A 144179-nucleotide genomic window follows, 5' to 3' on the forward strand; every position below is an offset into this window, starting at 1 on the left:
AACTTTACATTATCTCACTATGCAATGGCCAGCGCCAAAATTTGGGCGTGGGAAATTAGAAAAGGTAAGATGTCCACAGAGTCAATATTTTGATTAATCAGTAACTTTGTGCAAAAGATTTGATAAAAATGTGGTTCACAATATTAGCTAAAACCCAGTGTTGGAGAGCTGAGCAGTTCCTTACTAGCCTGAGTTACATAGGGTTGTTAAGGTTGGTTTATTTTTGAACAAGTTGCCTCCATCTGTTCCTGAGCACATGCGACTGTGTGCCTGTGTCCTGTCCTTGTGTGTGTCCTCCTGTACGTGCGAGAGTATGTGGGTGTAAGGGTAAGAGATGTGCGGCGACTCAAGGACGAAGAGGAAGCCCACAGACCATGACTCGTTTTGAATTTCACAGGGTAGAAATAGTGATTTCAACTAAAAAGGAACATTGGTGGAGCTCCTATTATGGGCCAGTCCAAACTCCGGGTTCTGGGTCCTGTGTTATGAAGATGAATAAACATAAAATCAGCATTCATGGGGTTTATAATGTAGTGGTAAAAACAGACATGCAAATACATGTACTTATAGTTCAATCTGCCATTCTACCTATATTAAGGGAAAAAAATGGACACACTTTTTTTTGTGGCAGCATGTACTGAGGCAATGTTGGAATCTTTGTATATTTAAGGGACGTTTGCCTAATAAATTAACAATTCCGTTCTAATTAAATTCACTTAGGAAGAGGAGTAATTTATTTTCCAATTGTTAACAGAGCAGAAGAAAGGGACACAGAAAGGATCAGGAAATGTATCTTCCAGAGCATTGGAAGTAGGGTACCAAATGTGTGCGCATGCGCACACACTCACGGACCCTGAGACAGCGGGGCACAGAGGAGAGGGAGCGGAGAGAGGGGGAACAATCTTGAAGGGCCTCCCAGAGGAACCTGTAGTTGACTCGACTTATAAAAGTTAAATAAGGAAGGGGTAAAGAAGGCAAAGGGTATCCCGGACTGAGGGACAAGCGACAGGCGACAGTGAGGAAAGTGTACAGTATCTTCAGGGAACACAGAGAGAACTGCGGCGCTGGAAACAAGGTGCATCCGGGAAGGCAGGAGGAGAAGGCTGATGGCAGTGCGGTTGGTTGCTTCACAGAATCCTGGGTCAGGTTGAGACTGAATCCTGAAATCAATGGGAGATTTAGGGGAATGACCGGATCAGATCAGATTGTATTTCCATACCACAGGGACAGCCGTGCAGAGAAGGAGGGGCCAGAGCAGGGGCTACGGAAAGGGAAATGGAGTAGGAAACTGTTTGGAGCCTGAAGTGGGTTGGTAACCGGGGGATTAGAGAAGAGAGAGGGATCCGAGAACTTTTTATGTCAACGTTGACAGCAATTGGAGACCTGTCAGATGCGGGCGTGTGAAAAACCCCTGAGATGGGGACGGGGCCAAGATGGTGCAGAGGCGTCTGGCTCAGATGGAAGCTGCTGTCCAGATGGGGAGCTTGAGGAGCAGGTGTATGGGGAGAAGACTGAATTTAGTTTGATAATCAAGTGGTTTATACGCAACAGTATCCGTGAGGTGAAGAGAGACATGTAAGTACAATACTCACTGTATAAGAGGACGGCCACTAGCACGTTGAGTATTGAAATATGGTCTTCTGTACTGAGACGTGTGTAAATGTAAAATGCACAGCAGATTTCAAGACTTGATACTGAACAAAAGAATGTAAAATACTTTGTTAACAATTTTTATGGTGATCACATGGTGAAATGATAATATTTTGGAAGTAATGAGCTAAATAAAATATTTTACTAAAATTCACTTGTTTCTTTTTTCTTTTTTAATGTGCCTACTATAAACAATTAAATTTACATATGTGTCTCATATTATATTTCTCTTGGGCAATGCTGACATAAGGAATTTTCTTCAATAATATATTGAGTTAAAAAAAATTCTCCTCCAAAAATATAATTCCTATTACTGAATTGTGATAAATCTATGAGATTGACTGATTATTTCCTTCTGTCCTGTCTTTGTATTTAACCTTGTACCTCATATATGTGTCAGATGACAACATGTTTATCTTACTGTGTGGAACGACCCTGATTACTGAAATGAATCATAAGAACAAAATGCCTAAGAGTTTCAGAGAAAGATGAAAATAAAACAGGACAGAGACATCTGGGAAGCAGGTGCGATGGGAAGCACAGTGGATTTAAAGGCAGGCTCTGGGGTTCTACTGCCTGCTTTCTGTGGAGCCCCGATGATCTTGGTGAACAAGGACCGCTCTGGTCTCATTGTCCTCAACTGCAAAATAGGAACTAGAGAAGCTCCATCCAATTTCTGTGACTTGGTGATGCTATAATTGCATAAAACAGGAAGGACTTCATCAGGTTTATAAGCATTAACAGCATTTGGCGAGAAGACAGGGATAGAATTCCATAAGGAGGGGGGTGAGTGAGTATTTACAAAAGCACGAACTCCGAAAGAAGAAAAACTTTTAGGGGGAATAATAAGTAGACCAGGCATCTTAAGGCAGATTTATGGAAGGAAAGTTTGAAAAAGTTTGCAGATAAATCATAGAGGATTTCTAATGCCAGACTAAGGAAATAGACCTTACTCTCTAAGTCACTGATTCTCAACACTCATCCTCACTCCCTAAAAGCGTCTGGCAATCTCTGGAGACATTTTTTATTGTCACAACTAGGGGAGGGGAGTTGTTACTGGCAGTTATGGAGTCGAGGCCAAGGATGCTGCTAAACATCCCATAGTGCACAGCCCTCCCAAGCACAGAATTATCTGGTCTCAAGTGTCCAGAATGCCACAGTTGAGAAACCCTACTCTAGGTAATAGGGAGTGATTCCAGGTTGATGACTCAGTCAGTGGATTGCCTCTCTTTCTGTTCTTAGCTATGTGTAATATCTATGCACTTTAATCTAAAGAGCTGAACAATTTATACTCTGTCCCCTGATCTTGCATAGCCCATGGTTACAAATATGCCTATTTTAAATGAAAATAATCATTACATGCCAGGGAATTTGCATGACTGATATTCTTCAAGTTGATGCTTTACGGAATTGTATTCAGCCTTGGAAAGAGAACAGCAATTAGTGGGATGGACCAACCTGTTCTGATTAAATAGAATGTTAATTTGGAAGTGACCTGAAAGTGAACTCTTTAGAAAGTCAAGAATGGCTTTGCAGGAATTTGGAATTTTATTTTCAATTTCTCTCTGATACAAAAGATGTTGAAACAGTAAGAGCCAGAAACTGTCTTCATTGAATATCCATCTGGAAGAATAAAATGATAGAAATTTTGGAGTAACGCCAGCCCAATTTTGCAAATTCAAGAGCTGGGCTGTGGAATGGACTATTGTTTGTAAAACCTCTAGAACCCAATAGGTTTTAACTAAATGTAACTTCTCCTGTTCTCTTGTTTACCTATTCTGAGAAAAAGTGCACCTGGGACAAATTATCCTACTCTCTTGAAGCAGACACACATCTTGCAGAATTTTTACTTTTCAAAACTAAACCCAATGTATCAGTTTTCAATTCCAAAATTCTCCTTCAATTTAAAAGAAGGCTCAGGACAATGCCTTGTTTAGCTATTAAGAAATATGCAAGGATCCTACAATGTACCACAATGTAAAAAAATGTACAGAGGTCATCTGGGCACTAACGGACGAAATGAAATGGAGCAATAAAGCTGAGGGAGTGGTACTTTGGTGATATTTTTCTGCCTCATGCCATTAAACCTCAGCTATACATCAACAACCATGAGATTTTTAACCCCAGCCGAGACCTCTCTTCCGGCTCATACCGTCACCTGCATTGTTAACATGTCTGCTTCAACAGCTCCACGATAGCTCAAAGTTACTCAGTATAAGCCAAAATCCTCGTTCTCAACTCCAAAACTGCTCCTCTGGTGGCCTCTCTGTATTTGACTGACTCATTGAAAAGGAATGAATTCCAAAGGATGCAATTCCATCCTTCTATTTGTTCAGGCCAAAATCCTTCACTGTGTTGCCTTAAAAATATGTCCAGAAACGAGTTTGGTTCTTCTCCCCTCCCATTTATTCTTCCACTCTAGAGTGATCTCTCCTCTTCTGGAGTCTCTAACTGGTCTCCATGCTCCACTCTTGTCCCGAGAGTCAATTCTCACCAGAGTCACCAGGACAATCTTTTTAAAACATAAACCAGATCATGTTACTCCATAAACCCTCCACTGACATCCCATTTCACTCAGGGTCAAAGTCAAAGTCCTTAAAACGCTACAGTGGCCTACATCCGGAGCTTGGAACTTTTTCTGTACAAGGCCAGAGAGTAAATATTTTACACTTTGTGGGCCAAATGGTCTCCATCCCAACTACTTAACTCGAAGCAGCAGTAGATAAATGTAAATGCACGGTCATGGTTGTGTTCCAACAAAACTTTATTTACAACCAGGAAGTGGGCAAGATTTGGTTAGTTGGCCATGGTTTGCCAACTCTTCTTTAAAATTACCCATTCCTGCTTTATTTTTCTCCATTGCACTTAACACCGTCTGACATACTATATATTTACTTGTTTATTTTGTTCTCTAATTAGATTATAAGCTACATGAGAGCAGGCACATGGCCTCTTTTCTTTATGTAGTCTCTCCAGGAGCTAGAACAATTTCTAGTGTACAGTAGAGGTTCAGTAAATATTTGCTGAATGAATAAGAGAAGATGAAGATGCAGCCATGGAGGAGATCATTGGGCAGCTGGCTGAGATGCCACTGTACATGCACAAAGAGAACTAAAACATAGAGTCCACTGCACATACTATGATGCCCCACCTCGTTACACTGGGTAAATCTTTCCAAATACCACCAACCACATTTCTTGATCATGAGGGTAACTATGATTAGGGTAACAGAAGAATTTCTTATATTTCTGTAACACTATATTTTTCAAAACCACTCTCAATATATATCAGTTCATTTTGTCTTGACAGCAGACCTACAAGGAGTCAGATAGATATTTTATTATCCACATTTACTAATTAAAAAGACAAGAAAAAGAGGTTAAAAGACTTTCCAAGGGCCAGAGAATTAGTGAGCCCTTCACAGAGCCAAGCTAGAACTGAGATGTGAGGTTGGCCCCACTGAGCAATCACTTTGCCATTAGCATTTTTCTCTCCTTGTACCTCTGATTCTCAATAGGTGAGGTTTTACATTTCACAATAAAAGGGGAATATATTTATGGGGAAAAAATGAGAAGAATGTTGTCCCCTGAAAGCCTTTGCAAAGTTGTGGGAGAGAGCAAAGCAGTTAAATTCACCCATCCCTGAAAGTAATAACTCTCCAGGCTTTCATAAGAGAATTATTGGGTGCTAAATGACAAATTTGCTAGTAAGCATGAAGAATTAAGGCAATATGTACTGGGAAGGTAGTAAAAATTTTTAGAAATAATCAAACTTTTACACTCCTATGACCTCTCTTTCTCCAGCGACTCTTCCACTGGGTTTTGGCAAGGGCGCTCAGTCCTGAAAAGCTCTTCTCCATGTTCTTCCAGCTTCTTTCTTAATCAGGGGTTTGGGGAACCAGTGTCTGTTTTCATAGTGGCAAAGAGACAGGCAGGGAGATTTCTGAATTCCTCTTCTGAGGTCAATCATATCCTAAGGGAGAAATGGAAATGTGAAACAATGCTTTTTCAGCATGAAATTCTGATTGGTGACATTTAGTGTGTTATGGCTTTGTTTCTTTTGGAGATAGCATCAATGGAAATTCAATACAAACACGCATATCTTCCAAACAACAGCTAAAACATGTAGCCTCTAAACACTTGAAAAGCAATTTGCATATAAGAGAAAATTTCCACAGCTTCTGGTTTCCATCTTTGGGATCCTCCCTTCCAGTCATTCTCTATAACAATATCATCAGAAAAATCTTTATAATCACAATCCACCAGTTCAAAACTTTTAGTGATATCCTAAAGAATAAACTCACAATTGGAAATGGCTCACTGAGCACTAGATTGAGAAAGAATCTGGAGCTGCTCTGAGCTCCGCAGGAATAAGATAGGCCGCCTGGTTGTGAAGTGGGTGAGTAGAGGCACATGCCACAGATTTGTCATTCCAGAGGTGCTGTCCTATATTTTCAACCTTCTCTCTCATCACTCCCTGACAGCTCAGGCTCCCTCCTGCTGCCAAAAACATTCTGTGGTCATGCTTCCCTTGCCTAGAAGGTTGCTCATTCTGCTGTTTTCCTAAAATACAGTCCCTCTAGTGCTCCAGGGTTCTTTGGGAGTTCTATCTTCTTCTTAATTGCTCCAGCCTCTCCTGCCAGCAAACCCCAATGCACATTTTGGTCTTAACCTTTCAATTGAGCGCTTCTTGTTACTTCCTAAAACTTAAATATTCCACATATAACAGTCTCCCCTCTTTTAACTCCACAGTGAAGCTAAGGATTTGAGTTTGTTTAAATCCTCCCATACTGCATTCCACCTAGTGAAGGATTAAATATACTTGGTGCATAAAACTAATGATTAACCATTTCTTTAAAGTCTTCATACTTTTTGAGTTCTTTGAGTTTGTAGTTGCCCATAAAACAAAACCTAAACTTTTTAGCATGATCCCCAAAGTCCTTTCTGGTCTGGAGAACATAGCTCTCCTCTCCCCTCATTTTGTGCTCTTCTCGATGTTCCTCCCCATCTATGCAGATTAATGTCCTACAAACACACATCCATTCCTCAGAACAGTGCTGACCTCCTTGACATTCCTCAAATTTGCCTTGTTTTCTTTCTTATATTGTTGACATTTCGTAATTTTTTCCTCTGTCTACACTGCCCTCTCCTCCCTGATCTATGTGGACTGTCCCTCTTTTCATTCTTGAAAATTCAGCTCAATGACAACTGCTCTGTGAAGTTTATTCCACCCCTACGCCCACCCCTATTCGACACGGGGGTGCCACCACCACATCTTATACATTCTTCTGTAGCCATATGTATCACACTCTAGTAATAAAAGTTACTTATCTATGTGTCTTTCTCTCCTACTAGATAATGAGATTCTTGAGGTCCACGTGTTTTCATTATTGTCGGTCAGAAGCATTTAGTAAACATGGAGCATTGTATGAAGTCCTGAAGGCAATTTAAAAAATTAAAAATGCAGAAGCAAGAGTATTTAAAAATTATTTAGGTGGGTTAGGTATGCATACATTAAGAATACTTATAAACAACTTTATATCAGTCAGGGTTCTATCAGGAAACAGAAACCATATCAGTATTTTGAGTAGGAAAAAGTAATATAAAGAATTATTAAATGGTAAAAGGAGAATAGTTACTAATAGAGAACTCCAAGCAGTCCAGAATTGGCAGGTGCAAAAAAGCAGCTACTACCTCTCAGATGAGGGAAAGTGTGTAATAAAGGGGCTCAAGACTTAGGAGAGAGCATCCCCAAGATGGAGACTAGATGTCTTCAAAGAGGTGTGGTCTCAGGGCTCAACCAAAGCTCGCACAGATGTGGCCCACAAGAGGTGCTCAGAAGCAGCCCCTGGTTAAGGAAAGCAAGGCCTGAGACTGTGGCTGGAATTGCTGGGCTCCCACACTCAATTAGCAAATGGAGGACTGGAACCAGAATGAAAACATCTGCCTGCCACTATCGCGTTGCAGTGTCCCTCTAGTACCCTCTATTGGCAAAGCCTAGCATCATGACATACCAGCCATGGTGGTCTGGTAGTTAAGATCTGGTGTTCTCACTGCCGCAGCCCAGGTTCATTTCCCGGTCAGAGAACCACATCACCAGCCTGTTGGTTGTCATCCTGCGGCAGCTGTGTGTTGCTGTGATGATGAAAGCTATGCCGCCAGGATTTCAAATACCAGCAGCATCACCCATGGCGGACAGGTTTCAGTGGAGCTTCCAGACTAAGACAGACCAGGGAGAAGGACCTGGACACCCACTTGCAAAAAATTGCGCACAAAAACCCTATGAATAGCAGCGGAACATTGGCTGATATAGTGCCAGAAGGTGAGAGGGCAGCCCAAAAAGACCAGGCAGGGTTCCGCTCTGCTGTGCACAGGGACACTAGGAGTCAGAATTGACTGGATGGCACTAACACCAAAGCATCATGACAGCTGGCAAAGGAAAATGTTTACAAGGTCCAGTTCTATTTTCACAAAGCAGGACAGGAAGGGTGGATTTGGAACTAAAGACAATAAATTGATAACTGACAAGTTTCAAAGCAAAATCAAATGAGGGAAATTAATACATAATATAAAATTAAAATAATACAGAAGTCCTATGGGCAGTTAATCCATCGTACTTCATTCCTAAAAGAAAATTGTAAAAGCTTTAGAGTAAGTAGTAAGAGGAGATAGAAGGATGAAAAGCAATGATGGGAAATAGAAACATATCAATCCGTTTAACTTTTGGCAGCTCAGCAGTGATAATTTCATTTAGTAGAATAAAGGAATAAAATAAATTTATATCACAAAGAGAGACAAATCAAACTTACCTCTTCGACCCTGGGTACAGGAAGGAGAATATTAGAGGACTGTAGAGGCACAACCTGGGCTGGTTCCCCTGAAACCTTGGTACTATAAACTCTGTCTGTCCAATGGCTATGGTGCTTTGCCTAAGTTGTTCCATTACCAACGTGGATTCAGATATTGTGAGTGAAGTTCTGCATATTGTGTGTTTCATTTTCAGGATGTGTGATCTAGAAACATGAAATCAATTATGAAGACAACCAGTGCATTCTAGAGTTTGGAAGATGGGAGGAATGCTGAGAAATCTGTTGAACGGAAAAAATGAGAAAGGTTTCTTAATGCAACTCCTATTGAGTACCAAAGTTTCCTAAATGTAAATGTAAAAATATTGTTAGATATTTGTTTCCAATTGACACGATGATAGTATTTGAGACCTGACAGGCAATGAGGCCGTGGATATTAAAGCATTGGCATAATGGACATCAACTCTTGGTTGTGTTTTTCCATACAGACTTCTGCAGCAAGGCCATAACAATCTCTGACATGCGTTAGCCTGGTTAGGTTTCTCTTCAGTTTAAAATCAACACCACACATCCTTAGTGCGTTCTTTCTTCCTTATCTCCTCAACATCTGAAGATTCTTTCTTTGATTTGCCTTGGATGACCTCCAGACACAGACCACTGGTTTTTACTGAGGAATCAGGCAGAACCCATTAGAAATGCTTATTTTTTCTGTCAGAACAGCACCCATGATGCATTGCTTCCTCTTACAGAGCTAAGTAATCACAGTGCTTATGCCACAGGACTCATCTTGAAAGAACAGGTCACTGAAAGAAAGTTGTTCTTTCCCTTTGGGGAGCATCTGGGAGTAATATTCCCACATGTCAAATCTGTTAGCTCCTGTCTCACCCACACCAAGACACCTGGCCGCCAGATTCACACACCATCTTGTCAAATCCTGTCAGTTCATCAACAGCACAGAGGGTCTTTGGATTGGGGTGGCCCAAGGATGGAATGCTTACCAGAGAAAGTATCACATTTTATTCTTTTTCACTGAATGATGATTATCAGAGAACGTTGATCAGCCAACGCTTGTTATTCTCCTTAGTGTCTGGTAAACACTCGTCTGATCCCAAACCACTTTGCTGAGCATTTATTGCAGAAGTGAACTGAGATTATATTTCTTAAGTATTCATCAGACGTTCATGGGCACCCACACATATTTTTCTCAAGATAAATACAGGCAGCCCTTACTCATCCCTGAGCATGAAATTCCTGCTGTTTTTGGTAAGATTCATTACATGCCCTAGGAAAGATGGTTTATATGCTTAGATAATGTGCTGGGGATTTTTTAACGAGGCTCAGGTACTTCAGCTGTTTCCCAAGAATGTCTTGTGGTTTAAATTCAAACCAGGCTGCACTCATCAACACATGTTGCTTTGATGAATTATTATTTATGTGAATTGACAAAGCAGCGTGATTCTTCCATCAGTCATCAAGTCTGCCCTTTCACAGTTGGCAATAAATGTTTATTCTCTTCAGTCAGAATGATCTAAATATACTTGAAACCTGCTGTTTGCTATGATTTTTTGGTGATAATGGTAACTTCTTTTTTAAAAATCTGATTCAAACATTATACCCCTCTTCACTGGGTTCAATACCAGGAAAGCTATCTTTCTGCAATTTTAGTACTATAATAAATAGCCACCAAGTACCTAATGATGTTGGATTGCTTTATCTCAACAGCTACTCAAGGCTCAAACACACCAAAGGAAATTAAAGAAGATAAGAAAAGAGAATATCCTGGTCAATGATGGAAACAAGATGTAACAGATCACCTTTCAATGAACATGACTTTCCGGGACACCTGTGGAATAACCAGGCAGAAATGTCTAAAAAGGGTCCTTAGAGGGGCAATAATGAAGAAAAGGTTGAGAAATACTGCCATACACTGCCCGCCCAACTTATAACTACTACAACAACGCTGGTTGTTATCCCATCTTCCCGAGTTCCAAACTCTCAATGTTCCCCTATTAAAGATGATTCTCTATTAAATTAAAAAACAAATTCGTTGGCCTAACATCCAAGGTTCCCTATCCTCTTGAAACAATCTACCTTTTTGGCTTTCTCTTTCAGTCTCATCTTATAACCCTCCTGTTCAAGAAAACTAACCTTGTCATTTCTTAACCATGCCCCAGATTTCCTTGCCCCATGCCTTTGTTGACACTGTTCCATCTAAGAATCTGCCAATTTTTATTCCCTTTTCCACTCCTCTCTCCAAATTTTATCATCTTTTAAGTCCTGGTTCAAATGCTACTTACTCTTTCAAGGTTCCCCCTGTTTGCAAGAGAAATCTAAGAGTTCATCCTCCCCTTTGAACTTCTAACTAATCACTAATGCTTACCCTCACTGTACCTGGAACTCAAGTTATTTGGGTTCTCTCATTTCCATCATTAAGTATAAGTTCCTTGAGGAAAAGGATTGAGTTTTACACAACTCCATACCACCTTGATGGTCTAACACAGTACTTTGAACATATTAAATGCTCGATTTTATCAACTAAAAGAAAAAAATTATCCTTTAACTCTTTTTTTAGAAGAAAATGTGCTTTTCGGCACAGTTCAATCCCTGGGTCAACATGGGGTTAGTTTGAGTCTTTCGTGAACTCTTGCTTCTTCATAAGTGCTGATGACCGCAACGATCAGCTTGGGGAGACTTCACAGATCTCTTTTCAGGCATTGCTCCAGGAAGATTCCTCTTACCCTTTGAATCAATGTCAATTATTAGCTATGTCATTATGCGTGTGTAAAGTAATACACAAGTGGCTCTGTCTCAGGGAGTTAGGAAGGACTGTGTATAACCGTACTTGTCTCTCCCTCTCAGTTATCCAGGTGTTTTCTATTTTTTCCAGTGCCAGCATGGCTTGTGTTAAATCTGGGAAGACAGATGCCTTAACAAATGCTAATAGGCTCCCAAATGCATAGATGATGGCAGTATGGTGATGATTTCTTGAGTTCCTTTGATTAGTGGTATTTTCCTGAATCATTTCAGAAAAGTAGCTAGAATACCAGGGAAGCTTTTCTGCAGCAGCTAAGTAAACATCGAGCATATCTTGCATTCTGACTCAGCCTAGGCTAGTTGGTCAATGACTCAGGAGAAAGAAGTAGTTCTTCTTTCTGCTGTTTAAAAAGTCTAAAGCTTAGTCGGGTAAAAATATCATTAAAAAAGTCTTGCCAAAATCACACAGCTTGTAAATGGCAGAGCTGGAATATGAACCTATGTCTATCTGATTTTAGAGATGGACAACTTTGGCCATGCTGTCCACACATGACCCTCTCCATGAAGCCTTCTCCATTCTGTCACTCTTCGACTCCAGAAGGCTCCCTTTGTTGGTCAAATATAAAGTATATACTTTTCTGATGGGGAAAGCACAAAGGTTATGAATGGATCACAAATTTCTAAGAACAGTCGTCAGCCCTGATAATCCTCTAAATGGCTATAATCACTAGTCCTAGCTATAATAAAAGAAATAAATATAATTTTCTTCATTGATGTCATTGTTCCATTAACCCAAGTTGTCAAATTATGGAATGAATTTTTCAGGAAAGTGGATTGAGCATCATCTCTGGACGCTGGACTAGTGTCCATTGGTCCTCAGTAGTCTGAATGGCTTTTGAACATAGCATCAAAATGAGACCATTTGCCATCATGTTTTGACATTCATCTTTAATTGGATTCATTCCTTTTTCAAGTAGCTGGTCATAACTATATTTATTTTCAAAGTTCTTTGCATCCTTGGTACAATTATTTCAGTTGTAATTTATTTATTGCATACATAAAACTATTTCCAAAATTAAACTGTAATCAAATATATAATTAATGATACAGACTTGCTAATCCACTCCACCTATTTTGCATTTTTGTGTCTTGATTACAGTCTTCCAGAAAAAAAAAAAATTGTGGGGGGAGATATATGTAAATCCTCCAAAAACTACTTTTCTTCTTCACTGTTTGGACAAGATTCCCTTCCCAGTTTCCTATGATATGGGAAAAGATGAAATCAAATGTGTGGTATTGTTTTCGTTAACAGTATTAGGACATTAGCCCTTTCCCTGTTTTGCAGATTCATACTTGGGAAAAGGATGTGATGAATTATATATATATTACATATATATATAATATATATATATTCAGTAACAAGAGATAAAAGGAGTTGCATAATATTTTTGGTAGTAAGTAAGAAAATATTGATATGCACTTCCCAAGGTCCCAATTTTGAAAGAACTTTGCTCTCTGAGTGTTAAGTTAGTAAAATCCATAACAATCGGTGTTATCTGTCAGCTGTTGGAGATGTAGTAAAATATGTATATATAATATACACATATATTTACATATATATATACTTATATATGTGTTTAAAGTGTGTGTGAAGGGTATTTGTGTGTGTACGTATGGGGTTTTTTATACACACACACAAGCCTGGAATTTGCAAAACTCCAACTAAGGTGAACTGAAATTTAACATAATAAGGCAAATCTATAATGTTATTGTGTACATTATGAGGAATCCTAAAAAATTGTATTGTATTCACCCTGGAGAACTGCATGACTAGAAAGGAGATGTTCCGCCCACATCAAGTTAAGAAAAAGCTAAAGCCACAGGAGCTGGCACAGTTTTATCTAGAACAATTTTATCTATCTTTATCTTGGAAAAAAAAGAGAAAAATTTGACCTTGAATTAAATAGATGAGTGGTTTTGACTAGGGTAATGCACCAGGTCCTAAGCCCTGAAAGAAATTTTTCTTAATTGTCCATCTCTTTTGGCTCTGCTTCTTATGTTTCCTAAGCAAACGTACAGATGGCACAAAAAGCAGACCTCAGATGGAGAACACTGGTGTTCCAGATTAGGAATCAGACTCTTAGAAGTTTGATCAGAGTGAGTTGGCCTCACCGAGTCTGATGAACTCTTGGACATTGACAACTCAGTGAGAATTTTAGTAGAAACCCATCTTGCCTTCTCCTGGAGGCACTCAACCTCATCTTCACCCTTCACAAATATTCTAATCATTAGAGACAAGAAACAAATCACTTCACCCAAGAAAAAAAAAAATTTCTAGTGCTAATTCTGAAAAATTTCTCAGGTAAGATTTTGCAGCATGTACTCTGGCCTAAGTAGTGGATAACATTCAGAAACAGTCAGATGGCAGATAGTTTCATACAACCCTTTGATAAAAACTGAGGACATGCCATTAAAATTTGGGGAAAAGTAATTCTGAGTGGCATCAAGATAATGTGGTCCGAGCAGTACCACTTTTCAGTGATCCAGCCTGATGCATGGGTGGAACTTTGAGTGCCCAGGGAATTATCTTCCAAGAACCCTCCAAATAGTTACTTCCTCAGCAGAACATTGAGGATACGGGTTGGAGGCAATCAAAGCTTGCATTCTCTATGGAGAGTGTGGAATCTGGAGGGAGAATTCAGAGTCTAGAGGGACAGTCTAAAGACCGTATCCTGAGTTGGTTGGTTGAGGGAACATCTTACGCTTTAGGATTTGGGACAAGGGGCAATTATTCAGTTTCAGATCCTTCGTGGAAATAAAGAAACCTAACCAAGACCTCTGCCTCGAAGGAGAATGGTTCAGCTTCTACACAGTGTGACCAAAAAGATAACTGATGGAAAAATAAGTGTTTTTCTCAAGCAACTGTCTTTAGTCTGTTCTATCAAGTAAGCAAATTGCTGACTAAAGCCCCAAGATCTCCACTATGATGAGTTTTACGAGAAAATTTCCAAAGGAGAAGTTCCCATGTAAATGGCCCTGGGTCTCCCTTTCATTGTGCCTATGGAGACACAGCCAGGAAACATGGTGAAAAGGTGTCAATGTATATGTTAGAGGAATATAAGGTATTGAGTTGAACAAATATTATGACCTTACATTACAATTCCTCTTTTGTTAGGATTGTATTTTATTTGCTGATTTCATCAAGCATGTCCCTAGATACTATGAACAAGCCACATTTCACTATGACTGTGGCCAATATAACTGAATATCAAATTCCTTCAAGTTTCTGTTCACAGCCTTTATTTGATGCACTTTGTTCTGTCAAAATGTGGTTGTTTGTGAGGGATTTAACAATCTGGTCTTTGATTTCTTAGAAACGGGAAAATAATTTTAAATTCTTCTTCTTCTCATTGTATAATTAAGGCATATTTTTTATAAATTATAAATATAAATCAGCCATAATCACAACACCCAGAAATAACATTTTGGTGTGTAACTTTGTCCTCCAGATTATAAAAAGTACATTTATAAGACGTATCAAGAAAGAGAAGAGAACGCGTTGGTTTAGAACAGTGATTAAGAGCAGCTGCCAAGGCTGACTATCGACAGTTACTAGCTGAGTGGCCCTGCACGTCTTGCTTAGCCTCTCTGTGCCCTCATTTCTCATCTCTAAAACAAGTATATATTAGCTGTATCAACAGCACCCTCACATACCATTCCACAAGGCCAAGTCTTAAGCAACTGATAAAAGGTATGAAGTGCTCTCTTTGTCTCGATTTTTTTCTTATTTATCCTACTTTTATTATTTCTTACTGTCCCTCACTCCTCCTTCTCTCTTGATTTTTAAAGTTTAAGTTACTTAACTAAACCTACTTTCTTGACAATAATCACTCAAAAATTTTTTGTTGCCCAAACCCTTTGAGCATATAATGTAAGTTTTAGACTTTCTTTTCAGAAAAAAAACAGTACTTGTACATGGGATCCTAGGGCAAGATATTTACATAACATTTCAGGCCATTCACAGCTCTTCGCCAGTTCCCTGAAGAATCTAGAACTCCTATTCTAGCTTTCCTTTCTTCCTCTTCTCTCTCTAATTTGATTTTCTTGTCTGACAATACTCCCAATAACACTTTGGAAGCTTTCCTACAGCCGCTGGCAGGACGGACTTTTCCATTCGCTTCTACGGCTCACAGCAGCTGTGGGACTGGGGGCTGGGAGGGGGGCGGGGGAGAAGTGTGTGTCAGTGGAAATAAAGAGGATTCGCTTCAGCAGCAGCTTCCTCTGACCTGCTGGACCCACAGATAATCAGTTTCGTCACCTATGCACAGCCAGTTTTGCATGTGACAAAAATATTTGTGAATCCCAGACGTGGGAAGAGAAACAGAAGGAATAGTATAAAACAATGAGAGAACAGCTTCAAAACGAGCAGAAGATTCTGCATAATATGGCAAAGTCTTTGTGGGGTTCTGGCTGCCAGATGCTCGCTGTTCAAAGATCTAGTTACTGTGCAATTCACAGAAGACTGAAATACCGGGAAATATACTAATAACATTTGCAGCCGGTCCCAAACCAGGAAGCTTGCAAGAGAGCTCCTGGCCGGGCAGTGTGAACTCAGCCTTCTGCTTTGTTCATGAGGCAACCTGATCACTTGCTTAAGGGGAGAAATAGACTGTTTTTCAACCTTGCTTTGAAATCGTGAAAATTCCTGTCATAAAAATAAGAAATCGTATATGTAGCCTTAGGGTCGGATCACCCACTGCTTTCAGGAGTCCTCAATAGAGTTATTATGCTTTGGAGCAAGAAGGTGAGGGGAGATTATGGTTTCATACCAGTATTTGAATTTCCTGCTATTTGTTTGCTTGAGAAAGACTCTTATCATCATGAAAACGTTTAAAGAATCGAAAAGCTCATTTTTTTGCAAATCCAATTTTTGAAATAGAACACTCCGGGATGGAATGGAACAGCCACAGAATTTAAAAGTGTGTTTTATATGTTATTTTTTATCTCATAAAACATACCAATCTAAGGGTTCAATTTGTATCGTTCTTCTTTTCATATTCCAGTAACATACTTAAATACTAGAAAATACTCTGTCAGGGGCAAAAAAAAGATAAAAGATCCTCTACCATGTGATATCCCATGATATTTTCCTCAGTTGTTCATCACATTGTATTTTTGGCTGTGCCCCAGAAACCACAACCCTCAATTACAGTTGCTTTCAGACATGTGGAAGAAACACATGCTAAAACAATTAACAAAACTATGACATTTACATTTTTCCCCAGGATGTCAGTCCCTGCGATGCTTCAGCATATGATTCCATGTGAATCAAAACAATTGTCATAAATCAAGCCGACCGCATTTATGCTTACCTAGCGCTTTGAAAATATCAAAAAGTAAAGTAGGAGAAAACAGTGTTTTCTTAGACTAAGCAGACTCCACTCCCCGTTGGCAGCCGGAGCCACACGTGACAATGGCAGGAAGGCAGAGTTTCCAAGCCTTTCATCCTAAGACCATGCTCAACTGCCATTTGATTACTAGGAGCTCTGAGCTGTCTCATTTACCCTACATTTGCTGCTCTTTCTGTGTTGACAGATTTTAGTGCTTATTGAATGGAATGTGTAGGATAATCTGAAATTGATGACCTTTAAGTAGAAGATGAAAGTGGAACATCAAATTGTCATAGTGTAAGACTGGAGGTAGCAATGGTAAGTGAATCTTCTAACTTCATCAGCCCATATGTAATAGAACATCTCAGAGAACAATGAGAATACCGTGCTTTTGTTTATGCCCCATCATCAAATTGATTCATAGGTCTTTGATAATAGTTTACCATTGACTCTCTATATTTGTAATTCCACAAGCATTTGTCAGTCAGCTACTATGGGCCAAGCACATAGGCATTGTAGGTATAAAGATGAATAAGACAAGGCCCTTGTTCTCAGGAAGCTCAAAAGAGCGGAAAAGACAGACAGACACATTAATGATTGTGCTCAGTGGGAAGCGAGTTATAACCAAGCTAACCAACACATTCTATGAAGCACAGACAAGGAAGAAACACTTCATCTGCAAATCACAACCAAGCCTATGACTCTGACCACAGCCAACAAATGTCTTCGGGAACTGTGCTGCATATCTCTTGCTTGTCCCTCTAGGTCTGCTCTCTACCTTTCTCCACTTTGTTCTTGCCCCAGGAGGCTGACCTCTGAGGACTGGACCAATAGGCTCTTTTGCCCTCTTGGCTGAAGGTAAGAGGATAGGAAGAGAATGAGGTCAAGCTATTTATCCCCATTACCTCCATGCTCAGTTTCCAGGATTGGTTGCATCTTTCTACCAAAAGCCACAGTTCTTGTCTGGTGTCCCTCTCCACATACCTCCCCATTCCCGGTTCCCAGCCCTACTCTCCCCTTGGCCCTTCTGGCCTAGGAGAGGTGCTGCACTATGCCTGATTGGATTCCCTAAAGAAGAAACCCCTTCATAAACTCTCTCCAATTACCTGGTTTGAGAACATTGCTTCCTGTCAGATCTCTCGCTACTGCAGCAACCCTCTTAGAATTTAAGGGATTAAGTCCAGTGTCACTCTTAGAGAAATCAGCTCTAACCAGTAAACCAGAAGCCTAGAACTGGGTTTTATTAGTCAGTGAATACCCTCAGTTAGATACTCCTCCAAATAATTCCAGTTCTTACTCAGGAGAACCATATGACATTTGAACAGGCCCCATCCCTTCAGTTCTGACATAGGCAAGCCATACTAACACCCACCCTTCTGCAGGGGAGCTTCAAAAGCAGAGCATGTTCTCCAGCTGTTAGAGGCAGAGGAAGTCAGAGATACGTGCTCCTGCTGTCCTGGCAAAAAGTCATGCTGTGAACCGCCTGTGGAGGCCACCTGGCAAGGCATTGGGGTGGCTTCTAGGAGTTGGACAGGGCTCCTGGCCACCAACGAGCAGAAAAACCAGGACCTCAGTCCTACAACCACAAGGAAACAGCTTCTGCCAACAACTAGGGAGGACCCCCAGCCCCAGATGAGAACCACAGCCTGAGGTGACACCCTGATTTCAGCTGATGAGACTGAGCAGAGAATCCAGTCACACTGTACCAAACCTCTGGCCTACAGAAACTGTGAGATAATAAACATATGTTTTGATAAGTCACCAAGCTTATGGCAATTTGTAATGTAGCAATAAAGAGCTAAAACAGGCCACAGTGTACCTTCGCTTTGTCTTGGAGAAATGAGCTAACTCATGCCAATGTTTTGCTCAGATAAAATGTATTCCTTTAAGTGCAAACACTTGATGGATATATATTATCCATTTATCTGCCTTATTAAATGGTACTTAGTACCCTGCCTAATATTTAAAGAATCTAATAAATATCTGTTGAATGAAGTATATATGGAAACATTTAACTTTTTTCTGCCTTACTCGGACTACTTAACTTTGTGAACACCAGTTATTTGCTGCACTCTGCGATAGATTATATTCCTCGTCACCATGCCTGCTTTCCCTCACTGGGAGAGAGTTATGCTTCTCTGCTCCTTAGAAATGTGGTTTGGCGTGTGACTTACAATGGCTAACAGGGAGCAGAAACGACATGGTTAGCTGCATGCAGAAGCTTTAAGAGTCATTTTATGCTTTACTACCCCTTTCTTCTCTCTGCTGTGGTCACTAGTACGTCTCCAGGTAGGGGCTGCACTGCCTGAAAGGAGGATTATAATGCCACATAGCAAAGCCCCAGCCAGTCCACAATTGGCATGTAATATGACCAAGCAGTAAACATGTGCTGTTCCAAGGCACTGCGAGACTAGGAGATTTTGGTACTGTGGCATAAGCTGGCCCACGTTAACTGATACAGACTCCAATAAGACTGATGCCCTCAAGGGTTGTGAAGAAGTAGCCAGCCATTTTCCATTAGTACGAACTACCTCTTGGACAGATACATTTCCTGGATTCCTTCCAGTGCTGTCAGTTCTAAATGTATCCTTTTAAAGTATATGCTTCTTTTAACTGCTGCCTTCTTTCATACACAGTGCCAGGCTTAGGACCCTCTGTCCAGAACAAAACCATACATTGGTTTTGCAAGAATTTTTTTCCACTTCCAGATTCTTCTCATTTTCTTTCAGAACCATGGTCATATTTCAGGGTTTAAATGGAAAGATGCCTTCCATATGGGTGAAACATTCATTCTTACACACAAACTGGTAAAAAAAAAAAAAAGAAAAGAAAAGAAAAATCTAGGTGTGAAATATTAAACAAAACTTTGGTTCTAAAAGTGTTTAATCCCAGGAAGTCATCACAAAGTAGCCGTCCCTTCTCACGAAGCTCTGAAGGTGCGTGGGTACCACAATCAGACTGATTTTAGGCGCTCGCATTCTCACCTTCACACCTTGCCTTAACTGATACCTCACTGAACCGCTGGGGCTGGCTAGTTATTGGGCATCCGCAATGCTTTCCCTGCTCTGCTGACGGGGAAATCATCTCTTACTCTGTTCAAACTCTTCTGATTCTCGATACTGTGGGGATTCACCGAGTATATAATCTTTGCCCTCTATAAACTTGTAAAGTTTTGTAAGCTTACATTTTGCAGCTTGAATTTTAAAAATTCTCTTCTAAAATAAACAAATTAAAATGTTTAGCGTCTGAGGAAAGGCAGAAGAAACATTGCTTAATGAGATAAACAGCCATTGAAAATTCATTTTTCACCATGCTCTCTGCTCCAGTGCCTACTGTCTAAACTAGTTCACAGGGTTGAGGGAGAGCGAATAGGCAGCTCTCCATGAATAGTTTTGAAACACTGTCTTCCTTATCCTCCTTAAGTACCTATTTCCCATAAGTTCTACCTTTCCTTTCTTCTTCCTAGACGATAAGGCTTCTATACTTAGGAGAAAATATTTCCTACATCGTTTTACTTGATTACCTTCATCGAATTTAACTTTACCATATTCTTTCCTTCTCAGAACCCCCTAGGGCCTTCCAGTTTCCTCTCAAATCAGATAAAAACTGGCCCGCAGCTGGTACAAGGTTCTTTGTCAAATGACCACAGCGCCCTCCTATCCAAGCAGAAGACAACGTTCCTCATCCAGGTCATGATCCTAGAAGGACCACTAGGCAACAATAGTAGGGTCCTTGCCTATAACACCAGGTCAGGGTGCTTCACTTCTTTTATGAAACATGGGTTGGTTGACATCTCCCCAGCCTGACATTAAAGACCCTATAATGCTGCCTTTCTAATTCAGTCTTCACTAACACTTTTCAATCTGGACAGCCTGGTCTCTTTGCTTTCTCAAAATTCCCACCTGAGTTCACTTAGTTTTTTTTTCTCCCATCTGGAATACCTTTCTTCTCTCTCCTTTACTTTTTCAAGTCCTTCACTTCTTTCCCCTCCTTCAAATCCCATACTCCCCATAAAGCTTCCAGGCCTGTATTGCAACCGCAGTGACTTCCCCTGCTCTGAATGCTCTATGGTTCCATTGACAACTGCAGTCATCATGAAGATCTCCAACGGGCCAGGTACTGTGCTGGGTGCTGGGGATTTAAAGAGCTGCAAGACAGTCCTCACAAAGCTTTCCTTGCTATTGGGGAGATAAAGAGGATAAATATCACTAAATTCCACTAGTACATGCCACCTTGTCTCTGATCCACAAAAAATTACGTGATATGGTAGAGTGATCTGTGTCACTCATTTAACAGTATTTGCAAAAATACACACATGATGGCTTCTGATAAACCCTGAGTTGTTAGTTGAGACATGACACTATCAAGGAGCCGCTCTTCAGTAATCTAAAAGCTTTGTGAGACTAGAAGCCCTGGGACACTGATCTGTGGCTCTACAATTTCCAAGATCAATACAGCACACGTGGCATAGCATCATAGCAAAAAGTACAGACTTTGGAGGCAGAAGATCTCAGCCTGAATCACAGCTGAGCCACTTCCTAGCTGTGGGTTCTTGAGTAGATTTCTCTGTGCTCGAGTTTGCTCATCTGTGAAATGGACACAATAAATGTACATACCTTACAGAGGTTTTGAGAAAATTAAATGAGATACCGCAAGTGAAGCACTTTGCGCAGCACCTGGCACACAGTAAAAAGTCAATAAATGTTAGATATTTGTATGTAGTCTTAATACATCCATAATGCAGGTGCCTGGCTGTCCAGTGATACGGTTCCACTGCCCCTAAGGAATTAGGGACACAACTGTGAAGACACTTTCTGCATGACTGGTCCTCTTGGGGTTAAAAAAAAAAAAAACTTTTACATTTAAAACCTAGTCTTGAAGAGAATCTTTTTAAAACTCTGTTTCTTACTGCCTGAGGGACTAGGGCAGGATTCTGGTGAAAGCCATCTCATGCTGAGCTGTGGACAGGGGTCAGGGAACTCCACTCCACTCTTGGCTCTGCTGGTGTGAGCAAGGGAGAGTCAGAGACAGGCTGACTACAGACCTGCTGGTTTGCCCAAGACCTTACTGGCTACCCTTGTTGTCCCAGCGTTTTTATTAATAGCAACTTCTGGGTTGATAATAAATTGCTCATCTGCTCTAGCTGTAGAGCCTTCTTTCAGTTTCCCCCGAAAGAGTAGAGTGAAGGGGGAAAGCAGGCCTGGGTTTAAACCTGGCTTTGCCCCTCATTAGCCACGTGTCCTTGGCAGTCAGCAAACTTGGCTGATTGGTGAGCTTTGCTCACTGGTAACATAGTATTGCTACTACCCATCTACCTCGTGGGGCTGTGGTGATGGTTACATGAATGCATAGGACCTGAAACACAGAAGCTGTCCAAAGGTGTAAATTCTCTTTCTCTACTTTTCTACCCTACCTGTGAGAACAGAAAAGAAGCCCAGCAGTGCCCTTTTTTGAGGTGACACTGCATCTGCCGGGCACCGGCCCCTGCTTTGTGCATAGGTTTCACCTGCCCAACAGTGCAGAGGGAAAAGGCCCTTCTGGGGTGTGTCCCAGAGCTTCCGGAGAAGGAGGGAGAGACCCTACGTCTCCTGGTTACAGTCCGTAGCTGTAATCATTCAATTACACCCTTTTATGTTCTATTTTACTGCACCTGAAAGGGCCAGGGATATCTGGATATCTAATAGCTGCGTTTACCGGAAGGGAGCTGCTAAACAGAGTCCCACAGGCTGTGGGCGGGTTTCCAGGAAATGCTTGACTTGTTCGAGCAGAGCTGTGGAGCGTGTTCATCAGGCCTTCATGGGAATCACTTGCTGTGCTGCTTTCAGAAGCTTGAGGGCTGAGGTCTTGGTTTTATCAAGTGCAGCAGAATCTTAAAGGAATATAATTATAAAGGGAGTTGAAGATTAATAGTGAAATGTTTGTGGGGATTCTACAGGAATGGCTTTAAGCCAGTTGTAAATACCACGTCACTACCACCAGCAGCACCACCACCCCCAACCATGACTTCTATTTTATTTCCTTCTGAATGAGGTTGTCTCTAGAATTTCAAGCCCTTGGTGATGATGTGTGTTTTCATCTGTTGATCCTCTCATACCTCAAGTTGAAGAGGTAGAGGATGCCAATCTTTTTCTACAAAATAGAAAGCAAATACAGTGAAAAAACTTTTTTTTTTAAAAGATTTTATTTTTCCTTTTTCTCCCCAAAGCCCCCCAGTACATAGTTGTATATTCTTCGTTGTGGGTCCTTCTAGTTGTGGCATGTGGGACGCTGCCTCAGCGTGGTTTGACGAGCAGTGCCATGTCCGCGCCCAGGATTCGAACCAACGAAACACTGGGCCGCCTGCAGTGGAGCACGCGAACTTAACCACTCGGCCACGGGGCCAGCCCCCAGTGAAAAAACTTTTAACTTCACAGATGGGCACTACTCGCTATATTTCAGATTATTTAACATAGATGTCCCAGTTGATTTGAATTCTTACAAAGGGCAGAGACAAAGGCTGATTAAGATGAATTTTCATTGTCAGAATTTTGGAGTCTGGCATTTTCCTTGAGTTTAAATGCTATATTAATAAATGTTGAATACCATTTAATGCCACTACTTTTTCTTCTTTGAATTGAAGTCAGTTATTAAAAGGTCAAACATTACGAATGATTCTTAGGAAAGAACACTATGGAAATAAAATACAATGCACATATAGCAAGCACTTTTTGAAAAATGTTAGTACTCTAGTTAGTATGAAAGAATAAATGATCAAAATCTAAAGTTGAATTATTAATTTCTTTTGAATTTTAATAAACGAAAACACAACACTACCTGAAATTAAAATAGAGTATAATTATTCATCAGCTAGAAATAAAAAATTAAGAGGTTTTTAAAATTTTTAACTACTTGAACTCTTCATTTAGAATGCACGAAGGACGTTTTGTAAAGAATTTTTCCTACTGCATTTTTGACCAAAAGAACGGTGAATTTAATTAAGGGGATACTTATGGAAGAACTAACAAATGTTTTGTCATAAGGAAATAAACACCTTTGCATGCAGTAGACGGCACTATTTTGAAGTGGGAATTGATTCCATCTTATACTTTGGTTTTGTTTCAAATTGTTTATTTCTGTAAAAGGGAGGAGGAGGTATTCTTAACAAAAATCTTTCAATCAGCTATTAATGAATCACTTGTGGTCAGGTTCACAGACAAAAGCCTTTTTATCGACTGAGTCAGGTCAGGTTTCCAGACTTTTCATGCTCTTTCTCATCCCATGAGAACAAGACAAGGCAGAGGAGACATGTTTGGGGCCATACATTATTGCCAGTTTTTGAAGTAGGGGCAGTAATCAAGAAATTTGCTTCAAAGATGGGATCCAGTTCCAGGTTTAGCATGAACAGTATGATATTCCTATTCAGTCTGTGTATATTTAAGGCCCAGCATTCTCTTTCTGACAGACATGTCATGTTTGGGGGGCATAGCCGTAAGGAATCAGTGCTGGGGCCCAGGACTGTTCTGGTCCTTGTTCAACCCTAAGGAGCCACGTGACCTTAGTCACATCCTCCAAACTTCTCAACCTTCATTCCTGTCAAATGATGGGTGGTCAGGCCTCTTCGGAGGTCCCTCCCTACTAATTCCATCCATATTTCTTTCATTTCCTGCCATCTTTTTGTTTTAATTCAGGTCAGATAGTTATTTATCTATTAGTAAAAATTGAGAACTATATTATTTGTGATAATGAAGTTTCAAAATTCAAAAAGAACTTGGTTCGTTCTTGGTCTTGTGACAGTTTAAGAAGTCACCCTTTTTTGAGGCTCCAATCTTAATTTCAATCACAAAGGAAGTGGTGATTTGCAAGGCTAAACAGCAGAAAATAATATAAATGGTAGAAGGAAAAAGGAAAAAGAGGAGTGGGGAAGGCACCCAGGATCAAGAAAGTGGGCAATTTCTTTTCTTAAGCAATACCCTGATGGTTAGTAAATTAAGAAGCGGTTGACACACCCACTGTGTGTGTAGAAGAGGAGGTGATGTGTTACTGAAGGAGAGTCCAAGAGCTGATTAAAGGTCAGGTGTCAACCATTTGGCTGTGGTTTTTATGTGCCTTCTACATTCACTGCTCTGCCATAAAACTAAAATGTGACTAGTTAAATGAGTGTTGCTAACACAGGATATTGAGGTTGTAATAATAGGATAGCACTGTGAAGAACTTTTGAGAAATTTAGAACCTATTTCACAGTCTTTCTTAAATAAGATTGAGATATTTGTTTTAGCTTTTTAAGAAAGAATTCACTTAGAAATGATTATAACATTTTTTATTTAGGGAGCTAGATATATAGAGAGATATGACTAAGCTAAGTTTGCATGAAATTGCTAACAAATATATATGTTTGAAATAGACAATTGTCTGCAAATCCTTTTGTTATGCAAAAGCCTTGCATTGGAATGGAACTATGTAGCTGAGCATGCTGTGATTTTAATTTTATATTTTAAGTTATTGTAATAAAATTCTAGATACTGATACCCACACGTTTAAAAAACCAACCTAAGATGTTTGCTCCCGTCTGTAATAACTCTTCTGCTGGGGCAAGGCAATGTGGCAGGGCAGCACTTTCAGAGCCCAGAGAACTGGCTTCTTGTGTGTTGCTGCAAGCGTCACTCCTTCTCAGTATCCCTGCTTTCTAATTACTAAGTCTATAAAATAGGGATAAACAACTGTGACTTTACTAAAAACAGAAGACCTGATCATAGGTTACCGGATCTTACTTCTAGCCCTCAGATGCAGTGAGTGTGTCAACTCATGGCTAAAAAGTACTGAAACTTTAATTTCTAAGGTACTGAGAGGCAAAAACAAAACAAAACAAACTAGCGAAAAATAGCCCACAAAGATGAGCAGCTCATGGCACTCTCAGAATGACTTATTACCGATTCTTCTCTCTCTCACTTCCAACCACACTCTGATCTCTGCTTCTCTCCCATTCTTTCACTACCACTACCAAGCTCGCGGGTCCAGAGGCTTGTCAGCTATAACTGGTAGACTAGTAGCTGTACTCCTTGCTTCCACGCCTTCCCTTCCTCTCCCACAGAGCACTCACTCTTCCTAGGAACAACCGATGTCATCATATCCCTGAGCTCTCAAATCTTACATTAGAAAGTTCACATTTGGTCTAGCATTCAAGACCCTCCATGATCCAGCCTTGTTTTTCCTTTTTAGCTCTGTGGCTCTCCATTCTTTGACCTATAGAAATTCTGGCTCCAAACAAACTATATTACTCATTAGCCCCTGAATTGCAGTGATAATGTCCTGTTGCTGCAATCTTTTTCATACCATCTTCACTCTCCCTCATGTGCTGTACGTTGGAGAGATCCTCTTCAAATATTACAATCTTACCCATTCTTTAATGTCAGATTCAAGTCCAACCACTGCTGTGAAGTCCTCTTTCTCCTCTGAACTCCATTAACAAATCATTTATTTATTATTCATCTTGCCTTTTACATTTACTCTTTTTGTTAAAAGTTTTACTTTCCATGAACTTCTGTTTCTTCTTCCATCTGAGCCATAAGGTCCTTGAAGAATGGACCTTAAATTTTGCTTTTCTCTGTCCCCTGTGCACTTACCCAAAGCTTCATTCAGCACTTCTTGAGTGATATAAAAACAATTATAAAATGTGTCCATGCACCTTGATGTTATGCCTATATTTAAAATCAAATTGTCCGTCAATTCAAGTATTCCTTAATCCTTGACCAGCGCTGTCATCACGTGAAATATACTCAATTGGTAATGTGTGAAGTGTATAGAAATTCAAACATACTTGCATTATTTATTCTCAGATGTCAACAGCTTTTCAAGCTTACATTTAGAAAAATCAATGAAAAATGATAACCAAAAGTGTTAGTGTTCTCTTAATTTCTATTACACATATTAAACAGAATTCTAATCTTTCACCATAATATTTATCACAATTGTTTCAGTACAAAAACCTTGAACATCTTTCCCTTTCCCTCTTCTCCTTTGAGCCAGTGTTCAAGTAAACCAAGTAATAATTCAATCATGGCCAAAATATTCTTCCTTGTGATTCAAAATTAAAATTCCATGTGACCTGTAATTTTTTATAGCACTAACTTCTGGAAAAACACAAGACAACGCCTAAGCAGTTTTAAGAATGACACTATTCAGATATGAGTGTTGGAAATGGTCACGATTTTAATTAATTGTGAACAGCCTGTAAAGCCCAGTTTTTATTTGACTTTAGTTTTTTATGTAGTAAAGTGAGAGACCTATTTCTAGGAAGTCTAAAGGTCTTAAATTGTAGGAATTAGTTATATACCTAGATGATGCTTTGCTACAATCCATCTTGTTTTTACATTATATTTTATGACCTGGGAAGGGAAAAAGTAGAAAACTATAATGAGAAATCAGAGAGGTTGAAGATGGAGGCGATTTTCCTGGCTTTCCCTGCGGTGAATTTCTGGTGGGGTACACAGGGCCTTTAAAGCCGGTGGGTGACCTTGTCTTTCTCTGCCCCTTCCTGCTGAAGGGCCCACAGTGATGGCTCCATAGCTTCCATCCGTGCTCCTAGCTTGGATTGTCACACTTTCTCCAAACTGGCCAGTGTTCGTGCGTCTCAAAGACCCATCCTCAGAGATGCAGGAAGAAGACGCCTGTGGTATTCTCGCTCCTGTATCATTTTAAAGAGCACATTTGCCTGATTTTCTGAATATTTCTTGATTATCATGCTTTTGAGTTAGAATTTTTTCTTTTTTTAATTTTTTATTATTTTTTTAATTGCAGTAACATTGGATTATAACAATATATAGCTTTCAGATGTACATTGTAATATATTTCAAATTCTGTGTAGATTACATCATGTTCACCACCCAACAACTAATTATACTCCATCCCTTCACATGTGAGCCTAATCATCCCTTTCGCCCTCCCCGGCCCCCTTCCCCTATGGTAACCACCGATCCAATCTCCATTGCTATGTGTTTGTTTGTCACTGTTTTCATCTTCCACTTATGAGTGAGATCATATGGTATTTGACTTTCTCCCTCTGACTTATTTCACTCAGCGTAATACCCTCAAGGATCATCCATGTTGTCACAAATGGCTGGATTTCATCATTTCATAAATAATGGATTTTTCAAACGAATTTCCACTTCAGCTGCCTTTCAACACCATCAAGTTCTGTTCCTTTGGTCCGTTGGGCTATGTCTGCAAATTCTCCAGCAGGTGAGTCTTGAGCCCAGCCTGGCATACAGCACCTGTGGGAAAGCCAGTCTAGTCAAGCATCAAGAGGAACTTGGAAATTCCACATCTTAGCCCAGAGGAACATGCACCAGGATGGAGATCTGAAAATTTTAGGAGCTTTCACACAGAGGAACTGACTCCTTTGTAGAGAGAGAGTTCCTAAAACATGTCACTTAACATCAGTGCTAATTCCGATCTCTCTTCTGCTATCACTGTCTGGAAATATCCTCTTTGTTCCCTAAACCTCCTAAGAAGACAGTAAGTTCTTCAGGCCAACAGTTTAAGTTTTAATTTCAAAGCTTGCTTTTCTAGGGAGCTGTTATGAACATAAAACCAGTATCTCAAATTTAAAAGGCATTTGTTCCAGATAACTTTTTGGAAACTATTTAATTTAGATGTAAATTACTTCTGGACTCAGCCATGAAGAATCCCGTCACTGTTTAATTTGCCAACAATTTCAGTGGGAAGACGGAGTTCATCTGTGAGTTGTCTGGATCCCGAAATCTGCCTGGATGAGTCATACCTAGTAAGTGCTTCTCCAGCGAGCGAACCCACATCTCTCAAAATGGTTTCACTGCCACTAAAAATGACCTTGCAGAAAAAGGAGAGTGTGTGTGAGCTATCTATCCCGCCAGGGGAGACACAGAAACTCTTAGCTTATTAAAGTCTTGAGAAGTCCAGCAGCGGAGAAATGTGATTTGCCTTGTGTCACAGTACTTCCCAAACTTATTTGGCCATGAAACTCTGAAAAATTGGTTTCTACTTAGCATCTGGAGAATTGATATTTCGCAGAATATACTCTGGGAAATGGGTTAATTATCTTGCCTTACAAAAAAGAGAGACAATTTTTTTTGATATAAAGTATAACTGAAATAAACAGCCATTTCATTTTTATCCTACAATCATTTGCCGTTGTCTCACCATGGGTTTCTCACCCATATTTCTAAAGGCCTGGTTTCAGGTAGTCTAAGAATACATCATTCCTTTTAGTCGGGTTTGGAGGAATGTGTGTTAAAAATGTGACTGGGGATTGCACGCAGTGTCTGGAACTGAGAAGAGAGACACACAGCTTGGGTTTCCACCCACACATATATCAGTGTGATCCTAACGTTTTCTCTTCCTCTTTATTTTAGGTTTTCTGTTGAGTCTATAATTATACTAGATCCCTAGTGGAGTTAGTAGATGTACTGATGGGGGTTCAGCAGGACATCAGCTGGATAAACTTCTCAAAAACTCAACAGAATTCCTAATGAGATGATTGAAGCTATGCTCTATTAAATATTTAAGGTCCAAACTAGACCAATAGAAAATAACTTCTACACAGAAACTGCATGGGAGGAATTTTAAGCTAAGGAGGCACACACATACACAAAGCAATCAAAAGCAAGAACTGCAGACTTACAGGTACGTTCTTCATTAACGTATTCTGACACAGTAATAACTTCTGGTTACATAAGGCACACGACAGAGAGCAGACAAGACTATTGGTCTAAGTGTCTTAAAAATATTCCCTAAGAAGTGGGAACTCTGTCTCCTCTGAAGGGAGTGTGGAAGATGGTGGGAAGCAGGAACTGAGTCATTATTTGAGGGCAAAGTACCAGAAGTCCCGTGACCTGTGATTTCGCTCTATCACCAGTGTCAACCTACGGCCAGAAAATGGGGGTCCTTCGCAACATAGAGACCCATAATCCTCTGATTAATAAGCTTCCCAATTCTCCAGCCAGTAACTTTTGTTACACTGAAGTTTTCCTTTGAGAGGGTTGACAGTCTCCATAAGTTAGGACCCGAATGTCCCCTTGGCTCACCATATCATAGATGCAGAAGTGGTCAGGGAAAGAGTTAAAATACTCCAAATCTGACCTCCTCCTTCCCACACACACCCCCATAAAGTCCCTACACCAATAAAGTCTGCCCTGGATATCTCTGGGAGTCTGAGAAGCGGTCTTAGGCGTGCCTCTCTAATGGTTTGTGGGTCCTGGGGCATTCCTTCTTCAGGCTCTCACATTCCTCACCAGCATGCCAGCCCACCACCATTGCTGATAGTGCCTTCCGTGCTCTTTAAAACAGGCCCTGGTGCACCCAACGCTGCCAGTCACAGGTACCAGAGCATGCTGAGCTCCCCACAGAGATGGTGAGATCACCTCGCCCCCATACCACATCACAGTCTCTACAAATCCCTTATTCCCTTCTCTCACAATCTCACAGAGAACTTCCAGCTTCCTCAGGTTGACCCCAAACCCTCGGTCCACGCACCCTGGACAACAGGGAGGCTAGGGGAAATTTCTACCACCAAAAGACTCTAGTGTTAATACCTCCACCTTCTCCTTAAGCCAAATAAGCCCACACGCAAATCACCTTGAGCCCTCCAACTCCCCAACCTCATCAGACAAATCCAGATGAGTCTTAATTTCCTTTTGGGGCTGCCTGGACCCCCGTGGCTCCATATACAGTTACAAAGGCAATGACAAAAGGAAAAATGCTCACACCCCTCGGGCCACAGATGGCCACTTGGGGCATCTATGGCCTTGCTGCTCCACTTTAAGCTTGACCTTGATATTCATCTTAACCACATTTCAGTAAAATGTTTGGAGAATTGTGTTAGATGATGTTCTCTACCTCAAGTAGGAACTTCCTCCAGAGATGGACCTGCCCTTTATTATGCTGTAAACAGATCTGGCCCCGACTCTCAACCAGGACTTAGAAAATTTGGAGCGCATTCAGAGAGATGTCAAAGGATGATTAAATATTTAAAGCACTGAGAAATAATGGAAGAAAGCAAAAGGCTCTGGGGTCACTGGCAGCATCCCACAAGAGAAACAACATGGGTTTCATAACAGAGAGACCTACATTTAAATCCCATCTCTGTCTTAATAACCGTGACCATGAGCATTTGCTTAACTTCCCTGAGTCCCAGTTTTCTCACCTCTGAAATAGAAATTATATGTGCTTTACAGATTGTCTATATTGTCTGTTATCTAATAAAAGATATTAGAAACATAACGGAATTTTTTAAATGTGTAAAATGTAAGCTCCATTTCTTCTCAGTCACAATTAAAAGATTGGAAAATTTGGGAACTAAAACTCTTGCATTACAGAAATAACAGAAACAATGCCACCACATACCCCCCACCCAAACATAAGCCTGCTGCTGTGTAAGAACAGTTGAATCAAAAGGTCTCTTATGATTTTGAAATACAGAAATATTAAGACTGGTCCCATCAGCTGTCCTATATTAGTGCCTTCCCTGCACCTTCCAGTTGATTCATGAAGTAAATACATGTTTTCCGGGAATTGGGGATATATAACGATTTTGCCTTTAATGCTAATTTAAGACTAGCAAGCAAATTCAACTTAAGATTAGCAAGTGAAGTTATAAATAACAAGCATTTCTTTCTATATTCTGAGTTGCCATCTATGTTATTTTCACCGCTATAGGACAGATGAAGAAAGGAAAAAAAGACATAGATATATCTCAGTAGTAACATTAAAATAGTCATATTAGAAGTATCAGTAACCATACTAAAATAGGAAGAAAATCTCATTGTAGCTAATTGGTATTTTTCTTGAGCTTCTGTATAAAGTAAATGGCTTTTTTGTACCAGGAGTACTTTTGATTTGTAAGGTACACTTTGTATATGAAGGACAACACAAAGGAAAAGAAACTCTCATAAAGATGAAATGGTATTCTTGTTATAGGAATAAAGTTTTTACCTGAAATCTCTCCAGAAAATAGTAATAAATAGGAATATCATATATTATGCATAAATAAGTAAAATTAATTATATGGAACAAATAATATTAGAAAGTAGCAAATTGTCCTGAGCTGTGACAAAAGTTAATAGGATGCTTCTTCGTGGTTGCCTTAAGAGACTGCCTAGTGTCAAAATAGATCAGTCATACACATAGCAGGAGCCTCCGGTATTTGTCTCCCCTTACCCTGGGAGAAAGAGTTGAAGCAACATGCCAAGAGAAGCATAAATATCGGATACACTCCTGGCACTCTCTGTACGCTTACCACTTACAAATTGGGAATCATAAAAAAGATGTCTAAGCCAGGATGTATATGCCAGGTATACATAAATATGATTTAAGAAATAAGTGGTCTTGATTCAACTCTAAGCCTTAGATTTTATAAAATTTCTTCCCTTACATAAAGGGGAGTTTCACGAGGGTAATCAGTTTCAGACACAAGTTTTAAGGAAGAAATGAGGTTTTTTCTTTAAAAGGTCTTCAAAACTTTACAGTTGTGATATAAATTTTAAATTTGAAAATTGAAAGAGCTCACAATCCATGAAATGCTCATGGCATTTCCAGAAACACTTTTTAAATTGCTACAGTATCCGTTGAATATGTATTTATGCATTTCTCAATGGATTATTCTCCCTTGTTAACTAGACTGAGAAAAGGCAATAAAATATTCAGCTGCCTCATGCAGTCTTTCTGATAAAGAATTCAGCTACAACAGCTACTCAACCAGCCAATGTCTTATTCAGGGATGACCTGAAAACTCTCATCCCACTAACCTTTGATAAAAAAGTTTCCCTACTGAAGAACAGCAAATAAATGAAAATTGAAACTATCACATTTGTCTAAATCAAAGAGCAGGTGTTCATTGTCTTTTTCAGAGGAGAGCTTATATGAAGTCACTTTGTTCTGCGTTTACTTTGCATTTTCTCAAGTCACAAGGATTTCCCTTTTGGAAATTCTGTTCGTTTAGAACAGTAGAACGCTGAAGAGTGTTGTGTGAAGGCGCTACACAAATCTAGCAGGATTCTGTAATGATTTGAAAGAGCCCCTGCAGCTTTGAAAGGGAGCTCTTAGAAGAGGGCCAGCCATCTTACAGAAGAGCTGTGGAAAGCAGCCCATAGCACATTCCACAAACTTGCCCGATAGACCGGGCAAGTCAGGACCTCATTCACATTCACAGTCACACACAATTATGCATTCGTAATTGTGTGCATTTATGCACATGATGATCTTGGGTGATACCAGGAGCATAGACAATGAAAATCACCAGATAACCCCACCATCTCGTTTAAACAATTAGTTTCAAATTTATGTCTTTCCGAGATTTTCATTAGAACTGCTAAACCTAAAATAAAAGAAAATAAATGTGACTAGATTGAGCTTCTCTTTCTTTCTGTGTTGCTAAAAGGAGAAAGAGGGGCAACATATGTGAAAAGGGAAATAAGGGAACTGTATAATCTGTGTCTAGAAAACAGGCTCTGAACAATAAAGATATCGATATAAATCTGCAAATAGAGAAATAGGACTGGGAGTCATTTTTTCCTTATAAGAATCTTAATATTTAAGAACATAAGAACAATTCACCCTTTAGTCCATTATTTAAAAATTTAAATGATATGTTGGTTATATTAATTGTTGCTAATTGAATGTGATTCAACCTCGGATCTCACAGCACTTTGCAAAAAAAGTTTGATGAATATTTAATTCCAATTTATTGAGATAACTATTTTCTTCCAGTCTGACTGCATCCCCTATGGTTTCACACAGCTTGGTAAAATGTGGCTGAAGACCTGGCTACTCACTTTTACTCAGTCATCTCTCTTTGCTTCTAAAGTCATCACAAAGACTTTTGCGTCTAAAGTCTTTACCCCTTACGTGTCACTTTTGCATACATTGCTGCTTTGTAACATTTCTTAACTCTTTTCCTTAAATAATTATCTCACTTCCCTTGTGTGTATTTTGTGCCTTCCCAAATGTATTTCAACCTTTTTAATATCAGAGATAGAATCTTGGTTATGTCCCAAAGCACATAGGTCTCAAAGACCTCTGAAAGCCAAGGCTCTGTGTGTGTGTGTGTGTGTGTGTGTGTAGAGATCAGAGAAACTCATCTGAATGTACCAGGGCCATTTCTCATTACCCAGAACCCGTGAACATGGTCAGCCTACAAAGACACTCTCAGTTTTGTCTAGACCAAAAGGAACGGTGAGCCCAGTAGAATAACTCCTGACTGGCCTTGGACATAGACCTTAAACTTGCAGTTTATTTTCTGCTTCTAACTTCACTTCTAATATCATTCATCAGACCATGGCACCGAGGAAAGGGGAATGAGGAAGAGGTGATCAGACCTCCCAGCATCGTCGTATGGGCTCTGGTGTCTGGTGGTGGGTGGGTGAGACATGTAAAGGGACTGAGGCCATGTTTTACGCCTTTCTTATCTTCCCTCACCACCCTTATCAATTTCCATACCAACTGGGTCAGTGTGTGCTTCTCACTAAGGGCAGAGTTCAGGAATGGCACTGGAAATGGGGAAGGGGATTCATTTATTCAGTCATTGATAATTCCTAGAGTCCTACCGACCCTGTCCTAGGCACTGTCTTAGGACTAAGACTGCAATGAAGAAGAAAATGGGCAAAGTTCCTCCTCACATGGACCTTCTGTTCTAGCAAGCAATGGGTAACATGGCAGAAAGCAAACAACAAAAGAGCACATAAAAAATAAACAAGCAATAATATTTACTAGTGAAAAATGCTCCAAACAAGATAAAACAGAATGGTATAATAGAGATACGGGTGTTAGGATGGGTGGCCATTTAGGCGGGTGGTCAGATAAGACCTGGCTGAGAAATAGACTTTTAGGCTGACACCAGACTGAGGTGAAGGAGCCAGCCCCTGAGCTTCATGGAGCAGAGGTTCTCTGCTAAAGAAACAGCAAGTACCTGACTGAGTTTTGTGTTCAAAAACAGAGAGAAGTCCTGTGAGGCTGGAGCATGGTGAGCGATGGGCAGAGTGGTACAAGAAGAGATCAAAGAAGTAAGACAAGCCAGGGCCTGCAGGCCTTTGTAACCTCAGGAATAATTCGGAATTTTCTTCTAAGTGCAATAGAAATCCAGTAGAGGGTATGGCACAGATGTGATGTACTCAGACCCAACTTTCCAAGATTGCTCTGGTTGCTACGTGGAGAATGGTGGGGCTGGAGCAGAGATAGGTGTGGAAGCTGGGCCATGCTATCACAGTAGTCAAACTGGCTTGAAGTGAAGCAACCAGTGGAGATGCAGAGGAGGGGTGGTTTCAGGGTAAGATATACAGGTGATGCTGAAGAACTGGAGCACAAGGAGTAAACAGCAAAAAGAGTCGAGGATAGCTTTTGGGGTTTGGACTGAGAAACTGGGTGGAGAGTTATTACAGTTACTGAAATTGGGAAGCAACAGGCTTGGAAGAGGCAGAGGGGGAAAGTAAGAGTTCTGTTTTGCGGCTGGTGGGAATGCACACTGGTGCAGCCACTATGGAAAACAGTATGGAGAATCCTCAAAAAACTAAAAATAGAAATACCATGTGACCCAGCTATCCCACTACTGGGTACCTACCCAAACAACTTGAAATCAACAATCCAAAGTAACATATGTACCCCCATGTTCATTGCAGCACTATTCGCAATAGCCAAGACATGGAAACAATCCAAGTGCCCATCAACTGATGAGTGGATAAAGAAGAGGTGGTATGGGGCCGGCCTGGTGGCGCAGTGGTTAAGTGCTCACATTCCGCTTCAGCGGTCTGGGATTTGCCGGTTTGGATCCCGGGTTCAGACATGGCACCGCTTGGCAATCCATGCTGTGGTAGGCGTCCCACATATAAAGTAGAGGAAGATGGGCATGGATGTTAGCCATGTGTTCCTCAGCCAGTCTTCCTCAGCAAAAAGAGGAGGATTGGCGGCAGATGTTAGCTCAGGGCTAATCTTCCTCAAAAAAAAAATTTAAAAAAATAAAAAAAAGAAGATGTGGTATATATATACAATGGAGTACTACTAAAGCAGAAAAAAAGACAAAATCGTCCCTTTTGCAACAACATGGATGGACCTGGAGGGAATTATGCTAAGTGAAATAAGCCAGACTGAGAAAGACAAACTCTGTATGATTTCACTCATATGTGGAAGATAAAGAAACACATGGACAAAGAAAACAGTTCAGTGGTTACCAAGGGAAGGGAGTTGGGGGTGGGCACAGGGGGTGAAGGGGAGGACTTATGTGGTGACACACACGAAATAACGAACAACTGAAATTTCACAAGGATGTAAGCTATTATGAACTCAATAAAAAAAGTCACTGGAAAAGAAAAGAGTTCTGTTTTGCTGTGTCACGTTTGAGATGATGATTATACTTCTGAGTGAAAATTTTAGTCAGTCAAAGTAGTTCAGAGACTAAAAGGCACGAATGGGTTCAATGATCAGCATTTTAATCTGTGGAACGTAGCTATGGAGGGGACAGAAATAAATGACAGTCTTCCCTTCCTTCAGGAGCAAACAGAGCCCTGGAGAGACAGCCATGTCCACAGCTGGGTGTATGATAGGTAAGATCTTTGGCAATTGCTGGAACAGGCCCCTAAAGAGCATTTTAGGAACATTAACAGAGAGGGAGTGATTCTGACTCGTGTCCCCTTTGATCCCACTGCTGTCATTCTCCTTTTCTGCAAGACTTTGCTACCTTCCCACTTCAGTTCCTTTGGGTCAGACTCTATAACTCTTCCAGGCCCATCAATTTTTAAAGCTATTAGGGGAAATTGTGATTATTTTTCCATGACTAATTCCAAAATGTTATCAACACTTTACGGAGTTAAAGATTGTTTGTGACGATGTTGCTAGCTTGGGCTTCTTCTGTGGACTTCGGATTTCATATTTTAGGGGCTTTTAAATGCTTTTGCAGGTCAAATACTAGAGCACAGCCTTAAATCAATTTTAGCACTTTTTAGCACAACACTTACACTATTTTGTTGGAACTAAGTGTCAAGGACCATATGATCTTTGGTGCCCAAATTCTCAGAGAACTTGCAGTTTCTGATGTAACATTTTTATAGATAATTTCTTTATTAAATAGATGGTTTATAAGTATTCAGAAAAGTGAGCAATTGGTGAAACCAATTACAAAAAGAACATTATTTTGGTGCAAAACAATTTTTAATTCCTTGTGCTTTTCTTAGTGTAAGGTTTTAATGTGACTTAAATATGTATTTAACTGTGGCCATTACAGCCTATAAAGGCAAGAATCTGTGAACTAACTAGTGAAAATTTACATCATGAGTGGGGTAGGCTTTGGAAGACCCACAACAAAATAATGACCAAAAACACACAATACCCCTCCCCAAACTGCGGATGGTATTTCTTTGTAAATAATATGTCCAAAGCAATATGTCTCATCAATAAATCAGTATAGATTCTGATCAAAAATATCTTTTTAGGAAAATGTGGTCTTTAGCAAGAGAAAACCACTTATTTTAAACACCCTGCTCCACTGCAAAGCTCCCTGCCCGCCCTGATGTCCTGCCCTCTGCCACCGCATGAATCACTTCCCCATCAGAGCATCACAGGATGTTGGGTCCAGAGAGAACCTTAGAGAGCATCCAAGTTGGCCACCCTGTCCACTCGTGTGAGCACACTCACTTTATACACACGAAAAATCTGAGCCCCAAGAAGCTTGGTGATGTGTACATGGTAACATCACCGGGACAAGAATTCTTCAAGTTTCCAGCCATAAGCCATGGAAATAAATCCTCAATCCTTCCATCAATTAATATTTTACTTTCCTTTGTAGAGTTGATCTACAGGTAGAGAAAATAATTTTATTAAAGGAATCTACTCTGAGATACGAATCCCCTTCCTCCATCCTCACCAGAATTATTTACTGAATTATTATTAAATTAATTATTATTAAAGAATTATTTGCTATTGCAAACACATCTCTAAGTGGTGATATTTCAGCAATGGGGCAGTTTTAGGGGCAGGGGATCTTTGCCAGAGCCATTCAAACCACACACTTACCTTCACCGCTTATGTTCTCTGAGGACACTGATGTGTCCTGTGAAAACCACCAATTCTCTAACATCAAGATATGAGGCTCCAGGCAGCGGACACGATCAAGAACCCCTGCCCCAACCAGAGGAAATGAAGCCTCTGGCTGTAGGGAGGGCTTGCTGTAGTTCTCAATACCCAAGTTCCTGGAGTCCCCACGCCCTGACTTTCAGACCACAGCAGTTGAAAGGATAGCAAGGAGACTTCCTCAGCTCCCTTCACTCTTGCCTACAGAAGGAGGGACTGGGCAAAGGTGTGTCTGTGATCCTCATATCCCTCCCCCACTATTTGTAGTTGGTTGCTTGGGCCCTGGTGTCCTAGTCCAGTTCTTGCCCTCAGTGATGGTGACAACCACTACCTTAGGGGTGGAGGGGTGTGCTTCCCAGCGGCTGGTCCTGTATGCCATCCCTAACTGACCCATCCCACAAAAATAACAAGGATGCAGAGAATCCCTGCTGCCGGTGCCCTGGGACTCACACCCAGGCAATCCCAGGAGGTCACCAGGACAGTTTACTGCTTCAGTCAGTTTAACTCTCCCCCTTTCTCTAGCTCCCCTCTCTCTTTAGGAAAAAGAAAATGACAATAACAATTTTGAGAACCCTGTACTTCCCTACTAAAGGTGCCCCCCGACCCTCTTTCTTCTCTCAGGGAGAGTGTTGCTGGGCTCATAAGGTGAGTTTGGCCCCAAGCTGTGCTTCTTCAGGGGACTCCTCCAAGTGAGTCCAAGGGAAACTCAATCCAAGGGAAGTCGCCCTCCACCCCAGCCTCATCCTGTGGAGGAACATGAGCTCTGCCTCTGGGGAGCTCAGGGATAAGACGTAGTTCTGAAGGGCAAATATGGCAGACTGCTTTCTTAGCCTGCTCCAAAACAGTCCTCCACTCTTCAGTGATTTCTCAGAGTCTGGTAGCCAGCTCATAGAACAGAGGCATCTGCTCCCATTTAAAAGAAGTTAGAGCATATTAGATTCAGCTTTGAAGAAAAACAACTTTAAATTTGGAGAAAGGCCTTTGTTTAATCACATCAAGTCTGTGTCACAAGCTGAAAAATGCCAGGAAATTCCAAGCTAAAGGGATGTACTTCATCTATAACTCATACCATGGGGCTTATTTTTATTCTTTCATATGCCTGCAAACAGAGAATGAAGCAACAGAAAAACTCTGAGTTGCGTGCGTTTTGTTTTTTCTCTTTTTCTTTTTGGGTCTTGTCAGTTTGTGTTATAACCTTGGCATTACTCTGCCTTTTTTTTCATTTAATAAGACTATGAGATTAGACTGGTCCTGTTCTCCTATTTCTTGTTAGTGCTGAACAAGCACTTTTGGCACTCACAGCTCAAATTTCTGCCATGTTGCTCTGTGCCTTTGTATGTTTGGCTATGAACTCAAGTGTCTTGACCTACCATCTATCTTTAAGGCCTGAGAAAGAAATTATTTTAGCATTCCTGCTCTTAGCTCATATATATAAATCTTGGATCTATGACATGTCTGCAGCTCTGAAGTTAGCACAGCCATGAAGAACAAAAGGAGGGGAGGGAATGGGGTGGGGGTGGCGGGCAGGAAGGAAAAACCACAAAGACTCACAAGCAGAATAGTATTAAATCTCCTGCCTTGTGCCCAGGCATGGGTTCTGGATCTTATAAATGGGATGAAGAATGTATGTAACTCCAAAAATATGTAATTCTTTCTCTTTTAAATGTGGAAAGTGTTCTTTATTTTTTTTTAGAAGATTAGCCCTGAGCTAACATCTGTTGCTAATCTTCCTCTTTTTGCTGAGGAAGATTCACCCTGAGCTAATGACTGTGCCAATATTCCTCTATTTTGTATGTGGGACACCTCCATAGCATGGCCTGGTGTGTGGTGCGTAGGTCCACACTCGAGATCTGAACATGCGAACCCTGGGCCGCCAAAGCGGAGTGGGTGAACTTAACCACTATGCCACTGGGCCAGCACCCAAAAGTGTCCATTTTTCAGTCTGAGTGCCCTGAATTTCTGTATTGATTTTAGAGTTGTGTGGTATATAATAAAAATATGGAGCTTGCCACAGACAGCACAGCTTACCTTTTCAAGGATCTGAAAGCTGATCACTCCAACTGTGTGAGAATAAAGGAGAAATAATTAAATATTAACACCGAGTGTAGCCTGGTGACATAATCATGATTATGATTGTCAGTCATTAGAACAGAACAAAGGATGCTAAGGAACAGTGATAGGAATATGGCTTTAGTGAAACAGAGAGTGCTCTGTAATAGATAAAACTTTAGGATTAGTTCCCGATCAATTAATAAGTATTTATTGAGGACCAATCAACTATACGCTTCACTTACTGTAAATGTAACCTATGGAACCTGCCCTCAATGAGCTTCCAATCTACTTTCAATATGACAGTATAGGATATAGGATACATGATAGTGCATATGTAGACACCAGGACTTAAAAGTTCATGTGCAAGGACTGCTCATGGGAACCTGCAACCACTCCTCCAATGGGTAAATCCGTGACTCTAGAGTCATACAGACTTGGGTTGGAATCTCACCTTAAGTCATTTTTTCAACAGTATTTACTGAGTGCCCACTCTGCATCGGTGTCTGCAATGGACACTGGTGGTGAAGCAGTGAGAGTAAAAGAGAAACAATCCTTCCCCTCTTAGAGGGACACATACATTAGTAATCACACAAATGTAAAGTCCCAAATTTTATAAACACTAAGGGAAAAGTTTGGGGGAAGAAAACAGTGAAAGGAGGTTCCAGTTTAGACTGGAGTCAGGCGAGGCATCTGTAAGGCAGAAGCCAGAGTGAATATCGTCAGGCCTGCCAGATGATCACGGAGCAAAGGAGAGATCAGAGTCAAAGAACAGGGCTTACAGCAACCCCACTCCCCCCCAACCCCACCCCTGGGAAAAATAGTGTATCACTAGGGATCGAAATGATCTTGTCCATGAATCAAGCCACCTGAAGCTCAATCTTCTCATTAGTAGAGTTGAATATGTAAATACCAACCCCAGATTTACATTAGAAAGTAACTAACTAACATCTTTACAGAAACAGCAGGATATCTTAGGAAAACTTACTGAGACCATACTAAAGGTCCGTTAAATGCCTACTGAGGAGCACCACAGACATAATGGAGAAAAAAATAGGTAAAATATTTACAGTACCATAAAGAGGAAACAAATCCTAAAGCGTAAAGGGAACCATGATGTCTGCAGTGGGAGATAATCGTGGGGCCCTTAAGAGTCAACACTTTTTTTTTTTTTAGTTCAGTAAACTGTTAGATTTATGAGGCAATACGTTCATGAGTTCATATAACTAAATATACAAACGGGCCTATTTGTTTTGGATCATTCAGTATCTGAGAGTGAATTATTCATTCAAGTATTAATAAATTAGAATTTTTTTATTTGGCAGTTGACAAAATTTACTTAAGGAAATAAAAGAAATATCCACCAAGTTTGGACTGGCTTATGCATTTTTTAAGCTGGCTCAAATCTCCAAGTGTAGAAGAAAGTTCAAGTTATTTATTAATGTGTGTCTTTTATTCTGCTGATTTATAGTACATGTAAAAACAAATCCTGAGATTGTTTGGAGCTCCAGTATGAAAACAGCAAGAATTTACCTGGCTATTATTTAACCCAATGATAATACTGACTTTGGTACCAAAGAGAAATATGCTATAAGAAACAAAGCCGATGGAATTTTCCTCTATTATGAATCAACATTTAACGACACTCCATTCCCTCTCAAAATATCACTTCTGTATCTTCTTTCCCACGACTTGAATATTCTTTTTCTTTTGTATTCTTTACTGAAATATGTTTTTGGTGACTTTGAACTTCTGAAAACAATTACAGTTTTGGCCCATTCTTATCTAGATTCAGTAGGGAAATGTTGTTCTATCATCCACTCCATACAAAAAATAATAGCCCCCAAAAGGTGATGTGTAGTCTCAGATCCATTAGGATTCCAATTTTTCCTAGAAGCAAAACAAAAGACTATTTATTTGACTCCCTTCTTCCTTAAAAAAATCATGGCTATTAACTTCACTTCATTCTGTTTTCTTACTATATTGTTCAAACACCTCTCCTCCAAAATATGTCTTTGCAATTCCTTTTGTTCTGCTTTCTTTGCTGAACTTAATGGAAAGTACAAGAATCTGCATGCTGTTTGCTTACGAATTGCAGAAATTGTGCACATGGCTTGGAAATTTTACAGCAATATCGTAGGAAATCTGTCCAGGTATCTGTCACTGCCCATTCTTTCCAGCACTCTCAATGTCACTTTCTTTCAATGGATGTTGGCAAATATGTTTGTCCTCCACTCTAACTCCTAATATTGAGAGAGGGAAAAACCACAAAACTTAAATCCCTGAATTGTCCCATCTTTTTTAATCTGACTATCATCGTTAGAGTTGTTTTCACCCTTACGCTATCTATAGCTTAACAGAAAACCACATCCTTTCTCTTAAACTGCAGTTTACATACAGCATTTTTCCAGACCCTGATACATAAGAGGCAAGTGAAATAATAATTCCCTTCCTTTCATCCTTTTCACACATCTTGCTACGTCTTTGATCCATTATTGCTAGATAACTGATTTAAATTGTAGTTTAATAAAATTAATCATTATTTCTTTGTCAAAAATCTCCTGTTAAATGTGTTTCTGTGAATTTGACCTGTGGATTTGCCTTAATCCTCCATTTCAGTTCTCTCTCATTCATCTTGTCTAAACGTAGTTTTCTCAAAGGAACTTTTGCTCATCTCCTGTCTTCTAATTGCCCCAACAATCCCTTGCTTCCCTAGCTGTCACCAAAAGTTGTATTCCGGGGAAGATTTCAATCCAGGAGCATGTCCTCATCAATTAATAAATGACTGCTCACCACCGTTGACTGCCTACTCTGTGGCTACTCCAGCGCCCTGCTAGATTCTGTTGGCTATAAAATTATAGATCAGATACAGACTTTATCCTCAGGATCCAAAGTTGGTTTGGACACAAAGCAGTGGATAAACAATTTAGTCCTCAAGTTGCACTAAGTCATGTGAAGAGAATTTAGAGAAAAATAGGATAATTAAATCTGGAATACACATTGAAAACTCCATGGGCTGGGTCAAATTTTGATACATAAGAGGAAGATGGTAATCAGCCTGTGGACCAAATAATATTCTGCTCAGTGGAATGCAAAGCAAGAGAATCCCAATATGCATTGTGCTTTGTGGCACATTTGTTAGGCTCGGAGGAATTGATTCCTGAATATTAGGTAGCAATGATTCCGCCTAATTATGTTTTTTTGGAACAGTAGTTGAAACAGCAAGAGCTGAGCGAGAGCATAGCGACACTCATGTAAACTTCCCATTTTACCACACTTTACAGGTTTTTCAAAGCGTTCCACATTTATCGTCTTATTTGACTCTGTAAAGCAGATAGGAACCATATATTTCGTTTTAAAAATAAGGAAATTGAGTCTTAGTGTAAGAATCTTATCTGGTGCCTTCTGGTATTAGATGCAGAATGATAATGAAAACACAGGCCTTGTGATCCCAAGCTCAGAGCTCCCACCCTCGCAAATGCAATAAAAAACTTCCCAGTCAGAAATCATACAGTAATGATTTTCCATGGATCTGTTCCATAGAGGTAAGGCTTATGGAAAAGACTAAGTGTATTTCTGAGGTTGATTTGTAAAATTTCTAATTACAGATTGCAGGGGGAAAAAGCAAACAGCTAGGGCCTGGCCTGGTGGCGCAGCGGCAAGCCATGCTGTGTCAGGCATCCCACATACAAAGTAGAAGAAGATGGGCATGGATGTTAGCTCAGGGCCGGTCTTCCTCAGCAAAAAGAGGGCGATTGGTGGCAGATGTTAGCTCAGGGCTAATCTTCCTCAAAAAAAAAAAAAAAAAAAGGAAAAAACCAAACAGCTAAAAGTAAGACATAATTCTTTTGGTTTGCATAATAATTATTTTAGCTATATATTTAAGAATAGATTTTTTAAGTTTTTAAAAAAATTTCAAATGTCTACTTTATGTATGACCATTTGCATATTACAAGTCCCAGAGATGAACAGAAATTGTTCTCATTGCCCACCAAAAGCAGAGTTCACATTCACCTTATGACCAGTGGATTTTAAGATGCAATTCCACCTGAAGGCTGTTTGAATTCTTTACCTAGTCTTCAACTTTCCCAGTACGGCTATTAATTAGATAGCACTTTCTTAAAATACACAAATACTTGTGTGTTCTATTCTTTGTTTGCTTAAAATGCAAATATTTTAATTACCTGCATATTTGAAAATCCTAAGAATCTTGTCCATATGGAGAACTCAATAACGCATCATGGAATCTGGGCAACCATATTGCTATTGCCACCATTTTTTCTTAACAATCCACATATATTGTAAACTTGGGGACTATGAATTAAGTCCTTAGCTTGACCAGGAAATGTACTAATATTACAGATAGTACCTCATTTAACTCTCTCAAGAATCCTGTTAGGAGAGTTTCATTACCCACATTTTATACATGAAGAATTGATTTTTGGTAGTAACCGGGTAAAGAGAGATCATTTATTGTGGTCATTCCATCAATGGAATACTTTCATAAAAAGGAAGGTATAAACATATCTGCCCTTGTTGTTGCCTCTCTCTGTTACCCTAAAAAGTAATAGTATTAAGTTAGCTCTTTTCCCCCTGATAAGAGAGGGTTGTGGTGCTATAAATAAATTGCAGCAGCAGATATTCAAATGGATGCAGAGTTGCTTTCATTGAAAACCACCCATTCCCATTAATTACACTCACCTGGGGCTCCTGCTAGACGCCGTGGAACGACTGTGTGGTCCACTGCCGTCTGGGTGACATTTTGCTAACAACAATGTATATAAGAGCCAAAATTGACTTCATTTGTCTATCCATATCCTTAACTGGGTCAATGCCATTCATTCTTTGCCAGCAGAACAAGTGCTGAGAGCAGCGCCCCCTCCTCTGTGCCACCTTGCTAAGCCGTCTCTCTCTCCTCCCTCCTGAAACATCTACTCCCTTAGGCTATGGGATAGAGTCAAAAGAACTTACCAGCACATTGGATTTAACCCTTAGTCTTCTATAAATTGGGTAAGTTCAATTGCCCTCAGCAACTATTTTTTTGTTTATTCACTCATTTATTTGGCATATATTTATTGTCTACCTATATTGATGAACTAACAGGCATCTTGCTATCACTGGTGATACTAGTGTGACTTAACATGTTCTCTCCCAAGACTACATATTTGGATTTTAACAACTGCCTTAGATCAAAGTAATGAACGTTAAGCATTAACGAATATGCAAGAGGCTGCACATTTGGACAGAAGCCCTCACCAGCTGCCCTCAGGTTCTGCCTGGCAGCATTGACTCCATCTACAAATAATTCCAGCCTTGGCCATCTACCTCAGGATTCACTGATGCCTTCTCAAGTATGAATCCTTGTTTGTAGAACTCTCTCCCACCAGAATGTGGTTGTGTTTAGTTCCGCTGAATTCCAGCATAAAATGTATCTGATAGCTGGATATGTCAAAATTCTTTTCATAAAAAGACATTTTCAGAGACAAATTCTGGGAGCATGTTTTCTCCACAGTACTTTATTTATGCCGCATTTTTATGTGAACAGTTCTAGGAGTGAAGGGAGAGAGGTGGAGAGCGGGAGAAAAAGTATGACAGTTCCTAGCTTCAGAGGAGTTCATGGTGTGGAGGGAGAGATAGATACTAACACATGCTCACAAACACGCAAACAACATGGTAAATAAAGGGAAGAATGGGGAATGATGCTGGGTGCAAATTGGAAATGGAGGTACCCCACCTCAAGTGTCAAAATGGATACACTGGTGTCCTATTTGCAGTTACTGCTCTTCACTCCTGTTTCCCAGGGTTGTGACGGGTGAGAAATCTCAATATGCTTATTTTCTTGCATTTCTATCATTTTACTAGTCAGTCATCTTCCTCCTAGCCTTCTGGACCTTCAGTGCTATCTTCTATGCAGAGGAGTTACATGGGGTCATAAAGGGTTTCTATAAGTGAGGTCCGTGGACCACATGCCTGAGATTCACCTAAGACGTCTGTTGAAAATATGGCATTCTGTTACTCCACTCCAAACGAATGAATCAGTGGGACTCTAAGCTGCATTTTAACATGCTCTCTGGGTGTTTCCAGTGAACATCAAAGTTCAAAAACTGCACTGAAGAATGACACTAGACTAGAATGACTAAGCCCCCCTTTACTTCCTATCTAAAATGAATGAAGAGCTGGATTAGATCATCTCTAAGATAACATCCACCAAAAATGTTCCGTGATTCTAGATTAAATATTTCTATTGTCTTGTTGTATTTCCTTTGGACGCTTTCTATTATTTTTGTGGTTTTTTTCCTCCAATGCCTAATTCTGTAAAGCTTTTATTCCCCCTCACTTAGCATTTCTCTTAACTAATGATATGAAAAAAACCAAAAGAATGGAATGTTTTACTTTGGACATTTAGACAACCTTATGTATAACTGATTTAAGCAATAATGGGAACGCTAGAGTCTGATGGAAGCATTACTCCTGGGAAATTCACTTGGTTAAAATCCAAATCATAAATTTTTAAATGTGGAACAGAGGAGGAGTTTATATTTATGCTCTATTTATTATTAACGCAACCCTCTAGGACGTGGACTTTATTTGCCCTTTGTCTAAAATATGGATCCTAAGCACATCATTAATAAATGAGATGTTCTCAAAACAGGTATTTTAAAATGTCGAATCAGAATTAGCTCGGTTCTTGTTAGCTACAAGCCTGCACGTTCTCGCAGACAGAATACTCAATTTAAACAATTAAAGGTGTTGTGAATGAGTGTTTATTAACTGAGCCATAGCGTTACAGCAGAGGCCCTTTTCCACTTCCTTTCGTCAAACCCATTGAGGATGCGACACAGAGCGATTTGGCAGGTGGCCACCCTGTAAAGCAGCAGAATGGATTCACCCTGGCAGATTTATATTATAAATTGTCAGACTTTTGCCATTTGACTTGCTAGCATGTTTCTCTTTTTTTCTTTTTGCTTTCCTTTTTTCTTTTTGGTCCTTTATATAAAAATATATATTCTTCTCAGCAAACCTATAATTCATAGATATAATTAGCATCATGTTAGCTATTAATAATTAAATTGAAACAATGACTTTACAAAATATTTTGTGAAACACGTGGAATTCTTTCCGGAGAATTTTCTCGAGATCACATAGGAAAATCTCTAATGGGAAGGTGACGGGTATTGACGTAGAAATATCAATTGTAAATATCCATGTTCTATGCAGAAGCCCTATTTACCTCCAAAACATGTAAACTATACTTTACGTAAGTGCAAATCATATAATATTTACCCTTGAAGCAGGCCAAAATTTCTTTTTTTCCTTTAAAGGAATTCTAATTTAAGTCAGTTTGAACTTTTCCATTATTGAAATATTTCTTGACTGAATATGTGTGTTGAATTCCCAAACTGATTTCTTTTTTCTTTTTTAAGATTGGCCCTGAGCAAACATCTTTGCCAGTCTTTCTCTTTTTGTTTCTTCTCCCCAAAGCCCCCCAGTACATAGTTGTATATTCTAGTTGTAGGTCCTTCTGGCTCTGCTATGTGGTATGCGGGACGCGGCCTCAGCATGGCCTGATGAGTGGTGCTAGGTCCACGCCCAGGATCCGAACTGGCGAAACCCTGGGCCGCTGAAGCCAGACACGAGAACTTAAGCACTCGGCCACAGGGCCAGCCCCTCAGACTGACTTCTTAAGCCCTCTGTATCATATTTTAAAAAACAAAAGAAAACAAATACAAAATCTGCCCTGAAACCTGGGCAAGAATGGCACCTGCCTTGGGCCCTGTGTTTTAAAGGACTCTGCATATCACAAACAGAAAAAAAAATGCATTAATGACAAAATGGGTGCCTACGTCACTTAGGGTGCAGAGCTCAGTTCAAGACCCTGAGCAACACCTGAAACCTTTCACATCTGCTTTCCTGCCCAGCAGCATGCAAGCCCCGGGGAAACACTTTATCACATCTTTTGCCTTATATTCTCAAAACGAAAGGCCACAGTCCTCAAAAGTCTGCAAGTTGTGCCATTGCCAATGTTGGAGATGGACACCACTTCCAAGGGCGGAGAAGATTTGGGAGGCAGACACATTAAATAAGAAAAAAGACAAATGACTTAACTTGCCAAATCTTTCCTCTCAGATAGCATGGTGCAATACATTTTTGCATAATGAAATATGATTTCCCAGTACTGCTGAGAGCATCCATTTTTATGCTTCCATTTGTGTCTGAGTTGGTCATTCTGAAAGGACTTGCAGATTAGCTAGGTATTCACAAAAGTTGCAAGTGGAAACTGACAAACATTTCGTAATATTAAGCAATTCCGATTACTCTTAAATTTCTATATATGTGGTCAAGTAACATGCCTAAGGCATGATAATGATTCCTTACATTGGCAACTAGATGGACACAAAATGCTAGAATAATATTTTAACACAAAATATTTAACAAGTTTCAATGAAATAAATTTTAAAAATAAGTAATTTTATTAAAACGTTTGGTGTATATAAATTAAAATTGGCATTTTGCCTGTAATTTTAATAGATAAATTTAATATTTGAGAAGAAAAATAGTCTTTCTTGAAAACCACTTTTAATATTTTATATTTACTTCAATTTATATCTTGATAAAAATGTATTCAATGTGTATACTTTTAATTCTTTAGGTTACTCTCAATACAAAAATAATGTAAGAATTTAGCTTATAGCAACATTAATTAGAGCAGAAATGCTCTGAAATAAATAACATGTATTACTATTATTACACATCAAACATACCTGGTTCATAAGCAGAATACCCAAAATGTGCAATAATAATTAAATTCAGTTGTCTTTGATATCTTCTCAACTTTTAATAAATAAAAATTATAGCTTTGCATAAATTCTCTTAAAAGTCCAACAGTGGATCCCCACAGAATAAACTGATATAAGCACAACCACCTGAATTGGATAAGTGCAAATAGAAGCAGTTCTTTTCAGAAGAATAAATCTTGATAAAAATAGTGATCTCCAGGGGCCGGCCTGGTGGAGCAGCGGTTAAGTGCACAGGTTCCACTTCTCAGCGGCCCGGGGTTCGCCAGTTGGGATCCCGGGTGCATACATGGCACCACTTGGCAAGCCATGCTGTGGTAGGTGTCCCACATATGAAGTAGAGGAAGATTGGCATGGATGTTAGCTCAGGGTTAACCTTCCTCAAAAAAAAAAAAAAGAAAGAAAAAAGAGAGATGTCCAAAAGCCATATTTTAATATTGAATCATGAAAATATCTATAGGCTATCTAAAAACAAGGGATGTAATTACTCAACTATATGAAAAAACACACATACACAAAAGACATGTACAGTTGTTATCTGAAAATAACCTACCATGAGTATTCACTCAATGCAACAAATTACTCTTTTATTCTGAGATTTTTAAATCCTAGATCAAAGTTACTGTAACATTTCTGGATTTTACTTTGCTTTGTATATCACTTCAGATCATTACCCAAGTAAAAGGTTTAAAAGATACTCTTTTCACCTGTTCACTACTCAATTTTGTTCTGGCCTCCTCTATTTCAAAACATCCTATGAATATATCTGACGTGGGCAAGAGGTTGGTTGTTTTATCTCCTTTATGTGCTAATCTTCCTTTTTCTCTAATTCCCAGAATCTGTGACAGCTGGTGGCCAGAAAACAGTCTATCATTTTGCTAATAATCAGATTTTGCTGTCATTGCAAATAGGAAATGATGCAAATTAAAAAGAGATTTCAGAGGCTGACCCCATGGTCGAGTGGTTAAAGTTCTGCATAATCTGTGTCAGTGGCCTGGGTTTGTGGGTTCGGATCCCAGAAGTGGACCTACTCGACTCATCAGCCATGCTGTGGCAGCATCCCACATGCAAAGTAGAGGAGGATTTGAGCAGATGTTAGTTCAGGGCGAATCTTCCACACCACAGAAAAAAAAAATTTCATCCTAGACATTTGGAAAAAAAAAAAATTTTTCAAATGACATTTTGAGAGAGCTGGAAAAATAATGCCATGTGTCCATCTTGGGAATGTTAATGTTTTACATGCTGAATGGGGATTCTTGATATACTTTATAGTCAACAGGTCAATAAAAGTCCTAGAAGCTCTTGATCATTACTATTATTGTTGTTTATTTTAAAAGTTTTCTTCAAAGGACAGCACATAATTTCTTTAAATCAAGTAAGTTTTTCCAATACTTACACATACTTATATGAATTTTCATGCAATAATTTATTCTTAAATTTGCTTTGAGAATTGGTAATTATTATGATGTCCCGCAATTCATTCCTAAAACTTTTTTTTTTTGATGGGTAAGATTTGCCCTGAGCTAACATCTATTGCCAATCTTCCTCTTTTTTCCCATTTTTTTTTTCACCCTCTCCCCAAAGCCACAGTACTGAGTTGTATATTCTAGTTGTAGGTCCCTCTATTTCTTCTACATGAGCCGCTGCCACAGCATGGCTGCTGACAGACGAGTGATGTGGCTCTGCGCCCGGGCACCAAACCTGGGCCACCAAAGGGGAGCGCGTTGAACTTCAACCACTAAGCCATCAGAGCTGGTCCTCATAAGACTATTTAAGGTTAGCTTTATGACACATACAAATGTGAAGAAAGCTATTTGGGAAAGATAAGTAAAAAGAAAAGCCTTTTTACTTCACAATAGCAACATTTTTTCTTCAAATAGTCTAAACGAGATTAAAAATTTTTAAATGATGGGGTTTTTTTTCTCTCTGTGTACACTGTCTGGGATTGCCATATAGTTTTCTTTCTCTAACTATTGAAAATCACTGTGAAGGCAGAATGATAACGATGTGTTCTATAGAACAAGATAACTTAGGAAATCAGCATAACACTGAGAAATTATACTTCTTTGGAAAAATCAGAATGAGGCTATGTTCGGATAATTTTTGTATTTGCATTTATTTCTTTGTGTATATTCAAAGTCACGATCTATCCGCACAGCTTTCTGCTCAAATGCATTGTACTGTGTTTGCAATCGATAAACACTATTCTTTAAACTATCAGTTTGCAGACTTGTAGCCTTCGGCTTTCATTTCATTTCCTTCCATTTCAAAGGCTCTTGGTTGCATTTTTACATTTAACTGAGCGTACTTAACAGGGACATTGCGTAGCCTGCAAACTACCTAGAACTGAAGGGCCACGTTGAAGTTAGTTCAATACCGTGGCCTCACCCACACTCCTTAGAGGATGCTACTGTTCGTGAAGAAACCATTATGTTTCTGGCTTTGATCGTACATTAGCCTCAAAGAGTGAGTAACACATCAGAAAACAGGGCCTTAAATTTTCACATTTTGCACCAATGCTTATTATTTTATACTAATGATTCTATAGAGAGCCCCGGGCCCAGTGGAAATGCAGGGTGGAGGGATTTGTACCCTGTTGACTCGAATGACATCAAAAAATCAAGGAGAATGTTCTCCACTTAGAAATAGCCTGGCTCATGTTCCCAGGGAAGTGTTATTGACAAATTGCAAACTTACACGGGCTTCCTTTCCCTTTTCAGCAACCTTTGAGGTTACTCACCACTGAGACCAGGGTCCAGTCCCACCAGGCTTGGAAATTACCAGAAGGCGCTAATACCCGTTGCTGGAGCAAACCCCGTCCACCAGGCACAGTGATCACAGCAGAGAAATGGCCTCGTCCCTCTGAGTTTCCTTATGTACTTCCATGTACTCTTTAAACACTTTATCAAAAATTGAAGACCGTTTTCTCACAAAACAAGAGTGTGTAGTGACTTTAACAGCTAAAAATGTTATCTAAAGAATGACGGGAGCTGCTATCAGGAAACTTGCTGTTCGAAGTGTAGTCCCCAGACCAGCAATGTCAGCATCACTCAGGAGCTGTTAGAAAAACAGAATCTCTGTGCCCTCTGTAGATCTGACGAACCAGAATCTGGATTTTCACAAGATCCTGGGGTAATTCACGTCAACAATAAAATCCGAGAAGCACAGCTCTAGAACAGTTTTTCTCAAACTATCTGTGGTGAAGGAACTGTTTTTTATTAGTAATTTATTTACAATCTATACTTTTGTAAACTACAATAAAACTAAATTACTAGAATAATGAAATGAAAGAAACAGAGGCATACAAACTACAACTCCAATTTTTCTTTTATTAGAATCACAGACAAAATAATATTCTATCAAATTTATAAGGTGTTTGGGGATAACTTTCCACAGATGTGCAATATCTAGATCGTCACCGACTTTATTGATAATTGTTGTTTTATTATGAAATCTATCATCATTTATAGAAGCTCTATTCTTTCAAGCTTCTAATTTCATATTAGCTCTTCAATTTTATCTGCCACTGAAAATCAGGTTGCATGCCTTCCTTGCATGCATACAAGTATTAAAATCACTTGAAAAAGAAAAGCAAACACATTACAGAGACAAGAAATTCTGGTGGGCCAATTCCTATCTTTAAACAGTTGGGACCAAATTATTTCTTATCTTGCAGATGCACAAAGAATGTATATCATAGTGTAAACCTGCTCGACAGAAATTGTCCTCTCTTTCAGCCTCTCACCTCAGCGTGCAATATCAGTAGTTTATAATCCGTTTCCGTATTATCTCATGATAAAGAAAATAATCTCTAATTTAACGCATTAGCCTTTACATAATACAAATTTTTACTATGTTGTTGGGGTACTGCTTATTACAGCTGTCTTTTCATTTTAATAGAAAAATTTCCTTGATGAAGGAAGCAGTGCGTTACTTTCATTCTAACCCAAGCTCCTCAAGCTACATAACAACTCCAGAACATTATTCTGTCACAGCTGGCCCACCATCAGAACGCTGTCCCGTGCAAAACTTAGACTCCAAACCAAATTTGTTGATAATGTAATACTTCATCGTTTTCTTACTTTTATACAGTTTCAGAGTTAGCATTCATTGTCATCACTGAAGGTCAAAAAAATAATTCTTCCTTCACATCACCATCATGTACAGACTGCACATACGCTAAAAGAATTGCTATGTTAATAATACATGTGCATTTGTCAAGTGCAATAAAAAAAATACTCTGCTGGTTTTGCTTATTCTTTGCATAGGTCTTCCACAGAACTGAGCAGTTTCTGAAAACATCCAACTATGATGTCATTGGAAACACACATAATCTTACCTCTTCTCTGCAGATTTTCCCAGTATTTCTAAGACAGCATCTTTGATTCAGTCTTTCACTAGCGCTTCAGCAGTTGTCTATGATTTCTGATTCTTAGCACCCCAAAGTGCTACTTTACAAAAAGACTGAAAATCACTAATATTAATTAATTACTAAATATTAAGCACCTTCTTCTATTGGCTTTTGAATTTAACAGTCTTTCTTTCAGAATCATTTTGGTTTTAAACCTGTGGTTTATGATTTGTATGTAAATGACCCTCAACTTTTAATAGTTTCTTTACTTCATTAGCCAACACATCTTTACTAATAACCAACTGCGATTTTAGCATTCTGCCACCAATTATGACTACAAAGTAGAACTCAGGGTGTGAGGATCATAATTCCAAGTAAAAGAAGTACAAATTCATTTGGTCTTTACTTTCTTAGAATGACTGTCATAGTCATCATGATCATTTCATTTACTTGTATGTTCATACTTAGAGAAATGCTTCCTTTTCTAGCCAAAAGTAATCCAATGAAGCTATTTTACCATACATTAATTAAAAATGCAAATAAATAGTGCATTTTTATGTCTGTTATTTAGCTGATAATATTAAACCATAAATTTAATTTGATTAATATGGAATGATTTGAAAATTACAAGTTATAAGAATAAACAAATGCTTGCATTTTCTCATATTTCTATATATTTTGGAGTTGCAATTGACTAACCTGAAAATGTCACATGTTGCAATATATTCTTACTGTGCATAATTATTATGCATCTCATGCCGCATAGGACTCACAGTATAAGTTTGACAGTATAAAACTAGTCTATACTCTGTTCACAGACACAAGTCAGGAGCTTAAATATAACAACAATGTTAAATTGCAATAAAAGCTTCTAAATGCCTCCTTTCAATTTCTGTACATATCTCATTGCAGAGCACCAGAAACACTATTTGCAGTCTGGTGCCAGTTGGTGGATCACACGTTGACTAGCACTGACCTAGTCTGGCTTTCAGTTCTGCTGGGTTTATTTCACTAGGTATGTACTGAGCACTGTGCCGTGCAATGAGCTGGAGGTGATTAAAGCACGTATCTACACTGGAGATGCTAAAAGTCTCCTTAGGGAGACAGACAAGGAAATGCATGGTATATTTACATGTGTATTTGCCCAGGATTTTACTTAGAGTGCCCAGACATACAATTAATTCAAATAAGGGACTAGGAAAATTTTCCTAGAGAAGATAATGCCTGACCTGCATATATTATGAATGAGCGGCAATGAAATATGGGAAAGTTTTTCATGGAGAGAGCCTTCTTAAGGAAGAGCATGGCATAAGTGCTTGTTGGAGGAAGTAGGGGGAAGTGTGGACACAAGGAACACTTTGGTGCTTCTGAAGGGTGACGTGCGAGGCAGCACATGAGAGAAAATGGGACTGGAGAGAAAGCAAGTCCGCCTTGTGGAACCCAGGAATTGGACCCATGAGATCTCCTAAGAGGAAAAGTGATTTACTCGTGTGTGTGTGTGTGTGTGTGTGTGTGCGCGCGTGTGTGTGTGTGTGTGTGCTCTGCTTCATTTGTGAACATACGGGAGTCAGGCACAAACCACCCCATTTCAGTGATATCCAATCTAGCACAAAACACTCAGCTGTTATACATCTGCCTTTTCTATGGTCTTTAAAATTTTCTGTTACTCTTATGACTTCAAATCCCCCTTTGTAACTATGTACAATTAGTCTTTAATTTCTCGAGAATTGATCTTCCAGTTAGGTATGATTCCAGAATGTTCCTTCTCTCTCTCAAACTAGATCCTTCTCTCTGATACATTGTTATATTCATCTGATCAAGAGGATGAAAAGAACAGGTTACACTGACTTGGGACAATTTCATTATGTGTAGACCAAGAGGACTTTCTTTAAAATATGGCAGGAAGATGTAAGCTGAAAGGCACTAGAAAAAGAAACGGTTCTTTGCTACGTTTTTTATTAATATATAGCCCTTCTTCACTGCATCCTTCGTTATCATAAATAATCAAAATCACTATGCTGTTAGGTTAAATTCCCGTTCTAACTTCCTTTTTTTTTTTTTTTTTAAAGATTTTATTTTTTCCTTTTTCTCCCCAAAGCCCCCCGGTACATAGTTGTGTATTCTTCGTTGTGGGTTCCTCTAGTTGTGGCATGTGGGACGCTGCCTCAGCGTGGTTTGTTGAGCAGTGCCATGTCCGCGCCCAGGATTCGAACCGACGAAACACTGGGCCGCCTGCAGCGGAGCGCGTGAACTTAACCACTCGGCCACGGGGCCAGCCCCCTAACTTCCTTTTATAAGCCTACAGACCTTGAATAGCTGACTGTTTCTTGTGTTCTGACTCTCTTTTTAAAATTCTCTTTGTCCATGAATCCATCACTCACTGTGAAAATAATTTGACCACTTTAAAGTGCTATTGATTTGTTTTTACTTTATGCCTTTTTTCATTTCATTAGGGTAGGAAGCTGGATGTTACCCTTTCCAATTAATTAATGTGTTTATTTGTGAAGTTGTTACTTAAAGGAGCAAACATATCTTCTACCACAATACATTTCTGGACGCTGTCACAAAACAAATTGTTTCAGAATGAAACCTACTTTTTCATAGAAATAAATTAAAATCAGAAACTATTGTTTTTTGATTCCTTCCATTTGTTTAGGTTTCTCTGTTTTTACTAGCCCTAGCTACTCAGAATAAGATAAATCAAAAATAAATTCATCAGGGGGCTTGCCCGGTGGTGCAGAGGTTAAGCTCAAACGTTCCTCTTCAGTGGCCCGGGGTTCGCCGGTTCGGATCCCGGGTGCGGACATAGCACCGCCCGTCAAGCCATGCTGTGGCAGGTGTCCCACATATAAAAGCAGAGGAAGACGGGCTGGGATGACAGCTCAGGGCCAGTCTTCCTCAGGAAAAAAGAAGAAGATTGGTGACAGACGTTAGCTCAGGGTTAATCTTCCTCAAAATAAAGGAAAAAAATATTATTTCCATTGTGATGATTAACTTTGAGCAAATAAAATGTTACAGGCAGCCTCTACAATCATTTAAATTCCTAAGACAATGCTCCTCACTGAATAAAACTGATATGAATGCCCACCATAAAAAAAGAAATTAGCACATAAAAATACTATTTTATGACTATACTAACTAGGCTAACTGTAATGTATATGTTACCTAAACATTTAAGAATAATTAATTTGTTTTCTGATTTAGAATTTGGAACAGCTTTTGGACTTGATTTGAGTACCCCTGCCATTTGAGATCATTGACCAGGAAAATTTGAACTACAATCTTTCTTTTCCTTACACAAATATCCTTATCAAAAGAGAGCCTTTCAAAGTTGTTCCATAGACCTTAGAACATTTTCAGAGTCCTAAAATAAGTGCTTAGTATCTTTATTGTTGATCTAGTTCATGTTTCTTAGAATGAAAAGCCAGCTTTTAAAGTAAGGACAAACCCAACACTTTTCCCCATTTTCTTCTACGACCTCAGGTAAAGTTTCTCACCTGAACTTTCCTGATATCTGCTTAATGATCATCAGCGAACAATAAGTCGTTATTCTCTTCATCCTTCATTGCCATAGGGCCATTTTGAGACTTAGTTGACAGTTGTCACTGGCTTTGACATTTCATTAGAAAAATGAGAACTATATAAGCGAGTATCCAATAACTACTCCATGCTTTCAAAAGAAACCTCCAAATTGCACTTGAAGAATTGTAAAGTCTGGACTAAGGAGTGCTAATTTGTGAGTATGTACTTGGGGTTGGGGATGCCAAGTAGCAAATCAAAGGTGTTGTGACTTGTGGTGTGAATGGTAATTGGCCAGTAAGGAATGAGAGAGACAGTGAAGTTCAAAGTTGCAGGAAATGACTAACCACGAGTAACAATCCAGCAAAGTGCTGAAAATTACAGGCTCCACATTCGCTCTCCTTTCCCTCCACTGCTTCTTCTACAGAACTGCTTCAGACTCTCCAGCACACGGGGAGAATAAATCATAAGAGCCAACAATTACTGGTGTTTGCAAACTGTTCCAATTCTTATGCAACAGCTAACCATTGCTCAGATCTTTATTTGATTATGAAAACAATTTCTTGAAAAGCATATCAATGGTTTGCATCCACATATATAATGAATAACTTGACTTTATATCCTCTGGAATTCTCATATTTCTCTTCTATTAAAGTTATTTTGTAAGTTGGATTTCTCCACTGGACTCTTGGCTGCTCAAGGTCAAAGTCATGGCATGTTGTGCTGCCTGTACCCTTAGCGTCCGCAACAGTGCCTTCCTAAATAAGGTGCCCAAAAACGTGTGTGGAATTGCTTGCTTTTAAGTCCTGTTCCCTTTCACAGTTACAAGTCTTTCTATTCCATAACTGCCCACTCCCTTTATTTTATTTTTTGGTGTTATTTCCTCCTCCACCCAGACGGTTGCATTGATGAAAGTTAAAAATAACAAAAACCTACATGCTTTGTGTTTGCAAATAATCTCACGAATGGGGTTCACATCTTTGATCCACTTCTTTTCTTTGTTCACATCTGTTGTCCATTTTAATAGAAATTCTCTTTCAGAGCTTGAACTGCAACATTGATTCACCACCATGCTTTTGTTTCCTGGTCCCAGCATGGGGCAGCAGGCAGCAGAGATTTTCATGGGAGGAAAAGATAGAGAATGAACCTCCAGCTACCTTCCAAAGAGTGGATTTAATATTTTGATTATACTTTCCTTTGGAGTGGGAGGCTATTCCTAGGGTAGGTCAGATACTTAGAAGCGTGTTTGGAAGGACTGCGTGGCATTCCATTCCTACTCAAGAATAGGTAATGATTAAACCAGAGATTAAATGCCTCTGTTCAAAAAAAGCAAAAAACAAAAACAAAATTCTAGATTAAGACATCACTCATGATCAGATTATAAAACAATTGCCAAAATTAGCTATTTACACTCATGTGACATTGATACCATACCAAATTGTGTGTGTGGCGTGTGTTTGTGTTTGCACGTGTGTGTAAAAGCATGAATTATGCAAGGAGAGGAATTAGTCAATTAGACATTCGAGCAAAAAATCTATTTGTGGTTTTATAAAGAAAATAGCTAACCAGCTAAAACTTTTACTCTCCAAATAAGTGTGAAAGCATTGTATAAACATATCTTATGAAGACAGTCTGAGTGTGTGCTTTCAAAAGCTGTTTTGACTTGGTCCTCCCAGCCCCCAATGTTGTTGTTTACTCAGAAGATACTCTGTTGATTGGGTTTCTACCAGGTCCCTGATGTTTTAATAAGACATACACTTATTTAATTCTTCTTGATAATGGGTCCTTATTAATTTATTTCCAAAACAAGAGGAAATGGCCCCAGAAGCCTTCATTAATCTCTGAGATTTTCTTTCTCATTCATCAAAGAATATTACTCATTTGAATTACATTCCAATCCCCTGCTTCAGTAACAAGAGACTGTTCTAGCAATGTAGCCTTTGGAAGAAATGGGACAGCAGAGGGAAGAAGAAGAGATTTGTGAGTAAATTGAAGAGGCAATTTCATGGAGGATTATTTTTCTTTGGAAGTTTCATGTTTGGGGTTTATGTCTAGAGAAATTTAGGGGAAGAAGGACCATCAGTTGCTATGGTCTTAGGGCATTGCCCATTGTCTTTTAAGATTCCTAGTCATTGGGTGGTGAACATGACGTAGTCAACACAGAAATTGAAATATGATGATGTACACTTGAAATTTACATAATGTTATAAACCAATGATACCTCAATAAAATAAATAAATAAACAAATTTCCAAAAAAAATTCCCTAATGAGATAAACAGCCCCATGTCTCTAACACAAAGTGGAATAGGAAACGACCTCGTTGCTGCTCAGTGGAAGAGGATAGAGGGACGAAGGCTACTTCATTTCTTCTCCACTACTTCCCTTGTCTCTTTGTCCTCCTGGACAGGACAAGTTGACCCCCTATTAGAGCACTCTTTGTTAGCTCTAGTAGTTTCTATTTCAAAACAGAAAATTCCATGAGTAAGGGTAAATTTTTCTGGATTTTCATCTCAAAAGAGCTTTGTCAAAAGTGCAAGTAGATGTCAGTATTCCAGATTCAGATTTAGTCATATGGTTGGGTAAAACGTGGCGCTAGTGTGAACTTTTCATATGAACGTGTTACGTTTGCATAAATAAAGTTCTTCTCTCCTTGGCCAGCTGTCTCACAAACTCATGCTGTCATTCATGGAACCGTTAGGCACATGTGCTGAGGAACCATTAGGCACATCTCCGCTATTGGAAAATCAACTCAAAACACACATCCTAGTTTTAAAATACACATAATATGTCATATTCTTTTAGGAAATCAATTACAAAAAAAATAAAGCATTAATTTAGATAACATTTCTCTTTTTTTTACTATCAGTTGAGAAATCGCGTAAATACACATAATTGCATCCAGGAAACCGTGAACTTTAATATATCCAATTTAGTAGTAATACATACACGTGTTTAGGTTTAAGTACAACAATGGTGTATTTCTTCCAGCTGGTATGTATGAATACTTCAAAGTACTTAGTTCTTAACTGATGAAGATCCCATGTCTTACTGATTTGGTTTCTAGAAAACTATGGGGTTTGTTATTTTCTATGAGCTGGTGGCATTTGAGAAACACATGGGTAAAAGACTTGCAAAATTTATATACACATGCACGTGGGGGTACTTTTATTGATCTCATATGAGAAAATAGAATCCCCAGGTTGGATTTTTCTGTGGAAAAATTTATATTATAACTCTTCCATTTGCTCCCTATAACATGGTAGACAACTAAAATATGTTATGTTTGTTTTTAAAACCAGATGGAAAATTGTGCTGGCTAGATAATACAATGTCTTCTAAGGATGCACAAAAAATATAGCAAGATCCTTTCTTCTATCTTGTTTTAATCTTTTTAGAAAGAAATGAAATTCTTTCTGAGGGATTAGGATTACTGTGTATTTTTTTCTTTCTCCCTTTTTTCAGAGGAAAAAGAAAAAGCTTGCATAAAACAGGACTGTATGGTGCTAAAAGCTGGCTGCTGGAGGCCCACAGTGAGATCTAAGCAGAGTTCCAGACTGAAATAAATGTCTGAAAGCAAGGCAAGCATAGTTTCTTTCACCACTGCAATGTTCCATGTATGAATCTGAGTGCTGGAGTTCTTTTCTGCATTTTTGGTTTCTGTTTTTATAAAAATAAAAACCCTCAGTATAATGACAGAAATAATTTCTGAAGCCACTAATGAGTTTTTCAGAGTCAGCACAGATTAGTCGCATTGTCATTGTTTCCTTCATTGTGTGTTCCACACTCTGTACCCTAAATCTGCAGACAAGTTTCTTTTTTAATCTTTTGACAAGCACAGTAGAAGTTTCATCATCAAACAATTTACTACTTGTTTTTCGAAGGTGATATTTTACAATACAAGATAGATTCTCAAATAAGAAGGTAAGAGTGGCCCTTCTGGAAGTTAGGCCCTTACAGTTAATAATGTTTTGGCATTTTCAACTTTTTGAGTTATATTATGACTCATAGTACTTTGGTAGACATACTTATTCAAGTTTTCATAGGAAAACTGTTGCGTATCCACTGAATGTTTTTTGCAAATCATTTGTGTGTTTGTAGCATTCATGAAAATAACAGCCGATATTCATTGAGAGCGTACTAGGTACCAGTTACTCTTCTATGCTTTATCTGAGTTTATTTATCTACTATTTGAGTTAGGTACTCTCATATCCACGAGGAAACTGAGGCACAAATACCTCATTTAAATAACTTATTTAAGGTCACAGAGATGGCAAGTGGCAGAGCCAGAATTCTAACCTATAAAGTCTGGCTTTAGAGCCATGACACTTAACTAAGACTCTATGGGCATGGATAGATCCCCTGACCTTGTTACCCCATCATTAGGTGCTCCTGGCCTTGTCAAATGATGAAAAGGCCTATTGAAGCCATCCTAGTGCAATGGTTGAGGGACAAAGCTTATTGAGAGGATGCTGTCTATACTGATGTGATGACCCATATGGTGTCGGAAAAGTGGCTCCTGGAAAAATTTTGACTGACAATTCCGAGATAGATTAGAGCTGTGCAGTCCAATGTGGTAACAAGTAACCACATGTGGCTATTTAAATTCATTTTAATTAACATCAAATAAAATTAAAAATTCAGTTCTTCAGACACATTTCAAATGCTCAGTAGCCACATGTGGCTAGTGGTTACTTGTTGGACAGCGAAGATACACTTTCATTGTCATGGAAATTGCCACTGGAGAGCACTAGTTTAGGGTCTAAAGGTGAAAAGGACATAGAGTCTGGCAGTGATGGCTGACACAGCGTTCAGAGGTGGCTGCAGGAAGGGCAGCTTCCTAAGCAGACCCCAGCTGCAGCTGGGCCTGACCTGCTCCAACAGCCTGACCTCTACACGATGCGGTTTGTTGTCTAAGCCTGATTCTGGGGCCCACCCAATTTTCTTCTAACAAATTTCTCTCCTGTTTAAGTTAACCACAGTTGTTTTCTGTTAGTTCCAACAAGAACCTTTCCTGATAGGAGGTCCTTTACTTAGCATTTCCTAAAACTGAAAAACCCTCACTTTGGGAAATTTCTGATGTTGAATTATTACATATTAACATAATTGTCCTTGAACCTCACAGGATAATTACCTAGAAAAAAGTAGATGTTGGGATAGAATCATGTAGACCTGGGATTTGCGTGAGGGTAAATATTTTCCCTTGGTCTAGTGAATTTAAGGCTGAAGGACACTCTGTTTGGTGGTGAACTGAGCATGCTACAGAGAAGAAAACCAGAGGCTATATAGGATGTGCTTTGTGAAAGCTCCATGGCCTACAGGCTTCAAGGCAACTATATCTAATAGCAGATAATCCCAAATCTTTGATAAATCTTGATGAGAATTATAGCCTACAGAGAATTACATGAAGATTTTGTCCTACACTTGAGATGGATGGCCGAAGAAAGAACTGTAGCTACAAAGTAGTAACCACCAGTAACAGCCGACTGTGCCTGGCAGAGTTGCCACCTTATAAGAACCATCTGGGTTCAAGGCAGCAGCATGGCAGATTGACAAGAAAGCCAGAGTGAAGAACTGGGCTAGATCTGTATGACAGCGCATGTGAAACAACACTCTGGTGGAATGAAAAATACCGGAGAAGTGTTCTAAAGACTCGATTTCTTACAAGGGCCCATAAGGACTCAAAATCATAATTTGGGTTTTAATGGAAACATAATCTTACACATTTTCAGAGGCTGAAAAGGTGGATGGCATTTGAATTATATAAGGAGGAACTTTTTTTGCTATCAGATGTATTCAATACCAGAACGGGCTGACTTGAGCACTAATAAGGTACTTGTCGCTGGAGGGACTTGGCTAGAGGTTGGCTTAGCAACTGTCAAACACACTGTAGAAAAGATTTCTGCACCTCTCACCTAAAGGCTTTGTGAACCTCTGATTCTAAATAGAATAGCCTTCACACGCGAATGTGATTTCAGATTGCAAAGGTAGCAAATTTTTCTTTAAAACCGGGGAAAACCAAGAATAACTATTAAAATACTTGGAATTTTGTGGCTGGACTCTAGTCTAACTCTCTTAATGCCTGGCTCTTTCCGTTTTCCTTCTCTTTCCTTTGCATGTAAACTAAAATGTGGTCTTGAGTAAGGTAGAAGTTATTAAAATGTTTTACAGGAAAAGTAAATGATTCTTAATACTATTAGAATTTTAATCAGAATATGGTTGAACAAATCTTAGGGAATCTTAATCAAATTCACTACAAAGATTAAAACATTTCTCTGTAGAAAAACAATCATATAAATTGTTCTGATTTCTTCAGTGTTCTGCATATTTATGTTTCCAAGAACATTTCAGTGAAGGGCTGAGCAACTTGGGGAGATAGAATTATGGCCGGGTTTTCCAGGACATTCACATGTGTGACCAGCTCTGAGGATATGCTTGGAATCCGTTCCTGGCCCAGGATCAGATACATATACAAACTCCTCATAAACTCATACCACATTTTCATCCTATCTGTTTCCAAGAGTAATTCTTCACAAATGCTGGAAGCCTGCTTTACGTTTTACTCATTTATTAATGACCCACATAATCTATAGTTTTTTATACCTTTGAAGACTTCAGGTCTAGCTTAATCTCTGCCTGTTCCGCTTTTTACATTTAGTTTTTCTTTTAAGTTATCCCCTCTTCCGGCATATACTATAATGAAATATCAAAATAAACACGCTTAAATTTTACCAATTTTTTTCACAAATTGATTCAGCAAACGTTTGTTTTAAAAACCCATTGTTCATATAGATAGATAGATAGATAGATAGATAGATAGATAATAATTTGCCAAACACTGTCACCACAATACGATATTGCTTGATTGTTGTACATGTTCCTACTTTTATTTGAGTGTGTTCTTGTTTCTTGTGAGTTTTGTATTTTCCTCCATAAGTAGCTTATAAGCTCTTTGAGAGCAAAGTTAATGTTCCCCATATAGTTGAATAATGCCTGGAACATACTAGATATGTGATAATATTTTCTGATTTCATTTTTAACTATGACTATTTTTATGCTAAACACGGCAAAAATCAAAGAAAGGAAACTATCAGTAAGCAATAATAATATAATACTAATATTAGCCAGTTTCTGTTGAGTGCTATGTGCCACTCACTTTTAAATGTTTTACATGAATTAACTTATTTAATGCTCACAACAAACCTTTGACATGAGTATTATTTTTATTATTTCTCCTTTCCTGATGAGAAAACAAAAAGTTGAGTAACTGGCCCAGGGCCACACAGTAAGCAAGTGGCGAAGTCAGAATTTGAACTCAGATCTTCTGGCTCCAGGGTCTAGCCTTCTAACCACAAATGTATGCTGTCTCCAAAGATGGAGAACAAGTTGAAAGACTTGGAAAATGCACTTTTTTTCTTTGTTTTTTTCCTTTGCTTTGCGCTCATAAAATCTTCATCTGGTGGATCAGATAGTCAAAGATGGTGAGGAAATTGAGGAAGTCCCTTCCTCTGTAACACCACCTCCAAACAAGCATCCTCTCCTCTAGCACACAGGCAGACAGCACTAGATGGAGGGGAGCGTTGCAAGTGCCCTAAGAATAGTATTAGAGACAGTGAGAGACTACAGGCTGCTGAGCTCTCCTTCCTGCACCTGACAGCATAGTTCTACATCCCGTAAAAATAAGCACAAATTCCCTTTAAACATCTTATCTCCCTGTGGTTATTCAGTAATAAACATCTTGCCTCCAAACTGGAGGTCACTTTATGTTTCTGCCTTACTCTGAGACAAGATTACACCAAGATAAGGTTGTAGATCAGTCCAATTCCTCTTTCATACATGGTTGTTCGTATATCTGAGATGGGCTCACTCAGTCATTCATTCCTTCAAAAAACCATCATTCAACCACCTTTCTATGCCAGACACTCCATATGATTGGGGCTACAAATAAAAACAATACAAAATTGCTTCCCTCATGGAATTCACAGTTTAATCAAAAGATAGATAATCAACATATAATTGCACAGGGAGGGAAAACAGAGGCCTCTCTCATACGAGTAAGATATGTCCATTTCCTATAATCATTCATGCAACCATTCAAACATTTATTCATTCAGTAAGCATCTATTAAGAATATAATATATACAGCGTGCTGTGCGATTGGTAACTGTCTTTTGTAAAAATACATCCCCGGAACTGAACCTAGCATTCCAGACATGCCTGACCATCGTGGAGCACAGGACCGTTGGTCTACCTGGCTCCAAACCCAGAGGACAGCTTATATTGGACTGTACTTGATATTGTGCCATCATCCTATAGTGAGGGATATTACGATAAGTACTTCTGTAAAGCCTGTCTCCAGATTTGCTGTAAGCATATCTGCATGAAAGCCTTTCTGGGGATGCCTAGGAGAAACCTCTCTCTAGTTGCACATCAGGAATAGTTGTGCTTCTTATAGGTATCTGGTTGGCTTTGACAGCATGGACACTGTGATCATTGTAAGTGATTCTATTCCTAGTTAGCTGCTAGACTGTATAAATCAGTATTTAGGAACCCCTTCTCCCATGCCTTATTCAATTACCTCTACTGGTCCAGCCAAGTGTGTGTATAGGACATCATCCCAGGCAGTTTTTGAGCACAGTCCTTTTGTTGTTTTGTGCTGACTTTCTCTCTGTTTCAATTCTGATTTATTTTGCCCTCATTTTATCTTGTGATAATGTACGGTTCTTTATAAGTTATTTATATCTTGTTAAAAGTAAGATTTGGAGGAGAAATAACTCGATATCTAGCAAGCTAGATGATAGATAGACAATAGGTGACAATGATAGATAGATACATAGATAGATAGATAGATAGATAGATAGATAGATAAACAGACAGGTAGATAGATAGATAGCAGGCAGCCAACTAGGTCCTGTAAAATTGCTTGAATTTGATACTATGCTTCTATGACCATTGACTAAAATTTCACCTGTTCATAGTTTTTAGCCATTACTGTCCTCTACTTAAGTGCGGTCTTTAGCACTAATCCACTATAAACCTAAACTGAATTAAGTCCCTTTGATTTTTCCCTCTCACATGCCTCTCTTTTCTCTCCAGTCCCATTTCCACTGTCCTTGTCCAGATCCCACAGCCAGGCTAAGTCAGTGACTCTTACAAATATCCCTGTAGCAAATTCAAATTGGGTTTCTGTCCCATTTACAGTGATCCTCACAGTGACTGTCTCTATGCTACACCCACTCTCTCCCTTGGGGGAAACTGGTCCCTGTCCCCCATCATATTGGACATGTGTTCTAAATATAGCTGCCAATTTTTTGCTTGACATCATCTGCATGGCCACAGTATTTTACTAGAAGTAATATAACACTTAGGAAGGTGTTTGGCTGCAAGTAACCAAAACTAATTAACAGTAGCTTAGGCAATAAAGGTTTGTTTTTCTCACATAATAAGAATGCTGGAGGAGCCAGCCCCGATGGCTTAGTGGTTAAAGTTCAGAGTGCTCTGCTTTGGTGGCCTAGGTTTGGTTCCTGGGTGCAGAACCACACCACTTGTCTGTTGATAGCCATGCTGTGGGAGCAACTCACATAGAAGAACTAGAAGGACTTACAAATAGAATACACAACTATGTACTGGGGCTTTGGGGAGGAAAAAAAAATAGACAGGTAGATTGGCAACAGATGTTAGCTCAGGGTGAATCTTTTCCAGCAAAAAGGGAAAAAAGAGGTTTAAAAGAAAGGAAGAATGCTGGAGGTAGGTAGTTGCTCACATTTGTTATAGTGACTCAAAAAGTTAGGGCCTATGTCTTTGCAATTCCTTTGGCAATTACCACGTACATATTAACTCATGGTCACTAGTTGGCTACTGCAGCTTAAAGCATTATGGCTGTTCTAACGGCAAGAAAAAAAGCAGAAGGAAAAAAGCAGGCCCCAATCGAGTCCAATCTCTTTTATCAAGAGAGTGAATGGGTTCTTAGAAACCCCTGCAGCATGCTTTCCTTGGAATCTCATTGGAATGAAGTGAATTTCAAGGACATCTCCAGTTTAAAAAAACGCAAGTTAGAAAAAGGGAATAAGATTGCAATGCTTGGCTTAAACTAAGCGTGATCAGTCGCACAGGATTGGGCCCACTACATCCCTAAACAAACTCCAGGCTCTATTTTCAGTTAAGAATCTGAGAGTGGATATTGGACAGGCACGTGAGCCCTGAGCCTGTCAAGACATCCCATCCCGTGACCTCAGTGATTTTTCCATGGATGAGCACATGATCCAAACGTTGCCGACAGAGCCGTGACACAGGATTGTTGAAACTTTCCGGCGAGACAGCTGCCTATATTCACAGATTAAGATAATGAATCTTTTATGGGAGAAGGAAGCTGACATAGAAAGAAGTAAAGACAAGGAATAGAAAAATAAAATCCAAATGGCATTCAGGTCACTGATGCTTATAGAGCCACTGTTAAGGCTGGTTTTACATGTACCCTTGGTTATAGGATCCAATATATTCTCTATTATGCTCAAACCAGATCAATTTAGATTTCTATCCCTTCAGCCAAAGACTCCTGACTAACCTATTTCTTAACATGTTTCCCTGCTTGCAGCCTCTTCTCCCATCTGTCAGTGTAGCCCCGAGCCCTTAGAGTTGTTTTCCTCAAACACACATCCAGTGATGCCATCAATTTAAAATCTGGGATGCTTTTCTCATCATTTGCAAGGTGAAATTCAAAAGGTTTATTATATTAAAAGCTTTTCATAACCTGACTCAGACACCACATACAAGTCTATGCTTTGGCTGTATAAAACATTTGTGTGTGTATGTGAGGAATATTGTCCCTGAGCTAACGTCTGTGCCAATCTTCCTCTATTTTGTACTTGGAATGCCTCCATAGCATGGCTCGATGAGCGGTGCGTAAGTCTGCACCCAAGATCTGAACCCATGAACCCCGGGCCACTGAAGCCAAGCGTGCAAAGTTAACCACTATGCCACCAGGCTGGTCCCCTGGCCATACAAAACTTATAGTACTTCTACAACGTGCCATGAACTTCCATGCCATGATCTCCTTTATCTGGGATGCCCTTCACCATATAGTCCTGTAGATAACTCCAATTACTTCCTCAGGACCCAACTTGGCATAATGTGCCTTTATAGCTTCCTCTGCCCTGCGTAGGGATACTCACACCTATACATATACACCCCTGGAAAATGTCTCGCTCAAGTCCTCGTCTCGGCTTCAACTGCAGCTTTTTCTTTGCAGGGAAAGATTCGCCCTGAGCTAATATCCGTGGCCAATCTTCCATGTTTTTTTTTCTCCCCAAAGCCTCAGCACAAGTTGTAAGTCCTTCTAGGTCTTCTATGCAAGCCACCACCAGAGCATGGCAACTGACAGGTGGGTGGTGTGGTTCGATGACCGGGAAACAAAGCCAGCCAGCCAAGTGGTGAGAGGGCCAAACTTCAATCGCTAGGCCATGAGGGCTGGCTCAAGTCTCTTTGACACGCCTTTATCACAGTGTAGATCACATCACAATATAATTACTCCTAGCCAAGTGTGAGTCCCACAAGGGCAGGGACTAAGAATATTCAGTAAGTATTTATTTAATTGAAATAAGTGAAATATTTGCACAAGTAGAGGAAGAAAGGAACTCCTAAAATCATCTGAATTTTTCTCCCACTTGGCTTACATTTAATTAAATTCCCCAGTGCTTTTTCCTTGAACTGCTATTATAGTCGGTTCCCATCCTGTAATAACGTAACTGATATTTTATAATTTAAAGGGAGAAATTTGTGTCTATATATAAACAATCTGGCATTGTGTTTTAGTTCAGCTGTATGGCTATAAAATACTTTGATAATTTGATTCTAGAATTGGAAGCTGTCTACCCTCCTGTATTTATGTATACCTTTAATAACAATCACGTCTGCATTTCTACAAAATGTATTGATAATATGCTGAACAGGATAAAATTTAGAGTTGTAAGGGTCTCTGCTAAAACCCTTATATAAAGGTGACATTGATTCATTAACCAATAGTCTTTGAGCCTATTTCTTTATCTCACTGTGAATCCATCTACCTGGTGTTTCATCCAAACCACAATTGTTAACCTTGCTCTCCAGCACTCAGTAATTTTGGAATGATATTGAAAATATATAAATAAATATGCCTCTTTTACAGATTAAGAAGCTTAGTTTCAGAAAAGCTACATGACTTATGAAAGCATATAGAACTGCTAAGTGGGAGATTCAAGTCAATTTTTGGGTTCTAAGTCCAATGATCGTTTCACTACACAACCCCGCCAAGTGAGACCCTATCGAATGTCCTACTAAAATGAAACACTGTACTGTCACATTTTTCTTATCTACCACTCAACAGAGCTCGTTTAAATAGGAAATGGTGTTGCTTTGGTATGATTTGTTTTCAGTGAATCAATGGAAATTCTGAGCAATCACGGCTTCTTTTTCTACATGCTTACCAACCATCTGTTAATAATCTAGTTTAATCCTAAATATCTCTTCTGGTTATTCGAGACGCCTCTAGTCAGAGTGTTTGCTCAGCTTCTTAAAATGCCAGAAACTAAAAGACTTCTGTCGATTTTTCACTTTTGTAAACTTTTTTGCTCAGAAGCTATATAATCCAAGGAGGCTCTGTGTGGTCATGGAAATATCAGTGAATAAGCTTAACATCCACCACAAGTCCTTTTTTTTTTTAATCTGGGGAATATTCTCTCCTAAACTATTGGCGTGGACAGTTTCTTCTTCCTACATAAGAAGGGCTTATAGGCAAAAATCTATTTTGGCAAAGAAGCACTATGTATTTGTTTTGAATTTGCATGCATAGCAAGCCCGCTGTTTGTTTTGAGTTAGATTGTTATGTATTTGGTATATTTGGAGGGCTTATGGAGATCGGGGTAGGGGACTAAAGCACTGCCCCCAGCCACCTTTGGTGTTGCCACTGGATCCTGGCCAGTTACTTCACATGCCTGAATTCCCATCTCATCCAAGTGACATACTTGCTCTGCGGTCACAGTAGTCAATAAGACTAAAGACTGAACAGAAGCCTGCTAATTGTCCAGACTGCTCATGTCTGGCTGCCAATTGGCAGTTTCCCCTGGAACAGTAGTACACTGCTCAATGAGAGAAGTCAGTGTAGACCAACCTGAGACACTTCCATCCCCCAAGGGGAGCACAGCAGAGGGACTCAAAGACTTTGCCAACCAGAAGTCTGAAGACTTAATTTCTCCAGGGAGGAACGAGCTGCTATACAAACCAATAAAATCACAAACCAACAAATTTAGACTATAAAATACCTCTTCATAAAATTCACACTGTGATGGAAGTAAAGGATTCGATCCATCCTTCAATCTCATTTCGATTGCAGACGAACAAAAAGAAAAAGATGAAGAAGCACCTTTGTAAGGTAGACTGAGAAAGTTAAAATCAGTTTCCAATTTAGAAGTTCCTTGGAGAACAAATAAATGCTATGTCCGTACATATTATTACTTCTTGCCTGGGTTTGACTATATTCCACATAATTAATTACACATCTTATAGACACACATTCACATACACACACCCTTGATTTAGTGAGAAAAACAATGTAAATTAGGAACTTTCTTTCTCAATTGTCAGGGCAATAGGGCCAAAAAACATTACCACTCAACTTAAACCAATCTCCTAAGCTCATAGGTATTTCCTTCCTGTGACATCGTCAGGGCCAACCGTGGGGACAAGGCACTAGGCAAGTATTGCTCTGTGTGCCCATTCATAATGAGGGCAAGTTAATACAATTTTTTGAATTTTAGAAGTCCTTTCTCTTGAAAAGGAATGTAGACATAAAGGATGCCTCTAAGATGGGACAGTGAAGAACTGGGAAGAAGAAAGACTCACTTTTATGGTTTTGTCTGGTTGTGATGAAGTTAAGATGAAGTGACGTGACTATGGCTTCATCTTCTGTGGGTGGGTCTTAGTATTATAAATGTCTCTTGGTAAACCAATTTCCGTCTGCTTTATAAGCAGGCTCTCAAACACCAATGTTGGAGTGCCCATGGTAATGCCATAATCTAGGGGTGATCTCAGACATAACTTTTAAAACTCAATTATAATAATCAACCATTTCCATACTTTTCCAGAACTTAAAAATGATGTTATTTGATTAAATTGTTTGGTCACTTAAAGGAACAGTATCCCGGTCAATGTTTGTTTGTTTGCTTCTAATAAAATTTACCAGTTAGTGATTTTAACTTTCTCTCTTTTTTTCTTCAATTTTGGAAATTGTCAATAGAGTGAAAGATTATTGAACTCAAGTATCCGTTGAAATATGTTAGGTTAGAATATCATTCAGCTTCCTGGATGACTGCCCAACAAGAATGTTATTTGCTTGCATGGAAGTGAAACCATATCCCCAATGTTAAGTCATGACTGTTTTCAGCGGCAGGGGTCTTTCCTTAATGTGGAAACTCAAAAATTAGCATTAGGAGCTTAGAGGAGACTTTCAGCTCTCAAAACATCCTTTTTTTCGTCTGCCCTGTAGGTTTGCCCACAGAGTTAAACACTTGGAAAAACATTTTGCAAAAAAAAAAAAAAAAAACGTGAAACGCTTGTTCATGGGAAATCTTTACTCCACCCAGGAAAAGATAAATGGTACTTAAAAACTACTCTTTAAGAGTGAGATGTTTATTGAAATAAGGGAGGCTAATTGTCAAAAATGATGAGAAACAAATGTGAAAAGCCCTGTGTTTGGAACTCTGGCCACATGGAGCGTTTGAACAAGCATATGCTGTGTTTCAAAAGAAGAGGCATAGTTTCAGAAGTTGCCATTTTTTGGAAAAACTGTTCAGTGTAAGAGTGAAAAAAAGAACATGGCTGCCAAGGAACATGGAACAAGAAACAAGGAACCTGGATGCCAAAGTTATGTTTTCCGAAATGTTGGAGTTCCACTTTGGTATCAGTTTATCTTTTTTATGATATTCCGTGACATCACAAACCAGTCCTGCTGGAGACATGTGCTAAAGGGGCTGGGATGTGAGACCTGCTGGAGATAGCACAGAATTCTCTATGGATAGGAAATATATAGCTCTGCTTGACTAAGTTCTCAATCTTTCCAACATTTTGCTATTCATTTCCAGAGCATCCTAGAATAGGGTTTCTCAAACTTGGCATTATGGACTTTTTGCAGGCTGATTCTTTATTGAGAGAAGGCTGACCTGTACATTTTAGGAGGTTTAGCAGCGTCCCACAACCCTGGCCTCTATACATGAGACACCAGTAGAAGTTCCTACCCACTTGTGACAACCAAAAATTTCCAAATGTGCCCAGGGGGGTAGGGGGATGGGGGGAATTACCCCTAATTGAAATCTGCTGCTCTGGAGGGTAAAACCTTGATTTAGGGTTCTCAGATAAACTGTGTATTGTATGTTTGCAAATGTATTCAGCAAAGATGCAGACTTCGTGGGGCCGGGACAAAACCACCCTGGTCTTAGATGGACCTCACTAAAAAAGGCTAGTAAATTGATGATCCTCCAATTTTTCTCAGGTTATAGGCACTGATTCTAGTGCTCCCACAGATTTTGGTCCTGGCTCCATCACTTACCACTGGCGTGACCAAGGGCATGTTATTTGACCTCTCCAAACCTCAGTTTTCCTTATCACAAAATGGGGTCAATACGTACCTCAGAAGATTGTTGTAAGGATCAAATAGAATAGCATATCTTAATATTCACACTTGGAAATCCCCTAATAAATCATCGTTTGTTATTATATGGTGCAGTTCACATTCAGGTTCGGTGAAGCAGGTATGTCGTCCTTTTTTTTAAACCACTAACTCAATCAGGACTGACAGAGCTCATTAAATGGGACAAGTTTAAATAATCACACAGTTAGAACCTACAAATAGTTAGAGCTCTTTCCAGCTTTTATTTTGACTTGCCTTTAGTTACCCTCATGTTGGACGCACATTAGTCTTTGTTTCTCTGCCATCAGCCCACAGTTTTTGTTTTCAGTGGGAGAGCCCCATAAAATAGTCAATGTCGATTTAACTGCAGTTTGACAAACCACAGAGTTGTTTTAATAAACACATAACATGCTGAGCTGTGTGCATTTAGGAACGGGTGAATGTTGACCAAGAATGTCCTATTTGGGGGCCCAGCCAATCACCATAAGGCAGTCAAAGTGTACCCCTGAAATCATGGAGGGATTCAGATTGCTCAAAGCTTCACAGCGAACAGACATGCACCAGCCAGGGGATAGAGGATGGGAAGGACCCTCACAGCAGACAGTGATTCAAGTGACAAGAAGCAGGCCCAGCTGGAGTGTCTTCTGCTCGTTTCTGCTGAAATTTTCCCAAAGACCATGCTGTTCAGGATTGTGAAAGAAGATCAATGACTACTATAAGAAACAAAATATTCCTCTTTACAAAAGCTTCCCAGAGGGGTCAGGATGCTTACAATACTTGGAGGATGGCCAAGGCAGCGTAAATTCCAGCACAGCGTGGAGAAGTGTTCAAGTTTACAACCCATGGTCCGTACATAGGGCAAGTGTGCCTAATAGCTCCCCAAGAGGGGCGGTCCCTGGAGAGCTCTTGGGGGATTCCACAAGGGAAGATGATTGCTCATCTACGGTCACCTCCACTTGGGAGAGTCTCTGCTTCAACCAGCTGTGCAACCTCACCTGAGGAAAATGTTGTGGGCCTTCAGCTTGGCGTAACCAGCTAAGCCAAAGAGGTAACCACCATCCCCGCCTCCCTTCCAGCCTCATCTTCAGCTTAGTGGTGCTTACTCATTTGTACCAGCAAGATCCTCCCAGGAGCAAGAAACAGAAATACTGCTCACACCAGCTGAAGCCAAAGACAAATTTATTGACTCAGTGAAAGGAAGCGTTGATTCAGGAAAAGAAGACTCTCAATCAAAGGAAGAAGTACAAACTCAACCTCCTACATCACAGTGTGAGGGTAGGGTGAGCACTTCCCAGAAGGGGACTGCTGATCTGGGCATAGAAAACTCTAGATGTCCACGCCTACATTTAGTCATCTCCCACAGATAATCTTGAAGTATAGCAATATCAATGCTTTAAATCAGGCCCACTGCCTGCTTTCATAAATAAAGTTTTACTGGATACAGCCAGGACCATTCATTTATGTGTAATCTATGGCTGTTCTTGTCCTGCAATGGCAGAGTTAAATAGTTGCTATAAAGACTGTGGGGCCTGAAAACCTGTATCTACTATCTGGCTCTTCATAGAAAAAATGTGCTGACCCCAGCTTTAAATAATTCTCTCACAGAATATCTAGATTTAAAATCTGGCCCTTAAGTAAATCTATAATGGCCACAAGTTTAACAAAACCTTCTAGTCCCTAAATCTTTTCTTTAAAAGAAAACTGGGGGGCCTGCCCAGTGGTGTGGTAGTTAAGTTCGTGTGCTCTGCTTCAGCGGCCCGGGGTTCGCCGGTTCAGATCCTGGGTGCAGACGTACACACTGCTCAGCAAGCTATGCTGTGATGGGCAACCCACATACAAAGTAGAGGAAGATGGGCACAGATATTAGCTCAGGGCCAGTCTTCCTTAGCGAAAAGAGGAGGATTGGCAGCAGATGTTAGCTGAGGGCTAATCTTCCCCCCAAAATATAAAAATTAAAAAAATAAAAGAAAATTGGTTGTGTATTTATTCCTGTACTTACCCATGATATTTAGTTGTTTATACCTCCTCTTTTTAAAGGCTAAAATATATGAGGCAATATGTTCACATTTTTAAACTTGCCTTGCATTACGTAGGTTTAATAATTTATGAACAAATAACTAGCCTTACCATCATCCTGAATGTGGAAGAATCACATGTGTTATGGTTATGATGCCCCACTTCAACTGTTTTTTTAAAAATACCCAACTAATTTCAAATCACAAACAGATAAGAAAAATCCTTTTGTATATTCAAATCTCTTACAAAGTCTACAAAGGCTGGACAAGATTTGACAAAAGTAAATACCTATACTCTTGCTGATTTAATTATTACTGATTAAAATAATCATATTTTCCCCAGGCTTGACTTAGGGCCTCCTGGGACTTTCTACAACTCAAGATTTCGAAGAAGCCTGGTGCTAGAGGCTCTATAAGGGACTTCCTTCTAGTCTTCATTTTCTGTCTGTGTAGTTACTGAAATTGCCTGGTAATCGAACTGGATTGCTAGTTCATGAATAGGCTCTTGTGCATTTCCTAATGAGCTAGACAGTCCATGTCCTATTTCCTCTGACCTTTCCGTATATTCTATGACTTAAAGACAAAACAGAGGGAGGTAAAGAACAAAATAGGAAGAACATGCTACCCTTTTCTGCCTCTCAGAATTTTCTTGATGCTATAGTTCAGGTTATTAATGATTTTTAAACAATGGTAAAATTTGACTTTGAAAAAGGTTCATTTTATTTCAAAAACAACCAAGCAACCAAACAAAATCATTTACTAGAGGTCACTATATTCAAGTAAAGCGCCCTTTGACGCAGTGGTGGTTATAAGGCTGTCTAAGACAACAACATCCCTCAAGAAACTCCCAATCTAGGAGAAAGATAAACAGATACAATGCAAATCACACTTTGAAATAAGGGTTTTTTTTTTCTTTTTTTTAAAGATATGTTTTCTTTTTCTTTTTTCTGGTGAGGAAGATTGGCCCTGAGTTAACCTCTGTTGCCAGTCTTCCTTGTTTTGTTTTCTTCTCCTCAAAGCCCGAGTACACAGTTGTATGTGCTAGTTGTAAGTCCCTTTTGTTCTTCTATGTGGAATGCCACCACTGCATGGCTTGATGAGCAGAGCGTAGGTCCACACCCAGGATCCGAACCACCAGAGTGGGTCACTCAGTTTTAACCACTATGCCACTGGGCCGGCCCTGAAAATAAGGGTTTTGATGGAGGAAAAGCAAAGCGCTATGGGAACATAGTATAGAAAGCAATTAATTCCAAATAAGGAAGGAAGCAGACTGCTAGAAAACGTTTCACTGGGAACATGCATTGGAATTCAGTCTTAAAACTCCTGATGTGAGTAAAAAGGTAGAGATGAGGGCCCAGGTTCCCCGTACTTCAAGGACAGAGGATACCACAGACGAAGGCAGAGGGAGGGGTGTGCTTGTTTTAATCACTTACATTACATTGAAATTACTCACTCATGGCTCTGCCTTTCCCACCACACCTTAAGGTCTGGAGAAGGGGACACATCTTCTTCATCACTCAGGTGTCCCCTGAATCCAGCAATGACTCTATCATGTGGTGCCCTCCATTCCTTATTTAACTTATTCCAGTTGCATTCACACTTTCCCAAGTTCACGCTTTTAAGAGTCTATAAATTTTAATCTCAGCCTGAATCTTACTAGTTTACCAGGATGCTATATTTAATCTCTTAGATCCTCAGTTTCCTAATCTACAAATTGGAAATTGGGGGCTGGGGGTATGTCAGGGGAAGAATAATAGGACATCACAGAGATCAGGATAAACTGAGACAACGTATATCAAGTGCCTAACTCCATTTTGGACTCAGGTGATTAATTTGGCTTCATATGTCTTCTCTTAAAGAGCAGTAATTGTGTTTTCCATGTGCTCCACACTAACATAGAAATTTCTAAAACTGTGTCCCAAGGACCTGTTACCCCTGTGAGCTCTTCAAAAGCGTTCCATAGTTGACTGTATTTGGGGAATGCTATGGACCATGGTCCTCTCACAGCACATCAGCATGTTAAAGGCACAGAGAAGTCCTGCAGTAAGCAAGTCAGTTTACTTTACTTCTCTCCATAAGTTCCTCAAACTTATTTGATCGCATAGTTTTTCCCCATCATACTAGCACCCATCAAGACATAGTTTATGAGCTCATATCTAAAGAGGACATTCTGGGCCCGTCACTTTCATTCTACCACCCACCCCACAAATATTCCTGCCCTTATGCACATCTAGTGCATGAGTAGAGAGAGCAAGAAGGTAATTTTTTGTTTTGTTTTGTTTTGTTTTTCTGGCTCTGCACAGCTGTCTTACTACATCATGTGTCTTGTTTTCTTAACTATGATTTAAATACTCCTTCCGTTAATGTTGAGGATTTTTTAAAAGTCAAAGCAAAATAATTAAAGGCCATGTTATTTTAAGGTTTAGTTTATAGTTTTGTCTTTTTAAATTTTTTTAATCCAAACTATTTGGGTTTATTCATTTATTTTTAATGCAGAGATAACAAAAAAAAATATTCCAGGAAAATCTCCTTGATGACTCACACCACCCTTGGCTCTCTGAGCTCCTCAGACCTACCCTCTGCCACCAGCACGGAAAACGACGTTTGTCATCATTTGTCATTCAGCACCAGCTCATGTGTCCACGTGGGATTCAGTTCTCTTTCATCATAGTTTCACTTTTTACTGACTTTACTTTCACTATTATCCATTAGTCCCAGCCTGAGGATATTTTCATCTTGAGAAAAACATCATATATAATAATGACACCCTTTCTCTCACATTGTGAAACTAGTAAAATAGAAACGTCTCTTTCAGAAGTCAGAACTCTAGTAAAAGAGTGCCAGACAGCTTCTCTCCAAAGTAGTAAAAAACACTAGTAGCATAACATAAAATATACAAATAGGTTTTAAAAAAATTTTAATGGAAAATATTTTTATCTTCCACTTTCACTGTGTTAGTGTCCCGCGCTAGATTCTAAGTTCCTCAGTAGCTGAAATAACATCTAATGCATCTTTTTACCCCCAGGGCTTAGTGTAATGTCTTATGCACAGTGTGCTCTCAAATATTGTTTATTAAATGGAACTGAATTTCTCTCTTTAAAGAGTTAAGTTTTCCAGCGGGATTTGTTTCCAGGAATACCTGGAACTTTGAAGAGTAATAACCTCTAATTGCGTATCAACTTGCTGAGTCTTCACATGAGTAGGATCTGAGTACATCAGTAGAAAAGAAATGTGACCCAAGTGTCCTGAAACTCAAACTATTCTTGATACTTAAGCACCCAAGGAAAAATAAAATGTATTTTATATTTGTGTTAGAAATTCTCTTCGTTTGGTAAATAACATCTTGATTATCCAGAATTAACAGCTGAGTGTTATCTTGCTGTTCTCAACGTTCAGGAGAAAGGAGTGGGGAGGAGAGAAAGAAAGAAGAAAGGGGTTGAGGGGAGGAGATGGAGAGAGAAGGAGGAAGGGAGGGAGGAGGTAAAGAAGGATGAGAGGAAGGAAGATGTTATCAAGGTTTGCTTGTTTATTTTTTTCAAACAACTTTGACCGTTTGTCCAAAAACTTAAATCAAATTACTCCAATCAGCTTTTCTCAAACCTCGGTATTGTACAGCCAGCCTTCAAAAGGGAAAATTTTGATAGTGAACTTATCTTTTCATCAATCCATTGTCACTAAAATTCAACAGTGACCCCCAAATATAATAATGCAAAAAACAAAAGAATATCTCTGCCTTTTAAGAATCTTTTTCTTATGTTTGCTTCTGCATTTATTGCTGTTGCATTTGACAAGGCGCCTCACCATACTAAGGCAAGAAAGGTCCACACCTGACGTGTTTGCTCACAGGCCGGCTGTTGCGAGGGTGGCGCCGACTGCTTCTGCTGAGGCTCATTTCAGTTGAACATGGCTGCACTTCCGTGTGCCAAGAGAAGTCCCCAAACTCCCACTAGTTCTCTCTAATCAATTATAGTAAAGTCATCTTTTGCATAGCACGCCATGACATCTTTTGGCCTTCACATAGCAAAAGTGTAGTTTATTTATGTAGTAAGTCCACTCATTATTTTCTTCATTACTCCATAATGCTAGGTACCCAATTTCATTTTTATGACATCAAATTAAAATCTCAGTTTCTTAAATAACCTAAGAAATTAAAGTCTCAGTCAATAAAGAGGTTTTTCTGTTGCAAATTATCATTGCAAAAGAAAAGTTCTTTTGTTACAACTGGCAAAAGGAATTCATCTCAATGGCTGTCTTGGGACAAATGCTATTTCGACATTAGGCTGGACCAAGGACATGAAGAGTTAAATACTAACTCCTTAGGTGATCTTTCAGCATTGATACAATAGACCCTGAGTCTAGACAGCACAATACCTATACATTTTTTAACTTAGTGAAATGGAAACATAAAATAAGAAAATAAGTTCTCACAGAATTGCACACACTGAAGAATGCATCAGATTATTCCAATCTGAAAAAACACTGCTGTTATAGATCCACAGTCTTGAACATTGAACTTATTTTTAAAATACTGATCATTAGGTGTTTTTAGGTATTGAAACTATCAAAGAAACTCTTGACTAGGCTGACTTTATTTTCTAAGGTAGGAAAAGATTTTGGTTTATTTTTGAAAATTTTAATAAAATAATTTCTTAACTAAAGGTGTTTTTTTTCCCTTAAAACATGGTTTAATTTGAAATTTTAGTTTATCAGTATGCTTCACTCACCAGGAGTTTTTTTCTATTGGGTTTCAGTGGCCAAGACTTGTCATTCAGCTTCTGAGTAGTAAAATCATCCATTCAACATATAGTAACAAGGAAGTTCATGAAAGACAGTTTGCAATATTTTCTACAATTACTCTGTACTTCTCCTACCATAGTTTTTGTATTATCAGTTTGTAATTAAGAGGATTTCTTTCATGTTCTTTTTTTTATTGATTAAAAATTTTCTTTTAAAAGTCTTATTCTCTGTTTTCTATTACTGTCCATTTTCTTTTTTCCATGTTGGATTTTTCACTTGGAGGTATAATCATTCTTTCAGGGAAACTATCACTTTATCTGAACACGTGATCATTCAAAATGTCTACGTCCACAAAAGATAGAAAGTCGAGCAAAATATTAGTGTTCAGTACAAGAATTATGTGAGTATTTGGAACCTGGTTTTTGCAGGAAAAGCAAGTCTGCTTTCCAGAACACCACCCAGATAGCATCAAATCCGATTAACTAACCATATGGCCCCATTCCAAAGAACCAATTTCAGAGTCATTGCTGGATTTTCTGAATTTGGACAAGATAATGTCATTTCTTTTGACATAATTTGCTGAAATTCAAATTTAATGCAACCTGAACTATGGCCATTACCCTAACTATGTAGTGTTATCTTGTATTATGAGATCTAGCATAATTTCTGTTTTTCTCTGATATGACCAACTTTCCTTTCTGGGATGTCAATTTATATGAAAGGGTATGTTTATAAATGAACATGAAAGATCCTTGGGGCATGGAAAATTTGCTCCTTTTAAAGAGATTTTTGGCTTGGTGATGCTTGGTTTGTTTGCTTTTTGTTCCCCAAGTTAATACAAATCAGCAGTTTGTAATTCCTTAACTGCAATCAAGACAGAAAAGTTAATGCCAATGATACCAATAAAGCAACTTCAAGAAAATCATTAGAGAACCAGGCTAGCTATTAATAATGATGATGATAATAATGATACTTTATTCCTCTACAGTGCCTTTCATCTGAGCATCTCAGAGGACTGTACTGATAAATACTTTGATTTTATCCAAATAAACCTGCTTTTCCAATTATGTGCACTTCTGTAAAGTTGCTTCAAATATCAGCATAATCATATACACAGAATCCCGCAATTTTAGCATTTCAACCATTCATACACTTAGCTTATTTAAAGAATATCTGTGCACTTTTTGATGTTCTGGAAACAGCTTGCTTCCTGGGAATTGATTACAGGTGTTATTAAAGTTAAACATCTATTAATGTAAAAGGTACCAGAATAAATATAGATATATGCATCTCTTTTCTAGCTCAGGAATGAAAACTCTAATGACTGAGACAAGAGAATCTTTGAGAAATTTGTCTGATTTCAATAAAACTTAGGCATTTTTTTTTTGTTATTCTTCTGACTTGAGTTTTGGATAGCAAAACTCTTTGTATATTTTAAAATACGTGTACACACACTCCTTGGGTTTGGTGGTGTCTGACGTATTGCAAGGTACTCCAGATGGGAGAGCACTCTAGGAGTAATCTCCCCTCCTCTGTGCTATGTGGACCCCTCCAGGGGTGGTGCTGAGGGGTGCACCTGATAGAAAAGAGCAGCCTTGCTCAAAGGGATGCATTTTGCTCTGTGGTGAAAGGCATAGAGAAGCTAATGGTCTCCTGATAGAACCCGTACATAGCCGGGCTCCCCAGGTTATCCAGGAGGAATCCAAAACATTTGACTTGATCGTTTAGTCAGTGTCACACGAACAACAAACCCCATTACCCAGTAGAATGACTGAAAGGAGTAGAAGAGTGAAGAGTTAAGATTTGAAGAAGTTCCTCGCATGATGTCAAGCCCTTCATGACTGATTATGACCCAGGGGAACAATCTCATTGAAAATTAAATTAAAACAAAACAGAAGACAGACTGAAGTTTAAACAGGGAAAATTCGGTGGCTGCCTTATGGCTAGGTCTCTGGGGTCCACGGTTCACCACCTCTCTAGACAGGTTTCAGATGATTTGTCAGCAAAATTGGGGGTGAAGATGTACATGGGAACTTTTCTGGAGTCCATCCCTCTCATCAGGGACCCCAAAAAGTCCCTGACCCAAGAGAGTTAGAAAGCATTGCCTCACAGTGAAAATATTGTTGTCAATAACAATGACAGCACGACAGGAAGATTCTTTCCCTCCTTCCCTACCCACCAGACTCTCACAAACTCACCAAAAAGTAAAAAAAAAGCTTTAAGAATTACAATATTTGATAATTTATATCTGGTGCTTTTAATTTCCTGATGATTTTGATCTATAGGAAAGTGTGCAGCCCATGAGCCCTGTACCACGGGTCTACCATTGCCTGGACACACTAGCCTGGTCGAGGTATTCTATTTCTCCTTTTCTTCCTCCTCCATCCTCCGTACCTGTAAATCCCCTTCCATTCATTTCTGAATAAATAGTAGTTAAAATACTGACGTATAACTATGTGGGCAAGATGGAGACGCCGAGTGTCTGTAAATCGTGGTCACTAGCGTTTGTAGACCAGCTTATAGTTCAAGAGTATTTACTGTGAGTTAGGGCGGGATTCATTTCCATTGTATAGATCATAAAATGGGGTTTTGAGTGATTAAATGACTTGTCCAGTTTTACCCAGCTAGTCCAGGACAGAGCCAGGACTCAAGCCTACACGATGCAACACAAAATCCTGTACTCCACCAACTGAGATGACCTTTCCCAAAGGGATGCAGCTTGGCCCTCCTTTCCTGCAACACTTCATAAAAAAGGGTTCCAAAATCAAATACATCTCAATTAATGTGACTCTGTATTGGGAGATATTAGAGGATCTGAACAAAATAACAACTGTTTAACTTTCTTATCCCAGATGTGACAAGAAGACCATCTATAGAACAAAGTACTGAAATGATGCTGAGCTATATCAAGCTGTATCTTTGAAATTAACTCCCTCAGAGTGGAGAGTTGGGACAGAGAGTAATTTTTTATTCCATTTTCTATAACAAACTCCCAAAAACATGTATTTTGAGTGAGTTAGTTATCAAAAGGAGGTTTCTATTGTCTACCTGCTTTATTCTATCAAAGTTTTTAATTAACACTGCTTCCTATCTAAACACTTCCCTTGGTTTTAGTCCTCTAACACTGGTTTCCCTAAGGCTATTCTTTTGCTATAATCAAGCCTGCTATATTTTTGTCAGATCAATCTTTCTAAAACTCAGGCCAGGTGACGTTAGTATCCCGCTTGAAAATGCTTTACTGATAGTGAATACAACTGAGGGCTTTTATAATCTGGACTCAAGTCACCTCTTCAGTTTTATCTCTTTCTATTCCTCTACACTGAGGATGACAAATACTTAGTACATTTATCATCACATCCTTCCCAGGCTCATGTATTCATTCAACAAATAGTTGTTGAGTATCTATGATGTGCCACGTACTCTTCTAAGCTCTAGGAATATCACAGTCACGTAGCCCCTGACCTCGTAGAGCTTATGGCGAGGTGGAGAATACAGGCAATAAACAAGAAGATAAGTGAACTATGGTAAGTACTCCTGTGGAAACAACGTGGTTGCTGAAATACGGAAAATGGGGATTGGGCTTGGGGAAGAGAGGAAGGGATCTAGCTAAATAGGATGATTGATGAAGGCTTAGCTGAAGATGTGATATTTAAATAAAAGGAAGTCATCCCTGCAACATAGCATTCCAGATTGAGGGACCAGCATGTGTGAAGAGCCTGAGGTGGGAATGAGCTTGCAAAAAGGGAAAGGGGCTGCTTGAGTAGAGAGCAAGGGGCCAGGATGCTGGCTTCAATGAGACAGAGTCCACATCAGGCAGGTTCTTAGACCCATGGAGAGAATTTGCTTTTTTAACCAATGTCATGGGAAACCAATAAAGAGTTTTAAGCAGGGAAGTGCCACAATCTGATTAACATTTTTTAAAAATCAAGGAGACATTGATAACCAAGATAAGCCTCTGCCTTCATAGGGAACTTAAAATATAATAGTAACATGGGCCAGCCCCAGTGGCCTAGTGGTTAAATTCAGCATGCTCTGCTTCAGTGGCCCGGGGTTTGGTTCCTGGGCATGGACCTACACCACTCATCTATCAGTGGCCATGCTGTGACAGCGGCTCACATACAAAATAGAGGAAGATTGGCATAGATGTTAGCTCAGGGTGAATCTTCCTCAGTAAAATAAAAAATATATAATAGTAATAATGTTGGAAATCAAAAGTACTGATGTATGAAAAAAGATATAGCATGTTGTACAACTATGTGGTTATTGCAGATTTTCTGCTAACAAAAAATAAGACTGGAAAATTTTGAAAGGTCCATTTTAGGATTGGAACAATCTCAAGACTGTCTAGCCTGGATCTGTGGTCTGGCACAGAGTATATGGAGGCAAGGTGGGAGTCAGAGTTCTCGGTCACAGCTACAATTCTTTGTGCCCAAATCTATTGTAAGAGTCTGGGGAATGGGGACAGAAATATAATGCAAATCGCAAAATGTGTTATTAAACAAGCGTAGCCTGAGTTTCAGAATCTGAAAATACATGGTATTCCCAACTAAATTCCACACATAAAACTAGCTAATATCTAAGAAAATCTACTATCTAAGAAAAGTCAGCAGAACCCCTGAAATATCAAAAAGAGCAAGCCTCAGCATTCCCACCAGCTCTGAGTACGATCCGCGAGAGCTCAACCAAGTCCGCTGGATGTTTACAGCCTAACATTAGAGATGCTTTTTTTTTAAGTCTGACATAATATTCCATATTTTGACAAAAATGTGGAGTAGACCCTAGGAAAAAAGTGCAGAAGTAAATTTTAAAAAAACGTATTCTAGAAGCAAGTTAAACTCTAAGCAGGAGGCAGCATTGCCACGGGAAGAGTCGGCTGTGTTTTCAGATCGCTGAGGACCTTCGAAGTCGCAATCGATTTTCTTTCAGTTGGGCCCGAATTGTTGTATCACTGAAGACGTGACACGAGGTGCCTAACGGTCTGTGAGACTGCCGTGTGGCTGATGTCGACGTCGCTGGCCTCGCTGCCTGGATTCTATGTGGTTTTTACTGTTTACCCTCTAGTTCCTGTGCTCTGAATCAGTAACTCCGTTTTTGCACCCAAGCTTCTCTTGAAAACAGATAAACAAGGTTAGAAAGAGAAAGTGTACTTTTTCAGAGGCTCCGAATTCTCTTGTTCACCCTGCAGAACATTGACCTGGCATTGGGGCTGTGGACGATAGGATGTGTGGAAACCGAAAAGAAATTCTTCTGACAACACCTTACACAGGTTTCAAAACCAATGAATACAGAGCACCGACTTATCAGTTGTTGACTCTCTCGTGGCCAGTTCCAAGTCTGCCTGCTGTCATTGTAGCAGAGCCCGCAGCACTGTCCCTTAGGGAGGCAGGTACACTGCAGTGGTTAAGCTGTGTTTTGGCTGCTTTTTCTTCATGATGCTAACAGAGGATATCACCCTGACTTAACTTCTTTAACTTTCCTTTTGATCAAATTCCCAGGTAGCTACAGCAATTGCAAAGAGCAGCCAACTGAGTTTGAAGATATTACAAATAAGCTTCTACAGCTGTTGCAGTACCGAAAGCAATGATTTCCTCCCAGGCACGGTGGGATGTTTGGAACAGCCTGACAAGCCTTTGATGAGCAGCGCTGGTGCTGTAGAGCTCTTGGTGTAAAAATATCACTCACCCAATACAATTTGCTTGGAATCTAGCTCAACGACTCCTTGAGGCAGAAGTCGTTAAAGTGACACTCTGAGGGAAACCCATTCAAAATTTGATTCCACATTTTTATGATATGGTAAAAAATTTTCTCTACCCTTTAAATAGCTCTCTGCCTTTCAATTCAGTCATTTTTGCCTGATCCATCAATTGGCTCAGGGCTGACCAGGAAGCTCAAGGCAGCAGCTGCCATCCCTGCTTCTTAGGAGCAATCTGTCAGAGGAGACACATCCTTCCCAGAGCAATGACGCTGCTGCTCACAGAAATAAATACCACAAAACAACACCTGAGGTTTATCTTCCTTAGGAAACTGCGTGAAGATGGGAGGTGCTATTTTCTAAGCGGAAAAACAAAGAAAGCTATGGAAGTACAATATCACAAAGAGTTAATGGAATTAGGGGCCGACCTGGTGGCGCAGCAGTTAAGTGCATGTGTTCCACTTCTCGGCAGCCCAAGGTTCGCTGGTTCAGATCCCGGGTGCAGACATGGCACAGCTTGGCACACCATGCTGTGGTAGGTGTCCCACAAATAGAGTAGAGGAAAATGGGCATGGATGTTAGCTCACAACCAGGCTTCCTCAGCAAAAAGAGGAGGACTGGCAGAAGTTAGCTCATGGCTAATCTTCCTCAAAAAGAAAAAAAAAAAAGAGTTAAGGGGATTAGAAAAACAGATACCTTAAATAATCAAAGTAAATAAGTAAATTCAAAAAATATCCTCTGTTGAAAATTTAGACCCTGTTTTAAGAGTATAATGCTTTATTTATCCTGTAATCATACTTGGCAAAATATAAGGCTTTATATTTTTGAAATTCTTTATCTGGAGCCAGGCTACTTGGGTTGAATCCTGGCTCTGTCACTTGTTAGTCATTAAATTTAGTCAACTAAATCCACTCTATCTGAGTTTCTTCTGCAAACTGAGCAGAAAGTATAGGAATCTCACAGAACTGATGAGAGGAGAGGGTTAAATAAATGATGTATGTGGAAGGCTGGAACAGTATCAGGCACACCACGACAAGAGCCAAATAGTTTTTAGATGCTGTTGCCATTACTATTACTGTTATTTATCATCATCATCATCATCTGTCTCATCTTATTGAATTTCCACAACAAAACTGTAAGGAGCCACGGCCAACCTGCCCCATAATATAGATAAAGGAAACTAAGGTCCTCATGGCAAAAAAATTTAAGACTTTCCAACTAATGACAGCAGAGCCGTGACTAGAATTCTGAGCTCTTTCCACTGACAGTGCCACTGAGAACTCACTGCAGGAGCAGGGATCCCAATAGCACTTCGAGGCTGCTTTCATGAATACCTCTGCATCATTTTCCTGAGTCACTGGCTGCAAATTCCATATTCCTTCCAAAGTCTATTTTCTCCTCAAGGTATCAGCTGTTGCCAGAAGAAGTCACCGGCTGTAACTTCCCCCATCCCTAGATGTTACTCACTAGGCTTTTACTTACCCCTTCTGGATTACAAACCAGTTTATACACAGATTATCTCCATTCTCTCTCTCTCTCTCTCTCTTTTTGCCAAAATGAGTCCCTCCCTATCTTCTGGGAGCTCTCTCTTTCCTCTCCTCTCTTTGCTTCTCGTCCTTCCTTCCTTCTCTCTCTTTCCCCAACTCTAACTTTTTCTAGATTCCTGTTCCCTTAATTATTCTCCTTTTCTAAAGTATCTTCAAATTATTTTTCTTTCAACTTTGAACAAGAAAAGATCTTCCCTTTCTCGTCAAATCTTTGTTTTCCATTGTGAGTTTTCATTAATGGCCCCCAGTCCCCTTCGCTCACTTTATATCCTATAATCTAGCACGTGTTTGCCAAGCTTATTGGGATTTCTTGCTTGAAAGTCACCAGAAAGCCACTTATTATTGTATTCGGTGCCCTTTTCTCACTTCTAACTCCGTAATCTCTCAAGCAGTGACAGGATGGACCCCCACCTCTTGCTGCATACTCTTCCCTTGGAATTCACTATATCTGTACCATCCTAATTTTCCTCCCAGCCATTCTTCATATTTCTGTCTCTGCTAATTCTTGCCTTTATTTTCTCACCCCATATTTTTTTAAATTAAAAAAACTATCATTCTAAAAATATCTATCTTTAAGCCATATACGTTGTCCATCCTTTTTTTCCTATCTGTTATGGATCTACAGTTTGAACTCTCTGTCTTATCACTAAAACCTTTTCACTTCCTCATGATTTCCCTATTTCCTGTCCTGGTCATGGGTGGCTCTCAAGAGATTTGAAATAAAAATGGCCTGGGATTAAATTTTGGCCTTGTCATTTACTGTCACTCAGGAGAAGCTCCTTAACTTCCTTGAACTCTGGCATACCATCCATAAAATGGGAGATTCAATGAGGAAATTACAAGTAAATACAGTCCCATCCCATAAAGGGGATCACGGGAAATTATTTCCCTTGCTCACTCCCTATTCCCACCCCACCACCACATCATCCTTACCCCGCTCCAGACTTCCAGCACTGAAATCATACAGCTAGATTTTATTCCTTCCTCAGCCCCATCTCCCATGTCAGGTCTTTCCTCAGTCCACCTTCTTAGGATCTCCTGCATCCTTCCCTTCCTATGGATTTCCTGTACCGTCTCCAGAGCACAAGCCCTCATTACTCACTACTGGATTGTGTCGCAACAGTCTTCTGACTAGTTTCACTGCCTCTAATTTCTCTCAACTTTCAACCCACCCAGCACAATGAGACCAAATTAATATCCCATCATTCAATCTAAAGTAATTATTTTCCCCAGGTAACCCAGCTAACAAGTAGAAAACAGAGATTTGGGCCCAGAGAGTCTACTCCTGAGTCAGTGCTCACAACTCTTTCCTGCAGTCTCAGTATCAGCGCTTGGGCCTGGGATTCTCCATCCCTCATCCTCTGACCCACATACCTGTCCAAGCTTTCCTTCTACCAGACCTGTAAACCAGGGTTTGATTTACTTACCTTTCCTAAAGTAAGCTTTCTTCATCCTTTAGGATTTTTTCAGTGGTGAGTAATAAAAAAAACCATCTCAAGTTGCTTAAACAGTAAAGGGATTTATTCTCTCATATAACAAGGATAACAAGCCCAGAGGTAGGATAGTTGCAGAGGTATTTAAGATCACAGCTTAACAAGGAACCTAGGACCCAGAATCCTTCCATCTTCCCCCTCTGCTATGTTCAACATGACCTCCCGTGAGCTCCTTTTGTGGTTGCAAGATGGGGCCACTGTTCCAGGAAGCATGTACAGATCGACGACATCCAGTGAAAGAAAGGATGGGAGCTCCACGATGTGTCATGCTTTTGAGTGGAGAATCTTTTCCCAACCCCCCACCCATTGGTCAGAACTATATCACCATTTCCGGGCAATTTGTAAACAAAGCACCATGAGGCCAGACAGATCCAGCTGTTCCAAAGTTTTTGAAATATGACCACAGTGAAAAATACATCATATACTCCAACTCAGCACAGGCATAAATACATTTCATAATGCATATATAAAACAAATGAAAATTTCCTAAAATAAAATTCATCCTTACTATGCAATACATTTAGATATTTTTTATTCTATTTTATTTTCCATGCTACTCTATTCCATTAATTAAAAAAATCATGATTCCAGCACTAAAGTGATTTTACGACTCGTTAATAGACTGCTACCTGCACTTTGAAAAACATCACCTTATACTAATGAGAATTTACCCAGATCATGTTGGAGAGAGGCGAACTCAGGAATAGTATCAGGCCAGTATGGTAGAAGGGGAAATGGCTGTTTTGAAAACAACCGATATGTCCCCATTTTTGTGTGTCTTAGATTATACATTTATCATTTATCCATGCCTATGACACCCCTCACTCAACGCCCATTTTCTAAAACTGGGGGCCTTCAAACTTGAGATGTTTCAACTTACTGATAAAAAGGCTGGAGTTTTTATTTATAATTAAAAAAAAAAACCCAAAACCAACTGAGACTCCTCAGTAGTTTGTAAGTGACAGAAAATAAATCAAGCATCTTTTAAAATTTAAGATCCAGTTTCTTTTGATGATATAAGTAGGGTAAAAGGTCATGGGAGTTCAATTAATTTACTTTAAAATGTTCTTTTTAAATGATGTCCAAAGAATAAATCAGCAAAGATTAGTCAGGAAAGACTGAGTTTCTCCCCCGTGTTTGGAATGTCTAAGGATCTGAGAGCAGCTGGCCCCATCTCTGTTCTCTCTTTTCCTGATTCATCTTGCGTGTGACCCCAGGGAGAGGTCACCCTGGGGCCCTAAATTACATGAGCCTGCACATAGAGCCTGCCACTTTCTCTGTGCAACTACCCTACCCTCAAGAACCTTGCTGAGCTCAGCAAAGGCTTTAAAGAACCTGGGCTTTGTACCCGGGCCCGTTTGTCACCCCACTGAGCCCAGCACTTCACAGACCTATGGCCATTTGTATTTTGACAGGAACACACTGATGTATCCAACATGCCTGAGCATCTGCTGGGTACAAAGCACTGTGCACGGCCGCAGGGGACCCCATGTGAATAAACTGTAGTGCCTATTACGAAGCAACTCGGAGTCTACCACAGGAGATAATCCTGCAAAGAGTTATAAGACAGAATTTCACAGTGGAGGTTGCCAAGAAGGGTGGCTGACCAGCATTTCAGAAGTACCCACTGGGCACCAGATACTGCGCTAGGCCATTTATGTAAACGACCTCATCGAAAGGACATAACTCTTTTGCAGTATTATCATCTCCATTTTGCAGATGAGGAAACTGAGGCCAGAGAGTCCCAGTAACTTTTCCAATAGGACTTGATTAGCAAGCAGCAGATCCCAAGTCTGCAGAATGAGCTCCATTAGACTCCAAAGTTTGTCGGGTTTTTTGTCACTTTCTCTGGGTCTCCAGGCAAAAAAGAATTCTATCAAGATGAAAGGAAGACATATTTGAAATAGAAGGAGTGCATTTCCCAGTGATGGAGGGAGAGCGGGGTGCTGGGTGTGGAGGGCAACCCTTCCATTCATTTTGCAGGCAGGAAAAGGCAGGGTGGGTTCAGGGCATGCTAAGTGGGGCAGTTGGGTTGCCACATAAGATGTGCTTAGGGGAATGAAAGAAAGCAAATCTAGAAAAGGTGCTGAATTCCAATTCCCCCAGCTTTGATAATTCAGTAAAGGTTTCCAGAAGAAGGAAGCCCCTTCTGCAGCTTGCCTTTGAGATTGTGAGTCCAGAGGGCAGGAAGTGTGTGAACAGAGGTGACTCTCTCAGAAGAGGAACCAGATGTTGTATTCCTCTGGGACCCTCATGGTGAAGCTCAGTGCTTTTCACCTAGTAGGTCTGCAGTTTGCCTCTAATGAATGAATGGAAGACAAACAAAGGAGAATTTTCTGCTCTCTCTTGTCAAGTTCCTTAAGGAATGGGTCTGGGTAAGTCGTGGGAACAGTTGGTGAAGGGGACAGGAACCGACAGAACAGAGCTCAGGGAAAGCTTGCCTCTTCCTCTGTACCAGCCTCCAGGTAAGTGAACTGAACAGCATGGCCTTTCGTGGGGTCAAATATCATCCCTTCTCATGTTATACAGAAATAGTGTGCTAAAGGGCAGGAAGTGTTCAGAAGGAAACAGACAACGGTAAGAGGCAAATGTTTTAAAGGATTTGCAATGAGATCTCCATAGTCAATAGTCCCCTGGCTCATACTGCCATACCTCCTAGCCACCTTTTTTGCACACCAATCTGATATTTTCCTTTAGATGGAGGAAGAAGGAAGCCTAAATTTCTAACTGCAGGTTATCTGTTGCCTTGTGGGCTGGGAGACAGGGTGGGTGACAGTGGTGTGGCACAGTGCATCTAGTCTGGGTGCAGCTTTGTGCAAAAGCTTGCCTTCAAAGGCTTTGCAAGTTGTTGACATATAGATCGATTCCAAACAGGAAGAGCCTAAAAAACATGAGCAAAGAGAAGTCCAAGCTGTGGGGGTGGGGGGAGATGAGAAGAGACAGAAAGGGGGGAGGCAAGATGTGGAGAGGAAGGCAAGCCTTCCAGATCCACCTGTTTCTGGTGCAGTGGAGCCTTTGAGCTGATACGTGGTAGTGGTAGTAGCAGTACCAGGAGTTACAGTTATGCTAAACAGGAAGATGTTGGTGACGACTGTTGTTAATGCTTGATGGTATCTTCCACTGGCTTTTATATGCCAATCACAAGGCAGTGTGAAGGTGGGCTGGCCACATTTAAAGTAGCAAAGGTTAGGCGGAAAACACCAGAGACTTTTATATTACTGTTAGGCAATAATTAGTGAAAACAGATGTTGGCTGCGTTGACTTCGGATGAGTGTGCACGAAGTCCGGGACTCTGATACACTGAGTGGGATGAGTCGGACGACTTCCTCGCAGCAGCGTCCTTTTAAGAAATAGTTGGGTCTAGAAGAGCATCATGACACTGTCAGTATATGGACCCCTCTGCTGGGCGACCATGTGGCCAACACTATTGCATGCTTAGCTATAGAGGAGTAAAATATCAAGTTTAACCTGCAGTGAGGAAAAATATCCATTTTGTGAAAGCCAAATCGAGTCTTCTGTATATTACTGTGTAATACTGTGTATTCTGTATATTACTTTGCATATTAATATAATATACTCTATATATGTACTAACTGGCACGTTTGTTCATAAAACGATGAGATATTTTCACTTAAATCAAAAAATGAAACATACTAAGAAATTTTTTGAAACCAAAAAAATCCAGTGTGAGAGGCTAAGTACACCTGTATGGTTAATAAACAGTTTTTCCCTTTCCATCCTCTCATTTTTTCATAGAGTCTTAAAAATGATTTCTATCTTTAATTGGGGATTACGCTAACTTCAGGAATACAATGCAACAGTCTCTCTCTCTCCCTCTCTCTCTCTCTCTCTCTGTACCTGATTTCATAACTACATACATGAATGCACTCCCAGGCACCACAAAATTAAAACACTAGAAGAAAGCTGATTTCTTGGAAAATCCAGGTTCAAAGATCAAGAATTTGATCTGCTTCCAAAGTATATCCATAGGAAAATGTGAGTTTTTTTGTTATTGTTTTGTTTTGCTTCTGTATAGGGAACTTTCAGGATACTAATTAAATATTGGATGAAACTCACTATTTGTCAATTCCTAATCCGATAATCCTAGATGAAGACCTGTGGAGAAATTTTGTCTCTCTGCCGTCATTAACCCGATTTGCCAGATCTTCACTAGTCAGTCCTAGCCTATACTTAAGTGAAGAAACCCAGCAGCTATCATGGGGTCATCTTTTGACTTCAGTAAAAGTAAAATGAGATGAAATTTTTCCTTGTAAGCTGAGTTCCCTTTAATCTTAGCTGCAACGCCTTGCTTCTGAACTGCGGTTTCCAGGTAATGACTCAACAGCAGGACAGGAAAGGTGGCAACGGAGGGCAGCATGTGAAGGCTTCCGAGCATCTTAAGTGTGGAAGGGCTATTATTACGGATGAGTGGGCTCATCTGCCTTGCTTCACAGGTGAGGAAACTCTCACCCCAAATGTTTCAGAGACTTTGCCCACAGGCCTCATCAGAAATCCAACAAGTCTAGTTAAGAGCCCAGCTCTTTCGCGTCACGATTCAGAGTTCTGTTACTTATATCATTACGATGCAGAACAACAAACTAAAAATTTGTCCTCGTAAAATAATGGAACTCACTCCTGAAAAAGATAAAAAATTTGCAATAGAGCAAAATAACTGTAATGTGTCAGGCCTCATGCTCCTGGGAGCTTCTCTGCTGGCCCCTGTGCCCCATGCCCGCCCCCACCTCTGCTGTCAGGAGCTCTTCCTCTTCTGTCCAGCAGTATTTCTTAATATACTCATGCATGGTATAATCGCCAGATATTTGTAAGGCAGTTTTCTCCCCTGGATGTTAAATCCATTGAGAACATAACAGCTGAGAAAAGAAGACTGTTAAATGAATAGTGAATGAAGAAAATTATATGTATGGTTGTATTTTTCTATTTCAAAACAACAAAGAATAATAGTGCCAGCCCTGTAGGATTGCTGTGAAGTCTAAATGTTATCCTATAACATATGTCCATTGCTTTACATAGGGCCCTTGATCTTGTTAAGTTACATACTAGTAGCTCAATACATCTACCGAATGCTTGCTCACTCTTCTCTTGGAGTTGTCAAAAAATGTTAGAATCCTTCCACATGCTAATGATTGAACTTTTAGCATCCATTGATTAAGAACAGATAAATGGATGGATGGATTTTCAGCTCTACACCCTCCCAAGGGTCCTCATCCCACAGGTTGGAAATCTCGTTCCCTTTAGATTTTTCCAATACCTAGAACGAGGCTTATGATTCATCAGGAGAGTCATTACAATGGAGCAAAATACCCGCAACACAAGCAAAGCACAAAGGTCTGAGAGCAAGAGAGGAACAGACAGGAGAAGAAACAAATAGCAGCTCTCTGATGCTTTCCACTTTCAAAAATCCCCACTAATTCCTAGGGTGTTGCCAGCATGCAGCTATGCACTGCCTTCAACCCCTTTTGCCACAAAGGTACCCACTGTTCCTGGGCAGCAAAAAAAGAACACACACCCCCCATAATAGCTCTAGAAGACCGTGTAAAAGAAAAATAGACAACCTCTAATTATGTTTCTTATGAGCCTGAAGAAATCCAGCTAGATTTCTTACACTCCTTCCCTCCACCCCTTTTTTGGTACCTATTTTATTAGTTAGGACTGTCCTAGTTTCAAGTGATGGAAATCCAAACTGAATGGTTTAAATGAACAAGAAAAAAAAATGGAAGTAGGTTTAAAGAATTTCTTGGCTTACTGAGAAGTCCAAGGGCAGAGTAGGTTCAGGTAAGGCTGGATCCAGGAACCGCCCCCTCCCCCAAAAAAAGTCACCAAGACTCAGTTTCTCTCTATTTCTGATTTCCTCCAAAGTAGAAATTACTGTTTATCAGGCTCTCCCCTCATGGTGCAAAGAAGGTTAGCTGAAGCTCTAGACAATAGCCACAGTAGAGAGTGAGGTTCTTTTTCCCAATGGTTCCCACAAAAATCCCATGATCGGTAATCAGGTTTCTGTGTTCTATGTCTGATCCAGTCACTCTGGCCAGGAGGATAAAATATGTTGATTGTACAGGCATGGGTTACATGTGGGATGACCAGCCATTCTGGTTTGCTCAGGACTGTCCTGATTTTAGCATTGCAAGTCCTGTATCCCAGGAGACCCCTGGGCAAATCAGGATGATTGGTGACCTCATTTTTCAGGTAGAATACTGATGGATTGTTTCTAACGTAAAGGGTCGAGAGTGGATATAATAGCAAGGGTTGCATACCACATCAGGGAAATGCCCCCTACACCTCATCTGAACTATAGAGCTGTGCTGACCAACACAGCAGCCACATACGCTCACTGATCACTCCAAATGCTGTAGTTTGCATTGTAACCTGAAGTTGGGTCTGAACTGAGATGCCCATTAAGTGTAAAATCCACACCAGATTTCAAAAATTTACCTGAAAAAAGGCAATGTTTTAGATATATTGAGTTAAATCAAATCTGTTAGCCTTTTTACCTGTTGAATGTGGCTATTAGAAAATTTAAAATGACACACATTGCTCACGTTGTATTTCTGTTGAACAGCCCTGCTGTAGGATTTTTTAACAAGGTAGTGAGGTATTTATGTCATGTATAGGTGAAAGCATATTAAAAAGATGCTTTGAATGTACAGGCAGCTTAAACAACAAATGATAAATAGGTAAAGAACATCAGGCTTACAAACAATGAGAGAGAAAAATATCAAACTCAAGACCAAATTTATTCACTCAACCATTCCTGCTGTCATTTGTGGCAGGATCAGCTTTAAGTACTGGGGCTTCAGACCCAAAGAAGAAAAGAGGTTTGTCCTTCAGAAGCCCACCGACCAGAGAGGGAAAGAGATAGGCAAAAAAATTTTTTTAAATGCAAAATAATGTTATAAGTAATATGACAGACTCCAGCACACATGGTCTTTATTGATTTAATTATGTCATCCAAGTAATTTTTTGTTTATTCAATCCATACTCTACATTTTCTCTTTCTGTTGCATGCCGAGTTCCTTGAGACTAGAAAGAATGTACTAAGTTGTATATGACCAGTTGCATTGGTTTCAATGCCCCCTGTTTACTTAATGATCAAATATTTCTTTGTCTCTTATTTACTCTCACCAGAAGCAGCTTAGCCCTGTGAAAACCTAATGGGCTTAGGTTCAAATATTGCCAATGTTCCTCACCAACCCCCTCACCTATTGAAAGGTTTTAATTCCTCTGTGCCTCATTTTCCATGAACAGCATTGAGAAACAAGATCCCGAGTGACACTTTGAACACACACACACGCATACACACACACACATCTTTGCTTACGATTTAGCTTATTATTGTTAATCATCTGAAAATAGCAAATGCTTACAAAAACTCCATCTTACTATAATTGTACTCTCTCAATAAAACAATTTTCAATCACTGGGAGGGCTCTGCATACTGGTGATTGGGTTCCCTCTAAACATCCTTGAGAATGTTTATTTGAAAAGATTACCTTGTTTTCCTTCAGGATTAAGTCCTGGTCACTGCAGGAGAGACATGATTTGGAAAGATGGCAGGCAGTTTTTGATAGCTCCTCAGAGACTGCCCTTGTTAAATGAATGTACCCACAGAAAAACAAAATGTATTCTAGCCCACACATGTTTGAGACATTTTTTAAACACGTGGATTAGAGAAGATAGGTATTACAAATAACATATTTGTTGGGAAGAGTGAAGAAATCACAAACTCTCTTGGATAAACACTATTAAAGGCATACTTAACCAGTGGATTGTGACAGTTCCCCTCTGGCATTCGCTGACAGTCTTGACTGCAGCTGTAAATTAGGTTGCAAAACTTCCTTGTCAGAGAACTCACCCCATTAGGATGCAACCCTGGCTTTGAATCCGCAAGGACAGAAAAATCAATGTGATAGAAAAGCAGTTGCTTGTGTCAGGCCTAACCAAGGAGAGAAAGGACCTTAAATTAATCATGATTTAAGGATACTGGGAAAACGATGCAAAGGCACATTCCTCTGGCGTCTCTGAGAAAAGGGAAAAAAGAGCCTGGAGCACTCTGCGTATGCTCCCCGCAGATACCGCCTTTCTATTATAAACAGGATTCAGTGTTTACTGTGAGAGTAGGAAAGCATTGTTGATCTTGTATAAACAGATAAAATGCATCAAAATCTACAAGATTTTGTCTGAAGCAATTTTGCACAGTATCTATCCATGTGTACAGAGAAGATAAATGAAAGTTTCATCTTCTTTCCTAGAACCTGTGAACTGAGTTCAGTGAGCTGGGAGGATTTCAGGTTATTTACTAAATTTCGACTCCCCACGAAAACAAAAAGCTGGTATGAGCCACTTACCTGGAGAGGGGTTGAACACCACCTTCTGGATGTGCCTTTGTTTGTCGGACAATGAGATCAGCTAAATGAGGGAAAGCAATTTTTTTACAGGGCTTATACTTAGGGACTTTAAAGCTGTCACAGAAGACCTACTAAGGTTACTGTTAAACTGCCACCATTAGATGGCACTAGTGAGGCAGTAAATCCCTAATGTAGGGGTGAGCGCTACCTCAGTTGTCAATCTCTGTTGGCCAAGCAACACTTCAATTAGGAGATGTCTGCTTCCATTACCAATTTAGGTAGTTGAGCATCTGCATTAGCAAGAATGACCTCCTGGTCAGCTGACTTCAGACTGACTGTGTTCCTGTGCCAGGTGCAATACCTTTCTAGCTCAACAAGTATCAATCCATCCAGGCCGAATTAGGAGAAATGCACTCCCTTCTCTATTGTACTGCTAACCATGGTGGCAGGCAAACCTGGGATTCAATGACTGGGATCCAATGTCCAGGTTTGAGGCATGTTCAGAGATAGAAGAGACCTTGATCTTTAACCTTTTGGGTGAACCTTATTCCGGCTTTAGAAGCCAATGAAAAGTCAGTGAGCCAGAATCATTTATTTCCACAGTCATCTCTGACTTACAGGCCCAGGATTTTGTAGGGCTTTAGAAGATCACTGGCTTCGACTACGTCAGTTGTTTGTCATGATGATACAACAGTTATTCCTCAATCTTTATTCTGTAAGTGGAGAGACATCCAATGAAGACTCAACTGCATCAGATCCTATTTTAAGAATGTTCCTTTGGCTTCATTTTATAGTGTCATCTGTATCATTATAAAACAATCACAAGGCACAAGAAGTTCCACCACGCGATATACGAGAGAATGCTGTAGATGTTGTTCCTGGCCACTAGGGCTCATAACAGAAACTGCAGAGCACTTCATCTGCGCAAGTGTGTTCAGCACAAATTAACAACAGAAAACAACTGCTAAATCCTTGGAAAATAGAAAATAGAATCATCTACAGAGAACTGAGTTGTAAGACAGAAAAATATAAGTGTATATGATTATTACAATGTTTTTTTTAATTAGTGAAATTTTAAAATTTAACCCAGGATAAGGAAAAGAAAAAGTTTATACAGCTACGTTGTTCCATAACTTCCTTAGTCCTGAAATTGCTCAAGAAACGTGGCCTGCTACCTAACACATGGCTGCTTTTATAGCAGACTCTTACAGGTAGCATTGTGTATCAAGCAGCTTTCCAAAACAAAACCATTCCCTTTTCTGTGCGTGTGAAGAAAAACGTACAGCTGTCAGTGCAGTCTTCTTTGAAAACCAAGAACGGTCTTCCTACGTACCTAGGGAAATTACTAGGAGAGCGTGTGGGCACTCCCTCTCTGGAGATCTTTATAAATAGGATAACTTTTCACCTGTTTTGTGTGGCTTTCTCCAAAAACAGATAACAGGCAAAGAAGTCCTTTCAAAATCTTCTTTAGGTTTCTCATTCAAGGGGTTATTTTCCAATCATTCTCTCTATTTGCTTCCTCGCCATCTTGTAGTCAATACCCTTGAGGAAAGGACAATGAGAGAGGACGAAGCAAATAGACTTCAGGATTCCTGATAAAATGGTAACAATAGAATAGTTAATAAATATTCAATTCCTTCTGTTTGCCAACAGCTACTTAGTACTCTACTTGAGTTTTCAAAAGGTGGTAAAAAAAAACTGATGCAGTCTTACTGTCTAAGCCAAATCAATAGCCAAGTTTATGGAGAAGTTTCCATGTACCAAGTCCTATGCTGAGCATTTTATACAAATGATCTTATTCGATCTTACAACCACCCCATGAAATAAGCATTTTATTATTCCCATTTTACAGATGAGAAAACAGAGTCCTAGAAAGATTAATTGCCTTGCACAACAGAACTAAATCAAAGGGTCAGCAGGGCTGATTCTTTCTGGAGGCTGTAGGGAAATCTGTTTCTTTACCTTTTCCAGGATGGATGCTGGCTTCATTCCTTGGTCATGGCCCTGCATCACATCATCTTTTCTCTCCCTGTTCCTCATCACATTGTCTTCTCCTCTTCTTTAACAAATTTCCTTCTGCCTCCCTCTTATGAGGACATTGTGACTACATTTAGGTCCTACCTAGATAATCCAGGATAATCTCCCTGTCTCAAGATCCTTAACTGAATTACTTCTGCATAATCCTTTGTACCATATAAAGTAGTATTCATAGATACTAGGGATTAGGACCTGGATATCTTTGGGGGCCATCATTCAGCATATCATAATTAGCATTCAAACTATCTCCCATTTTCTTAAGCAGTATAATATCTGCTTGCTAGATGAGTAATTCTTAACAAGCTGAATGACTGATCTTCAGCAAGTGGGTGGATATCTCCTATAAATTAAAGAGGTTAAATTAAGTCATTTTTATGGATGGTAGCACAATATAGTGGCAAGAGCCCTGGACTTGCAGCCAGGAAATGGAGTTCTTATCAATAACTAGACATGCAAGGTTGGACCCGACACTGCATCTCTTGGGATCAGGGATGGTAGAGGTCTCAACATGTGTGCCATCTCTGATCAAGAGAAGTGGGGAAGGGCTCCACAAATCTCTTCAAGCTTCTTGGAAAATGTTGAACCCAATTATCAGCGCCTGCCCTACTTAATCTCTAGAGTTTCTTTTAACTCTGACTTTTATGAACACTAACTGTATTAATTATCAATTGCTCCATAACAAAGTTCCCTAAAATTTAGCAGCTTAGAACAATGAACATTTATTATCTCAAAATTTCTTTGGGTCTGGAATTTGGGAGTGGCTTAGCTGGTGGCTCTGATTCAGGGTCCCTCATGAGGTTGCAGTCAAGATGCCAGTTAGGGCTACGTTGTCTGAAGACTTGACTGAATCTGGACAGTCTGCCACCATGATGGCTTACTCACATGGCTGTTGGAAAAAGGACTCAGTTTCTTGCCACATGGGGCAACCCATGGGCTACTTAAGTGTCCTTACAACACGGCAAATATGGCTTCCCCAGAGCAAATAATCCAAGAGAGAGAGAAAGACATATGCTACAAAGTATTCATGACCTAGCCTTGGAAGTGACATACCATTGCTTCTTTTATGTTCCATTGGTCACATAGACCTACTCCGATACAGTCTGGGAGGGGACTACACCAGGGGACTATACCAGGAGTTGGGGCTGAGTCCACCTTAGAAGCTCAATGACCTATGTATATTAGTGCTTCTGCAATAAGACTTTCATGTTGGTGTCTATCCAAAGCCCTCATCAGCACGTGGAAACCCATATTTCATAATACGATGTGATGGTTGAGCGGCTTTGTGGCTTTGAAGAAGGGTACTAACATCATAAAACTTACATTCGTAAGAAGATAGCTCTGATGGCAGAGCAAAGGGTGAATTAATGTGGGTCCTACCGCCTCCCAGGTGCCCCAGCCTATAATACAAACTTCAAGATTGGCCTGCAAGGTCCACATGTGTCCCCAGCCTCTTCTGTCCATGTGTACTCTGTCTAACTACTGTGACATTCTCACCATCCCCTGAATGGGCCAGACTCTGTCCAGAACCTGCCTTAAATATCCCTTCCAACTCAAATGCCACACTCTCCGTGAAGCCTTCCCCAAGTTCTGAGAGAGAGCAAGTAGCTCCTTCTAACATTTCCATAGCACTTTGTTCATCTCTCTGTTACAGTATTTACCCTATTTTCCTTTCAATAGTTTGATTCTGTTTCTCTCTCCAAATATTCTATGTATCCCTTGAGGGCGGGGAACAAGACCTCACACTATGACTAGGATATCAGAGCAATCAGTAGATGTTTTTTGAATTAATGAATAGACTTCTTTCAATAAGTCATATTCCCAAGACACTTAGTGAATACCAACTCAGTGACAGGCCTTCGGCTAGGTCCTAAATCACATAATAGTGATCAGACGCACAGGGAGAGGATTCTCAGATGGTGCTTTTGTCCATGACTGTCCTTGTTCCCTCTCCTCCCACACCATTTTCTGTTTTCCTAGCCCCTTCTGGCATCTTTCCAATTTTCCTTCCCGCTCTGACTCCTCCCTAAGCATGCCATTACACGTATAGGCATTGCTTAGTCTCTCTGACAAATACGGCCAAACAGTCGGTGACTCCAGCTCCAGAGCCCGGTACAGGTCTTGATCTCTACATTGCATGCAAAGCCACGTGTACGTGAGAATCTCTTCCTGTTTCCCAAGTACTACCTAGAAAATATTAAAGGATAAATAAGTATTCCCATGTCTGTATGGCTCAAAATTCTTATCTTTTCCTGTCTTCACTGTCTTAAGTGAGTTGAATGCTCAAAAAAAATTTTTTTTAAATGTTGGTTAGAGTATCATCCGTTGTGTTAGTGGAAATGATATAACTACGTGGAATATGAACTCCATGACAGCAGAACATTTTGTCTCCTTTCCCTTCTATATTCATAGCTTCTAGAATATTCTCTGTGATATAGTATATGCTCACTAAACATTTGTTAAGTGTATTCTTCAAAGCTATGATTTATTTTCATGCTAAGTTTAGGTATGACCTGTTCTTTTTCCCATTGCAAATGGCTATATGGCCTCAGTCAAGTCACTTGGTCTAAGTGTGAGTTTTCTTTCCTCCAAAACAGAAATATCAACAGTTACCTCACTTGCACAGGGATGTTTTGAGTATTAGAGAAAATGTGTGGAAGGCATATGTTTTGGTGTCTTTCCAGAATATAAACTGAATAAATAGTTTGATGCTGAATCCAGAATCCATCTGATAACCTTATTTCTCTGAACATGTAGGTTTGAAAAATGCTTATCTCTGATTGTGCATAATATACCAAGTAGACTGGCCTTCTTAAAAGTCAGGCTCTTGATGACTTTTTGAAACACAGGATATACTGAATAAATATTTATTAAGTACTTAATAATGAACATGTTGTTATGCTAGGTGCTAGAAATACAAAGAAAAATTAAAACACCATCCTTTATCTAAAGAGCTTTATTCTCAGATAAGGAAAATAGACAATATAATGAAAAATTACAAAACAAAGTGATGTGTATTAAGATAGAGATAGGCAAAGGGAGCATTTAATAAAAGCACTCAACCCAGCCCAGGAGGGGAGAAGATTAGAAGAAATTAGAAGAAATTTTCCAGAGGGTATGAGTTACAAAGGAGTTAGACAGAGAGAGAAGAACTTAGCCGGAGAGTGGAAGGGAGGCGGGAGCTGGTTCTGTGTGGAAGGAGCAGGCTGAGCAAAAGAACAGGGAACAGAAATGACAGGGTCAATTAAGAGAGTGCAGGTGATATGTTTTGATTGGGATGTGGAATGAGAAACGAAATCAGGTCAAGAGCTGAAGCTGTGCAGTGATGAGCACAAGACAGATCTGAGAGAACTTTGCATGTCCTGCTGTGGATTTTGGACCATGTCCTTATGGTTTATGGAGAGCCCAGGAACAACTTTAAGCTGATAAACTGATAAATTGGACTTCATCAAAATTTAAAATGTTTTAAGCTCATAAAAATTAAAAACACTTGTGCTTTATTTATTTATTTTTGGGTGGAGTAGGTGAGGAAGATTGACCCTGAGCTAACATCCATGCCAATCTTCCTTTATTTTTGTATGTGAGACGCCGCCACAGCATGGCTTGATGAGCAGTATGTAGGTCTGTGCCCAGGGTCTACCACTAACCCCAGGCTGCCAAAGAGGAGCAGGCAAACTTAACAAATATGCCACTGGGCTGGACTCAGCACTTTATTTTTGAAAATAAAAAGGCAAGTCACAGACTGGAAGAAAATGTTTGCAAATCACGTGTTTGATAAAAGACTTGTACCCAGAATGTACAAAGAACACTTATAACCTATAATAAGAAAAAACACCCCAACTTAAAAATGGGCAAAAGATTTTAAGCCATGTCACCAAAGAAGATATACAAATAGTTGATTAAGCCCATCAAGAGATGTTAAACTTCATTTGTCTTAGAAAAAAGCAAATTAAAACCACAATGACATGCCACTCTACACCTCTAGAATTGCATAATAAAAAAAGACAGACAACATCAAGTGTTGGCGAGGATGTGGAGAAACGGGAACCCTCATATGTTGTTGGTGGGAATGTAAAACGGCACAGCTACTTTGGAAAACATTTGATAGCTTCTTAAAAATTTAAACATAAATTTACTATACAACAAAGAGATTCATTTCTTAGGAATCTATGCAAGAGAAACGCAAACATATGTCCACACAAAGACATATAGGTAAATGTTCATAGAGGCATTATTCATAATGGCCAAAAACTAGAAACAATTTAAATGTCCATCAACTGGCAAATGGATTTTTAAAATGTCGCATATCCTTAAAATGGAATATTATTCAGCAATCAAAGGCTAGCACAACTGATATATGCTACAACATGGACGAATCTCCCAAAAAGAAGTCAGACACGAGAGGCATAATTACTGTATAATACATTTATATGAAGTGTCCAGAAAAAGCAATTTATAGAGAGAAAATGCAAATCAGTGATTGTCTAGAGCTGGAGGTGAAAGCAGGGTTAACTGTAAAAGGGTAAAACGGAAATTTAGGGGTAAGGGAATGTTCTAAAACTAAAATACAGTAATGGTTGCTCTGCTGTATAAATTTACTAATCTTTGAATTGTATACTTACAATGAGTGAATGTTATGGTATGTAAATTATACTCCCATAAAGCTGTTTTGAGAAAAATAATTACATTACATTAGAAGGTATCTGGACATAAACTACTTATCAAACAAGAGGTCTACTTATTATAAAGATATCTTAAGGATTTAAAAACTATCACCTACTTTTTTTAGTCTCTTTTCGTCTGGTCCCAATCAAGATTTAGTTAGATTAATTTAGTTAGATTCCTTTCATCATGAACTCATCTTAAACGTGGAAGCAAAAACAAAAAAGTGAGTCAGTTCTCACATGACCCAAACTTGTTAGCCTATCTCCAAAAATGAGTTGTGAAGGCAATTTTTTCCTTGCTTGTGTTTGAGGAAAAACTATGTGCTTGGTTTAGCATAATTGACCACAGTAATTATAGTGCTTGCGAATTTATGTTGTATTTAGAAGACTGCTGGATTGGGCAGTGGGGGCTGGGAGGAGTCGATGCTTGAAATCTAAGTCTTTAATCCACAAAAAGTTACGCTTTTTTTTCTTTTATGGTCCAAACTGGCAATTACGGGTTGTAGAAGTATTTCTGCTTGTTCAGATATTCCATAACCAAGAATTTGAAGATGTCCATTTGCTAAGCAAATCCAGTACTGAGGAAAAGTGTGAAATTGTCAAATCTGAGAGCCCTTTCTATTTTTATGATTCGTCGCATCTCTAGTAACGGGAGAAAGACAAGCTCATCTTTTAAGAGAGACCAAGTCTGTCCAGAAGTGATTTAGGAATAAGGCGTGATTCAGATTCTTGGAGGAAACAGAAAGTTGCACTTATGATTTGGACTCCATGACTAAATCATTGATGATGGTCCCAGAATAGCTGTTAGATTAGAAGTGGGTCACCAATTTGATTTCGAACCAAGAATAATAGCACGCAGGCCCCATGTGTTCCCACAGAGCAACAGAGTGATCACATCTTTTAAGCAATTGCTGCTTACACTGTTAATCTTGCCATTTAGTCAAAATCAGTAAAGCACCAAAGCCATTATTTCAATCCAGATTAGAATCACAGGATCAGGTCCATAAAGACATGTACTCTGCTGGGCATAATCTGTACATTACAATATCAAGTTTAAAAAGAGCAGCTTTCAAGTTTGACATCCTACAGTCATTTTGAGACAAGATCATTTCAGTTAAGCTTTTTGGAGAGATGATTATAGTGAAAGCAGATAGTCCTTACATATGATAACTTCCTATATGCCAAACATTTTATTTTGTTTCTGCTCCTCCAAGTAGGCAAAGAGCATAAAGGAAAAAGGAGGGTTTAACCACACATCTCAATCACCTCGTAGCTGTGCCTAGTATCTGTGGTCATGTTGGCAGAGGAGAATTTTGCTCGCTTAATCAGTGGTGAGAAGAGCCACAACAGTATCAAAGCCCCTCATTTCTGGACCTTTTCCTCCAATCCACAACCACAACTGAGAAACTAAAGAAGCTTGACTCACATTTTAGATGGCAAAACTCCAAAGCCGGAGAAAGTTTGTCAGAACCTAAGTTCAGCTACTATCCTATCCCATCCGCTATCAAGTACGGTCGGCTCCTGTTGGCATTGGGACATTCAGACCTACCCATGACCCGGAACTAGTCACTGCTCAGGCAGGAAGTAGATCAGAGGCACCTGGCTGAGCCAAGCTTTGCTTCACAGGGCTTAACTCATGGTACCATTGCCTACTCTTCTTTCAGGGTTCAAGATATTGTACCTATACTGACCTCTGGGAGTGGCTCTTCCACTAACCTGGAGCTCATGTACTTGAATCTTCACCTCCCAACACTTTGAAATTCTTGTCACAGTATGTATGTTTAATACTTTCCTGATGTATTTGGACCTCTGACCTCTGGCCTATTCTACTCTCTCAGAACTCTACGTCCCTATCCTATTTCCCAGACTCCTCATGCCTGGCATTTGCTCAATGATCCCATACTGTGTGGCTGCCACTGGACCTAGCCTAACCGTGCCATGGTGGAACGGGAACCATTGTCACTGCAACGAGTCATTGAATGATCATATTGCACCATGGCCCTCCATACCACCAATTATAATTAGGCTAAATGAAGCTTTTAATCTAAATTCACAAGTCCCCTTTTCTCAATTTAACAAGCATTTGTTAAAGACCTACTCTCTGCTAGGTATTCTGTGAAAGCTACTACCTGGCCCTAACTGCCCAAATCCACACCACTCCCCGCCACCTAAAATTTGTCGGGTTTCAATCTGGACCTCAGGAAGAGTTAGTAATGAGGGAATCAGCTGACCCTGAATGCTTTACTCTCTGAAGCACAAACCCAAAGTTTTCTCTGACTTATGAATTAGTCATGATGACAACATCCTTTGAAGTTATTTTCCTTGAAACATTAGTAAGAGGCATTTCCTCTCCTCTTCACAGGGGTTTTGCGTAAATTAATGCTGCTTCTGGAGCCCTTCAAAGGAAGTATAAATGCACAAAGTCTATCAGATTCTCTCTCCATGATGTTTACTTCCAAAGCATCTAGACCAGCACTGCCTAACAGAATCAGAATGTGAGCTACATATGTAATTTTTAATTTTCTAGCAGCACCATTTGATAAAGGCAAAAGAAACAGGTGAAACAAATTTTGATAGTATATTTTTATTTAACCCTTTGTATCCAAAATATTATCATTTCAACAAAGTCTTTAAAATCTTGTGTGTATTTTATACTTAAGTACATCTCAGTTCAGACAAGTCACATTTCAAGTGCTCAGTAGGCACATGTGGCTAGCGGCCACCACATCATTGAACAGCCCAGATCTCGGTATTCAGTTAGTGAAAGCCATGCAGAATTAAGCTGTAGACTCAGAATAATTCATTTGAATTGTTAAACTTTTTGTAATTGACTAAACTTGTCCAGCAGCCGTGCCATTAGATCTTGCTTAAAGGTAAGCTATAGGTCAGAAATAATGTTTTTGATTTGTCAAAGCTTACAAAATTACAAAATTGACGCACTTGGTCCGATGGCTTGCTTACATCTTGTCTAAATGTGAAAGGCTTTCCATTCCTGGCCTGGCTGAGAGAATTTAAGATATCACAGTTCAATGAGTAAAGATTTTGATACTAGGCTATTCCACCTTTTGAACTGAGCTCTCTCAAATGCACCAAAATGATTTCTGATGAGAATCAGCATCAGAAAACAAGTTAACGAGGCTATTCAAGTTAGACTCCACCCTCTGCATATCTTGTGGTCTGCCTGGTGGCGCTGCGCCCTTGGCAAAGGTCAGAGACGCAGACATGGAGCCTGAAGGACTGGTCTACAATCTCACGATAATTAGCTTTGCAGACATGAAGTTCCTGACCCTGGAAAGAGAAGCCTCCCTCGATTGGGAAAGAGTATCTCGTCTCTTCCTGTGTGAGAATGTTTTGCTTCAATGTAAACAAATGCAAGAGTTGAAAAATGAGGTGCAAAAATGCCCTCTTCAGAGTAAACAACCAAACCAGTTAGGATATGATTTTCGTGGAATGTGTTTTGAATTCCAAAGGCAGGCACACACTTGTCAAAGAACAGGCCGTCCTTCTGATGGACATAGCCTGCAGACTTACTTGGATACATTCGTGCATTAAATTCCACAAATCCAAATCTGTGTTGACATATTTCACAATGTTTTTATATATATTCAGATATTTTCTGAATCTTAACGAAGGAAGAAGCAAGGCATCGCAAGTACTTGTTTTAAAAAACAACTTGGTTCTGAGGACCATAGGAATCAAAAAATAATTTTTGTTTTTCCCTTTATCACAACAGAGATCCAACATTTTGACTGAAGCAAGAAAAGTTTCCCAGACTGCTTGAGCATCTTCAGAGTGGTGGTAGGGTATGGTTGATTAGACTACTAAAGAAACAGCCAGGTAGGAATATAGCCCCTGCTCCCGACATTCCCATCTGAAAAGGCCTCCACTAATGTTACTCCTTGAGCTTCTTGCAGGGCTGGGACTAGGGTGAGGCTAACGTACACTTCAGGTACAAAATTTAAGGAGGTACCAAAAAACTCAATAATCAAGAAAAATAAAACTTTAATGCAGTATTTTTAAAAATCGAAATGAATGCCAAAAAAAAAAAAAAATCTATGATAAACAAAGTTTTACATAAAGCCAAAATCTGACTCTCCATGAACACAACTTTGCCTCACTTGCTTTGCCTTGGTCCTGGCCCTGCTGAGCCTCCTGTCTTGGGAGGAAAAGTTGAGTGATCTGTGAGTTTAACAGAAGGATCTGAGCCTGCCCTTCCTTCAAAATCCGCCAGCCTGCCTTGTTCCTCTATGCTGTCAGTGTTCCCCTGGCGAGGTCCTATGAGGGAGGGCCTGCAGCTGGTCAGGGTTGTGGGGACTCTGAAGAATTTGCAGGTCCCCCTCGCTGAGAGACCAAGCCTCAGGTCCCCCAGCAGTGGAGGTGACGGGGTAATATTTTGCTCTCCAGCTGTCTGACTCTTGTGGTTGTGTGTCTCTCTCGAAAGATTCTGAACTCAAGCAGGGGAAAAGGGGTGGTTGGTACTGATTCCTCCAAAATCCAAAAACAGAATATTGGGACTCCTGCACATGCTTCTCCTAGCCCTGCTAACAACTGGTCTCAGGTCAGACAAATGGTGTGCCTCACTCACTCTTTCTTATTTGTTCTTAGGAAAATCATGGTAGGGCCATTCAAATGTTCATTATCTTAAGTTCACCTGAAACAAACTAAAGATAGTCTTCAACATATTTTATGTCTTTTTGGGTTTGCTTCTGTTTTACTCTGTAGATGGTACTTGAAAGAAGAATTAGGTATATTTTAGTCAGAGCCTAAGTGTGCTTAGGCCTGATTCTCAAGAGCTTCAAGAGAGTCCATCACCACCATTATCACCATTCATCGCCTTCTGGAACGTAACATGATATGAATTGCATCAGACTCTCCCTGTCTTCAGTTGGCTTGTGGTCTGAGATAGGTCAAATCAACACATAAATGACAGTAAAGTAAACGAAAACAGAATAAATATTGAATAGTTAAGGGCATAGAAACATCTTCTTAACAAAGAGAATGAAGTCCATTGCTACACTTACTGGTTTGAATCATTATTATCAAAAGTAGACATATGATAGTGACCATAACAGTGGCGTTCTCAGATAAGAAGTTCATAGTTCAACAGTGGTATTATACAATTAAGAAAATAAAATGTACTCGAAATCATAGGTTACGTTTCTGAGAATTTTAAGGCCAAAGAGAGGCAGAAAGAGGTGGAGTTGGAGTAAACTTAACAGAGAGGAGAGAGAATGACGTGTGGTCAAGTAAGTGGAGAGCAGGAAGGTGCTATCAGAAAATGTGTCAGGCTCTAGAAATTATTGACAATAAAGAATACAGCTTCCTTTATCTATGATCAGCCAACTGCTTTCACATGGACCCTCTAACCCCACACCAGAAAAAGCTTCATCATCTGCTTGCTAATGCCTGGAATTTCTTTATCTGGAAATAGAGGAATTGACAGAGTTGGATTAAGAATCATTAATTTAGAGCCAGCCTTGATGGGCTAGTGGTTAAAGTTTGGCACACTATGCTTCAGTGGCCCAGATTCATTTCCCGGTCTCGGAACCCCACCACCCATCTGTCAGTAGCCATGCTGTGGTGGCAGCTCACACAGAAGAACTAGGAGGACTTACAACTAAAATATACAACTAAGTACTGGGGCTTTGGGGAGGAAAAAAAGAGAAAGAGAGGAAAATTGGCAACAGATTTTAGTGCAGAGTAAATCTTTCCCAGCAAAAAAAGAAAAAAAAATTTTTAAAAAAGGATCATTAATTCAAATATGTGGTGAGATCACAAATGGAACTCAATCACACCAAAATTAATCAATAATACATCATTAAACTCTTCTCTTTCTAGTGAGGCAAGGACTGAAATATTAAGATAGAGACGTGTGTTTTATTTGTATTTGTATCCTCAGTGCATAGCACAGCACCAGGAATTAGCATGTGTTCTGTAAATGTTTGTTGCATGAATTAATGAATAAATGAAAATAGGGTAAGAAAGACGGGAAGGGCTGAAAGAGGGTGAAAAAGAGAGAAGCAAGAGAGCAATACAAGTCCATATTTATGAGAGAGAGAATGGCCAACCCTGGCCAAAGACACTGTGATAGATGCTTTCTCTATATTTTCTCATTAAATTTTCACAACAATCACATGTATTAACCATTAAAGAATGTATTCATCTGCTCATAACAGAAAACCCAACAAACAGTAGCCTAAAAAATAGGGTATTATTTTTCTTGCATAATAAGATATATAGACGTAGGTGGATGCTGGTATTGATTATGTGGCTCAACAAGGTCAAGGCTGTCATCATTATTAGTCTCTTGGCCCCAGGATGGCTGCTAAACTCCCTACATCAGGTCCATATTCAGAGGGGAAAATGAGGAAGAGGAGAACCCTGGAGAATTCTCATCAGACTTCCACTTAGAACTCATTGATTAGAATTTGTCACTTTGTCCCCTTTTATGCAAAGAGATTTCAGGAAAATAAAGTATTTTTCTGGGCAGCTTGACTGAATGAAATTTAGATTTTGCTGCTAATGAAAAAAGAAAGGGAATGGATTGTGAGTAGGCAACGGTATTAGTTTTCTGTTGCTGCTACAACAAATTACCACAATTTAGCAGCTCAAAACGACAAACGTGTTATATCTCAGTTTCCATGGGTCAGGAGTTTGGATATGGTTTTGCTGACTTCTCTGCTCAAGCTCTCACAATTAAGGTGTCAGATGGGCTGTGTTCCTTTTTGGAGCTCCGGGTCCTCTTCTAAGCTCCCGTGGTTGTTGGCAGAATTCACTTTCTTGCTGCTGTAACATTGAGGCTCTCAGGTGCTATAAGCTGCCTGCAGTGCCCAGCCGTGTGACCCTCTCCTTTCTGTTCACATTGTAGTGGCTTGTTCCCGCAAGGTCAGCGGGAGAGTCTCTCCAGTCTGCTAAGACAGAGTCTCACGTAACGAAACATAATTACAAGAGTGACAGCCATCACCTTTGCCATATTGTGTTGGTTAGAAGCAAGTCGCACTCAAGGGGAGGGGATCATACAAGGGCAGGGATCATCAAAATTACCCTAAGGTGTGTCTGCCACAGCAACTGACAGTCTTACAGAGAAACCAAAAGGGGAGACAGTGAAGCTTAGCAGTCCTCTCAGGTCAGGCAACAAGGAAAGAGGCAGTCCCAGGATGAAATCTGGTTCTGCCTGAGGACTCCACAGATGTCCCACTTGGTCAGTATTTTCCAGAATATCTTCTGTAGAATCCCACTTCTACAAGATGGTATCTGACATAGTGTGGGGGTGGGGGGAATTCAGTGTTCAGATAGGATTGGAGAATGCTGGAATAACTAAAGTTAAATAGGTTTTTAAATAAAGAACTCCAGCCCTTTTATTGTAAATCTCATAGGAAAGACAGAGGGAGGTTTCAGCCTTCCAAAATTAATCTAATGCTGGGACATTTTTGTGCATAAAACAATAATAATAATGGCTGACAACCACTGAGAACATTCTATGCTGCAGGCATTATTCTAAACACAGTTGTGAGCCAGTCACGCTGGAGGGGCTGCCGGAAGCTGTGTGTGTCTCTATGTGTGTGTGTGTCTGTGTGTGTGTCTGTACACGCACATGCACGCTCATATGTGTGGTTCGGGGCAAAATATGGGTGATCAGCTTCTCCTCCTATCCCCTTTTCTAAACTTCTAATTTCCCATCAACGCCTGCAGCAGAGTCTGGCAGATATAGCGCAAGTCTAAGAGAGGATAAAGAAGAGTGAATGTGAAGCTGAGGGAGAACAGACTATCCTACACAGAATTGACATCTGTACTATCATTTGAACAACTACTAAACACTCAGATTCAAGTCTATGATTGTAGGTCTAGCGCTTTGCCAGTTGTGATGTGGCGTTGTGTGTTAAAGAAAATAAATGGCGGATTTGCTAATCATACATTCTGTACCAATATCTGTATGTGAAAGTTTATCTGGTAGTAAATCAGAATCAGAATCTGAAGCTTTTTGATATTCTTCCTAAAGTTACCAAAGTCGCTTTATTTTTTTCATTTTGTTACAATCTCTGCCTTTCTTCCTGACTTCCTTTGGCCGACTGTCCATTCCCTGAGATTTGCTTTCTTAAAAGAAGGAGCAAGGATGTTGTTAGCTGACAGCCAGGAAGTGAGTGTCACTCTCCATCAAAGGTCATCGGAAAGCTGCAGCCAGCACCATGGGAAGGGGCGCCTTAGCGCGGAAACAAGACCATGCATTTCTCCAAGGCCATGTGACAACCAAGAATCCACCAGAGCTGGACAAGAGTAAATATGCCAGGAATGGCTTTGTGGTTGATTGTACCATTCCCACAAAGTCTAAAGGGAATTTTAAGGAACCTGCCCCAATTTTTCCTGTCTATGTAAAAACTGTTACTTTAACTCTTTCTTTCTTCATTTCTACATTAAGACCATGTCAAAATGAGAAGATAATGGGCAGTTAGGAGAACTGTAAATGGAACGAACCACGATTAAACCAATTCCTGAATAAAACATTACTTATTAGTACATAAACATAAAACTACCTTTAGTTTTCGAAAACAAATAGGGAAATTCTCAGAAAACCTCAAGAGAAAACCTTTCCTAGACATGAGGGGTCTGATAACAGTTTAAAATATTAATCTGACCTTTATTATTATTATTTGTTTCAAACTCTCCTTGCCTTAGATCACATTTTCTTTAGTTATTGCTTTTACTTTGCACTAGACTGCTTGTTTTTCTCAGCTAACTGAGGGAATTCTCTCACATGAAATGGTACAAACGAAGGTGAGCTGTCTGGAGCCAGGATGTCAGCTGGAGCCGATGTTCTAGACTATGAGAGGTAAATCACACTGGTCACGAGAGGGCAAGAGAGAGAGTCACGGAGAACTGGTGTTCCGTTTTCCTGCAGGAAGAGGATTGTGTTTTCCCCATGTCCATTTCCACTTAAGAAAAAAGCAACACAAGAAAAGCAGCAGTTTATAATGTCCCAATGCCCCAGATTGCCCTTCCCTTCTTTATCTCCATTTTTCCCTTAAGTGGTTAATTCCTGAGATTCTGTCTTCTTTCTTACTATGAAAGAGGAATTCTTTGCAACACGTGTATGTATTTTGAAGCCTAGTTAGTCAGCCAAACTTCAACCTTCTTGCTTTCCTTTATCACCCACTACCAAGAATTATTCTCGAGTAACACTGTGGATTAATTACTGCCAGAGAACAAGATTTGAGTCAAGATCAGGGTAGGTTAATTCCAGTTAGCATAAAGGTTAGAGATTAGATTTGCAAAGTTATTGTATTAAGCCGTGAAAACAACCCAGAAAAGCCACAGGTTTTTCTATGAGGAATGATGTATCGTGTGTTTGTTAACTCAAGCCATACTCCGTGAAGAGGCTGAACAACCAAACAGCAGTGAGTCCTGGAAAGGATGAGGGCAGCATTCACAGGAATAAAAAGCATTAATACAAATTAAAAGAAAATACCTATGTAATCCTTTAGACCAGGGGTCAGCAAACTTTTCCTGTAAAAAGCCAGATAGCAAATACTTTAGGCTTTGTGGACCACATGCAGTCTCTGTAGCATATTGTGCTTTGTTTGTTTGTTTTTCTTACAACAGTTTAAAATGCAAAAGCCATTTTTAACTCTTGGACTGGACACAAACAAGCCACATACCAGATTTAGCCCATAGGCCATACTTTGCCAACCTCTGCTTTAGAAAATTTATACACAGTCATCAAAATCAACTGTTTCTTTTTTCAAATAGATTCAGAAATCCAGACTTCTAGATGTTTAAAAATAACCCAGTAAGATAATGGTTCAAATGTGATAAAACTTTCATGTTGTTAAAATATAATTCAAGGTGTCAAGTCAAAGAGGCTGACTTATTTGTCAGTTTTAAGTTTCTTCCTCCACCTCAAAAAAAATTAAACTTAGGAAAGTGATTGTAGTGTCAAATTAAAATTGTGTAGCTTCAAAAATAGGAAATTTTTCCTCTTTAACTTATTCACCTAAAATCCATGAAATAGATAATAAAAAGCGATAGCTGCCTAATATAGCCTTAGACAGCTAATTATCTACTTCCCATAAATACCAGGACAATGTTCATTCTTGGTTGGGCATAAAAAAGGAGGAGGAAGAGGATGTGGAAACAATATAAAGACCAATAATTAATAAAAATTCAGCTGAACAGGTTAGTTTCTAAAAAGCACAACTGAAGGCAAAAAACTTATCTATTTTTCATTATAAAAAGTAATCAAACAAAGATATTTACTTCCTTAAGATGAGTTTCATAAAATCCCAATGAAGCCAAGAGTAGTCCCACATGGTGGCGTGGAGTGGCAGCTGATTTTACGAATACAGAGCCGTCCTTCTCTATCATTTCCTCACATTACCTTAACATCAGGAAAGAATACTTTCACATTTCACATTATACATTTTACATTATGCCCACTTCAAACACCAAATTACTTTAAAGTCTTTATGTGAATTTTGAATTCTGCCTTGTCATATATCCATATCACTTTTATATCAAAGAATGGGCAATTGGTTAAATTTTTATAGGTACTACTGAAATTCCCAACATCTGCACACGTCCGCCTTGCAGTGTCGTCTGCATGTCCTGACACCACACGCCCGTGGAGTCACCGTGCTGACTTGCAGGGTATCCACAGAAAGGGGCTGAAGAATTCCCCCCACCAGCATCCACCTGTCTGCCACAGTGACTGAGTCTCCCCGTAGGGACTGTCAGCTCTGAGCTAAGACTTCTGGACAGGTCAAAAGGGAGGACCACCTCCAGACCATGGGGACACGGCAAATACTTTATACTATTTCACGTAGCCTTCTGGAATGTATCTCAGTCAAGATTTGTATAAAGCAGAGATATTTTAAATGTACCGGAAAACTGCTACTTACAAGCCAGAAACTAGAAATCTTTGAGCAAAATAATTTTTTAACACAGATTTTCATCTACCCATTTTGCTTACGATACTAAATTACCTACACACAATTATACTATAACTATGAGGGGAATACTATTTCCCCTATTTTACAGCTGAGAAAATGGAATCCCAGAAAAGGCAAGGGAGTCACTTACCTCGTATGTAGTAGAGACCAGCTCGAACCCAGGCTGTCTGCCTCCACAGCCTCCCTTAAGCCTGTCCTCTTGATGATGTTATTCTGACACAGAACTACGTGAAAATCAAAATGTTTCTTAGTATTTTGGAACTTCTTACAATTACACTGCTTGATGCTGACATTAACAACACTGATTACTATTATAATGTCAGCTCAAATATTACTTTATAAAGAGGAAAGGAAATGAGTACTTCCAGCTCTTAGTTTCCTATGGGTTGTTTGTGCCTGGTAGAACCTAGAGCACCACTGCCTTATCTTGTACTTAATAGCAAATTGTCTGGGGCCTGCACAGCCCCTGGCGATCTCACCAGCTGCCCTCCGTGCTTCCATTTGATAATGTTCACCTGCTCCCTCTCGTTGATATGCAAACATGCAGCTTATTTCAGCTTATTCCCTAAGCCTCATCTTGACATGAAGTCATCTTTTCTCTGGGTGTGCTTCTTTGAGTGGCCATTATCTGAACTCTGAAACATCCTGTAGCAACATAGGCATCTCTGAGAAATAAAAATGTCGCATAGCCCTGACAACAGAGACCAGAGGAATAACTGCCTGGATAGATGACAGTGCAACCATGAGCCCCCATAATCTGCCATTTAAACCCCCATCTCACCATTGTCTGGTGACTCTATCACACCTACAAATACTGAAGAGCAAATAGGAATTTCTTGGACTCCGGCTGTAGAAAGTGTTTGGCTAATCCTGTTTCATGCTATCCTAATTGTTTTCCTTATATTCAACTCAGGTCGACTTTGCTAGAGGTGCCCTCAACCAGTCCAGCGGTCATTTTTTCTTGCTACATAAGCATGATGAAGTTAACGTGTTGCCCCATTGTGATCTGTCAGCTATCCTAACAAAAAATTCACTCTGCAAATACCAGGAGGTACCAAAAAAGCAATCTGAGCTTCCTGCTTTTTCATGCTTTGGCTATGTGACCTTTCCTGTCAAAAGTTCAGGGGGAGTCAGGGATAAAGTTCTAACTCTGGTGTGCCTCGTTTCTGGTGTGTAGATACCAGGCACGTAAGCAAGATTTGAACAAGAGGGTGTGTGATTTTTCAACTTTGAGGAAAATATTTCTATTGAACTTTTTTAGGAGTGTGAAAAACTCGCTGTCCTAGGGCGAACTCTGTCAATCTTTGATCAGCGTCTATTCTCCCTGGTATAGTTATGAGAAACAATATTAAAATATCTAATTCTTTAGTTTCAAAGCAGAGTACACACAAGGATATAATATAATTTGCAATTTGTTTATTACTGAAAAGTGATAGCATAGAATTGGGACAATTGTCCACATAATTGAAGCAGAAATAGACCCTTAATCACAATTTTCTGCATTTATCAAACGATAATGTTGTGGTGTTGACCTGATTTTATGGGTGAGTTGCCTCCAATTCTGTATTTCACTTTGTATCAGACCATGAGAAATTTCCATCCCAACCCTATAACCACAATCCTAACACCATCCCTTTAACACATCTCTTTAACTCTGTCCCTTTAATATCATTTACCTTGGATCTTATAAAGTGACCACATAAAATCTTACTTTTGAATGTCACCCTAGATAAACCACAAAGTTGTCAATTTGGAGAAGTAGCCCAGATGTGTGCGTAACAGTCAGGGGATTCAAAAAGAAGAGTTTTTAAAATCAAGATTTGAGTCAAGTTATTTACTTCCTACTGGTAAATTGCACCCATTATAAAACAGAGACATCAAGATCATGTTGTGAGGATTAATGAGATCGCGTTGGTTAAGTGCTCTAAATTCTTTGGAGATAGATTCCATCTTTTACCACCTGGGTGCATGACAAAAAAAACCTCCAGCTTTCTTTGCTGCACACTGTATAGAGTCAGCAACAGCCAGTAGTCTTTACTCATCTTCTTTCATCTCTTTAGTAATTAATGTTGTTAGAGGAGAGAATGTTATGAACCAAAGCTAAAAGTGAAGTAAAGGCAGATAACTAAGAAGGCAAATAAGAAATTGATTACTACAATTTTTACCCAATACATTAACCTTATAGCCAAATATCACCAAACTCATTTGTTAGTCTACATAGCAAAGCAGAATGAGCAAGAAGTTTAGAATAAGAGCAAATTGGATTCAAATTCTGGTTCTACTGGATGGATACCTCTCCTTAAACTTCAATCTCTGCATCTATAAAATGTCACAACAAACTTCCTTCTAATAATCACCATCAAAGTAATTCAGATCCACACTCCGATTGAGAACAAGAAAAACAGCTGAACAAAATATTTATAATAATAATAATTTATTCTTAAAAAATCAAAGAGATAGCAAGAAACTAAGGAATTACTGAACCAAAATCTAAAAGACAAGATTCCAGCAAAGTTAGATCAAAACTCAAAGCCACTTTTGCTCTGAAGGCATCTGCTGATCTAGAAAAAATAAAATAGTGGCAAAACTGAGCTGAGCTTTTGGCAGCCTTATTGACTGAGAGTGAAAAGGTAAAATCTAGACTCTACCAAAGCTGGGAACTCTGAGAAACCAGCCCTAGTCTAACCTCAAATCCTATACCCTCAGGGCAAAGGGCCCCGGAAGTGCCCAGTCCTACCACAGACCTGCAGGATTCTCGACACCCCAGAGAACCTCAGGCCTCAGACTGGGATCAAAAGATTTTCCTAGGAGAGGCTCCTGGGAGCACTGTGTGTCTGGGTCAATGATGGCTCAATAAATGTTCACTCATAATGCAAGCTTTTACATTTAAAGCATCCTTTCATATGTGTGTTATATTTCATTTATAAAAGGTTTGTTAATACAATGATAACACATCTTTCAGGCTTATGATTGGAATTTGATGAGACCTTTGATATCAAGGTTTCAGCATAATGCTGAATTAGTCACATATTAGCCTTATTGTCCTTTGCCTTACCTTCATTTCTTTCTCTCAATTTCATGTCTTTTCTTCTTTCCTTTGCCCCTTTCTTTCTTCAACACTCAGGTTCAACCTCCTCTCTCAGTCCCAATCCCCTAATAGCCTCCCCGTTAGTTGCTTCTCCATATTATGAATTACTGCTAAGTTTAGTCACATCACATAAGAAATAGTGTGAAAAGGGGCAAAGTGAGCCCATAGCAATATTAAGGCTACTTTAGCATGTGTTGCAAAATTTTTTCTAAAATAATAAATTTGAAGAGGTTGTTATTTTATGTATTTGTGAATCCATCTATTTCAATGCCTCCATTGTTAGGTGTTGAGTGGAGGACATGTGACCAATATTAGCCAGATGCAGGAAAGAGCAGAAAAGAAGTCCAAGAATGATTCCTGTTCTTCAGGGTGCGCTTCAGCTGTAGCTAAAGGAAATAAACAAAAACATACCAAACAATTAGAGAAACAATGGGAATTCAGAAGACTGTGTGAGGAAGGTAGGACTTCAACTGTAAATTAAGGGTGAATGACACTAGAAGTGCCAAGGAAAGAACAGAGATGATGCTGCCCCAGAGAGTGAGGAATCCAACACAGAGGACAGGAACAGAGGGAGTGCCAGCTGGAAGACAACGGTGAGTACATGAAAGTGAGTGCCCACTGTGTGTTGTATACCATTCTGCACATCTTACAGATGTTATCCCACTTTCAAAGCCTCTAGAAGCCTTAGCAAGCGGGCATTACCATCATTTTACAGATAATAAATTGAGGCTGAAAATGGTCATAGTGCAGAGCTTGTAAGTGGTGAAGCTAGAATTTGAAGCCAGTTCAACAGGACACCAAGACCTGTGCTCTTGACTACTACCCCAGAATGCATTTCATTAGGGTCATTTTATGGAAGTCATGGGGTCGTGTTATGTTGTAGGCAATAGCCAAATGGCAGCTAATCATTACAGGTTCTTGAGGATAAAAATAAAATGCTAAAAGCAGTTTTTAGAGCAATTTCTCAGATCTGGACATGAGAGAACAGACAGAATTTGGTTATGACCAAATGAGTTGGACCAAATAGAAGATTGTGGGCTATATCCGGGGGTTGTTGTGTTCTGGTCTTAGACCAAGTGGGAGGCTGTGAGAACAGAGACCAATGGGTGAACCTAAAAACCAATTCAAAGGAGGAAAAGAAGGACATGTTGACATTGGCTAAAGAGAAGATGGAAAAAGAAAAATCAAAGAAAATCTGAGATAGAAATGGCAAAAAAAAAAAAATATATATATATATATATATAAAGTTGACAAGCAGACGACAGACAACGCAAGCAATTTCTATGAGAAGAAAGGGACTTCAGGTTTTAATGTGTTCAGTTTGGGGCAATGGCAAGACATACGGAGGTGGGTTTATAATAAGCATTGAGAAACCCTTGGATAAGAGACCACAGTAAGGGGATTGGCCTGGTGGCATAGTGGTTAAGCTCATGTGCTCAGCTTCAGAGGCCCAGGGTTTGCAGGCCCAGATCCCAGGTGCGGACCTAGCACCACTTGTCAAGGCACGCTGTGGCAGCATCCCACATAAAATAGAGGAAGATTGGCACAGATGTTAGCTCAGGGCCAAACTTCCTCACACACGAAAAAACAGAGAGACCACAGTAAGACGTCTGTGAAACAGCAAACAGGTGAAGCATCAGGGTGTCAGTAAGATAACTATTATTTTGTAAAGACCCAGAGGCTTCTTATAGGAAAGATGCAGCATAAGTACAAAAATGAGACATAATGAGAAAATTTCTCCCACCTGCCATTTGCCTAAATTTCTCTTCATTTCACACTTTTCTCTCAGTACTCACTAACTGTTAGGCGGGCATGTCGTAATTCTCCCTCCACATCTTAATTTCTGCCCGTGTTTGTTTGTTCAGATGAGCTGTGCCTTTAATCCTGCCCTACTTTTGCGCTGTCTCAAATAATAAGGGCAATAATGACCGGAATCTGTCTATTTCAGTCTATACAGCACTGATTGGTTTGATATCCCTCTATACCATGTTATTTTACAGTAAACATAAGATTAAACTCAATTACGTTGAAGATTAAATTCTTTAACGTCAGCCTTTCTAATGAAACTGACCTCATAACTCTCTTTGCATGACCTTTGTAACATTACTTTGGGTAAAGGCTGAGCTACTACTGAAAAAAAAAAACCTCAAAATACAGGGGCTCAGCAACATGAAATTTTATTTTTCGCTCTTATCGTAGTTGAAAAAGAGCAGTTACGGTCTGATGGGATGGCTCGGACATTCTCAACTCATGGCTCCCACCATAGAGACTAAGCTGGCTGTGCTAGCCACTGGTAAGGGGAAAAGAGAGAAAGGAGGGCAGTCAGCTTCCTTTTTTTAAAAGAATGACACAGAACGTACACACATCACTTCTACTCACACTTTATTGTTCTAGACTTAGTTACATGACTCAGAGCTAGCTCAAGGAGGCTGGGAAATATGGCTTCTAATTGGGTGGTCTTGTACCAGCTAAAATGGGAGAAGAGCAGGAAAATCAGAGCTCCAATACTGAAAAAAAAAAAAGGAGAATGGATTTGTGGCAACAATTAGCAGACTCGACCACATCGGATTCAGAACCCCACTGCACCCCCATGCTGTTCTCTTCCTTGAATAAGACCTTCCTCTCCAGCTGTCAAACTAATTTTTAAAGCAGTAAATCCATTTTGTAGTATTGTTTTCAAATGTAACACATTACTGTTTAAAAAAGCTGAAGGGAGCGCTCCTTGGGTTGAAATGAGGAAGTGAGGGGCCAGAATGAGCATCTGAGTCTCCTCTTGTCGCTCCCCCACTCATTTCGTGGGAGCTCGTTGACTCTAAGAAACAAAATTTGGAAACTGTTCTCATGGCATTTATTACCCAAAAAAGAATGTGTCATGCTTCTTAAACAGTCAAACACAACCAGTGAGAATCACTCTCTCCCATTTAAATAATGAAAAGTCCTCTTCCAAGCCTGATTTACATCATCTTGTCAGCTAAGTGAACATCCATGGAAGTGAGCACAGAGCCATTTGCCAGCTCTTCCCAAGAGTGCTTCTGACCTTGCAGAACGCCCCGCCAAGCATGAATTAATAATCATGTTGATGCAAAGGATAAAAGAGGAGGCTATTTCTGTGATTCCTCCCCACAAATCTAATCTTGACAAATGAAATAATGTTACGTCTCATTAGCTAATAAACTGTCTAGATTGGAATTGCACGTAGGGGTAGAAATGAGCTCAAATTATGCCTAATACTCTGGGAAACAACTTTTCATCTTCATTTCAAGAGGACAGGAGAGAAAAAATAAATCCCAATAGAAAAGTCAACAGAACTGAAAACAAACAAACTGAGAAGTTTTCATCATGGCCAATAATTCCATGGGCTCCATTACTGAAATCTAAGAAAATATGGCAAACACCTCGCTCATGTGGGGCTGTGTCTGGTTACGTCAAGTCCTCCAAGCCAAAACCGTGCCATAAAGTTTACCAGGGTTTTCTGATTTTCACCAACTAATTTTTGTGCTATTACACTTGGAGCCTATATTTTATTTTACATATGTTAGGAAATGGAATAAATCGTTTGATTATAGGCAGTTTTAAAAATATTTAACTGTTTGTTTGTCTTTTTTTTTAGAACAGTGCCATAGTTTCTCATTTATTCACCCATTTCCTGATAAAAGTTCCAAGGAGAGAAGGTCTTCCTTGAAATGCCCATGTTTGGGGTACAAATCACTTACCTTTCAGATTTCCGAAGGGGAGAGTAAGTCACATTCAGCTACTTGTTGGGACTACCCCTAGGACAAGTTCAAAATGGATCATATGGATGGATACTTGTGAAGAGAAGTTCTTTGCAGGACAATCTCATTGCCTGAATTAACAAAATACACATGCTTTATTACAGTATGACTTTGTCATGGCCTAAGAACATTCGCTTATAGGTTATTAACAGTGTCTTTATAGAATTCAAGTGGAAAACTCAAAATATTGCTATATACTTTCTATTTGCAAGAGTGAAGCTTCTCTGTACTTTACAAGAGTCTCTTGTTTATAAAGAAATAACTTCCAAGCTATACTAGTGTTTTTATTATCTCCTAGTGATTACTTTGCTATTGAAAATTACAGCAACCCAATGTTTAGGATCCATAGTAGTATTATCATGAAACACACATTAGATGAACTACCGTTTAAGTTTTGTTTCGGTTTCAATTATTTTCATTTGCCCAGGACCTCATGCCAAATTTCATCCAAGAAAATATTAGGGTTTCAGAAATTGCTTTACATGATTTCTATCAAACAATATTTAGATGAACAAAATACTGTTTTGCAAGTCCTGCTCCCTGGAGAGTCATGAATAACCACTTGTATTCGGTAAAGAGAATCCATGGAAACAATCCTGCCTTCAAAAATGCAACGTGTTATTTTTCCAGCAATTCATATTCTAGGTGCCTGATCAAACCAGCAATTAAACCACCTAAGCACTATAGAGATAAAATCAGATTAAAATCAAATTATGGCACCTGGTCAAATACTTCCCCAAGTAAAAACAAAAAGAGAGTCGATAATCCCTTTTTAAAGATGCCAGATGCTTCAACTCATAAGATAAATAGCATTTAACAAGTCCTAGCTCACAGCGGCAGCGCCTGTTCTAGTCTGTCCTGTGGCCCTTGCAGTAAACTTCCCTTAGCCTGTGTCTCTCTTGCTTTCTCCAGTCCCTCAAGTGTGTGTACAGATATGCACATGCACCCATTTAATGAGTCTGTTTTGAAGTTTATCTCTGCATGAAATCATAGCCTGTCATTGTAGTGGAATACTCTCAACTTTGAGAGGTCAGGGACAACGTCTTTTTGTTCTCCTCAGATCCCCAGTGATTGGCACAAAGTAGATGCTCAATAAATATTTTTGAATGAATTAGTGAATGAATAAACCGGTGCCAAGATACTCACCTCCACACTGCTGAATCCAGCTGTCCAATCTCAGTCCTCATCTTTTTGACTCATGAGCCAATTTGACAAGGTTGGTCACTGTCTCTTCTCTGGAGTCTTCATCCTGCATCACTGGTCACTCTTTTCCAATCTCTTGCTGGTTTTTCTTCTTCTCCATGAGTTTTGAATGTCAGAGAGCCTTGGGATTCAAGTGGTGGTGTTCTTTTTCTCTGTTCTTCAATGAGCTCACCCATTCTTAGAACTTTAAATGACATCGCTAACTTTCAAATTTATACCTGCAGCCTAGACCTCATTCCTGAATTCCAGACTGTCTGGTTCCTTACTCCCCACCCGGATAACTTACAAGCATCTCAAACTGCCATATTCCAAAAGTGAACTTCTACTTTCTCTCCTATCCACCCAGCCCCTTCTGCCTCAAACAGGCTCCATTTGCATTCATCTCCATATCAGTATGGGTTTTCTATCCTCTAGATGCTGTTACCCACTGCTCCTACTGCCACTGCAACTAGAGGTGCCACCAGAAGCAGAAAAATGGCTTCTCTCTTCCTCCTACTTTCATGCTCCCAACGTGCTTCCCATTGGCAGGTCTCATGTGGAAACCGGCTGGCAAGGGAGTCTAGGAATAGTAGTTCACAAGCTTCCAGCCTCATGGTACAGAGGAGTTTAGAAGATTGAGTGTGGAGCTGAGCATCTGTGAGCGTTATCTGCCACAGCCTCCTAACTGCTCTGCCTGCTTCCACCCTTACCCCCTAGTCTAATCTCAACACTTCACTCAGAGGCATTTACTTTAAAAGCAAATCACGGGGCCAGCCCAGTGGTGTAGTGGTTAGGTTCGCGTGCTCCACTGGGTGACCTGGGAGTTCAGATCCCAGGTGGGGACCTACACACCACTCATTAACCCATGCTGTGGCGGTGTCCCACACACAAAATAGAGGAAGACTGGCACAGCTGTTAGCTCAGGGACAATCTTCCTCACCAAACAAAAAATAAAGAAGGAGAAGAAGTCAGTCAGATCATGTCACTCCTCTGCTAAAATAAAATATAATATAACTAACTTCACTTACTCCCTGTTTCACTGAATAAAAGACAACAAAGTGCTCACAGATGGCTACAAATGGGATGTGAGCTCACCTCTGTGATCTTTCTGACTTTATCTCTGCATTGTTGGCTCTGTGGCAGCTCCCCTGGCCTCCTTGCTGTTCCTGGAATACAGACACACTCCCTTTTGCCCCTGGCACTGGTTGTTCTGAAAACCTAAAACGTTCTTTCCCCAGGTGGCCACTTGCCCGATTCCCTCATCACGATGTCTTTGCTCCTTGTTACTTTCCAGTGAGGCCTATTTTAAATTGCAACCCTCCCACACCAGCATTTGCTGGTACCCCTTACTCTGATTTCTTTGTTGGTGGTGGTGTTTTGAACATAGCCCTTATCATCTTCTAACCCACAGAATAATTTACTTGTTTAGTTTTTTGGTTTTTTTAATTATCTCTTCCTACATAAAAAGTGAAAGCCCACAAAAGCAGGAATCTTTGTTTAATGACATTTCAAGGGTGTGGGCCAGTATCTTAATGGTTATGAAAAACACCTTCCCATATGCTTAGCCTAACGGACCTGAGGGCAGGGCTATTGATAACCCAGCAATCTGTTTGTGTGGACGATAAACATAATAATTGCAGGTAACTCTTTCATGCCTTTTCTAAGAAATAGCTTTTCAGGAGGAAAAATAAAGAATGGGCATTACAGTGAAATAGTATAGTAGCTGCAAAGTGACAGAACCAAGTATTTCATTGGATCGCCTTCATCTGCGGGAGGAAAAAGACAATCAAACCGGCTTAAGCCAAGAGTCGATTTACTGACTGTATATGTGAAAAGTCCAGTAATTGATGTGGAAATGGAAGGACTGGATCCAGATCTTGTGGTTCTAACACCAGGAATCGGTCTCACTTCTCCACATGACTTTTCCTTCTGTCTTGGCTTTCTTCTCGGACAGGCTCTCCCCAAATGCTGCCAAATCTGGCCACCAGTAGCAACAGCCTCCCTCCTGCCCATGAGAACCATGGTGGAGAAAGCGGCTCTTTCCCCAGGGTTCCAGCAAAGTACTCTGAGTGTCCCTCACTGGCCTGGACAGTCCCCGCCCTCCTCAAACCAATCATTCAGTCTTCAGCCATCCTGGTTTGGGTTAGATGCTGTTCCTCAGGCCAGGGACTGTGGTGAAGCCACTCAAACCAGAAAACAGTGAAGGATAAGTGGTTTAACAAGAAGTCAAGGGCTTTTACCAAAAGAGGAAGAAGGGCGACCCGGCTGGCATTACAGCTGATGTCACCTGTGTTATGAAATGCCGGGAGTTCTGAGGAAAAGTTAACAGCGTGTCTAGAGTAAAGTGATAAAAAATGAGGCTGCAAAATTAGGTTGAAGTCTGACGGGGAAGAGCTTTCTTTTTTTAAATGAGAAAAGCACCGGATGAGGTCTCTGGAGACCTGAGTTCTACTCCCAGCTCTCTCCAGAACCATCTGTATGACCTTGCCAAGTAACTTAATATCTCTATCAATGCATCCTCAACTGTAAAATGATAAATTACACTAAAATAATCTCCGTGTTTCCCACCAACTCTGTCAAGTGACAATTCCAATGGAGCAAACTAGGTGTCACAGCTAGCTGATGTCACCCTCCCACAGACACACTTATTATCACAAGAAGGAAACACCCTCTCCCTACTCCCTTGTCATGGGTTAGGGACACTGTTTAGCACCCGTAGCTGGTACAATAGAGCATTCTGACAGATGTTAAAATTAATTCCAGGCAGAAAGTCAGTGCTTCCCAAGGGGGCCTGTGCCTCACTGTTACCTGGAGAGCTCAGAAAAAGTAGATTCCTGGGCTCACCCCTATGGCATTGAATGGGGCTCAAGAATTTGTATTTTTACGATTCTACTTGGTTTTGCTTACTCCTACTCTCCAGGCTTGGAAGTGGCAGTTTTCTTTTGGTCAATATTACTAAATACTAATCAAAAATTGTATATATCTATATGCCAAGAGAGATCCTGCTTTGGGAATATGTATCCCCAAGACATAGTCTATATTGCTTGACTCTAAAATATGGGGGGGGAAATAAACACCACATTTACTAACATATTTGAGTTTTTTATGCTGAGATGTATTTCATTCGCGAAGAATGAAGGTTTTCATAATATATATGACGCATCATCTTCATTCTGCCAGTTTCAGAGAATTAGTCATAACTTTGCAATTTTCACATAGCATCCGAGTCACAATAAGAATGAAAGCACCCTTCACATATCTTCAGTCATTGATTTTTTTCAGTACATCTCCAGAATTTTTGAAAATGTGATGATGTAAGTACCTCAATATCAATCATATCTAGTGCATCTGTTCCCTTTTGTGATGAATGTTTGAATAGATCGCCACATTATATTTGATCAAGTTCCTAAGCTAATCAATAATTAGCTTTAGTCTTAATTTTTCTCAAGACATTTTTCTTAGATCAGTTTAGCCAATATTTTTTTTAAGTCCATATATTGAGCTGTGGTCAAATTAGTCACACAAAAAGCCTGAGACCTGAGGAAATGACATGTCAACACAGACATGTTTACCTTAAGTCATTTTGTCATTTTGACTTCCTTCTCGTCTGTGTGAACGTGCGCTCTGGGTTTACCAGGAAATAGTTAACTTCAGCGTGATGCGTGTTCCTCCAACTGTAGGGAGGGACTTCTGAGAAAGCTGATGTGACGTACAAATACAATACAATATTTCCTTTCCACAAGCAGAAGAAAATAAACAATAGGTGAGCGCGTGCACAAGCGCACACTCACACATTTAAGATCAGCATGTGAAGTGCTCTGAGAAGAGGTTAAGTAAATGGTTGCTTCAAGTACAGTGGGAATCACCTCCAAACATCAAATAAATTCTGACTTTGCTACAAGAAAAAGACTTGAAGAAATATATGCTTCCTTTGCTGGAATAAAGAATAAAGGTGATGTTTTATTCTTTAATGGGCTACCCTTCTTGCTAGGGCTTTTTTGAAATAGAAAGAATTAATATTTCAAGGCACTAAATTGTTCATGCATTCATTTATCAAATATTTATTTAGCCTTTACTATGTCTAGACGGAGCACTTGGTACCAGGGAGATTTTTAGTACCTTCCATATAAACCAAGACGGAAGCTCCAATAGTTTTTGGAGTGGTTTTCCTGAGGCCTTGAAGTTGCCACAGCCCTGCAAATCAGAGGAGAGCTCAGGAGCACCTCAAGGCCCCTCTCTGCCCAAATGCATCAGCTGTCGGGACTCACAAGAGACACGCCCTTCTCCCCCAGGTTCATAGAGCACCTCCTCCGAGCCTACTGCTTCTCTCATCCTAATTCTGGGAAGGCAAATCGGACGCAGTCCCTACCTCCAGGAACTCCCATTCCAGAGAGAGAGAGGGGACATGTAAGAAATCCCAAGTGTGTGACAAAACCTACAATAATTGCAAGAGCAGAGAGCCAGGGCACCAGGGAGGGCAGCTAGCTCCATCTCTCATGGCAGCACGGGGCATTGAAAGTGACGTGAAAAGGAGGCAAGAAGGACCATGTGAGTGTGGCAGAAGGAAATGTTGGTGCAAGAGCAAAAGCAAGCATGGCCAGGTTGGGGGCAGTAGCACTGGATGTCTCGAGAAAAAGGGAAATGAGGAGGAGGGATAAAGAGCAAATACAAACGTAGATGTATTTTGGGCGTGAGACCGGAAGTTGAAGCCTTTCTTCCTGCATCGTCAATTTTCTCTGTGAAGTAGTCTGAGTCATCTTAGGAGAGGGAGCATCTTGAAGGCCCCACTGTTGCAATCTCTTCCTTGGGTGACGTGAGGAATGTGAGGACCTTGTGACAAGAAGCTGAGAATGAAAATGCACAACCCTATGGGGCAGCAACAGCTAAAGGATCCCTCCAGTCATTTCTGAGTAACACTTTGGCTGTAAGCTTGACTGTGAGGGGTGAGATTCCACCAGGAAATATCAAAGGATTTAGCTGGAATGTGGCAGATATGGAGGGCAGAGGGCAGAGCGGAAGAGATAGGTGGAAGTTGCCTCACAGAAACATTGGGCCCTGAAGGATGTCAGGGTTGCAAGCAATTTCGAGAAAAGATGAATCCTGAGTTAACTAATCAGGTAGAACAAGAAAGCTGTTGTAGGAAAATGTTCATTTACTTCATTATCCTGCTTGCAATCCAGCACTGAGAGCCCTACACATTGAAAGTTTTTAGAATTTATCATGCCAGAGATTAAACAGTTTGTCATTAATATTAAATTTAGAGCCATTTAAAATTAAAAGCAATATTCTATTTTTGTGTGTCAATAATAATTGAAAAACTAACCTTTAAATATGATTTTCTAGGGGCTGGCCAGGTGGCATAGTGGTTAAGTTCGTGTGCTCTGCTTCAGTGGCCTGGGGTTCACGGGTTTGGATCCCGGGCGTGGATCTACACACTGCTCATCAAGCCGTGCTGTGGCAGAATCCCACATACAAGAAACAGAGGAAGATTGGCACAGCTGTTAGCTCAGGGACAATCTTCCTCAAGCAAAAAGAGGAAGATTGGCAGTAGATGTTAGCTCAGGGCCGATCTTCCCCACCAAAAAAATAAAAATAAAAATAATGTGATTTTCTATATTTGTTTTGGCAGACATTCTGTCTACATAAGCTATTGATAAGGAACATTGTAACCTCATCAAAACTTCTTAGCTATATATTCATGGCCATCCTAAGCCTCTCCATGTTAGTTTCCTTTTCTTCAACCATATCTACACAAGTCCTTCTCTAGTCAAACTGGTCTATTCAAATACAATTTCATTCTCCTTCTATATTAGAGCCTACACTAACCCCTTGCCCAACACCACTACCCTATTCCTATTTTTCTGGATTGTCTTCACCCTCAAGACACAGATGGCACCTCTTCTTTTCCATGGTGCAGTCACAGATAATTCTTCTCTATGGCGATGTCTCCGTTATTTGAACCTCTGTAGGAGACATTGACCATCTCCCTCTTCCAGTACCTATAAACATCATCCGTATTATAATTTTTTTTATTTCTGTTTAATCTACAATTTGATTTGTAGAAAAGCTAAAACCCTTTCCTACATGTCTTTGTATCCTCTCCCTTCCCATCACCACTCTCAACTCCTTCTCTCCAACATCTCACTCTCTGACCACCACACTCTGCATATTCCCAGCTCTCACCCGCTCCTTCCCATCACGAATGATCTCCTGCTTCATCCACTTTGTCTCTTCCTTAAGCTCTCCATTTTCTCTCACTCCGTCTGTTAGTTCTTTTTGTTTCCTTTTCCAGTCAGTCCAGATCACATGGTCCACCTCTTAGACCACAATATTGTTGACACCATCAGCTTCCTTATTGTTAAAAATCAACCACCCGGTAAAATTCCAAGCCTCCGTTCATCCAGCCATCAACCACCTCCACTACTGTATCCAGATTGCTGAAGTCACCTGAACGTTAGCACCATGGTCTCCCGTCTCAATGATGCACTGCCATCTTTCCATTTGATACCAGGCAGCTACTTCTCCCACTCTGCACTACAACTTTTCCAACATCTTTCGTGTTCTCCTCTAGTCACCAACCCCACCAATACTCCTCTCACTCACAAGAGATTTGCCTTCCAATTTACAGAGAAAATAAAGGCTATTCAGTCTCATCTCCCATAACATCATGCCTTCCTTCTTCCAACAAATTTATTTGTTCCTACATTATCACTTTTCTTATATCCCAATGGATGGACAATTTCTTCTTCTAACCAAAGCTAATCAAGTTATCTGCATCATGTTATACATTATCCTCCTTTCCTCTTCAAAGACCTTGCTATTTTTCCCTCTCCTTCCTATATCTTCAACTTCTTGCTCTCTACCACCTCTTTTCTCTCAGCTTACCAACATGATCAAGGGTGTCTGTATTTTAAAAGAAAGAGAGAACAAAGCCCACCTTTGACCCTATGTCTCACTCAGCTATGGCCCCATATTTGTATCTATTTATTTCTGTGCCCCCAAACTCATTGTATCTCACTATAGACCTACTTCAGAACCCTCTACTCCATTGGAGTGGCTCATGCAAATGGCGCCGATGACATCCAGAGGATTTTTAGTTCCTATCTTTCCTGATTTCAGTATTGAATGCTGTTGGCTGTTTTCCACGTTCTATCCCTCTCCTGGTTTCTAGAAATAACCCCTTCTTGTTTTTCATCTATCTCCCTGGGCATTCTGTTTCAGGTCCCACCAGGTTCCCTCTTCCTAGATCTTTCTCAGGATCATGTCTTCAACTCGCTTCTCTTCTTATTATACAGTTTCCAACCCCAACTGTGCATTGGAATCACCTCAGAGATTTTTTGTAATTATTGATGCCTTGTCCCCATGCTAAGAGATTTTGATCCACTTGATCTGGGGTGGGTTCATACATCAATATTAAATGAAATAAGATAAGTCTGTCACCAGTAATTCTGGTGTATGGCCATGTTTAAGAACTACTGCTCTTCAGAGTTGCCCTGAGTAATTCTATCCATTTCCATAACTGTGCTTACTATCCATTATCAACTTTAGATTAGCCAGTACAACAGGGGAAGGAAATCATAGATAATCATCATGTCACAGAGAGAACATAAATAGACAAAATACACTACAAAATGGTTTTGCTTTTTTTTTTTTTTTGAGGAAGATTAGCCCTGAGCTAACATCTGCTGCCAATCCTCCTTGTTTTGCTGAGGAAGACTGGCCCTGAGCTAACATCCATGCTCATCTTCCTCTACATTATATGTGGGATGCCTGCCACAGCATGGCTTGACAAGCAGTGCAAACCTCCATACCCGGGATCTGAACCGGTGAACCCTGGGCCGCCAAAGTGGAGTGTGCAACCTTAACTGCTGTGCTGCTGGGCTGGCCCCCAAAATGGTTTTAAAGCCAATCTATTTAGTAAAATTTATTTTAAATATTCAGAGACTTATTTACCACTCTAGAGACATCATTCGAAAATATTAAAGTAATATAAGTGCAATGGTTTAGGGTTATACCATTTAAAGCAAAATTGGTCAAAATGTTTCAAAGCTGTCTTTCTCATATTGCTGTCTCTTAGAGCTGAGCTCTCCTTTTGTTCAGATACGAAAACAAAGACTACACGCCTGTTTCACTCTGAGCAAATTCTCCTCTTCACCTTTTAAATGGTCCAGCCAATCACTGGCATCACACAGCTCATCTCCGAGAGTGATCTCGTTTTTGCTGGTTGATGCCTGCCTTTTGCTATCACTGCCATTTTTCTTCTTTCCATATGGTAATGTTTTCTTTTCTCAGAGTCTCATACCTGAATTCATACACATTATAGTCAAAATATTCATTTTTTAAAACAACTTTCTGGTCTCCAAAAAGCACAATTCGCGGGGGCCAGCTGGTAGTGGTTAGGTTCACGCAATCCACTTTAGCAGCCTGGGGTTTGCAGGTTCATATCCCGGGCGCACACCTACACACTGCTCACCAAGCCATACTGCGGCAGCATCCCACATACAAAGTAGAGAAAGATTGGTTCAGATGTTAGCTCAGGGCCAATCTTCCTCACCAAAAAGAGAAAACAAAAAATCCAAAAACATGATTCTCAATTTAAGCTCATACCAAGAGAATGACAGTTCCACCATGCCAGTGTCCTAGCCTCATATCCATTTGGTAACGAAGAGGGCTTCCCAAATTGTAGTAAAGGCTATGTAATCTATTGTTTACTAGACTCCAGATGACAAATATCTTCTAAAATATTGCTTCATGGACATTTTACTTTTTCAATAAATATAGTTTAATATTTTTTAACTGCATTGAATCCACAACCTGCAAAAAGTGTATGCTGAGCACCATGCATGTCTAGAGCTCCCAAATCTATAGTTCTATCTCCAATTCTCTGTAATAGTTTCAGACCGTCCTGCCAAAGGTCTGCTGAAAAATCCACCTGGATGCTGCATCGACACCTCAGTCCTAAAGTGTCCAAAATGAATGACTCATCTCTGTCATCCTTTCTCAGGAGCCTGCTCCTTCTCCAGACTCCCTCTTTTGGTGATCAGCACAACTATTACCACCTGATCGCTTCGCCAAACCCTGCGGAGGCTCAGGACTCTGAACGAGATTCTCCTTTGCTGTTCTTATTCTGCTAGAACCCCCACATGGGTGATTTGGGTCAGAGGTAGAGTTAGCAAGAAATAGTGAGCCAATTTTCAGGAAGTCATGGGGACAAAGAAAAAACAAATTTTCAGCAACTGTTTTGAAACTTACCTGACTCAATTCTGAGTCCCTGGATAGAGAACCACAGCCTCAGGAAGCACGTGTCTATGTCGTGCATTTCGTCACTTAATTGCACCATGCCTGGTGTGGTAAATTGACTCGACATACCTGTGTATGCCTTGTCTCGAGAAGCAGTGTGGTGTGGCGCAAAGTGCACTGACTACGGGGTCAGAAAACCAAGGTCCGAGGTCATTAACTAGCTCTGTGAACTTGGGAAAGACCTATATATGTCCTACCCCACTGACTAGTGTCTTCTCTGCCCTCCAAACCAGCGAGGACACAAAACCATTCCTTTGGACAAGAATTTTAAAATGCTCGTTTAGTCACTTGACCTTGGCAGCTCCTCAATTTAGCTCACACTCAGTTCTTTCCACAGTGCCCCTTACTGTTTGTTTATATTATTTTTGTCCATAGGCCAGATCTTCTTTAAGGTCTTATTCATGTCGACATCCCACCTTCCAACCCAACCCCTCATCCCTACCCACTCCCAACCCCATCCCCCCAGCATTATGCATGTGGTAAAAAATCAAAAATGTTTGCCCAAACTTGCTGAAAACAAAGTAGTAATATGCATCAAGTACCTTAAAAAGAAACATATTCTTTGACCTAATTATTCTTTTAGAACCTAGCCTTAATAAACAATTCCAAATGCAAACAAGAATATGTCTGCAAAGATGTGCAATATAGTGTTGTATTAATTGCAAAACAAAACAAAACAAAAAGAATGGGACAACACAAATAATCATCAAGAACCAAAGACTAAGTAATTCATGGAATATCCAATGATAGAAGCTTCATATATATGAATATATGATACGTGATGGAAAGGTACTAAGCATCCTTGAAAAATGTCTTAATAGGAAAGAAAACGTACTATTAAGTGAAGAAATTAAGTGTACAAAAACTATATGCATTATGATTCCAGTTGTGCACATACCACACACATACAAACAAAGAAGACTAGGGAAATACGCCAAAATGTTAACCATGGATATTCTTGGAGTGAGATTATGGTATGATTATTTTTCTTCCAAATCCTTTTCTGTATTTTCAGTTTTCTATAATGTACATGTATTACTGACTAATAATCAGAAGAAACAAGTTTTAAAACTTTGCTAATAAGTGAGTTGATTAATTAAAAAAAAACTTTTAGAGGAACTAATTTATTTAACAATAAAATGGAACTAATAATACTATTCCTACTCCCATATTCTCATATGTGAAGCTTAATGGAAACACTATATACTCTGCATTAAAATTGTTAATGGTTTCCTCCATAGGTTAGTAAAATTTTAAAGAAAAAATGACATCTTATATTTCTTTCAGATTAATGACCTCTAGGGCACATAGTAAGACATGGCCAACAAATAGTTGTTAAGAAATTATGACTTACAAAGATTAAGCCCTTTAATTTTGGAACTCTGAAATAGACAGTAATGCAAATCAGTGCTCATCTATAGTCATTACAAAGGAAGAAAAAAGAGCTAGACTATTCAGAGCATATTGAATGTCAGATAATTTACATCCGTTTACTGGAAACTGTGGTATGAGGTAGGAATTAATAGCCTTGTTTTATACGTTGAGGAGGTTGAGATTTGGAGAAGTAACTTCAGCAAGATCGCTGAAGTAGATTATATTCTGAATATTCTCTGCTATTTCCAAAGGGCCCCTCCCAATAAGGAGATTATACAATTCTGCCCCATTGACTCAGGCACGGCCATGTGCCTTGTTTAGGCCAATGAGCAGAAATATCACAATGTCCACCACAAGCCCTCTTTTCTCCCTCTCCCATGAGGCCACAATGTCCTCAACAACAACAAGAAATGACTGCTTCTTTATTTTGTGTTCTAGAAAGAAAACGTGGCCTTTTGGCTCTCTGAGCACCACCATGGCGGTAGGCAAGAACAAGTGACTTACAAAAGACGGCAAAAAGGGAGCCAAGAAGAAACTGGTTGATCCATTTTCTAAGAAAGATTTCTATGATGTAAGCACCAACTATGTTCAATATAAGAAATATCAGAAAAACATTAGTCACGAGAACTCAAGGAACCAAAATCGCATCTGATGGCCTCAAGGGTCGTGTTTTTGAAATGAACCTTGCTGATCTGCAGAATGATGAAGTTGCATTTAGAAAATTCAAGCTAATTACAGAGGATGCTCAGGGCAAAAACTGCCTAACTAACTTCCAAGGCATGGGTCTTACTCGTGACAAAATGTGCTCCAAGGTCAAAAAATGACAGACCGTGAGTGAAGCTCATGTTGACGTCAAGACTACCAATGGTTATTTGCTTTGTCTGTTCTGTGCTGGTTTTACTAAAAAATGCAACAATCAGATTCAGAAGACCTCTTAATGCTCAGCACCAACAGGTCTGCCAAATCCAGAAAAAGATGATGGAAATCATGACCCAAGGGATACAGACAAATGACTTGAAAGAAGTGGTCAATAAATTGATTCCAGACGGTATTGGCAAGGACATAGAAAAGGCTTGCCAGCCTATTTATCTGCTCCGTGATGGCTTTGTTAGAAAAGTGAAAGTGCTGAAGAAGCTCCAGTTTGAATTGGGAAAACTCATGGAGCTTCATGGTGAAGGTTGCAGTTCTGGAAAAGCTACAGGTGCTAAAGCTGAATGAGCCGATGGATATGAGCCATCAGTCCAAGAATCTGTTTAAAATTCAGACTTTTAATAGAGAGGAATAAAAAAATCTTATTTGTTGAAAAAAAAAAGAAAACCTGGACCAAAGTCATAGTCAACCCAATATAAACTGTAATGTGAGCGAACAATAAACCTTTGTGGTCAGAAACTACCGAGAACTGGCCATGTACATCCTAACCTAACCTATGCCAATTAAGAGTCACTAGTGACTGGTGATGACAAAATTCACACCCTGGTCCATTTGGCTCTTATGTCCGTGGTCTTTCCACTACATCGTGCAATCAACTCTTAAGTTTTCAACTGTTTTGCTGAAACTTATTTTTATGCTGAGAAAGAAGATATAATAAAACAGTAGTTTGTGTGGGTCAGGGATGTTTTCTGAATGGAAAACTGAAATAAATAGTAGTTTGCTTCCCCGTGACTCTGTATTTCCTATTATTCCTATTATTATTACAAGTAATTTTAAAGATTTAATCTAACACCCTGGAAATTGCCACTCACGCCTGCAGACTGACGCCTAGCTAAGATCTCAGGTGTTGAGTTAGCTTATTTCCCGATGTTCATACAGAAAACCCACATGCAGGCAAATCCTCTGCCCTTTTGCTTTGGAAGACTGAACTCAGGGGTATATGTTATCTCTTATTTGGGAATCAATCCTGTGGATGAGGAAATGGACTTTTTTAAGGCTTCTGCTTTTATCTTGGCAAGGTGCCACTAGGCCACTCTGTGGGTGGGAATCTCTCAGTGCTGGCATTCTAGGGGCTCACAGATTATCAGGAAGGCTTTCCAAAGAAATGGCTTCCTCTACTTGGGGGTCCGCTCCTCCTGAGCACAGCCATTTGCTGCCGTGGAGATTCAATCTCTTGGCAGTTACTACCAGACTCGCTATAGAATTTTACAAAATTCCTGGCAAGCTTACCCATACTATTTTGAAAGTCTGGAAACTGAAAGTTAGTTTCAAACTGCTTATAGGTTATGACAATAAAATTGATGATCAAACCTAGTCAAACTCATTAAGCCTTGGCCTTGGGGCCCGAGAGCACACACATAAATACAAATACACACATACCACCTCCTTTATGATGTAATCCAAAGCCTCAGGACTCACCAGTGTTGAGTACATCTGAAGTCACAGCAATTTTTGTACTCAAGTCTCTGATTCATCTCCCCCTTTTTCATGTCAAATTTTAGCCTTCTCAAAAATAACATCCCTGCCCCAAAGATGTATTTGAGGAGTATTCCTAGCAGGAGTTTCATGTGCATTCTGGAACAAGTCCTGATCCACTGGACATAGTATAACTATTTCCAGTCTTATACTGGACAAGCACCATGCCCAGGAGCACCCTCTGTGTCCACCATTATTTCTTCTACTTCTAGAAGACTTTGCCTTGCTAAAGGTGCTGTCTCCTGATATATTGAAATTATATGGCCCTCATGGTACTGATACACAGCTGTGTTCACATCCTATCTAAGCTAGGGATCTAAATCAATATGTCACCATTAACTATTTTTATCTTTATCCTCCTACCCCTTCTAGCAATGATGCACAATCTCTCTCCCTTCAACCAAAATACAAAAGCCATTACGTAGACTAAACTGATGTCTCCTTACCACCTCTATCACTTCTTCAGGTTCTCCTCGCTGAGGACCCAGCACAAATTTCCCTTGTAATTTCTTATATCTTTACAATATCTTATGAAGTTTTTAAAAAAATGTATGCCTATAGTACTTTATTGAAGTATAATTTACAAACAGTAAAATAAAAAACCTTCGGTTTACAGCTTGATGACGTTATACTTCAATGTAGCCTAGTCAAGATAGCGAATATTTTCACAAGTCCAGAAAGTTTCTTCAGTCACTTCACAGCCAATAATGTCAAACCTCTGCAGGTAACTGCTCTTCTGAATTCTATCTCCACAGATGAGTTTGATGTATTCTTGAATTTCATGTAAGTAGAATCACCCATCTACTTTTTTGTCAGTATTCTTTTGCTCAAATAACTTTTGACTGTAATAGTAACTTATTCCTTTTTATTGCTGAGCAACAGCTGTATATGTATGAATGTCACAGTTGGTTTATCTATTTTTCTGTGGATGGACATTTGGGGTCTATTATGAACAAAGCTGCCATCAATATGCTCATGAAAGTCCTTTCATGGGTGTATATCTAAAAGTGAAATGGATTAGTTGTACAGTAAATGTCTTTTTATTAGAAACCGCCAAATGGTTTCACAAATTATGCACCATTTTATATTTCCACCAGCGAAAGATGAGAGTTCCAGTTGCTCCACATACAGAAGGGTATGTGGTGGTGTTTCATTGTTTTTCCTTAGTTCCTGAAAGTCTGTTAGCCAAGCTAATCCAGTCGTATGGCAAACAGAACATAGTGCCTGTGTTCAGGTTAAACAATGGTGATTCTTACATGCTTATAAGCTTCTACACACTAGACCCTCAAGATAGATTTTCCTTTCCAGAGATCAGGGAAAAAAACTAAAATAAAAGCCTGGAGTCTTTTATCCAAACAGAATTTCTCTATGTCAGCTGCTACTGTTGTGCATGCTTGAAGGAAAAGTTTTTAATTTTGTCTTGACGTTTTTATTACCTGATGGCTCATTTTCAGAATCCCTCACCCTTGAAGGGTACTTGGTGATTTCAAACACTCATTGGCTCTCATTGCAGCCTTTATAAGTCAGGAGATAAAAGGGTTATCCACCTGCCCGGAACTCCATGGTCGGCAACGAGTGCTCAACAAAAAGAGCAGCCCTGGTAGTGAGGTTTCCCAGAGGAGGTACCGAGAAGCTCCCTGTTCTGCCTGAATTGAAACCACGTTCCAGATCCGCACTAGAGTGAGAGCTGAAGAGACTCCAACACCTGGAGACTAGTCACTTGAGCCCCCCTGCCCCTCCGCTCCCCTCAAATATGCAACAGTGTTGACTAATGAGCACATGGCTGCCCGTGTGCTATTTACTGCTGGGCTAGATATTTCGTAACTGACTCAGCTGAGGCCCAAATCAACAGTTACAAAGTGGTGAAATTCAAGGTGGTGGTAATTTCTTAAGAATTTGTTTCGTAATTAATTAAACAGACACTGCCCCTTCACTGGAAATCTTCATATCCCAGGTACTGGAACACAGTTGTTTCAGAGAAGTACATTCTAGCTTTCCTTTTACTCTGCTCTTTCTGTGTTGGTTGCACAAGGTTAATTAACACAGGATTTGAACAACATTTTCCCTGGATTAATCCATTATAACAGAAATATACTTTTAAGTAAATTATTTGGAAGAAGAGGATTAGGCACATGTAAAGGAATTACTGGATAACTTTAACTAATGGACTAAAATTAACCGATATGATCTCTAATCTTTATTTTCTCTAAATTAATTTGCATATCTATGTACATGTTTTTGTCCGTGCGTGTTTGTGCATGCACACTTGCAAGCTTCGTAATTAATTGAATCAGGAACCCTAAAGCTGCCAAAGGCGACAGCCAGGCCTAACCACCTTTGCCCTGTACAGGTCTAAATCTTCATGGATTATTCATTCTTGTCTTTGCGATCTCGAAGGCTTTAAAAAGAGCTATAAAAACTGGGAGACAGTTAGGGCTGAGTTTTGCAATATCTTGCAGTCAACAGGCATTTGCCCAGGGAAGTAATTGATGGACCAAGATACAGCTGTGACTTCTGCTGCTGCTTTTTATCTTCTAACTTAAGTCATTTGTTTCCCAACTCTCCTAGTTATCTCAAACTATCTATGGAAATTTACTAAATCTCCTTGAGGAAACAGCCTATATGATTTCCCAAGAGAATATTCAGTGGACATACAGGATCTTGGTCCACTCAGAGTTGCATGACCTTCCAGAGCATCAGTTTCCTCCTCTGAAAAACAAAATTCGTAATACTTATCTTGGGATAATTGGAAAAGCAGATGGATTAGTGATTGTGGAGCCCTTTATTAACTTTAAGGCATAGCAAAATGTTATTCGTTGCTCTTTACAAACAGAAAAACCAAAATGAGTGCCTAGAGTAGGCTATCACTAAAAGTCTGACCTGAATGTATCAATAAGATGCGCGGTATTTCTCTCAAAGTGTTTTACATTTCATGTCAAGGGGGAAAAATAAGATAAATCATGCCCAAAAGAGAGTGTGCTGACGGAAGGTATGTCTGACAGAGGTTGAAAGTAGAGAAAAGGAAGGGCAACTAGAAAAACTGAGAAAAGAAAGGAGCTGGGACAGAGGCGATAACACAGACAAATGAAATATACTTGTGCTCATAAAATTTAACAATAAAGCTGTTAGACTGTACGATAACTAACCTCGCTAGGACACATAGTAAAGTGACATTTAGAGATCTGGTAAATCAAAGAACTGCATCAATCCTCTTTCCAGGTGTACCTATTGTTTGCAGAACCCATCTCTACTTATGACTCGGCCCCTTGTGTTATGGGATCACCCTGAACCTTTGGCCCAGTAGCCGTTCCAGTAACTGTGCTTCAGACTGCTCTGTGTGCTACATTGTTTATCATCTACGTCCAGCCTGAGACTCATCTGTGGCCTGGACTATATTTGCCTCAGTTCAGTTCACCTTACAAACATTCTGGGGGGTGTCTTGCTTTCTTTATCCTCCAACAACTCAGTGGAACGACACTTGGATGAAGGAGGCCTCAGCCCTGATCTTCGGGACCTATTACTGCTAATCAGATCTTGACCCATGGAAGGGAATTTCGAGGGGACTCTGATTAAAGTTCTCTGATTTCTTTCTACAGCAAGACTTTGTCGACTGTAGATGTCATCCCACTCCCACCTGAGAAAGCCTGATTCGCAAAAACGCCCACCTCCTAAATGGATCCATTTAAAAGTGTCCCTTGGGTTTATGAAAAGATTTGCTATAGGATTTCTTTAAATAGCTCTTTTACTGCATTTAAATAAGATTTCATTTACCCATTTTCAGGAACACATCCATCCCAGGTAAAGTGTGGGATTCCTGCATAAGGATAACACAGGAGGAATATCTTTAAAAGCCTAAAGGCCTGCCTAGACAGCACAATAAAAAATACTGAATATTAGTCTTGTTCACAAAGAAAATGGCCTCATTTCTTCCAAGTCCTGTTAAGGCTTTATGCAAACATGGATCACCCATTACCCACTGTCCTTTGCATTCTAGTTGCTTGGGCTTGACATTTAGATGTGTCCAGAATCATGTATTTTTAAGATAAACTCCCTTTCGTATGTGTAAAAGAAAGTAGTGCCTAGAGGGAGTCACAAGGTTAAATATTTCTTTTGAAAATAGCATGAAAGGAGAGTAGAAGCATGTAGCCTTCAATTATCCATGTTAATATGGGGCAAGATTAGTTTACTTAATCCAAAAGCTTTTATTTTAGACAATACATTCAATTCTTTAATTAATTCCTTCACGATAAACATTGCTTTTTATTTCTTATTAATACCTTCACCTCCTCTCCTTTCTAAATCTCCACCCAGTTTTTGTTTCCTAAGAGCCCAGGAATATTCTATACACATGAAAGAGTTAGATCTCACCTCTTCAGCTAATCCACGTAATTACCCAACTCACCTCCAAGCAATGTGCTAACTGGAAAGACAACATATTTCATTAGTGAGTATGCATGGTTGGTGAAACTGGATCAACGAGATTCTGCTCTGTCAAGGTCCAGGTTTCTGAATTTCTGTCCTCAGTGAAGCTCTGTAGGTTAGAGCAGTATTTCAGAGACACCGAAGGCTTGAATTAGTTTCTAGATTCTTCCTTTGTACCTTCTCTTCCAGTCGTGTTTAGCCATGTACAAAACTCTCCCATAACCATTTAAAAAAATCTCCTTTGATTCCATTCTATCTTCTGACTAAAACTCAAAATTTTTATTCCCTTCTCCGAATTCCTCGGAAGCACAGCCTACACTCCCGTTTGCTTGAGAACTCAGTGAAATCCGACATCAGCTTCATTACTTGACTGAAATCGTTCTTATTGTTCCTCCTAAGGTCACAAGCAACTTCTAAGTTTCCGTATCCAAAGGATATTTTTCAGTCTTTATCTGTGGAAGGCGACTTGGTTTAAAACTGTTGACCACCTCTTTCTTCTTAAAACTCTACTCCCTTCGTCTCCATGCCACCACATCTTTCTGGTTTTCTTTACATTTTTATGAGCATCCCTTTTGCCTGTTTTCTCTGCACAACCATTCAATGTGGCCCAGGCAGAGAGCTTTATCTCACCATTCTCCATCTATGTTCTATCCCTTTGTGGTTTCATCTACACCTGTAGTTCAAGGATTATATGTTGCTAATAGCTCCCAAATTCAATCCTTTGTACAGCTCTCCCACCAGAGACTGAGATCGTATGCTGAACTACAGGCTGGATAACTCCACCAGAATAAACAATGGAGTTTCAAATTCAACATGTCCAAAGCTGAAATTTCCCATTTCTTCCTTAAATTTGTTCCTATTCCTATATTCCCTATTTAGTTTACAGTACTGCCATTCAAACAAATATTTAAACCAAAAACCTGCATGTCATTCTTGACTCGGTCAGTTCCCGCAATCCTAAGAGGTAATCGATGAAATCACAAAATCCTGATGATTTTACCTCTAAGTACTTCTAAAATCTATCTTTTTTACTACCCCACCTAGTACTATTATAACTAAGGCTCTTATCTCCTCGTAAGCAGTGTGGCAACCTCCTCGATCATCTCATTTACAGTCTTCTCATCTTCCACTAGCCACTAGAGTTCTATCTAAAATGTCTATCTCGTTAATGGCTCCATATCTCCTCAGAATGAAGTCCAGGCTCCCTTATAGGGAACATGGTCCCTTGCGCACTTCTATGCCCTCATTTCTTGCCACTCAATTTCACACCTTTAATTTTTCACCATTCAATTTCACACTTCATATTTCAGAAAGCTTGAAGTGCCTATTTCCCATATGGCGTTCAATTTCTTGCCTCCACACTTTGTTCAGCCTGTCTCCATTCCTATCTCTTTGCATCTTCCCCTCACCTCTGCCAACACCCTCTACCTGCCTAGCTTCTACTCATCTTTTGAGAATGAGTTAAGTATAATCTCCTAAAGCCTTTTTGATGACAACACCACTCTCTCCACCCCAGGCTGAGTTAAATATCTCTTCTCTAAGACCTCATAATGGCTTGCACATTTCTCTCCTGCATACTCATCCTCAGTATTTAGCATTGTGCCTAACGAGAATTGGCTCTCATGAATATTTGTTGAGTTAATGAATGCGGAATAACAGGTTGGCTTCCTGCTGACTGGGCTTTTAGTATTTTGTCAGTCTAAGAGGTGATGTCATTCCTTTCCACCATAAAGGAGACTGAGCAGAAGATTGTGACAAATGATTTTATCACCATTTCCTTTTAACAGTTGAGCCTCATGATGTTGTTTTAAGAGTTACAAACTTGCAGAAAGACCAACACATCCAGATCTAAATGTGGCCATCAAATTACATTTCAAAAGTAATAATTTCAAAATAGCTCCCATTGTGGAAAATGTGTGACAAATTTCTGCCAACGATCAAAGGTTGCCCTTTCTTCCAAATTTTTCATTGGAGATGCCAACAGGTACGACCAAGTTTCACCTTTGTGTCTCGTCTCTATCTAGGCCCTGGTACAAGGGTGGTAATTGATGTAAAACCTGGTTAGAAGGTTGGTCACCGAAGAGAAGACGTGAAAAATCTGAAAGCATGGGAACCACCTTTCCAATCATCAAGAGATAACATAGTGCATTTTTACACTATTTCAGAATTTTCAACTCCAGAAAAAAAGAACAATGCTTCCTGAAACTCACAAGTCAGCGCCTGGCCTTTGTCTCACAGGAAGCATCTGGGGGCTGCAGGTCGCAGGCCATGAGGGTTACAATGGGAAGGTTTCACAGGGATGATTAAGTGTGCGGAAACTGGAAGTTTTGGGGGAATAGGATGTGAATATTTTTTAAGACAAGAGCAAAGAAGCATAGACAACAGAAGGACTTTCGGAAGAGATCTGAAAAAGAAACCAAGAGGCTTCAAGAGAGAAAAACAAAATAAGTCAGATAATTACTACCCATTGTGTAAAAATGATAAAAAGGGAAGATTGAGAGACTGAGTTTTTAACTCAAAAAAAGACAGAAGAAATGCAGCAGCATCTGTGGGTGACTAGATCTCAGGTGCTTCATTTGGGAGATGGTGGGAAACAAGGAAATACTGAAAGGAGGAAGGATAGTCCTTTTTATCAGAAAGTTTTCCAGCTTTATAGACAAGAAAGTATTTAGTTCTTTACCTGCATAATACTTTCCTTTGTTAAATCTTATGTTACATATCACTAATTTTCATTTAAGCTTTAAAACTAAAAAATTAAATAATTTTTCTTAAATATTTGATTCTAAATAAGATACTACTCATTAGATTGTCCCCCCATATCAATTCATTTTCTAATTTGTGACATTAGTATTTGGAAATTTATATTCCACTCTTATCCAATGGGGATTCCCCGTTCAAAGTATGAAACCCAAGAAACTAACTCCAAAACTCTCCAGGCTCATGCCCCCTTCAGCTGCCAGAGGGACTCAGCCTTGCTCTTCGTTTCCCATGCCCTTTCCCCAAAGGCTTTGACTCCCAGCTCAGCCATCAAGACTGCCGGAGCAGTCTCTTACCTAACAGTTTTTAAAGACTCAAGTTTTCGTAATGGATCACCGTTCATATAAGTAGACAATTGTAAGTGGAAAGTTGAGTTCTATCTCTCTTGAAATGAAATAACAGAAAAATGGATGAACATACTATTTTAGATTAAATGCAAATATGTTTGGTCTGAGCTTGAAAAGTCAGTTAAATGGGGTTTCATTAATATTTTGTAGTAACACAATACATAAGCACTACTAACGCAAAAGCTATATTTTCAGAATATTTAGACAATATCTTTAAATTTTAGTATCACCAAGGCACTTTACATCCTGGAAGCCAAAACCCCACAGAAAACAATGTCTAAGCCACAAAATATTTTAGGCCTAGCCAAAAGAAAAAAAGACATGATATTGAAAAGTCAAATTTATTACTACATTAAGGAATCCTAAATTTGTCTACTTATTATGCAAAAACAGTGACTTTTTTCATTTCTAAACTATAAACACACCTATAAATGTTACAAATACAACACCTTATTGATGCCTAAAATGAACCCCAACGTGAAACCATTTCTCCAGGCTGTTCTCCATGGGTTACAGGGAAACAGGACCAAAAGACAGAAGAAAAGGCATCGGCACTTCTGTTTTATTTGGTTTAAGCATTTCTTTGTTGTTTTGAGATATTCCCAGACAGTAATGCCATTAGTGTTCATGTGGGTATTCTTACTAGTCCAGTGAGAAGACATTCTGCTAACATTCTCCATAGCAGTTGAAATAAAAATTACGGTGCCAGGAAAAACAAAACACTCTCTGCCACATAGGAAAGTAGGATCTGCAGAAATCTCCTAAGCAGAGGTATAGAAAATTTCAGCCTAATCCTTTGTATTTTCCTTCTTCAACACCCTTTTGGTAGGGACGGAGCACGGCTTCTTGGTGTGGTATGACACGGCATGTGTATTACCTATCCACTGCTGGTTACAAATTACCCCAAAAAACATTTCGTATCTCACACAGTTTCTGGAAAGTCAGAGATCTGAGAGTGGCTTAGCTGATAGTTCTGGTTCAGGACTCATGAGGTCACAGTCAAGCTAGGGTGACCAATACTCTCAGTTTGCACGACAGAGGAGTTTCCCAGAATTTTGGCAGTAAAACTGGGAAAGTCCCTGGAAAACCTAGACAACTGGTTCCATTAAACTGAGGGTCATTTGGGGCTGAAATCTCTGAAGACTTGACTGGGGCTGGAGGATCCACTTTCAAGTTTACTCACATGGCTGTTGGCAGAAGGCTTCAGTTCTTTACTCTGTATTCCTCTCCATAAGACAAGCTTATAACATGGCTTCCCTCAAAGACAGTGATGCCTCACTGCCTTTTATGGCCTAATCTTCAAGTCGTACAACCTCCTGCCTTAGTCTATTTGTGAGACGCAAGACTTTAAGCCCAGCTCACATTAGAGGGTAGGGAATTATAGAAGGGTAAGCATACCAGAAGACAAGGATGATTCCGGCCATCTTGGAGATTTGGCTACCACTGTATGGCGTGGTATGGTATGGTATAGTATGTATGGTTTGGTGTGGTGTGGTGTGGTATGGTTTGGTATGGTTTGTTATGGTATGGTGTGATATGGTTTGGTATGGTATGGTATGCTATGGTATGCTATGGTGTGGTGTGGCATGGTATGGTATGGTATGGTATGTTTGGTGTGGTGTGGTATGGTTTGGTATGGTTTGGTATGGTATGTTATGGTGTGGTGTGGCATGGTATGGTGTGGTATTGTATGGTATGGTTGGTGTGGTGTGGTATGGTATGGTATGGTTTGGGATGGTATGATACAGTGTGGTGTGGTATGGTTTGGCATAGTTTGGGATGGTATGATATGGTGTAGTATGGTTTGGTATGGTATGATATGGTATGGTTTGGTGTGGTGTGGTATGGTTTGGTATGGTGTGGTGTGGCATGGTATGATATGAATACTAGAGGAATGTGTTGAAAACACTACAGTAGATGTCTAGGCGAGGCACCTTCATCTTTTCAACAGGCATTTGTTATGGACCAGATACCGTGTTGAGCACCCCTGTTTGAGCTTATACCAGAAGA

General features: G+C 39.8%; 2 long non-coding RNA genes and 1 pseudogene across 3 annotated transcripts; 1 reads left to right on the top strand and 2 right to left on the bottom strand.

Annotated features, from left to right (window-relative positions):
• Positions 1 to 27331: 27331 nt before the first annotated feature.
• On the bottom strand, positions 27332 to 95137 carry LOC103561372 (uncharacterized). The gene is made up of 3 exons (XR_547433.2): positions 95025 to 95137; positions 39691 to 39722; positions 27332 to 27845 (listed from the first exon to the last, which is right to left on the bottom strand). It is a non-coding gene; the product is annotated as an uncharacterized lncRNA (long non-coding RNA).
• Positions 95138 to 118973: 23836 nt separating this feature from the next.
• On the bottom strand, positions 118974 to 130856 carry LOC103561361 (uncharacterized). 2 transcript variants are annotated; one of them, XR_011522036.1, is made up of 5 exons: positions 130816 to 130856; positions 126887 to 127015; positions 121528 to 121705; positions 120322 to 120452; positions 118974 to 119115 (listed from the first exon to the last, which is right to left on the bottom strand). It is a non-coding gene; the product is annotated as an uncharacterized lncRNA (long non-coding RNA). The 2 variants fall into 2 exon arrangements; XR_547429.2 differs by lacking the exons at positions 126887 to 127015; positions 130816 to 130856 and adding an exon at positions 122659 to 124778.
• A 1856-nt stretch (positions 130857 to 132712) lies between these two features.
• Positions 132713 to 133470, top strand: LOC103561352 (small ribosomal subunit protein eS1-like; annotated as a pseudogene).
• Positions 133471 to 144179: the final 10709 nt, after the last annotated feature.

Source organism: Equus przewalskii, chromosome 9, assembly GCF_037783145.1.
Source record: "Equus przewalskii isolate Varuska chromosome 9, EquPr2, whole genome shotgun sequence".
Classification (NCBI taxonomy): Eukaryota; Metazoa; Chordata; class Mammalia; order Perissodactyla; family Equidae; genus Equus; species Equus przewalskii.